Source organism: Salmo trutta, chromosome 33 (assembly GCF_901001165.1).
Source record: "Salmo trutta chromosome 33, fSalTru1.1, whole genome shotgun sequence".
NCBI classification, from domain to species: Eukaryota; Metazoa; Chordata; class Actinopteri; order Salmoniformes; family Salmonidae; genus Salmo; species Salmo trutta.
The window spans coordinates 40,715,910-40,826,344 of record NC_042989.1 but is presented as its reverse complement, the minus strand read 5'-3'; the positions used below and the strand labels follow the sequence as shown (position 1 = coordinate 40,826,344).

Below are 110,435 nucleotides of genomic sequence, written 5' to 3'. Positions count from 1 at the left end.
CGCATACAGAGGTAGGACTAGTCTACCTGATTACCCATATAGAAGTAAGACTAGTCTACCTGGTTACCCATATAGAAGTAGGACTAGTCTACCTGGTTACACATTTAGAAGTAGGACTAGTCTACCTGGTTACCCATATAGAAGTAGGACTAGTCTACCTGGTTACCCATATAGAAGTAGGACTAGTCTACCTGGTTACCCATATAGAAGTAGGACTAGTCTACCTGGTTACCCATATAGAAGTAGGACTAGTCTACCTGGTTACCCATATAGAAGTAGGACTAGTCTACCTGGTTACCCATATAGAAGTAGGACTAGTCTACCTGATTACGCATATAGAGGTAGGACTAGTCTACCTGGTTACCCATATAGAAGTAGGACTAGTCTACCTGGTTACCCATATAGAAGTAGGACTAGTCTACCTGGTTACGCATATAGAAGTAGGACTAGTCTACCTGGTTACACATGTAGAAGTAGGACTAGTCTACCTGGTTACACATGTAGGACTAGTCTACCTGGTTACCCATATAGAAGGACTAGTCTACCTGGTTACCCATATAGAAGTAGGACTAGTCTACCTGGTTACGCATACAGAGGTAGGACTAGTCTACCTGATTACCCATATAGAAATAGGACTAGTCTACCTGGTTACCCATATAGAAGTAGGACTAGTCTACCTGGTTACACATTTAGAAGTAGGACTAGTCTACCTGATTACCCATGTAGAAGTAGGACTAGTCTACCTGGTTACCCATATAGAAGTAGGACTAGTCTACCTGGTTACGCATATAGAAGTAGGACTAGTCTACCTGGTTACCCATATAGAAGTAGGACAAGTCTACCTGGTTACCCATATAGCAGTAGGACTAGTCTACCTGGTTACACATATAGAAGTAGGACTAGTTTACCTGGTTACCCATGTAGAAGTAGGACTAGTTTACCTGGTTACCCATATAGAAGTAGGACTAGTCTACCTGGTTACCCATATAGAAGTAGGACTAGTCTACCTGATTACCCATATAGAAGTAGGACTAGTCTACCTGATTACCCATATAGAAGTAGGACAAGTCTACCTGGTTACCCATATAGAAGTAGGACTAGTCTACCTGGTTACCCATATAGAAGTAGGACTAGTCTACCTGGTTACCCATATAGAAGTAGGACTAGTCTACCTGATTACGCATATAGAAGTAGGACTAGTCTACCTGATTACGCATATAGAGGTAGGACTAGTCTACCTGGTTACCCATATAGAAGTAGGACTAGTCTACCTGGTTACCCATATAGAAGTAGGACTAGTCTACCTGGTTACCCATATAGAAGTAGGACTAGTCTACCTGGTTACCCATATAGAAGTAGGACTAGTCTACCTGGTTACCCATATAGAAGTAGGACTAGTCTACCTGGTTACGCATATAGAAGTAGGACTAGTCTACCTGGTTACCCATTAGAAGTAGGACTAGTCTACCTGGTTACCCATATAGAAGTAGGACTAGTCTACCTGGTTACCTATATAGAAGTAGGACTAGTCTACCTGGTTACCCATATAGAAGTAGGACTAGTCTACCTGGTTACCCATATAGAAGTAGGACTTGTCTACCTGGTTACCCATATAGAAGTAGGACTAGTCTACCTGGTTACGCATGTAGAAGTAGGACTAGTCTACCTGGTTACACATGTAGAAGTAGGACTAGTCTACCTGGTTACACATGTAGGACTAGTCTACCTGGTTACCCATATAGAAGTAGGACTAGTCTACCTGGTTACCCATATAGAAGTAGGACTAGTCTACCTGGTTACGCATACAGAGGTAGGACTAGTCTACCTGATTACCCATATAGAAGTAGGACTAGTCTACCTGGTTACCCATATAGAAGTAGGACTAGTCTACCTGGTTACACATTTAGAAGTAGGACTAGTCTACCTGATTACCCATGTAGAAGTAGGACTAGTCTACCTGGTTACCCATATAGAAGTAGGACTAGTCTACCTGGTTACGCATATAGATGTAGGACTAGTCTACCTGGTTACCCATATAGAAGTAGGACTAGTCTACCTGGTTACCCATATAGAAGTAGGACAAGTCTACCTGGTTACCCATATAGCAGTAGGACTAGTCTACCTGGTTACACATGTAGAAGTAGGACTAGTCTACCTGGTTACACATATAGAAGTAGGACTAGTCTACCTGGTTACCCATATAGAAGTAGGACTAGTCTACCTGGTTACGCATACAGAGGTAGGACTAGTCTACCTGATTACCCATATAGAAGTAGGACTAGTCTACCTGGTTACCCATATAGAAGTAGGACTAGTCTACCTGGTTACACATTTAGAAGTAGGACTAGTCTACCTGATTACCCATGTAGAAGTAGTACTAGTCTACCTGGTTACCCATATAGAAGTAGGACTAGTCTACCTGGTTACCCATATAGAAGTAGGACTAGTCTACCTGGTTACCCATATAGAAGTAGGACAAGTCTACCTGGTTACCCATATAGCAGTAGGACTAGTCTACCTGGTTACACATGTAGAAGTAGGACTAGTCTACCTGATTACCCATGTAGAAGTAGGACTAGTCTACCTGGTTACGCATATAGAAGTAGGACTAGTCTACCTGGTTACACATGTAGAAGTAGGACTAGTCTACCTGGTTACACATGTAGGACTAGTCTACCTGGTTACCCATATAGAAGTAGGACTAGTCTACCTGGTTACCCATATAGAAGTAGGACTAGTCTACCTGGTTACGCATACAGAGGTAGGACTAGTCTACCTGATTACCCATATAGAAGTAAGACTAGTCTACCTGGTTACCCATATAGAAGTAGGACTAGTCTACCTGGTTACACATTTAGAAGTAGGACTAGTCTACCTGGTTACCCATATAGAAGTAGGACTAGTCTACCTGGTTACCCATATAGAAGTAGGACTAGTCTACCTGGTTACCCATATAGAAGTAGGACTAGTCTACCTGGTTACCCATATAGAAGTAGGACTAGTCTATCTGGTTACCCATATAGAAGTAGGACTAGTCTACCTGGTTACCTATATAGAAGTAGGACTAGTCTACCTGGTTACCCATATAGAAGTAGGACTAGTCTACCTGATTACGCATATAGAGGTAGGACTAGTCTACCTGGTTACCCATATAGAGGTAGGACTAGTCTACCTGGTTACCCATATAGAAGTAGGACTAGTCTACCTGGTTACGCATATAGAAGTAGGACTAGTCTACCTGGTTACACATGTAGAAGTAGGACTAGTCTACCTGGTTACACATGTAGGACTAGTCTACCTGGTTACCCATATAGAAGGACTAGTCTACCTGGTTACCCATATAGAAGTAGGACTAGTCTACCTGGTTACGCATACAGAGGTAGGACTAGTCTACCTGATTACCCATATAGAAATAGGACTAGTCTACCTGATTACCCATATAGAAATAGGACTAGTCTACCTGGTTACCCATATAGAAGTAGGACTAGTCTACCTGGTTACACATTTAGAAGTAGGACTAGTCTACCTGATTACCCATGTAGAGGTAGGACTAGTCTACCTGGTTACCCATATAGAAGTAGGACTAGTCTACCTGGTTACGCATATAGAAGTAGGACTAGTCTACCTGGTTACCCATATAGAAGTAGGACTAGTCTACCTGGTTACCCATATAGAAGTAGGACAAGTCTACCTGGTTACCCATATAGCAGTAGGACTAGTCTACCTGGTTACACATGTAGAAGTAGGACTAGTTTACCTGGTTACCCATATAGAAGTAGGACTAGTCTACCTGGTTACCCATATAGAAGTAGGACTAGTCTACCTGATTACCCATATAGAAGTAGGACTAGTCAACCTGATTACCCATATAGAAGTAGGACAAGTCTACCTGGTTACCCATATAGAAGTAGGACTAGTCTACCTGGATACCCATATAGAAGTAGGACTAAACTACCTGGTTACCCATATAGAAGTAGGACTAGTCTACCTGGTTACCCATATAGAAGTAGGACTAGTCTACCTGATTACGCATATAGAGGTAGGACTAGTCTACCTGGTTACCCATATAGAAGTAGGACTAGTCTACCTGGTTACCCATATAGAAGTAGGACTAGTCTACCTGGTTACCCATATAGAAGTAGGACTAGTCTACCTGGTTACACATGTAGAAGTAGGACTAGTCTACCTGGTTACACATGTAGGACTAGTCTACCTGGTTACCCATATAGAAGGACTAGTCTACCTGGTTACCCATATAGAAGTAGGACTAGTCTACCTGGTTACGCATACAGAGGTAGGACTAGTCTACCTGATTACCCATATAGAAATAGGACTAGTCTACCTGGTTACCCATATAGAAGTAGGACTAGTCTACCTGGTTACACATTTAGAAGTAGGACTAGTCTACCTGATTACCCATGTAGAAGTAGGACTAGTCTACCTGGTTACCCATATAGAAGTAGGACTAGTCTACCTGGTTACGCATATAGAAGTAGGACTAGTCTACCTGGTTACCCATATAGAAGTAGGACAAGTCTACCTGGTTACCCATATAGCAGTAGGACTAGTCTACCTGGTTACACATATAGAAGTAGGACTAGTTTACCTGGTTACCCATGTAGAAGTAGGACTAGTTTACCTGGTTACCCATATAGAAGTAGGACTAGTCTACCTGGTTACCCATATAGAAGTAGGACTAGTCTACCTGATTACCCATATAGAAGTAGGACTAGTCTACCTGATTACCCATATAGAAGTAGGACAAGTCTACCTGGTTACCCATATAGAAGTAGGACTAGTCTACCTGGTTACCCATATAGAAGTAGGACTAGTCTACCTGGTTACCCATATAGAAGTAGGACTAGTCTACCTGATTACGCATATAGAAGTAGGACTAGTCTACCTGATTACGCATATAGAGGTAGGACTAGTCTACCTGGTTACCCATATAGAAGTAGGACTAGTCTACCTGGTTACCCATATAGAAGTAGGACTAGTCTACCTGGTTACCCATATAGAAGTAGGACTAGTCTACCTGGTTACCCATATAGAAGTAGGACTAGTCTACCTGGTTACCCATATAGAAGTAGGACTAGTCTACCTGGTTACGCATATAGAAGTAGGACTAGTCTACCTGGTTACCCATTTAGAAGTAGGACTAGTCTACCTGGTTACCCATATAGAAGTAGGACTAGTCTACCTGGTTACCTATATAGAAGTAGGACTAGTCTACCTGGTTACCCATATAGAAGTAGGACTAGTCTACCTGGTTACCCATATAGAAGTAGGACTTGTCTACCTGGTTACCCATATAGAAGTAGGACTAGTCTACCTGGTTACGCATGTAGAAGTAGGACTAGTCTACCTGGTTACACATGTAGAAGTAGGACTAGTCTACCTGGTTACACATGTAGGACTAGTCTACCTGGTTACCCATATAGAAGTAGGACTAGTCTACCTGGTTACCCATATAGAAGTAGGACTAGTCTACCTGGTTACGCATACAGAGGTAGGACTAGTCTACCTGATTACCCATATAGAAGTAGGACTAGTCTACCTGGTTACCCATATAGAAGTAGGACTAGTCTACCTGGTTACACATTTAGAAGTAGGACTAGTCTACCTGATTACCCATGTAGAAGTAGGACTAGTCTACCTGGTTACCCATATAGAAGTAGGACTAGTCTACCTGGTTACGCATATAGATGTAGGACTAGTCTACCTGGTTACCCATATAGAAGTAGGACTAGTCTACCTGGTTACCCATATAGAAGTAGGACAAGTCTACCTGGTTACCCATATAGCAGTAGGACTAGTCTACCTGGTTACACATGTAGAAGTAGGACTAGTCTACCTGGTTACACATATAGAAGTAGGACTAGTCTACCTGGTTACCCATATAGAAGTAGGACTAGTCTACCTGGTTACGCATACAGAGGTAGGACTAGTCTACCTGATTACCCATATAGAAGTAGGACTAGTCTACCTGGTTACCCATATAGAAGTAGGACTAGTCTACCTGGTTACACATTTAGAAGTAGGACTAGTCTACCTGATTACCCATGTAGAAGTAGTACTAGTCTACCTGGTTACCCATATAGAAGTAGGACTAGTCTACCTGGTTACCCATATAGAAGTAGGACTAGTCTACCTGGTTACCCATATAGAAGTAGGACAAGTCTACCTGGTTACCCATATAGCAGTAGGACTAGTCTACCTGGTTACACATGTAGAAGTAGGACTAGTCTACCTGATTACCCATGTAGAAGTAGGACTAGTCTACCTGGTTACGCATATAGAAGTAGGACTAGTCTACCTGGTTACACATGTAGAAGTAGGACTAGTCTACCTGGTTACACATGTAGGACTAGTCTACCTGGTTACCCATATAGAAGTAGGACTAGTCTACCTGGTTACCCATATAGAAGTAGGACTAGTCTACCTGGTTACGCATACAGAGGTAGGACTAGTCTACCTGATTACCCATATAGAAGTAAGACTAGTCTACCTGGTTACCCATATAGAAGTAGGACTAGTCTACCTGGTTACACATTTAGAAGTAGGACTAGTCTACCTGGTTACCCATATAGAAGTAGGACTAGTCTACCTGGTTACCCATATAGAAGTAGGACTAGTCTACCTGGTTACCCATATAGAAGTAGGACTAGTCTACCTGGTTACCCATATAGAAGTAGGACTAGTCTATCTGGTTACCCATATAGAAGTAGGACTAGTCTACCTGGTTACCTATATAGAAGTAGGACTAGTCTACCTGGTTACCCATATAGAAGTAGGACTAGTCTACCTGATTACGCATATAGAGGTAGGACTAGTCTACCTGGTTACCCATATAGAGGTAGGACTAGTCTACCTGGTTACCCATATAGAAGTAGGACTAGTCTACCTGGTTACGCATATAGAAGTAGGACTAGTCTACCTGGTTACACATGTAGAAGTAGGACTAGTCTACCTGGTTACACATGTAGGACTAGTCTACCTGGTTACCCATATAGAAGGACTAGTCTACCTGGTTACCCATATAGAAGTAGGACAAGTCTACCTGGTTACGCATACAGAGGTAGGACTAGTCTACCTGATTACCCATATAGAAATAGGACTAGTCTACCTGATTACCCATATAGAAATAGGACTAGTCTACCTGGTTACCCATATAGAAGTAGGACTAGTCTACCTGGTTACACATTTAGAAGTAGGACTAGTCTACCTGATTACCCATGTAGAAGTAGGACTAGTCTACCTGGTTACCCATATAGAAGTAGGACTAGTCTACCTGGTTACGCATATAGAAGTAGGACTAGTCTACCTGGTTACCCATATAGAAGTAGGACTAGTCTACCTGGTTACCCATATAGAAGTAGGACAAGTCTACCTGGTTACCCATATAGCAGTAGGACTAGTCTACCTGGTTACACATGTAGAAGTAGGACTAGTTTACCTGGTTACCCATATAGAAGTAGGACTAGTCTACCTGGTTACCCATATAGAAGTAGGACTAGTCTACCTGATTACCCATATAGAAGTAGGACTAGTCAACCTGATTACCCATATAGAAGTAGGACAAGTCTACCTGGTTACCCATATAGAAGTAGGACTAGTCTACCTGGATACCCATATAGAAGTAGGACTAAACTACCTGGTTACCCATATAGAAGTAGGACTAGTCTACCTGGTTACCCATATAGAAGTAGGACTAGTCTACCTGATTACGCATATAGAGGTAGGACTAGTCTACCTGGTTACCCATATAGAAGTAGGACTAGTCTACCTGGTTACCCATATAGAAGTAGGACTAGTCTACCTGGTTACCCATATAGAAGTAGGACTAGTCTACCTGGTTACCCATATAGAAGTAGGACTAGTCTACCTGGTTACCCATATAGAAGTAGGACTAGTCTACCTGGTTACGCATATAGAAGTAGGACTAGTCTACCTGGTTACCCATTTAGAAGTAGGACTAGTCTACCTGGTTACCCATATAGAAGAAGGACTAGTCTACCTGGTTACCTATATAGAAGTAGGACTAGTCTACCTGGTTACCCATATAGAAGTAGGACTAGTCTACCTGGTTACCCATATAGAAGTAGGACTTGTCTACCTGGTTACCCATATAGAAGTAGGACTAGACTACCTGGTTACGCATGTAGAAGTAGGACTAGTCTACCTGGTTACACATGTAGAAGTAGCGCTAGTCTACCTGGTTACACATGTAGGACTAGTCTACCTGGTTACCCATATAGAAGTAGGACTAGTCTACCTGGTTACCCATATAGAAGTAGGACTAGTCTACCTGGTTACGCATACAGAGGTAGGACTAGTCTACCTGATTACCCATATAGAAGTAGGACTAGTCTACCTGGTTACCCATATAGAAGTAGGACTAGTCTACCTGGTTACACATTTAGAAGTAGGACTAGTCTACCTGATTACCCATGTAGAAGTAGGACTAGTCTACCTGGTTACCCATATAGAAGTAGGACTAGTCTACCTGGTTACGCATATAGAAGTAGGACTAGTCTACCTGGTTACCCATATAGAAGTAGGACTAGTCTACCTGGTTACCCATATAGAAGTAGGACAAGTCTACCTGGTTACCCATATAGCAGTAGGACTAGTCTACCTGGTTACACATGTAGAAGTAGGACTAGTCTACCTGGTTACACATATAGAAGTAGGACTAGTCTACCTGGTTACCCATATAGAAGTAGGACTAGTCTACCTGGTTACGCATACAGAGGTAGGACTAGTCTACCTGATTACCCATATAGAAGTAGGACTAGTCTACCTGGTTACCCATATAGAAGTAGGACTAGTCTACCTGGTTACCCATATAGAAGTAGGACTAGTCTACCTGGTTACCCATATAGAAGTAGGACTAGTCTACCTGATTACCCATATAGAAGTAGGACTAGTCTACCTGGTTACCCATATAGAAGTAGGACTAGTCTACCTGGTTTACACATGTAGAAGTAGGACTAGTCTACCTGGTTTACACATGTAGAAGTAGGACTAGTCTACCTGGTTTACACATATAGAGGTAGGACTAGTCTACCTGGTTACACATATAGAGGTAGGACTAGTCTACCTGGTTACCCATGCGGAAGTAGGACTAGTCTACCTGGTTACACATGCAGAAGTAGGACTAGTCTACCTGGTTACACATGTAGAAGTAGGACTAGTCTACCTGGTTACCCATATAGAAGTAGGACTAGTCTACCTGGTTACCCATATAGAAGTAGGACTAGTCTACCTGGTAACCCATACAGAAGTAGGACTAGTCTACCTGGTTAAACATGTAGAAGTAGGACTAGTCTACCTGGTTACCCATATAGAAGTAGGACTAGTCTACCTGGTTACCCATATAGAAGTAGGACTAGTCTACCTGGTTACCCATATAGAAGTAGGACAAGTCTACCTGGTTACCCATATAGCAGTAGGACTAGTCTACCTGGTTACACATGTAGAAGTAGGACTAGTCTACCTGATTACCCATGTAGAAGTAGGACTAGTCTACCTGATTACCCATATAGAAGTAGGACTAGACTACCTGGTTACCCATATAGAAGTAGGACTAGTCTACCTGGTTACCCATATAGAAGTAGGACTAGTCTACCTGGTTACCCATATAGAAGTAGGACTAGTCTACCTGATTACCCATATAGAAGTAGGACTAGTCTACCTGGTTACCCATATAGAAGTAGGACTAGTCAACCTGGTTACCCATATAGAAGTAGGACTAGTCTACCTGGTTACCCATATAGAAGTAGGACTAGTCTACCTGGTTACCCATATAGAAGTAGGACTAGTCTACCTGGTTACGCATATAGAAGTAGGACTAGTCTACCTGGTTACGCATATAGAAGTAGGACTAGTCTACCTGGTTACGCATGTAGGACTAGTCTACCTGGTTACCCATATAGAAGTAGGACTAGTCTACCTGGTTACCCATATAGAAGTAGGACTAGTCTACCTGGTTACCCATATAGAAGTAGGTCTAGTCTACCTGGTTACCCATATAGAAGTAGGACAAGTCTACCTGGTTACCCATATAGAAGTAGGACTAGTCTACCTGGTTACCCATATAGAAGTAGGACTAGTCTACCTGATTACCCATATAGAAGTAGGACTAGTCTACCTGGTTACCCATATAGAAGTAGGACTAGTCTACCTGGTTTACACATGTAGAAGTAGAACTAGTCTACCTGGTTTACACATGTAGAAGTAGGACTAGTCTACCTGGTTTACACATATAGAAGTAGGACTAGTCTACCTGGTTACACATATAGAGGTAGGACTAGTCTACCTGGTTACCCATGCGGAAGTAGGACTAGTCTACCTGGTTACACATGCAGAAGTAGTACTAGTCTACCTGGTTACACATGTAGAAGTAGGACTAGTCTACCTGGTTACCCATATAGAAGTAGGACTAGTCTACCTGGTTACCCATATAGAAGTAGGACTAGTCTACCTGGTTACCCATATAGAAGTAGGACTAGTCTACCTGGTTACCGATATAGAAGTAGTACTAGTCTACCTGGTTACGCATATAGAAGTAGGACTAGTCTACCTGGTTACGCATATAGAAGTAGGACTAGTCTACCTGGTTACCCATATAGAAGTAGGACTAGTCTACCTGGTAACCCATACAGAAGTAGGACTAGTCTACCTGGTTACACATGTAGAAGTAGGACTAGTCTACCTGGTTACCCATATAGAAGTAGGACTAGTCTACCTGGTTACCCATATAGAAGTAGGACTAGTCTACCTGATTACCCATATAGAAGTAGGACTAGTCTACCTGGTTACCCATATAGAAGTAGGACTAGTCTACCTGGTTTACACATGTAGAAGTAGGACTAGTCTACCTGGTTTACACATGTAGAAGTAGGACTAGTCTACCTGGTTTACACATGTAGAAGTAGGACTAGTCTACCTGGTTACCCATATAGAAGTAGGACTAGTCTACCTGGTTACCCATATAGAAGTAGGACTAGTCTACCTGGTTACCCATATAGAAGTAGGACTAGTCTACCTGGTTACCCATATAGAAGTAGGACTAGTCTACCTGGTTACGCATATAGAAGTAGGACTAGTCTACCTGGTTACGCATATAGAAGTAGGACTAGTCTACCTGGTTACCCATATAGAAGTAGGACTAGTCTACCTGGTAACCCATACAGAAGTAGGACTAGTCTACCTTGTTACACATGTAGAAGTAGGACTAGTCTACCTGGTTACCCATATAGAAGTAGGACTAGTCTACCTGATTACCCATATAGAGGTAGGACTAGTCTACCTGGTTACCCATATAGAAGTAGGACTAGTCTACCTGGTTACCCATATAGAAGTAGGACTAGTCTACCTGGTTACCCATATAGAAGTAGGACTAGTCTACCTGGTTACCCATATAGAAGTAGGACTAGTCTACCTGGTTACGCATATAGAGGTAGGACTAGTCTACCTGGTTACCCATATAGAAGTAGGACTAGTCTACCTGGTTACCCATATAGAAGTAGGACTAGTCTACCTGGTTACCCATATGGAAGTAGGACTAGTCTACCTGGTTACACATGTAGAAGTAGTACTAGTCTACCTGGTTACCCATATAGAAGTAGGACTAGTCTACCTGGTTACCCATGTAGAAGTAGGACTAGTCTACCTGGTTACCCATATAGAAGTAGGACTAGTCTACCTGGTTACCCATATAGAAGTAGGACTAGTCTACCTGGTTACCCATATAGAAGTAGGACTAGTCTACCTGGTTACCCATATAGAAGTAGGACTAGTCTACCTGGTTACCCATATAGAAGTAGGACTGGTCTACCTGGTTACCCATATAGAAGTAGGACTAGTCTACCTGGTTACCCATATAGAAGTAGGACTAGTCTACCTGGTTACACATGTAGAAGTAGTACTAGTCTACCTGGTTACCCATATAGAAGTAGGACTCGTCTACCTGGTTACCCATATAGAAGTAGGACTAGTCAACCTGGTTACAAATATAGAAGTAGGACTAGTCTACCTGGTTACGCATATAGAAGTAGGACTAGTCTACCTGGTTACCCATATAGAAGTAGGACTAGTCTACTAGGTTACACATATAGAAGTAGGACTAGTCTACTAGGTTACCCATATAGAAGTAGGACTAGTCTACCTGGTTACCCATATAGAAGTAGGACTAGTCTACCTGGTTACCCATATAGAAGTAGGACTAGCCTACCTGGTTACACATATAGAAGTAGGACTAGTCTACCTGGTTACCCATATAGAAGTAGGACTAGTCTACCTGGCCTGCGTGCAAATGGAGACCTATAAATGTGCCCATTTGGGGATCTGATTGTCTTTCTGATTGTCTTAACTCATCAATGTGGAACTTCTGAAAGTAATTTTTTCATCGCCTCAAACAGCAAGTAAAGAAAGTGTGTTTTTTTTTTACATCCATTGAGAATGACAATAGTTCCTCCAACGTAGCCTATTGTAAAAATCTTTCCATCTCTCTCCCTTTCCATAACCACTCAGCATGAAAAGGGGGGAAACGATGTCATGCTCTGATCCGGTGGAAACCTCATGAAATAGGGCTACCTGGTGACTTCTTATTCTTTGGGCAAATAGTCTACAGCTGTGTCTGTCTGTCCAGAACTCACTGGCCCAGGAAACTCTGAGGGCCCAGAACATTTGATACAATGTTTCCAGTTTGCTAGCATGAGCTTTAGCTGGACTAAGTTGATAGTTGATACATTGTTTCCAGTTTGCTAGCATGAGCTTTAGCTGGACTAAGTTGATACATTGTTTCCAGTTCCTTGCAGACAGGCCATGCATAGCCAAATGTGATTTATAGGATAATTATTATCAGCAGGAGATTTTCTACCTGCAGGCTGCAATGGTTTTATTTGTTGGCTTTATGTCGACTATTTTTACATAGTTGGTAACGGAAGATACTTTTAGAATCGTATCATTTTGATTTAATATTGACTAACCACATGACATAGATTTTGAGATATGAAGACTTTATTATAAATTAAATGGAACTGTTCCAAGAAAATGTGCAGATGAAAATCATAACTGACACGCAGATCAGTAGAAATGGTAGGATGACTTGGCTCTTCAAATGTGGAAAAGGTTGCTGACCGCTGGTGTTGCCTCTTACTGGCAACTTCAGGAACAAAATGGCAGAATCTGCAAAGGCCAGCAGGAAGCTGGAGGGAACAGGTTTTTTTTCTGCTGGTCGGGCTATATTGATCTCTGGCTCCCTCTTTAGTAATTTCTGTCTTCATTTTTTTTATATCTGTGCTTAAAGCATCAGACAAGCTCAGTAGCCATACATATAGTTGATTTTATTCAAACATAGGGTGTGTCTATACATGTTAAGAATAGACAACTCTCGGTCGACCGGGGACAGTCATAAGCTACGTATATTCGTTTGGTTGCCTTTACATCTGATATTTAGACATTTAGCAGACGCTCTTATCCAGAGAGACTTACATGAAATGCATTCATCTTAAGATAGCTAGGTGAGAACCACATCTCAGTCGTAGTAAGTACGTGGTCTGTATTTTATCTATCCGGCTATGAAGCACTTCCTGAGTTGGCCACTAGTGACACATACTGTATACAGTGAGATATCTGCTTAACCTGTTTTCACATGACAAACCAACATGCTAAGGAAAAACAGACATACCTTCACCAGCACTCTCTACATATAATAACAAACCTCACAGGTCTACATAATGTCGTTTCAAAACTCTTGCTATGTTCAATAAATATTTCTAACCAAATTACTGCAACTGCATCCAGAATATCATGCCTGGCCCCTCTACTAGCCTATAATGTTCTGAAACAATGTCAGAATGTTAATAAAGTTATGAATGGCATGTCATGAAATGCGCTGATTTCATTGAAAATAAATGCTGCGCTGATTTCAGCCATCGCTGAATAAGTGATATAAATCGCACGTCATTTTGCTTTGCTTTGCTTTGTTGGATCGCAGTGATACAAAGTCCACCGTTGTTTCTGTCAATGAATGAGTTAAAAGCCAGTTTACGTATCAGTAACAGGAGTCTTGCTGGTCTTAGTGGATTTCTCAATGTGACGTGACTTACAAGCGCTGTAGCAACTCTAGCTATGATAACTATTACATTTACAATTTACATTTTAGTCATTTAGCAGACGCTCTTATCCAGAGCGACTTACAGTAGTGAATGCATACATTTTTCTCCGTACTGGTCCCCCGTGGGAATCGAGTCCACCCAACCACGATGACATTTTGGGATAGTTAGTTAGTTAGCTAGTTAAACTAAACCACTGAGGACTAGCTATCTAGCTACGTTAGATAAACATAAACAATAACAAACAGGCTGAATACTGGCTAGTTAGTTAGCTAGTTAGCTAGTCCTCAGTGGTTTAGTTTAACTAGCTACGTTAGATTAACATAAACAATAACAAACAGGCTGAATACTGGCTAGTTAGTTAGCTGGAGCTAGCCGACCGACCCTACCTTAATACGGTCCAGCTTTCTATCAAAAACCATGAGAAATGTTCTACGTGAATCGTTTCATTTCGTTAAAAAGTTGTATTTTCCACATTTGTTAAGTTTGTCAATTTGTAACTGACTAGCTACAGCTACTCTAGCTAGCTAATATGCTAACGTTAAGTCATTCACTGCAGTCAGACTGGTCCATTGGCTTTGGTTAACAAAACCTTGACAAGCTCGATAACGGATCATCCTTCATAACATTAACGATTATCCGGTATACCGGTCGTTGTGTATCCTATATGGTTTGACCGGTTCAGACAGCTGAGTGATGATGCTGAGCTGTCACATAGTTGGACGTGACCAGCCCAGCCGCATCATGGGATGTTGGAGGAACATACTAGGGCTGTATTCAACAAAGCAATACTTTCCACACTGTTATAAACTACTTTTAAAATGGGAATTATAAATACACTTTTTCTCCATAATGTGGATTTCATATCACATATATAGTTTTCAGTCAAAAGTCAACACCCCGACAAAATAAATTCATATAAATTCAGTTTTGTATAGCAAATGTTAATTGGACAACATTTTACAAATGTTTTTTATTTTTTGAAAAAGGAGTCTTCTAGTACACCTGACATTTACATTCAAAGAAAGGTGCACTATGTACACCTGTTTATGGGGAATAAAGCATCTCATATTTAGAAGAAGCAGGAGTCAAGGGGAGGGCAGGTACAGCAGGCAAAGTGGTGGATTTTCTCTGACATAATCAACAGGTAGGGTCAGGTAGGTTATGCAGTGGGCCAGACCAGTGCTAACAGGTGGTTCACCTCTAGTTGTTCAACAGCGTCTAAGTAGGCGTACGATCGTTTCTAAAGTGGTTGTATCGCAGTATGAGGAGGAATCTGTTATTCGTATTCAGCGTGGCACTTTCCTGTAAAGCAAGTATGCACTGCTAAGCAAAGCTTTGGTGTACTACTGTCTGACATGGAAAATATTTGCCGTAACCATTGACGATTATAACCAGAAATCACAGGAAGGGTTTAAATCTTCAGAGTTGATGTTTATTAAAATAATTTATTTAACATTTACACAGTATGTGTTTAATTACAATCTCTGTAATAACTCACCTGAACTGCTCGATGGTGCTAACAGTCTTGCAGTACCTGTCCATACACTCCTGGACGGGTCATGGTCATTGAAGAGGATTGGTGCGTTCCTCTATCGTGTCCCTGTGTGAGGTCAACATGAAGACCTCCAGTCCTGCCATCCAAGGGGTTATGGTGAAATCATAAACAACTCTCACATCTTTTACTAATAACATTTCAGCTTCCTAAATCTGCTCAATCTATTATTATTTTTTTTTTTAATATATACAAATTGTTGCGCGAAAATGCATTCTCTTGAACTGGATAAGACTATAAATCAGTGGCATTGTGAGTTCTTTAAAGTGTCGTCACTGGAGAGAAACGAGTGCTATATTTAGGGTACAAGAAAGGGGACTTTGATACAAAATGGGACCGACCTCTTTTTGCTATGACTTCTCAATAAAATACATTTTTAAATAAAAATTCCTTCCTAAATTTACTACCTTCAATTCAAAATTCTACATTTGCACGGGGTTCGTATTGATGGGTTTTAATGAGAGATCAGTTGTCGATAATCATGTGACCTTCAGTGGTTACACTAGACCCAATATAAACATTATTTATTGTCTGTATTCCAAATACAGTGCATGTACATATTTACAATTTGTTTATGATGTTGACATGAAACAAGGAAAACATTTTATAATAGAAATATATATATATCTAAGAACCAAATTACATTCCAAAGATAACCAGTAAAATAAACATATGGTTAAAACATATGGTTGTGGGTTCGATTCCCACGGGGGCCAGTCCAAAAAAAATGCCTGAAATGAAATGTATGCATTCACTACTGTAAGTCGCTCTGGATAAGAGCATCTGCTAAATGACTAAAATGTAAAATGTAAATGAAACCCATTAAAGAAGGAAGTCATAAAAGAATAAACAACCAATGAGGTTATAACTTCTCTCCCTTTGATACAGTAACTCAGTGTTGAGATGACATGGGCCTAGCCTAAAACTTTCTGTTGTAAATAGTATGAAGCCTAGGCTATGGCTACACAAACTGGTGTGTGCTAAATGCTAGTTGTTTCCTAAAATCCTAGTAACGGAATTTCATATCGCTGCTTTTACATTTTCACATTTTAGTCATTTAGCAGACACTCTTATCCAGAGCGACTTACAGTTAGTGAATTCATCTTAAGATAGCTCGATGGGACAACCACATATCACAGGGATAGAAAGTAAATATTTCCTCAATAAAGTAACTACCAGTAGAGTGAGTCAGAGTTAGGAGGAGGGGGGGGGTCGAGGTGTAGGAGGAGGGTTATTTAAGATACTGTTTGAAGAGGTAGGGTTTCAGGTGCTTTCGGGAAGATCGGCAGGGACTCTGCTGTCCTAGCTGCAAGGGGAAAGATGGTTCCACCATTGGGGTGCCAGGACAGAGAAGAGTTTGGACTGGGCTGAGCGGGAGCTGCCCTCCCGTAGGCGTAGAAGGGCCAAGAGACCTGAGGTGGTAGAGCGGAGTGCTTGGGTTGGGCTGTAAGGTTTGAACATAGCCTAAAGGTAGTGAGGGGCAGTTCCTCTTGCTGTTCATTATGTAAGCACCATGGTCTTGTAGTGGATGCTAGGTTCGGCAGGAAGCCAGTGGAGTGTGCGGAGGAGCGGGGTGACATGATAGAACTTGGGAAGGTTGAAAACCAGGCGGACTGCAGCGTTCTGGATCAGTTGCAGGGGGTTTGATGGCACAAGCAGGGAGCCCAGCCAACAGAGAGTTGCAGGGGTCCAAATGGGAGAGGACAAGTGCCTGGATTAGGACCTAAGTGGTATACGTTATGCGTTCTCAATAGACATTCGGGTGCTTTAGTAAATTCGCTCTGGCTATCTACTCCGATTTCAGAGCACTCTCGTCTGAGTGTGCCAGAGGGCAGAATAACTGATGAATTTACGAACACTCAACACCCGTTGAATATGGCCGGTGTCAGTAAACGTCTGCAAAAAAAGCGTAATTCAATTGTTGTCAGCAGCACAGTCACATTCACCAACGCTCTGGATAACATAAAAACAGCCTAACCAGCTCTGTTAGGGAGAGTAAAATGGTCAGAGTGAGCTGTTCTCTCATTTGTGTCTGGAAGTAGCTAGCAAGCTAGCCAACGTTAGCCAGTTAACGGCAGTCAAGCACCCAAGCTGTCAGGACTGAACGCTTGGGTCAGCCCTACTCATCGGCCAGAGCGTCCAGTTGGGCAGCAGGTAGCCTAGCGTTTAGAGCATTGGGCCAGTAAACGGAAGGTTGCTGGATCGAATCCCCGAGCTGACAAGGTAAAAATCTGTCGTTCTGCCCCTGAGCAAGGCAGTTAACCCACTGTTCCCCGGGCGCCGAAGACGTGGATGTCGATTAAGGCAGCCCTCTGCACCTCTCTGATTCAGAGGGGTTAAATGCGGAAGACACATTCTGAATACATTTAGTTGGACAACTAACTAGGTATCCCCCTTTCCCCAGTGTGTGCTCTGAACTGTCGGACAGCGAAACGCTCTGAATTTACAAACGCCCAGGGCGCACTCTGAGCACACTCAGAGTAATTTGTTATGCTAACAAGCTAGCAAGAAGTTGCATAGCAACAGCATCAACTTCCGGTAGACAGACTTAGTGCTAGTACGCTCAACTGAAAGGATACCGTTTGTTTACGGTATACTAAAATGAACTAATAGTATATACTCATTAATTAAGTATGTAGTATACAGTATGTTAGTATGGGAATTTGAACACAGCTCAGTAGTGAGAGTACGTGGTGCAGACACAGATCCTCTCCACGTCACATGGTAGGAGCGACCTGCAAGGTAGGATGCAGTCCAAGAGTGTACAGAGCCTGAGAGGCCCAGCCCTGAGAGGCTGGAGAGGAGGATCTGATAGAGCCTGAGACACCCAGCCCTGAGTGGAGGATCTGATAGAGCCTGAAACGCCCAGCCCTGAGAGGGTGGAGAGGAGGATCTGATAGAGCCTGAGAGGCCCAGCCCTGAGAGGAGGATCTGTTAGAGCCTGAGACACCCAGCCCTGAGAGGATGGAGAGGAGGATCTGATAGAGCCTGAGACGCCCAGCCCTGAGAGGAGGATCTGATAGAGCCTGAGACGCCCAGCCCTGAGAGGGTGGAGAGGGATCTGATGGTTCACGGTGTCGAAGGCAGTGGATAGATCTCGGAGGATGAGAACAGAGGAGAGAGAGAGACACAGCTTTGGCAGTGTGGAGCGCCTCGGTTGAGTGACCCGTCTTGAAGCCTGACTGGTTAGGGTTAAGAACATTGTTCTGAGGGAGATAACAAGAAAGTTAAATCAGAGACAGCACGCTCAAGTGTTTTGGAAAGAAAAGAAAGGAGGGATACAAGACTATAGTTTTTGACGTCGGATGAGTTGAGTGTTGATTTCTTCAGGAGGGGAGCGACTCGGGCCATTTTGAAGTCAGAGAGGACGCAGCCAGTGGTCAGGGATGAGTTGGTCAGGGAAGTGAAGAATGGGAGAAGGTCTCCAGAGATGGTCTGGAAAATGGAGGAGAGGATGGAGTCAAGCAGGCAGGTTGTCGGGCGACCAGACCTCACTAGTTCGAGGATTTCATCTGGAGAAAGAGGGGAGATAGAGGTCAAGGCGAAGGGTAGTTGTGTGTGAGTGAGACCAGTGGACTCAATAGGTTGAGTGTATGAGGAGTGGATGTCATCAACCTTCTTTTCAAAGTGGTTAACAAAGTTGTCTGCAGAGAGGGAGGAGGGATGGAGGATTAAGGCAGGAGGAGAAGGTAAAAGAGTTTCCTTGGATTAGAGGCAGAAGCTTGACATTTAGAGTGGCTTTAGCAGTGGATACAGAGGAAGATAAGGTAGAGAGGAGGGAGTGAAAGGATGATAGGTCCTCCGGAAGTTTATTTTTCTACCATTTTCGCTCAGCCTCGAAGGTTACAAGTTGCACCAGTCTCTGCAGATATATGAAAAACATTGTGCAGACTCAAAGTTATATTTAAGTTGGTATTCTGAGCAGAGAGCACACAGTGCATGTTTTCATCAACAGGTTCCTTTGATGAAATATTTATGTTATGATTTTATGCAGATGTCAAAAAGGCTTCCTGTAGAAAACACCCAGAGCTTGTCTATGTTCTAAACTTAGACAAGCCAGTCATGGCCAGTCAATTTCATAAAAACACTATTTTGCATAACAGCTTCTCCTTCCCGTTTTCCTTTGCTGTGAAAAGAGCCTGATTCGGGACCAGAGTCTGACCAACAGGATTCTGTTGACAGGAGCATGAAGAAGCCTGGTCATATGTTCTCAGCACATATTCCGCCTCGGCCAAATCTTAAAAGTCATCCAGCTGAATGCTTTGATGACTTAAAAAAAAAAGAGACTTTGTTAAACTAAAAGGACTATACACGAATCTGAACATCTAAATGAAACAGGGACTGAGGTCTTGTTGTTAAGTGAGAGTGTCACACTCTAAAAGTACAAATGCCGCCACAAATGTCAGATAGAGGAAGATCCTAAATGCACAGAAGATCTGAGCAAAACACAAACATGTTCCCTAAACGCATGGACGTGATCTAAACAAGAGAACGTCGCTGCACTGAATGTGGGAGTAAGACTTTAAAATCTTTAATAAAACACCAGTGGATTCACAGCAGAAAGACCCTTCTCCTGTACAGCGTGGAAAGAGTTTCCGTCAGCCATGCACGCTCCGTAGGCACAAAATAATCCACACAGGAGAGAAACCCTACCTCTGCTCTCAATGTGGGAAAAGCTTTTCCAATGGGCATAATGTGAGAAGCCATCAGAACCCACAAAATAATCAAGGAAAGAGCTTGAGCTGATCAATAAAAAATAACAACTTTAGACTGATAATTCGCCTGGATCCAGAGCAATGCCTGCAGGAGTTGGCTACACATTGTTGATTATTATGTTGTATGCCATACAAGGAAGACTTCAAGTTAATCGACCAAACATTGAGATACATGCGTCTTGACATGATCAGTTCAGTACAGGTGTCAGCACCTTGACTTTCTTTGGCAGAGCCATCCTCTGACCCCCCTGTTTTAACACTGAGTGCTGGTGTTGTATCTGGTGGTGGTGTATCTGATGGTGAATCTGGTGATGGTGTATCTGGTGGTGATGGTGTATCCGGTGGTGATGGTGTATCTGGTGGTGATGGTGTATCTGGTGGTGGTGTATCTGGTGGTGATGGTGTATCTGGTGGTGGTGTATCTGGTGGTGATGGTGTATCTGGTGGTGGTGTTGTATCTGGTGGTGGTGGATCTGGTGTTGTTGTGTCTGGTGGTGTTGTATCTGGTGGTGATGGTGTATCTGGTGGTGGTGTTGTATCTGGTGGTGATGGTGTTGTATCTGGTGGTGATGGTGTTGTATCTGGTGGTGATGGTGTTGTATCTGGTGGTGGTGGTGTATCTGGTGGTGATGGTGTATCTGGTGGTGGTGTTGTATCTGGAGGTGGTGTATCTGGTGTTGTATCTGGTGGTGGTGTATCTGGTGGTGATGGTGTATCTGGTGGTTGGGGTGTATCTGGTGGTGATGGTGTATCTGGTGGTGGTGGTGGATCTGGTGGTGGTGGATCTGGTGATGGTGTATCTGGTGGTGGTGGTGTATCTGGTGGTGGTGGTGTATCTGGTGGTGATGGTGTATCTGGTGGTGATGGTGTATCTGGTGGTGTATCTGGTGGTGATGGTGTATCTGGTGGTGGTGGTGTATCTGGTGGTGGTGGTGGATCTGGTGTTGTTGTGTCTGGTGGTGGTGGTGTATCTGGTGGTGATGGTGTATCTGGTGGTGGTGTTGTAGTATCTGGTGGTGCTGGTGTTGTATCTGGTGGTGCTGGTGTATCTGGTGGTGGTGTTGTAGGTGGTGGTGCTACTGTAGCTGGTATCTGCTCTAGATCTGGCTCAAAAAACAAGTTATTGCCATCCAGAATTCTAGGGACGTCTCTACCATAAAAACCAAACTCTTAAACCCTACATTAACCATAACTCTAACCTTTTTAAAATGTCAACTTCAATGGGAGGTATGGACGTTCCAAGAATCCCGGATTGCAAGGACCCTCATCATACGGGGAACTACTGGACCCCAACAGAACACCCTTCTCGGTGCCTGGCGCTTTCATGGCATTTTGACAAAATCTCTGGAGAGAAATGTTTGACCACTGTGATATTGCAGTAGGCTTTGATTATTATGTATTACTATTTCCTAAATATGAATTTGATCATTTATGTTATTTTATTTCAATATCTGTAGTCAAAATCCCTCATCTAATCCCACACTGAAAATATAATCTAGAATGCTCTGTTCAATTAGGAGGGACTGACTCTCCAACACATGGAGAATTGTGGCAAGTAAGTAGCAAAACTTGTGACAGAACGATTTGTAAATTACCATAGAGACAACGGCGGAAATGGGACCCTATTCTATACATAGTTCGCCTACTTTTGACCAGATTTGATTTGATTTGATTTATTAGGATCCCAATTAGCCGACGCCAAATGGTCACAGCTAGTCTTACCGGGGTCCGACACATAACGAAAAAGACAATACAGACAAAACACTTTACAATTTACATACATTTAAATAAATAGTGTGTGCATCTCTCAGATCATTTACACATAAACACAACAAGTAGGTCAAATGAGAGGCTTTATTTGTTTTTTGAAACCAGGTTTGCTGTTCACTTGCACTATATTTAATTTTTTTATTTCACCTTTATTTAACCAGGTAGGCTAGTTGAGAACAAGTTCTCATTTACAACAGCGACCTGGTCAAGATAAAGCAAAGCAGTGCAACACATACAACAACACAGAGTTACACATGGAGTTAAACAAACATACAGTCAATAATACAATAGAGAAAAAGTCTATATACAGTGTGTGCAAATGAGGTAGGATAAGGGAGGTAAGGCAATAAATAGGCCATAGTGGCGAAATAATTACAATTTAGCAATTAAACACTGGAGTGATTGATGTGCAAAAGATGAATGTGCAAGTAGAGATACTGGGGTGCAAAGGAGCAAAAAAATTAAATAAATAATATTATGGGGATGAGGTAGTTGGATGGGCTATTTACAGATGGGCTGTGTACATGTGCAGTGATCTGTGAGCTGCTCTGACAGCTGGTGCTTAAAGTTAGTGAGGGAGATATGAGTCTCCAGCTTCAGTGATTTTTGCAATTTGTTTCAGTCATTGGCAGCAGAGAACTGGAAGGAAAGGTGGCCAAATGAGGAATTGGCTTTGGGGGTGACCAGTGAAATATACCTGCTGGAGCGCGTGCTACGGGTAGGTGCTGCTATGGTGACCAGTGAGTTGAGATAAGGCGGGGCTTTACCTAGCATAGACTTATAGATGACCTGGAGCCAGTGGGTTTGGCGATGAACATGAAGCGAGGGCCAGCCAACGAGAGCATACAGGTCACAGTGGTGGGTAGTATATGGGGCTTTGTTGACAAAACGGATGGAACTGTGATAGACGGCATCCAATTTGCTGAATAGGGTGTTGGAGGCTATTTTGTAAATGACCTTGCGAAGTCAAGGTTCGGTAGGATAGTCCGTTTTATGAGGGTGTTTAGCAGCATGAGTGAAGGATGCTTTGTTGCGAAATAGGAAGCCGATTCTAGATTTAATTTTGGATTGGAGATGCTTAATGTGAGTCTGGAAGGAACGTTTACAGTCTAACCAGACACCTAGGTATTTGTAGTTGTCCACATATTCTAAGTCAGAACCGTCCAGAGTAGTGATGCTGGACAGGTGGGTAGGTGCAGGCAGCGATCGGTTGAAGAGCATGCATTTAGTTTTACTTGCATTTAAGAGCAGTTGGAGGCCAGTGGAAGGAGAGTTGTATGGCATTGAAGCTCGTCTGGAGGGTAGTTAACAGTGTCCAAAGAAGGGCCAGAAGTATACAGAATGGTGTTGTCTGCGTAGATGTGGATCAGAGAATCACCCGCAGCAAGAGCGACATCATTGATGTATACAGAGAAAAGAGTCGGCCTGAGAATTGAACCCTGTGGCAGCCCCATAGAGACTGCCAGAGGTCCGGACAACAGGCCCTCCGATTTGACACACTGAACTCTGTCTGAGAAGTAGTTGGTGAACCAGGCGAGGCAGTCATTTGAAAATCCAAGGCTGTTGAGTCTGCAAATAAGAATGTGGTGATTGACAGAGTCGAAAGCCTTGGCCAGGTCGATGAATACAGCTGCACAGTATTGTCTCTTATCGATGGCGGTTATGATATCGTTTAGGACCTTGAGAGTGGCTGAGGTGCACCCATGACCAGCTCGGAAACCAGATTGCATAGCGGAGAAGGTACGGTGGGATTTGAAATGGTTGGTGATCTGTTTGTTAACTTGGCTTTTGAAGACCTTAGAAAGGCAGGGCAGGATGGATATAGGTCTATAACAGTTTGGGTGTAGAGTGTCTCCCCTTTTGAAGAGGGAGATGACCGCAGCAGCCTTCCAATCTTTGGGGATCTCAGACGATACGAAAAAGAGGTTACACAGGCTAGTAATAGGGTTGCAACAATTTCAGCAGATAATTTTAGAAAGATTGGGTCCAGATTGTCTAGCCCTGCTGATTTGTAGGGGTCCAGATTTTGCAGCTCTTTCAGAACATCAGCTATTTGGATTTGGGTGAAGGAGAAATGGGGGAGGCTTGGGCAAGTTGCTGTGCGGGGGTGTTGGGGTAGCCAGGTGGAAAGCATGGCCAGCCGTAGAAAAAAGATTATTGAAATTCAATAAGTGTAGATTTATCCATGGTGACAGTGTTTCCTAGCCTCAGTGCAGTGGGCAGCTGGGAGGTGGTGCTCTTATTCTCCATGGACTTTAGTATCCCAGAACCTTTTGGAGTTCATGGCAGGAAGTTCCATGCACTCCTGGCTCTGTATAATACTGTCACAAAGCCCTAACTTCAATCCTATAGAAGATTTGTGGGCAGAACTGAAAAGGCATGTGCGAGCAAGGAGGCCTACAAACCTGACTCAGTTACACCAGCTCTGTCAGGAGGAATGGGCCAAAATTCACCCAACTAATTGTGGGAAGCTTGTGGAAGGCTACCCGAAACGTTTGACCCAAGTTAGACCATTTAAAGGCAATGCTACCAAATACTAATTGAGTGTATGTAAACTTCTGACCCACTGGGAATGTGATGAAAGAAATAAAAGCTGAAATAAATCACTCCCTCTCTACTATTATCCTGACATTTCACATTCTTAAAAAAAAAGTTGTGATCCTAACTGACCTAAGACAGGGAATTTTTACTAGGATTAAATGTCAGGAATTGTGAAAAACTGAGTTTAAATGTATTTGGCTAAGGTGTATGTAAACTTCCGGCAACAACTGTAGATACACGAATGTGGACACCACTTCAAATTAGTGGATTTGGCTGTCAGCCACACCCATTGCTGACAGGTGTATAAAATTGGAGCATGCAATCTCCATAGACAAACATTAGCAGTAGAATGGCCTTACTGAAGGGCTCACCGTGGCACCGTCATAGGATGCCACCTTTCCAATAAGTCAGTCCGTCAGATTTCTGCCCTGCTAGAGCTGCCCCGGTCAACTGTAAGTGCTGTTATTGTGAAGTGGAAACGGCTATTTCTTAAAAAAATAATATTTAACCTTTATTTATGAGGTCCAAGAGCAACAACGGCTCAGTCGCAAAGTGGTAAGCCACACAAGCTCACAGAACGAGACTGCCGAGTGCTGAAGCACGTAAAAATCGTCTGTCCTCGGTTGCAACACTCACGAGTTCCAAACTGCCTCTGAAAGCAACGTCAGCACAAGAACCGTTTTGTCGGGAGATTCTTGAAATGGGTTTTCACGGCCGAGCAGCAGCACACGAGGCTAAGATAACCATGCGCAATGCCAAGTGTCAGCTGGAGTGGTGTAAAGATCGCCAGCCACCGTTTGAACTCTGGAGAGGAGGAAACGCGTTCTCTGGAGTGATGAGTCACGCTTCATCATCATCTGCCAGTCTGACTGGCCTGCACAGAGCCCTGACCTCAACCCCGTCAAACACCTTTCGGATAAAAAGTGGACCAACTCCATATTAAGGATTTTGGAATGAGATGTTTGACGTATGTCGTCCCCCCCCCAAAAAAAGATATAGATGTACTATTGTAAAGTGGTTGTTCCACTGGATATCATAAGGTGAATGCACCAATTTGTAAGTCGCTCTGGATAAGAGCGTCTGCTAAATGACGTAAATGTAAATGTATGTCCACGTGGCGTATGTGTTTTGACCATGACAGTTTACAATTTAAGGTAACACCAAGTAATTTAGTCTCCTCAACTTTTTCCCCAACAGCCACACCATTCATTACCAGATTCAGCTGAGGTCTAGAACTTAGGGAAAGATTTGTACCAAATATAATGCTCTTAATTTTAGAGATGTTCTAGACCAGTTTATTACTGGCTACCCATTCCAAAACAGTATAACTCTTTGCTAAGGGTTTCAGCGACTTCATTAGCTGTGGTTGCTAATGCCTATATGGTTGATTCATCAGCATACATGGACACACATGTTGTTTAATGCCAGTGTCAGGTCATTAGTCAAAATAGAAAAGAGTAGAGGGCCTAGAGAGCTGCCCTGTGGTACACCACACTTTACATGTTTGACATTAGAGAAGCTTCCATTAAATAAAACCCTTTGAGTTCTATTAGACAGATAGCTCTGAATCCACGATATGGCAGAAGTTGAAAAGCCATAACACATACGTTTTCTTCAACAACAGGTTATGGTCAATAATATCAAAGGCTGCACTGAAATCTAACAGTACAGCTCATTATCAATTTCTTTCAACCAATCATCCGTCATTTGTGTCAGTGCAATACATGTTGAGTTCCCTTCTCTATAAGCACGCTGAAAGCCTGTTGTTAAATTGTTTACAGAGAAATAGCATTGTATTTGGTCAAACACCATTTTTCCCAACATTTTGCTAAGAGCTGACAGCAAGCTGATAGGTCTGCTGTTAGAACCAGTAAAGGCAGCTTTACCACTCTTGGGTAGCGGAATGACTTTGGCTTCCCTCCAGGCCTGAGGACAAAGACTTTCCTCTAGGCTCAGGTTAAAGATATGACAGATAGGAGTGGCTATAGAGTCAGCTCCCATCCTCAGTAGCTTTCCATCTAAGTTGTCAATGCCAGGAGGTTTGTCAATATTGATCGTTAACAATCATTTTTCTACCTCTCCCACGCTAACTTTACAAAATTCAAACAGTTTGCCCATAAAGTAATCATTGGTTTTGAATAATCAATAATAAGCAATCTGATTCAATGAAAGATGAAGTTGAATTTGTCTTTCTGTCCATAATTTAATTTAAAGTACTCCCAAGTTATTTTTCCCCCCATCATTCTGTATGTCTTTGATTTTTGCTTCATAATACAGTTTCTTCTTCCTTTTGTTGAGTTTAGTCACAGAATTTGCTCAGTGATTAAAAAAATGTGAGGGCTGTGACTCTTAAAATGGAGGATGTTATAAGAGTCAAATATTTTTCATCACTGAGCAAATTCGAGGTCTGCTGAGCGCAAACTTGAACGTTATGAGAATTCTGTGCAACTTCTGGTGTGCGTTTACAGTGAACACAAAGCGGATATGTTAGTTTTAACAGTGGTCAAGTAGACTACTGTGGCTATAGGGTCCTAACAGTGCCCTACCAACAATGGAAAAAATGTATCCAATAGCATTTCAACATGGAAAAAGCTTTTCTATCATTCAGCCTACAGTAGCACCCAATGTGTGGTATTCAATGTAGGGCTACATTCCATGTGACGTTTGAAAAAAAAAAACATGCAGGACTTGACATTAACCTGTTGATCCACTTGTCCTTCAGACAAGGAAGTGACTGAAAATGTTGTATTGTTTGATGCAAGAAACCACTTTACAAAATAAAATGAGTCATTATTACCACACCATTATTACAGAGAAATTACGCTACCCTCTGCCTATTGGCTACTGAGCTTATTCAAGCTCGTCTCAAAATACAACACTGCCCCTTTAAGACAAAAACAAAAACCTCTCTTTACTTGACTGGCTTTTCAAAGATGTCTAGAAATGTAGACGTTTTGTGCTCTTGTGGGAAGCAATCACTCCCCTATTGATGACTACAAATTGGGCTACTAACTCACTAACTAGCAAAGGATAGGAACAAAATGTGCACACATGGCTACATGTAGCTCTCGCTTTGATCTCAAAACAAGGGCATCTACTCACGACCGCTCATGCTGTAAACACAGTCCAGTTCGAAGTGAATGGCACAGATTCATATATGGCAATGGTCTATTTGAATATAGGCCTACTGCAGCTCTGAATGGTTATGGCGCACCGCTCTGTGTGTGAGCCAAAACCGCTCTGGAGCAGGTTTTCATCAAGGATTTCTCTGTACTTTGTTCTGTTCATATTTCCCTCGATCCTGACTAGTCTCCCAGTCCCTGCAGCACGTGCTGCTCTGCAGTTTGTTGCTACCTGCCAACTTTACGCTTTTCACTTTTTATTTACCATTAAATATATATATATATATATATATTTTTTTTTTTCCCCCCCTCGCTCTACTTTTTTCATTCAACTTTTTCACCCCGGACGCTTTATCTGGACATGGTCCTACAGGACCTCCACCAGCCGAAGCTAAGTAGTAACATTAACATTATGCCTTCTGATTGCAGTCGCTGTACTCATAATATACAGGAGAACGATCGTCTTATGGTGAGGATAGCCGTGCTGCAAGCCCAGCTTCAGACGCAATCATTAGGCAAGGGTAATTTAAGTGTAGGAAAGGATGAAACAGCGTCTGTGCCACCAATAAGTACAGACAGTAGTATAAATCCCCTCGCACAGTCCCTGCAGCCGGACAACTTTCTCATGGCTTCTGGAGGGAAATGCTGTTGGAATGCTCAACCGGTGTCGCTCATTCAGCCGACAGAAACTTTCAACCGGTTCTCCCCATTAAGCAACGAGTCAGAGTCAGAGGCCGAGCCTTCTCAGGTCTCTACTCCTCCCGTTATGGAGTCAGAGGCCGAGACTTCTCTGGCCTCTACTCCTCCCGTTACAGAGTCAGAGGCCGAGCCTTCTCTTGTCTCTACTCCTCCCGTTACGGAGTCTGAGGCCGAGCCTTCTCTGGTCTCTACTCCTCCCGTTACGGGGTCTGAGATGCCGAAGTCTCCCAACATTAGCTCTGACAAATTGAAACCCCTAGTCATTAGCGACTCCATTACCCGCAGTATTAGACTTAAAAAGAATCATCCAGCGATCATACACTGTTTACCAGGGGGCAGGGCTACCGATGTTAAGGCTAATCTGAAGATGGTGCTGGCTAAAGCTAAAACTGGTGAGTGTAGAGAGTATAGAGATATTGTTATCCACGTCGGCACCAACGATGTTAGGATGAAATAGTCAGAGGTCACCAAGCGCAACATAGCTTCAGCGTGTAAATCAGCTAGGAAGATGTGTCGGCATCGAGTAATTGTCTCTGGCCCCCTCCCAGTTAGGGGGAGTGATGAGCTCTACAGCAGAGTCTCACAACTCAATCGCTGGTTGAAAACTGTTTTCTGCCCCTCCCAAAAGATAGAATTTGTAGATAATTGGCCCTCTTTCTGGGACTCACCCACAAACATGACCAAGCCTGGCCTGCTGAGGAGTGACAGACTCCATCCTAGCTGGAGGAGTGCTCTCATCTTATCTACAAACATAGACAGGGCTCTAACTCCCCTAGCTCCACAATGAAATAGGGTGCAGGCCAGGCAGCAGGATGTTAGCCAGCCTGCCAGCTTAGTGGAGTCTGCCTCTAGCATAGTCAATGTAGTCAGCTCAGCTATCCCCATTGAGACCGTGTCTGTGCCTCGACCTAGGTTGAGCAAAACTAAACATGGCGGTGTTCGCCTTAGCAATCTCACTAGAATCTCACTAGAATAAAGACCTCCTCCATTCCTGTCATTATTGAAAGAGATTGTGATATCTCACATCTCAAAATAGGACTACTTAATGTTATATCCCTCACTTCAAAGGCAGTTATAGTCAATGAACTAATCACTGATCATAATCTTGATGTGATTGGCCTGACTGAAACATGGCTTAAGCCTGATGAATTTACTGTGTTAAATGAGGCCTCTCCTCCTGGTTACACTAGTGACCATATCCCCCGCGCATCCCGCAAAGGCGGAGATGTTGCTAACATTTACAATAGCAAATGTAAATTTACAACAACAAAAAAATGACTGCGTTTTCATCTTTTGAGCTTCTAGTCATGAAATCTATGCAGCCTACTCAATCACTTTCTATAGCTACTGTTAACAGACCGCCTGGGCCATATGCAGTGTTCCTCACTGAGTTCCCTGAGTTCCCATCAGATCTTGTAGTCATGGCAGATAATATTCACATTTTTGGTGACTTTAATATTCACATGGAAAAGTCCACAGACCCACTCCAAAAGGCTTTCGGAGCCATCATTGACTCAGTGGGTTTTGTCCAACATGTCTCCGGACCTACTCACTGCCACAGTCATACTCTGGACCTAGTTTTGTCCCGTGGAACAACTATTGTGGATCTTAATCTTTTTCCTCATAATCCTGGACTATCGGACCACCATTTTATTACGTTTGCAATCGCAACAAATAATCTGCTCAGACCCCAACCAAGGATCATCAAAAGCCGTGCTATAAATTCTCGGACAACCCAAAGATTCCTAGATGCCCTTCCAGACTCCCTCCACCTACCCAAGGATGTAGGAGTACAAAAATTGGTTAAAAACCTAACCGAGTATCTTAATTTAACCTTGCGTAATACCCTAGAATTTCTAAGCAAACAGCTGGAGGCAGGGCTTTTTCATATAGAGCTCCATTTTTATGGAATGGTCTGCCTGTCCATGTGAGAGATGGACTCGGCCTCGACCTTAAGTCTTTATTGAAGACTCATCTCTTCAGTAGGTCCTATGATTGAGTTGGCGCCCCCTCGGGTTCGTGCCGTGGGGGAGGTCTTCGTGGGCCATACTCGGCCTTGTCTCAGGATGGTAAGTTGGTGGTTGAAGATATCCCTCTAGTGGTGTGGGGACTGTGCCTTGGCAGAGTGGGTGGGGTTATATCCTGCCTGTTTGGCCCTGTCCAGGGGTATCGTCGAACAGGGCCAGTGTCTCCCGACCCATCCTGTCACAGCCTCCGGTATTTACGCTGCAATAGTTTGTGTCGGGGGGCTAGGGTCAGTCTGTTATATCTGGAGTATTTGTCCTGTCTTATCCGGTGTCCTGTGTGAATTTAAGTATGCTCCCTCTAATTCTCTCTCTTTTTCCTCTCGGAGGACCTGAGCCCTAGGACCTTGCCTCAGGACTACCTGACATGATGACTCCTTGCTGTCCCCAGTCCACCTGGTCGTGCTGCTGCTCCAGTTTCAACTGTTCTGCCAGCGGCTATTGAACCCTGACCTGTTCACGAGACGTGCTACCTGTCCCAGACCTGCTGTTTTGGACTCTCGCTATCGCACCTGCTGTCTCTAACTGAATGATCGGCTATGAAAAGCCAACTGACATTTACTCCTGAGGAGCTGACTTGTTGCACCCTCTACAACCACTGTGATTATTATTATTATTATCTGACCCTGCTGGTCATCTATGAACATTTGAACATCTTGGCCATGTTCTGCATAGGCTAACTAGCTACACCACATAGCTCCTCAAACCCGGCCTTGGTCAGCAGTCCCTGCAACTGAAGCCAACCGCTTCGCGGGATCGAAACTCAAAAAAGCTAACTAGCAAGTAGTCAAACTTTCCAATAGACTTTCAACATTTTCCAAAACAACAAACTTTGTGCCACAAACAAACCGAGCGCCGCTATTTTCTTCAACAGGGTAGATATTTAACTTTTGTCAGGTGATTAACTTGAAAGATCTTTAAAATGTTCACTATTGAAACCCTGTTACAAATAAAGGAATAGGGAAACTTTTGAGACACACTCATTCACTCGTTGGGATAGCTCAGGGGGAGCGAGACAAAACACAAAACGGAAACCAACAGTACGAAACACTGCCCCTCTTTATTCTGCCTCACTCCAAACTGTATTATATACACATGGCATGCCACATCAATACAGGAACTGACTAAGTACACAAATCGATAACACTTAGAATCTGCTCTGAAAATGGGAGGTAACGGTAGCAAAAAAAAAAAAAAAAAAAAAAAAAAAAAGATTAAAAGAAAAAGATCCATGTAAATAGATAGATTCATCTGTTTCTTTTTGTTGACTTGAAAAAAATATAAAAAGTGACATGTACTATCCAGTAAGTAGATAACGGGCCAGCTCTGCAGTCTAAGAGGCTAAGGGGTGAAGTTTCCCCCTTAGCTACAGATCTTGAATCAGTTTCTCCTCCCCCTAATCCTAACCTCAACCGTTAGTGGTTGATCTAAGATCAGCGTCTAGAGGCCACTTCACCCTACACCTCTAGTGAACCGTGCAGAGGTGGAACTGCCCTGAAATCAGGTACGAAAGAAAACCCAGGTCTGTTGTTGATGGGGAAATCAGATTCAGTATTTCAACAAATCTAAGTCTTTACAAGACAGTGTCCTTCCACAAGCAATGTGCCCTGGACACCAAAAGGAGTGAACTTCAGATCCGTATGAGGGAGAACCAACATAAGATTTATTTATAAAAACGTAGAAATAACTAAGAAAAAAACAAACAAAAAAAAACAATTCCAAGTACGACTTTGCACATAATAACGCAAAAATAAAAGTTGGACAACTTTCTTCTAAGACAGAGAAAAAAAAAAAATAGTCTTCTCTTATTAATATTTCCTATCAGTTTTAAAATGGACAGTCTCTAGTGTACACACACTCTGTCCCCTCACACACTTACCTCTCACTCACACACACTTACCTCACATCTCTCTCACACACTACTCAAAACACACACACTTACCTCACATCTCTCTCTCATCTCTCTCTCTCACACACACACACACACACGCACACACGCACACACGCACACACGCACACACACACACACACACACACACACACGCACACAGGGGTAGAATGGCCAACCAACACATGCAGGTGGATCTGACTGACTGAGGGGTTAGGCTATTAGATCATCAGACCAAGCCTCCCTTCCTCTTCCTGTAGTTCATTAGAACACGGACCCCTCCTCTTCCTGTAGTTAATTAGACCAAGCCCCTCTTCCTGTAGTTCTTTAGATCAAGCCCCTCCTCTTCTTGTAGTCCTCCAGGTTGAGAGATCTGCGTGGAGCACCGTCTTTTACTGCCAGGGTGTTGGCGCTCACCGACAGAGACTTGGCTTCTGAAACACACCGGAGGAAAGACATTAGTATGACATATCCTGTGTGTTACAGTTCAGGTGAAGTTGTCCCTAGAGGCTGACCTTGAATCAGTGTAGCTTCCCCCCCCACTAACGGTTAACGTTGGGATTCAGGGAGAGGAAGCTGATCCCAGGTCTGTGCCTCTGGGGAAAACGTCACGATGGAGTTGCATACTAGAAAGCAGGATCAAGACGGCTAACTTGCCTAAATATTCTGAAATAACTTTAGATTTTTTTTTTTTTTTTTTTTTTTTTTAGAAAGACAAGCTTGCAATTGGCATGGCCTAATAGACTCAAACAAACACATAACTAACTAAAAATCAGTTAATTCTGGTTGTTTATCGAAGTTAGCTGGCTAACTAAAGATGAGAATCTTTCCATTTCAAGACGATTCGATAAATATCTTTATACTTGGGCTCCGATGCAATACAGGAACCATACGTTTAGTTTCAAATGATTCGATAAATATCTTTATACAGTTGAAGTCAGATGTTTACATACACCTTAGCCAAATACATTTCAACTCAGTTTTTCACAATTCCTGAAATTTAATCCTAGTAAAAATTCCCTGTTTTAGGTCAGTTAGGATCACTACTTTATTTTAAGAATGTGAAATGTCAGAATAATAGTTTATTTATTTCAGCTTTTATTTCTTTCATTACATTCCCAGTGGGTCAGAAGTTTACATACACTCAATTAGTATTTGGTAGCATTGCCTTTAAATAGTGTAACTTGGGTCAAATGTTTCGGGTAGCCTTCCACAAGCTTCCCACAATAAGTTGGGTGAATTATGGCCCATTCCTCCTGACAGAGCTGGTGTAACTGAGTCAGGTTTGTAGGCCTCCTTGCTCGCACACGCTTTTTTAGTTCCGCCCACAAATTTTCTATGGGATTGAGGTCAGGGCTTTGTGATGGCCACTCCAATACCTTGACTTTGTTGTCCTTACGCCATTTTGCCACAACTTTGGAAGTATGCTTGGGGTCCTTGTCCATTTGGAAGACCCATTTGCGACCAAGCTTTAACTTCAATTAGCTTCTAAAGCCATCACATCATTTTCTGGGATCTTCCAAGCTGTTTAAAAAAAGGCACAGTCAATTTAGTGTATGTAAACTTCTGACCCACTGGAATTGTGATACAGTGAATTATAAGTGAAATAATCTGTCTGTAAACAATTGTTGGAAAAATTACTTGTGTCATACACAAAGTAGATGTCCTAACCGACTTGCCAAAACTATAGGAACGAATTCATATGATCCACTAACATTTGTTGCACACAAACACAATTTTACATTCTACATTAAAATCTGCTGCTGATGAGCTGTGGGTCTGAGCTGCGGGTCTGAGCTGCGGGTCTGAGCTGCGGGTCTGAGCTGCGGTCACTGATCTACACACAATACCCCCATAATGTCAAAGTGGAATTAGGTTTTTATTAAATTAATTTTAAATTCAAAAAGCACTCACACATCTGAGCAATCTTAATGCAGGTGCATGGCAACAGTTGAAACAGGATGAATGAAAAAGGAAACCACACACTGCTCTTCATAGTATCACTGATATTTAATAAGCTTTACGTATCGGCCTCACGGCCTTCGTCAGAGCTTTACGTATCGGCCTCACGGCCTTCGCCAGGGCTTTACGTATCGGCCTCACGGCCTTCGTCAGAGCTTTACGTATCGGCCTCACGGCCTTCGCCAGGGCTTTACGTATCGGCCTCACGGCCTTCGTCAGAGCTTTACGTATCGGCCTCACGGCCTTCATCAGAGCTTTTGTGAATTTTCTGAAATTAGCACCTCTATGTAGACCTAGCCCCACCCACATCCGTTCCACGCATGGAAAGGGGTTGGAGGCAAAGGAAAAATCATTAAGTGCTACCAAACATAACAATATGCATTTCACAAACACTACAAACGTGTATAAATAAGACGCATTAAACACGTCCATAAAACCACAATGAATATCTACATAGACGTACAGAGGCCCATTATCAGCAACCATCACTCCTGTGTTCCAATGGCACATTGTGTTAGCTAATCCAAGTTTATCATTTTAAAAGGCTAATTGATCATTTAGAAAACCATTTGCAATTATGTTAGCACAGCTGAAAACTGCTGTCCTGATTAAAGAAGCAATAAAACTGGCCTTCTTTAGACTAGTTGAGTATCTGGAGCATCAGCATTTGTGGGTTCGATTACAGGCTCAAAATGGCCAGAAACAAAGAACTTTCTTCTGAAACTCATCAGTCTATTCTTGTTCTGAGAAATGAAGGCTATTCCATGCGAGAAATTGCCAAGAAACTGAAGATCTGGTACAACGCTGTGTACTACTACCTTCACAGAACAGCGCAAACTGGCCCTAACCAGAATAGAAAAGAGGAGTGGGAGGCCCCGGTGCACAACTGAGCAAGAGGACAAGTACATTAGAGAAACAGACACCTCACAAGTCCTCAACTGGCAGCTTCATTAAATAGTACCCGCAAAACACCAGTCTCAACGTCAACAGTGAAGAGGCGACTCCGGGATGCTGGCCTTCTAGGCAGAGTTCCTCTGTCCAGTGTCTGTGTTCTTTTGCCCATCTTAATCTTTTCTTTTTATTGGCCAGTCTGAGATATGGCTTTTTTTTTTCCAACTCTGCCTAGAAGGCCAGCATCCCAGAGTCGCTCAGGGATTTTACCATGAGGCCAATAGTACATTTAAAACAGTTACAGTTTAACTTCTTGCGGATCATTGGGACGCTAGCGTCCCATCTGGCCAACATCCGGTGAAATTGCAGAGCGCGAAATTCAAATTAAATTACTATAAATATTTAACTTTCATGGAATCACAAGTGCAATACATCAAAATAAAGATTAACTTGTTGTTAATCCAGCCGCCGTGTCAGATTTCAAAAAGGATTTACGGCAAAAGCAAACCACGCGATTATCTGAGGAGAGCGCCCAGCACACAAATGCATAACAAATCATTTTCAACCAGGGAGTTGTGACACGAAAGTCAGAAATAGCGATATAATATATGCCTTACCTTTGAAGATCTTCATCTGTTGGCACTCCAAATGGTCCCAGTTAGATTGCAAATGGTCCTTTTGTTCGATAAAGTCCTTCTTTATATCCATAAAAACTCAGTTTAGCTGGCTCGCTTCAGTCAATAATCCACTCGGTTTCCCTCCTTCAAAATGCATACAAAATTAATCCCAAACGTTACCAATAAACTTATCCAAACAAGTCAATCAACGTTTATAATCAAACCTTAGTTTATTTGCATATTAGGGTACCTATCAAATTTAAGACGGAGAATCTCTTTACCGAAGATAAACAAAAAGAAGGCGCTCTCTCGGCCATGCGCTTGGAAACACTACAGCCAAAATGGGAGCCACTTAGAAAAACTACAACTTCTCCCTCATTTTTCCAAAAACCGGCCTGAAACTCTTTCTAAAGACTGTTGACATCTAGTGAAAGCCCTAGGACCTGCAATCGGGGATGATTTCGCCCTATTGTAAAAGTGCCAGCCATTGAAATCAGTGGTATGCCGATTTTTTGTTGTTGTTGATGGTTTGTCCTCGGGATTTCACCTGCCATTTCAGTTCTGTTATACTCACAGACATAATTTTAACAGTTTTAGAGTGTTTTCTGTCCAAATCTACCAATTATATGCATATCCTAGCTTCTGGGCCTGAGTAACAGGCAGTTTACTTTGGGCACGCTTTTCATCCGGACGTCAAAATACCACCCCCTATCCCAAAGAAGTTAATGGCTGTGATAAGAGAAAACTGAGGATGGATCAACAATATATAATTTGTGCACATTTATTACAAATAAAAACAGAAATACCTATTCAGACCCCCATTTTCTACATTTTGTTACTTATTCTAAAATGGATTAAATAATTTCCCCCCCCCCAATCTACACACAATACCCCATAATGACGTCACAATACCCCATAATGACATCACAATACCCCATAATGACATCACAATGCATCATAATAAAAGTGAAAACAGGTTTTTAGAAATGTTTGCACATTTATTAAAAATAAAAAAGAGAAATACCTTATTTACATAAGTATTCAGACCCTTTACTCAGTACTTTGTTGAAGCACCTTTGGCAGCGTTTACAGCCTTGAGTCTTCTTGGGTATGACGCTACAAGCTTGGCACACCTGTATTTGGGGAGTTTCTCCACGTTCTTCTCTACAGAGATGGGGAGCGTCGCTGCACAGCTATTTTCAGGTCTCTCCAGAGATGTTTGATCGGGCTCAAGTCTGGGTTCTGGCTGGGCCACTCAAGGACATTGAGACTTGTCCTGAAGCCACTCCTGCGTTGTCTTGGCTGTGTGCTTAGGGTCGTTGTCCTGTTGGAAAGTGAACCTTCGTACCAGTCTGAGGTACTGAGCAAGCTTTCATCAAGGATCTCTCTGTACTTTCATCTTTCCCTCGATCCTGACTAATCTCCCAGTCCCTGCAAAACATCCCCACAGCACGATGCTGCCACCACCATGCTTCACCATAGGGATGGTGCCAGGTTTCCTCCAGACGTGACGCTTAGCATTCAGGCCAAAGAGTTCAATCTTGGATTCATCAGATCAGAGAATCTTGTTTCTCATGGTCTGAGAGTTCTTTAGGTGCCTTTTGGAAAACTCCAAGCGGGCTGTCGTGGAAGCCACTTCTCAGTAAAAGGCACGTCTGGCCAATCTACCGTAAAGGTCTGATTGGTGGAAAGCTGCAGAGATGGTTGTCCTTCTGGAAGGTTCTCCCATCTCCACAGAGGGAACTCTGGAGCTCTGTCCGAGTGACCATGGGGTTCTTGGTCACCTCCCTGACCAAGGCCCTTCTCCCCAGATTGCTCAGTTTGGGCAGCCAGCTCTAGGAAGAGTCTTGGTGGTTCCAAACTTCTTCCATTTATGAATGATGGAGGCCACTGTGTTCTTGGGGACCTTCAATGCTGCAATAATGTTTTGGTACCCTTCCCCAGATCTGTGCCTCGACACAATTCTGTCTCGGAGCTCTATGGACAATTCCTTCAATCTCATGGCTTGGTTTTTGCTCTGACATCCACTGTCAACTGTGGGACCTTTACATAGACAGGTGTGTGCCTTACCAAATCATGTCAAATCAATTGAATTCACCACAGGTGGACTTCAATCAAGTTGTAGAAACATCTGAAGGATGATCAATGGAAACAGGATGTACGTGAGCTCAATTTCAAGTCTCATAGAAAAGGGTCTGAATACTTATGTAAATAAGGTATCTTGTATACATTTTGCACAAGAAAATTCTTAACCTGTTTTCGCTTTTGTATTTAACGAGGCAAGTCAGTTAAGAACAAATTCTTATTTACAATGACGGCCTACCCTGGCCAAACCCGGACGACGCTGGGCCAATTGTGTGCCGCCCAATCACAGCCGGATGTGATACAGCCTGGAATCGAACCAGGGACTGTAGTGACGCCTCTTGCACCGAGATGCAGTGCCTTAGACCGCGGCGCCACTCGGGACCCCATGATGAGAACATTATTTTATTTAATACATTTATAGAATAAAGGCTGTAACGTAATGATGTGTAGTCCTAGGCTTGTTGTTGTATAGGTGAAGTTAAGGGCCAATTTTGTGTGTGTATATGTATATATATATATATATATATATATATATATTCACATATATTCCTCTAAGTACACATGTGAACTGCATAAAAATCATTTTAATCTTTGTTTTAAACCATTTTTAAACCATTTTTTTTATTTATAAAAAGACCCTCGTATCTTAAAACATTTAAACCAGGGACCGACACATAAAATCGTTGAATCTTTACATTCCTATGGCTACTGCATTGATCCTGCTTTGTAGTATACCCCTATGGTGTGGTCTAGCAGCATCACTACCCCCCCCCGGAGACGGGGGTGTTCGACCCACCACTTTACACTCGTTACGAACAAACTCACCTGCATTGGGAACCTGTAGGTCAATCTTGACGTCAAAGTCGTGGACTTTAAAGAGGTCCTCTGATAGGTCGCTGGTGTTCTTAGTAGGGTCGATGACTTTCAGAGCGGCCTGTCCCGCTCCCCTGCCCATCTCAAACTCCAAGTCCATCTCTTTGCCCGACCCTTCTCCGTACTTCTCATTGAGGTGTTGGAGGATAGCTGCATGGACTGAAGGGTCTCTGGCCTGCCCAAAACACAAACAGACAGACACACTTTTTAATCAGAATATTATACGGCATGGCTGCATCCCAAATGGCACCCTACCCCAACATAGAGACTTATGTTAGGACACCATGGTGGAGAGAGAGAGGTAGAGAGAGGGAGAGGTAGAGAGAGGGAGAGGTAGAGAGAGGGAGAGGTAGAGCGGTAGAGAGAGATAGAGCGGTAGAGAGGGAGGTAGAGAGGGAGGTAGAGAGAGATAGAGCGGTAGAGAGGGAGGTAGAGAGGGAGGTAGAGAGAGAGGTAGAGAGGGAGAGGGAGGTAAAGAGAGAGAGGGAGAGGGAGGTAGAGAGAAAGAGAGGGAGAGGGAGGTAGAGAGAAAGAGAGGGAGAGGGAGGTAGAGAGAGAGAGAGAGGGAGGTAGAGAGAGAGAGAGAGAGAGGGAGGTAGAGAGAGAGAGAGGTAGAGAGGGAGAGAGGTAGAGAGGGAGAGAGGTAGAGAGGGAGAAAGGTAGAGAGGGAGAAAGGTAGAGGGAGAGAGGTAGAGACTTACGTTAGACACCATGGTGGAGAGAGAGAGAGAGAGAGACCTACGTTAGACACCATGGTGGAGAGAGAGAGAAAGACAGAGAGACAGAGAAATAGAGAGAAGAGACAGACAGAGAGAGAAATAGAGAGAAGAGAGAGACAGAGACAGAGAGACAGAGACAGACAGACAGAGAGAGAGAGAGAGACACAGAGAGACACAGAGAGACACAGAGAGACACAGAGAGACACAGAGAGAGAGAGAGAGAGACTTACGTTAGACACCATGGTGGGTTTGCACTGTCGTCTAGTAAACGGGTCCATCTGCATCTTGGCATTCTGTCCTTCAGCCTGAAAGAGAAATAATATTACAATAATAATGTAACTTAACAATGAGTCGTAATAAGCAAATGGAACATAAATGTATACTGAATAAAAATATAAACATGTAAAGTGTTGGTCACATGTTTCATGAGCTGAAAATAAAAGATCCCAGAAATGTTCCATATGCACAAAAAGCTTATTTCTCTCAAGTTGTGTGCACACATTTGTTTCCATCCCTGTTAGTGAGCATTTCTCCTTTGTCAAGATAATCCATCCACCTGACAGGTGTGGCATATCAAGAAGCTGATTAAACAGCATGATCATTACACAGGTGCACCTCAAAATCAAATGTTATTCGTCACATGCGCCAAATGCAACAGTTGTAGAACTTACAGTGAAATGCTTCCGGACAAGCCCTTAACCAACAATGCAGTTAAGAAAGTACTTACTCAAATAAACTGAAGTCAAATTATTATTATTATTTTTTTTATAATTATTTATTTTTCTAAGGAGCAACAATAAAATAGTAACGGGAGACAATAAAAATCCACTAAAATGTGCCGTTTTATCACAACTCAACGCCACAGAAGTTTCAAGTTGTGGGAGTGTGCAATTGGCATGCTGACTGCAGGAATGTCCACCAGAGCTGTTGCCAGAGAATTGAATGTTAATTTCTCTACCATAAGCCACTCAAATGTCATATCAGAGAATTTGTCAGTACGTCCAACCGGCCTCACAACCACAGACCACGTGAATGGCGTTGTGTGGGCGAGCGGTTTGCTGATATCAACGTTGTGAACAGAGTGCCCCATGGTGGAGGTGGGGTTATGGTATGGGCCCCATGGTGGAGGTGGGGTTATGGTATGGGCCCCATGGTGGAGGTGGGGTTATGGTTTGGGCAGGCATAAGCTACAAACAACGAACACAATTGCATTTTATTGATGGTAATTTGAATGCACAGAGACCTGTGACGAGATCCTGAGGCCCATTGTCGTGCCATTTATCCACCGCCATCACCTCATGTTTCAGTATGATAACGCACGGCCCCATGACGCAAGGATCTGCACACAATTCCTGGAAGCTGAACATGTCCCAGTTCTTCCATGGCCTTGGTACTCACCAGACATGTCACCCATTGAGCATGTTTGGGATGCTCTGGATCTACGTGTAGGACAGCGTGTTCCAATTCCCGCCAATATCCAGCAACTTCACACAGCCATTGAAGAGGAGTGGGACAACATTCCACAGGCCACAATCAACAGCCTGATCAACTCTATGTGAAGGAGATGTCGCTCTGCATGAGTCAAATGGTGGTCACACCAGATACTGACTGGTTTTCTGATCCACACCCCTACTTTTTTTTACCTAAGGTATCTGTGACCAACAACTGCATATCTGTATTCCCAGTCATGTAAAATCCATAGATTAGGACCTAATTAATTTATTTCAATTGATTGATTTGCTCATATGAACTATAACTTAGTAAAATCTTTGAAAATTCTTGCATGTTGCTTTTATATTTATGTTCAGTATATAAGTATATTTATAACAAACCAAAACTTTACCTGATTTAAAAACATAATTGCGCTGCGATGAGAGTTTTTTAGTACAGATGGAGGCTGGGATACTTACGACAAGAGCCTTCTCAGACTCCACAATGTTCCAGCTACGATTCCTCTGGTTGATGTAGCTGGAGGAGACAGATTGATAGAGAGGTTTAGATACAGTGCATTCGGAAAGTATTCAGACCCATTGACTTTTTCACACATTTTGTTACGTTACAGCCTTTTAGAATAAGGGATTAAATTGTTTTTTTCCCCCACGTCATCAATCTACACACAATACCCCACAATGACATCCCAATACCCCACAATGACATCCCAATACCCCATAATGACATCCCAATACCCCATAATGACATCCCAATACCCCATAATGACATCCCAATACCCCATAATGACAAAGCAAAAACAGGTTTTTAGAAATGTTGGCAAATTTATCAAAAATCTCAAACTGAAATATCACATTTAGATAAACATTCAGACCATTTACTCAGTACTTTGTTGAAGCACCTTTGGCAGTGATTACAGCCTTGAGTCTTCTTGGGAATGACGCTAGAAGCTTGGCACAGCTGTATTTGGGGAGTTTCTCCCATTCTTCTCTGCAGATCCTCTCAAGCTCTGTCAGGTTGGATGGGGAGCATCGCTGCACAGCTATTTTCAGGTCTCTCCAGAGATGTTCGATTGGGTTCAAGGCTGGGCCACTCAAGGACATTCAGAGACTTGTCCCGAAGCCACTCCTGCTTTGTCTTGGCTGTGTGCTTAGGGGTCGTTGTCCTGTTGGAAGGTGAACCTTCGCCCCAGTCTGAGGTTCTGAGCGCACTGGAGCAGGTTTTCATCAAGGATCTCTCTGTACTCATCTTTCCCTCGATCCGGACTTCCAGTCCCTGCCCCTGAAAAACATCCCCACAGCATGATGCTGCCACCACCATGCTTCACCGTAGGGATGGTGCCAGGTTTCCTCCAGACGTGATGCTTGGCATTCTGGCCAAAGAGTTCAATCTTGGTTTCATCAGAACAGAGAATCTTGTTTCTCATGGTCTGAGTCCCCCCTCCCAACAGTTTCAAGTGTTTGGTGCCGTCAGCTCCGTTACACAAGCGATGTGATTCTACTCAGGTCGTTGTATGAACAGTTTTAAATCGAAGATACCAAACAAATGAAGTTTATTATTATTTAAAAATATATAATATGATTATTGTGTGACCTGATGGCAGAGATGTTTTTGGTCCTCTGTCTGTCCAGATGCTCGGCCCTCTCCTCCAACTCATTCAGCTGGTCCTGTATCTCTTTGGCTCGGTCTCCTTCTCCACTCTCCTCAGCCATGGCCTGGAGGTGTTCATTTGTCAACAACAGGATACACATGGTACACGGTACATGGTACACGGTACACGGTACACGGTACAATGAAAATGCTGACCTGCAGGTTCACGGTGGACACCATTAGAACAATAAATGGAATCAGAAAATACAACTCTATGGAATAAACAGAGTGTACACACACACACACACACACACACACACACACACAGTACCCAGGAGATGTTAATTTATGTACCTTATCTTTGAGTAGTGATGTTTTCTTCATGGCGTAGTTGGAAGGAGCCTTTCTGAATCTGTCTTTCTCTTTGACAATCTGTGGATTAACAAACAAGGTCAAAGTTCAACACTACAATGAACATCATTAATACGGCACAACATAGGTATGACCGGTAAATAAGCCTGTACAAATGAGACCAATACTGCATCCCCAATGGCACCCTATTCCCTATATAGTGCACTACTTTAGACCAGAGCCCTATTCCCTATATAGTGGTACTACTATAGACCAGAGCCCTCTTCCCTATATAGTGCACTATTTTAGACCAGAGGCCTCTGGGCACTACATAAGGAATAGGGTCCCTGGTTTAAGTAGTGCACTACATAGGGAATAGGATCCCTGGTTTAAGTAGTGCACTACATAGGGAATAGGATCCCTGGTTTAAGTAGTGCACTACATAGGGAATAGGGTGATTATTTGATATGGACAGATACTTACATCCTCGATGTCTTTGTCATTGAATTTGTAGTTACAAGCCTCTTTGATGGCCTGCTCTTTCTTATTGATCTCATCTAGAGTAGGGACCTGCATACTGGCTATGATCATCTGTAGACAGAGAGGAAAAACATCAAGAGAGTCTGCCCTACGACAGGCCCGACGTAACCGTGTATAACAGAACCCTGCTGTCTCCACGAGACACCAATCCAAGATCCACAACATTCATCTTTCCATTCACTTTGGATATTCCCTGGTCTTTTGTTACAAATCTTGCCGTCTACCAGGAGGAGGAGTTCAAGCAACCATGCTCCTCTATCCAATCAGCATGTTCCCACGGGTACTTCCTCAAGTCAACCATCCAACCAGAAATCTCCTTTACCACTTCCTCAAGTCAACCAGCATGCTCCTCCAGTCAACTCACTGCCTCCTTCCACTTCATGAACTCGTTTTCTGTGAACTCCTGATTGGACACAAACTCCAGTCTGAAGACTCGGGTGTCACCACCATGCCTAGAGGAGAGAGATATGGGGACAGGGCACAGAGAAACCGTCAGCACAGAGAAACCGTCACAGACGAAGAGACAGAAGTAGCGAAACAGGAAGAGGAGGAGGAGCAGAGAAAGAGAGGAGGAGGAGAGAAAGAGAGGAGGAAAGAGAAACAGGAAGAGGAGGAGAGAGGAAACAGGAAGAGGAGAGAGAGAGGAAACAGGAAGGAGGAGGAGAGAGGAAAAAGGAAGGAGGAGGAGAGAGGAAACAGGAAGGAGGAGGAGAGAGGAAACAGGAAGAGGAGGAGAGAGGAAACAGGAAGAGGAGGAGAGAGGAAACAGGAAGAGGAGGAGAGAGGAAACAGGAAGAGGAGGAGAGAGGAAACAGGAAGAGAGAGGAAACAGGAAGAGGAGGAAACAGGAAACAGGAAGAGGAGGAGAGAAAGAGGAGGTGGAGAGAAACAGGAAGAAGAGAAGCCAAGGGTAGTAGCAGGTAAGAGGTGAGTAGTTTAAAATGAAGGATGCCGTACTGTAACTGTAGTCCTTTGTTCGTCCGGGTCGTTCCCAACTGGTACACTTTAGCCGTCTCTACCACGTCAACTATTTCAGCCACCTTACCACAGGGAATTACAAGAAATACTCATCATGAACATAACTGAAAGGACCAACGTTTAATAGGAGTAAGGAAGGACTCAATGGGCCAGTTTCCCAGACAGAGATTCACCATTGAGCATGATTTTCCAGTCTAGGACTAGGTTGAAAGACGCAATCAAGCTATTTGTTTTGTTTCTTTTACTTCTACTGTTGTAAACAATATCCCACGAATTAATAGAATAATGTACACACACAAGGGTAAAGAAAATATGTTTTGAGAAAAATAGTTTATTTTTTTTTTAAGTGCAAACTTCAAGGAGTAGTAGGCCGGTGCCCTCTGATGTCATCAGCCTGCGTCTTGCCTGAGGAGCAATAGAGAACTAACAAGGAAGCCCCCCCCCCCCCCCATGTCATAAGGATACCTGGACCACCTATTGAGATGTGCCTTTTGTTCAGTAAATCAGGTGATAAATGAGGGTAAAAGGAGATTGGAGTAGGACTTTAATCTGGCTCAGGGAAACAGCCCCAATGCATCTTCTTACCCTGTAAACTGGTTTGCTACTACTGTTTCCGATGCCTATCCGTACGAAGCAGCCGCTGACAGTCTTCTGGAAGAACGGCATGTGGCACCAGCGCTCCAGTTTGTGTCGGGACAGACGGATCCGGTTCAGCTCGTCTGGCAGTGACACGGGCTGAGATTTTGGTGGCGTCTCCTCTTTCCTGGACCATCCCGAGACAGAAAACATAGAAACATTGGTCACTGATCGTTGGTCAAGCAGAAAGGTTTCAAATAGTCAGAAAAAAAAAAAAAAAAAAGTTACAAGGTAACTGAAATGGGAATTTATTTTTAGACTAACTAAATCTTCAAGACCAAATTCAACATAAAAGTAATAAAGATCTATTAAGGAACTACTGATTTGCCATCAACCCACAGTTGATGGATAGATACTCACTCTTCGTCTTCGGAATAAGATGAAGAGCGTGAACTGCGATCGCTCTTTACTGAGGATTTGTCATCATCCTCCTCCTCCTCTTCCTCCTCATCGTCGGAGTACACCTCGCTGGTCTTCAGGGGCTGCCGTTTCGCCAGGAGCTCCGCTGTCCTGGTTTTCTTCTTCTCTCTCTCTGCTTTCAGTTCCTCCATGGCCTGAGACTTTTTATCCAGCTTCTCGTCCCGTTTAGTTCTCCTCTCCTTGTTGTGGGACATAACCTACAGGAGAACGTAGTCACAATGTGGTGTGTTGTTTCAAAATATTCAGCACATTGGGAAAGTATTCACAATGACTTTTTCCACATTTTGTTACGTTACAGCCTAATTCTAAAATGGATTAAATAATTTTTTTACCCTCATCAATCTACACACAATAACCCATAATGGCATAGCGGAAAAAGGTTTTTAGAAATTTTAGCAAATGTATAAAAAAAAAAACGTATTGACATAAGTATTCAGACCCTTTGCTATGAGACTCTAAATTGAGCTCAGGTGCATCCTGTTTCCATTGATCATCCTTGAGATGTTTCTACAACTTTATTGGAGTCCACCTGTGATAAATTCAATTGATTGGACATGATTTGGAAAGGCACACATACCTGTCTATATAAAGGTCCCACAGTTGACAGTGCATGTCAGAGCAAAAACCAAGCCATGAGGTCGAAGGAATTTTCTGTAGAGCTCCGAGACAGGATTGTGTCGAGGGACAGATCTGGGGAAAGGTACCAAAACATTTCTGCAGCATTGAAGGTCCCCAAGACCACAGTGGCTTCCATCATTCTTAAATGGAAAATGTTTGGAACCACCAAGAGTTTTTCTAGAACTGGCCACCCGGCCAAACTGAGCAATCGGAGAAGGGCCTTGGCAGGGAGGTGACCAAGAACCCGATGGTCACTCTGACAGAACTCCAGAGTTCCTCTGTGGCGATGGGAGAACCTTCCAGAAGATAGACAATTTCTACAGTACTCCACCAATGAGGTCTTTATGGTAGAGTGGCCAAACGGAAGCCACTCCTCAGTAAAAGGCACATGGTTTTCAGTGGCAGGGACTAGGAGACTAGTCAGGATCGAGTAAAAGATGAACAGAGCAAAGTACAGAGAGATCCTTATTGAAAACCTGCTCCAGAGCGCTCAGGACCTCAGACTGGGGCGAAGGTTCACCTTCCAACAGGTGAATGACCCTGAGCACACAGCCAAGACAAAGCAGGAGTGGCTTCGGGACAAGTCTCAGAATGTCCTTGAGTGGCCCAGCCTTGAACCCAATCGAACATCTCTGGAGAGACCTGAAAATAGCTGTGCAGCGATGCTCCCCATCCAACCTGAGCTTAAGAGGATCTGCAGAGAAGAATGGGAGAAACTCCCCAAATACAGGTGTGCCTAGCTTGTAGCGTCATACCCAAGAAGACTTGAGGCTGTAATCGTTGCCAACGGTGCTTCAGTGATATTTCCAAAAACCTGTTTTTGGTTGGTCATTATGGGTCATTGTGATGTCATTATGGGGTATTGTGATGTCATTATGGGGTATTGTGATGTCATTATGGGGTATTGTGTGTAGATTGATGAGGGGGAAAAAAACTATTTAATCAATTTTAGAATAAGGCTTTAACGTAACAAAATGTGGAACAAGTCAAGGGGTCTGAATACACTGTACATGCACTGTACATACACACACTTTCACACTCATGTGCTGCTGCTATTCTGTTCATTATTTTACTCTTATCTATCCTGATGCCTAGTCACTTTACCCTGCCTTCATGTACATATCTACCTCAAATACCTTATTATTATCTATCCTGATGTCTAGTCACTTTACCCTGCTTTCATGTACACATCTACCTCAAATACCTTATTATTATCTATCCTGATGCCTAGTCACTTTACCCTGCCTTCATGTACATATCTACCTCAAATACCTTATTATTATCTATCCTGATGCCTAGTCACTTTACCCTGCCTTCATGTACATATCTACCTCAAATACCTTATTATTATCTATCCTGATGCCTAGTCACTTTACCCTGCTTTCATGTACACATCTACCTCAAATACCTCGTACTCCTGCACAGCTCCACATTGATCTGGTACTTCCTGTATATAGCTCCACATTGATCTGGTACTGGTACTCCCTGTATATAGCTCCACATTGATCTGGTACTGGTACTGGTACTCCCTGTATATAGCTCCACATTGATCTGGTACTGGTACTTCCTGTATATAGCTCCACAGTGAGATCTGGTACTTCCTGTATATACCTCGTACTCCTGCACAGTGATCTGGTACTCCCTGTATATAGCTCCACAGTGATCTGGTACTGGTACTTCCTGTATATAGCTCCACATTGATCTGGTACTGGTACTCCCTGTATATAGCTCCACATTGATCTGGTACTGGTACTCCCTGTATATAGCTCCACATTGATCTGGTACTGGTACTTCCTGTATATAGCTCCACAGTGATCTGGTACTTCCTGTATATAGCTCCACAGTGAGATCTGGTACTTCCTGTATATACCTCGTACTCCTGCACAGTGAGATCTGGTACTTCCTGTATATACCTCGTACTCCTGCACAGTGCATCTTTAGAATTGTTTCAGAAGATGAACTCACCACCTGCAGGTCCTGATGAGTCCGGTCTTCATGATGACCGGATGATCTCTTCTTCTGTTCTTCCTCGTCCTTCTTTTTCTTCTCCTCTTTCTCCTTCTTCTTCGCCGTCTTCAGTTTCTTTTTAATTTCAAATCTGTACAGAAGATGTTCGATTATAGGATATACAAATCAAGATATACATATCAAGGGATAGTCATAAAAAAAATGTATTTAAATGTTTTTTTTCCCCTGTTTTGTAAAATTATATATATGACGCTGGGCCAATTGTGCGCTGCCCTATGGGACTCCCAATTATGACCAGTTGTGATACAGCCTGGATTCGAACCAGGGTGTCTGTAGTGACGCCAATAGCACTAAGATGCAGTGCCTTAGACCGCTGCGCCACTCGAGAGCCCTAAAGGTGATGGCGGTGAATGAATGACAACAATGGGCTTCAGGATTTCGTTAAGGTATCTCTGTGCATTCTAATTGCCATTGATAAAATGCAATTATGTTCCAATTCTCTAACACAACATTGGCAGCGGCTTATGGTAAGGAAATGAACATTTAAAATGTTCCTTTGATATTTTTGTTGAGCACACACACACCATCTCAGTCACAACTCTCCTGCCCTACGATAGTCTCAGTCACACCTCTCCTGCTCCTCCTAGTCTCACCTTATATTCTTCATATGAACTAGTAACAATACAATTAACAGTTCACAAGTACTCAAAGGATCACTTTTGCTTCTTAGTCCAGGACTAGGCTAAATTTGTGTCCAGGAAACTGTCCCTTATAGTTCCAACTTCCTGCAGTAGTCTTACCTCCTCTTGAGCACCTCCCTCTTCTCTATCCTGTTGAAGAGCTCCTGCTCCCTCTCCTTCTCAGTCATCTGCTCCAGGCGAGCCCTGTCCTCCTCGTCTCCCATCAGGTCCTCTCCATAGCCGTCCCTGAACACATCGTCCTCCGACGAGGAGTCTGAGCTGGAGGCAGAGGTGTTGCTCTCTGAGTCAGACACCTCACCTGGAGGAAGAGACCATTACATAATAAGATAGATAAACATCTCAATGTGTCTTTCTGTGATTCCACGTCTCCTATCACCTGGAGGAGGAGACCAGTACATGGAATTAGTTAGCATTATTAGTTGGTAGATACCCAAGAGTGAAATCAACTAATCAAATTAACCACTGGCAGTAATCAACAACTCTTGGGGTCTATCTCAAATAGTCTTTCAAAGATTCCTTGCATCCCATCTCCTTCTCAAGTGTATATAGAATGAGAAGATCCATGGTCTCTCCCCTCGAATCATCCTCTCCAATGTGTTTTGAGAAGGAGCCAAGGAGAGAGGATGAGAAGTATAGAGGAAAAGATGAATGGAGAATGAGCCCGGGGTCTCAGGACAACGTACCCTCCTCGGGGGCAGAACTGTCAGCTGAACTGTCTCCACCAGAACTACCGGACGATGCAGCTTTATGAACCCTCTTCTTCGCCGCCTCTTTCTTCTTCTCTGTTGTTGTCGGTTTCCCCGGCTTAACTTTCTTCTTGACTTTAGGACCACCGGCCGTCCACTATGTGAAAAACGACATACACATAGAATCAGCAAACACAATGTTGTCAAGTGGAGCATCAAGGACTGTACAAAAATATGGTGTTAATAACATGACTCTTTCATGCCACTAGTATAAGGGCTGGTCCTGGACCCAGGTCAAGCCTAGTCAGGGGACTAAAACATTTTCTAAAAAAGGAGATCCTCAGTTGAGCATGCTTCTTAGTCCAGGAAACCAGCCCTAAGGAGATCAAAATATATATAGAGAAGAGATTCATACCTCATCGTCACTGTCTGATGTCTCCGAGTCTGATGAGGCTGCAGGCTTGCTGACTGGCTGGTCATCCTGCTGGTCATCCGAGTCCACCCTCTTCCTCTTGGTGGCCAGAGACAGAAGCTCCTGGATGCCACGGGGTGAGAGACAGAGGTGAGTGCCTGAACTCCTGATACAGTATATCAAACAGACACCAAGTGGAGAAGCTGACATCTTATTTATAAAATAGGTGTTGTTAACAGTTAATATGGATTGAGACGGAAGCGCCTGGGTGCCACAGGTTGGGATACACAAGACAGAGGGGTAAGTTTAAAACACGGGCGATCGTGTCTGAAAATAACTACACAGAGACAATGGGCAGGTAGAATAATGGAGGAGCTTACATCCTGTATAACATAGATATTTTCAATAGTTAGTATGGATTGACTTATACAGGATGAATTCTGTATGGCCTGCTCAGAGGACAGCAGAACATGTAAATGTTACGTTTTTTGTTGACTAAACCTTTACAGTATATTTAGAGGCTGTTGCATGTGTGGAAACATTATAGTGCTATAGTTTATCAGTCGTTTTTATTATGTGGTCTTATTTTACAGTGAGAAACTTAACTTATTCTATTTTCATATGGTGCTGTTGTAAATAACAAATATGAGCCATCATTTGGTAATATACCTCCCTGTTGAAGCTTGTGTCAATGTTTAATTGGTATGTTTACCAAAACAAAATGTAAATCAACAGGCCGAATTGTTGCTAGCTACCCAACTAAGTTACTATCAGGAGGTATTAATACCAAGCTAGCAAAGATAGCTAGCAAATTATTATCCTCATCTTCACTGCGGCATGTGAGACTATGCTAAATGTACGATTGACATGTCTTTATAGCACACCACTGGCCGTACAGAACCGGGACAGTCTACCGTACAACCCATTCCTCCGTACGCTAACGTTAGCTGGCTAGCTAACGTTAGCTAACTGTCCTGTCAACACCAAAATACAACTTCAGCTACAGAAAATAACGTTTAAAAAAAATTCCGTAGGTGGTCACTGTACGATTTGATTAGCAAATGATCACAACACATTAGATTATTGTTGCCCACATTATACTATAAACTGGAACTGAATAAAACCCATTAAATAAAACGTCAGGCCTACGGCGCGGTGTTTTTCCTCCAAACTCTAGGCACAGCTAACACCTAGTTAGCACAGCTAACACCTAGTTAGCACAGCTAACACCTAGTTAGCACAGCTAACACCTAGTTAGCACAGCTAACACCTAGTTAGCACAGCTAACACCTAGTTAGCACAGCTAACACCTAGTTAGCACAGCTAACACCTAGTTAGCACAGCTAACACCTAGTTAGCACAGCTAACACCTAGTTAGCACAGCTAACACCTAGTTAGCACAGCTAACACCTAGTTAGCACAGCTAACACCTAGTTAGCACAGCTAACACCTAGTTAGCACAGCTAACACCTAGTTAGCACTAACACCTAGTTAGCACTAACACCTAGTTAGCACAGCTAACACCTAGTTAGCACAGCTAACACCTAGTTAGCTATTACATTTTTTATTTTTTTAAAAACAAGACTGTTTTTATCCCGTTGTCAACACCGAGAGCGGGAAAACACATAGAAACCAGACAAGTTGTATCCTTACCTGATCTAAATTATCATCGCTAGCGCTGTCTTCAGAGTCAGAGTCGATAACGACTCGACCTTTCCGTTTCTTTACGTTCACCATGATTAGCTAGCTAGCTAGCTAGCAAAACGGTCGTCGGTGTTGCCGTTAAACACGAGCTCAAACTCCGCAGTCCTCAGCAACGGGGCGATATACAACTGAGCATGCGCAGCGAGTACAAAACAACAAATACTAGTGGAACCAAAAAAATCCCAACTGTTATTTCAGGGGGGAGCTTTTATCCGGACGGACCACAACCTTGGTGAACACGCTTCCGTGTTCTTTAATCATGATTACACATTTTATAAAGTCGGTTAGAGATTTATACTGATTTTAATCATATGTAATTCCACGCTACAAGTGAAGAACATAATATGCTATTATTTATTTAATAAGGTCAGTTATAAATACATTCGTGAGATCGATACAACCGGTATCAAGTTCAGCTGTCAGTCGCCGTGTAGCCAGCGGGTAAGTAACGTTAACTATAAAACATTACATTTCCTGCTATCAAAATGAGTTGATATTATACATTATGTTATTCACTTAGCTTGTCTTCAATGACTATTAACCTTAACCTGGATGTCATGTTACAGAATCCCGTGTGGCTCAGTTGGTAGAGCATGGTGTTTGCAACACCAGGGTTGTGGGTTCGATTCCCACGGGGGACCAGTACGGAGAAAAATGTATGAAAATGTATGAAATGTATGCATTCACTACTGTAAGTCGCTCTGGATAAGAGCTTCTGCTAAATGACTAAAATGTAAAATGTTGTGGTCACCTAGTTAATGGCTTAGCCCAATATTGCAGTAAAGGAGCAAAACGTTACTCCTTAATCCAATGTTACATGTTCTGTTTAAAGGGCGAATTGCCTCTGGAAGCCAAAACAGCCAAGTACTCATCTACATGTGTTGATTTTAATCGATTCTCAATCTCGTTACGTTTCTAGAAACAAATCCCTATACTTTCATATCACATCAAAATCATTTCTCAAACGCAAAGTACACATTTTTAACCGGTTAACACAGTTGCAGCAAACAGTACCTTTTTAAGTAACAACACGTTTGTAGCGTACTTAGCACAGGTTGTCCACTCTGTCTTCGGTCTGTTTTCCGTAAACAAGCGCTGTAACATGGAAATATGGCCGTGTGGGAATCCTAACCCTATAAACGATATATCAATTTAAACTTTTTTTTATTGAATTTTTTTATGTGATTCTTACCGATATGAAATATACGGTCCTTATGCTTCCAAAACAGTACCGCAAGAAATGCGTGTTTAATGTTCAGACCGAGCGTCGCGGCACAACAAAACATCCCCTTACAGAAGATGCTTTCAATGACTTATGTGTAACGGAACTGAGTGAGATGATCAAGGGATACCTATGGCAATGAACATGACAATGCCCTGGCTGTGACATTGTACTTGGTCCTCTTGGCAGTCAATACTTAACGACCACTTTTGTCTCCCCCCCTCCAACAGTAAGGCAAGAAACCAGGATTAAGTTTTATGGCAGTGTCAAGATCTACACATTTCACCCCAGCAGTGAGATTTCTTGGATCCTGCTACAAACAGAGACACTTGGCTCCACACCAGTCTGTGGGATGGAGGGCTATCTCTGGAGGAGAGTACAAACGGCCAGGCCAGACACAGGACAACACCCCCATATGGAAGAAGTTTGATTTCGATAAAGGTGTGGAAGGGATACGAAAGCATTTTACCCTGCTGAAGAATGAGTTTCTGGGCCGTTGGACAGGGCCAGAGGGGAAGCCACTGATTGAACATATACTGGAACAGACCAGGGTGATCTGGGAGTTCAGAGGACCAGAGAGTCTGGAGCAGTGGACAGTGTCTTCAGACCAAGAGATCGGCGGGAGGAGTGAGGCCTATCTGAAGCTTGGCAGGAACAACACTACATGTCTAATGTATGGGACCCTCTGTTCTGCTCCTCCCAGGGACGGAGAGACACGATATAGTGGATACTGCACGATGCGCTCCAAACCATCTATGGTTAGTACTGATGCTGTCTTAACTTAGCCCAGGTGTCTGTTTCTGCTCTCTTGCCAATGAGTTGGCATGATTATACAAATCACCGGTACTCAGGCTAGTCTTTCCTCCCCAGTAAGATTAAACGTCTGCCAAACATTGAACACGTCTTTCCATCAGTTCCGTGACTCAACCTTGGGAAGCATGGCCATGTGAGATGTTAACCCTCAAAAACATGTTTTCTCTAGGGTTCGTTTGACAGTAAGAAGCATCACGATTGGTCCAGCTTCAACACCCTGCACCTGCGTATCCGTGGTGACGGGCGACCGTGGATGATAAACGTCGGGGCGGAGACCTACTTCTCACACCAGAAGGACGACATGTACAGTTACTTCCTGTACACACGGGGAGGACCTTACTGGCAAGATGTCAAGGTACAGTCTAGCCAGGGACACTTTTTTTTTTACGCTGCTGCTACTCTGTTTATCATATGTGCATAGTCACTTTAACTATACATTCATGTACATACTACCTCAATTGGGCCGACCAACCAGCGCTCCCACACACTGGCTAACTGCATTGTGTCCCGCCACCCACCAACCCCTTACACTACTGCTACTCTGTTCATCATATGCATAGTCACTTTAACCATATCTACATGTACATGCTACCTCAATCAGCCTCATGTTATTTTTCACTGTCTTTACCTTTTTGTTCACCTAATACCTTTTTTTGCACTGTTGGTTAGAGCCTGTAAGTAAACATTTCACTGTGAGGTCTAACTACACCTGTTGTATTCAGCATTTCACTGTGAGGTCTACTACACCTGTTGTATTCAACATTTCACTGTGAGGTCTAATACACCTGTTGTATTCAGCATTTCACTGTGAGGTCTAACTACACCTGTTGTATTCAGCATTTCACTGTAAGGTCTACTACACCTGTTGTATTCAGCATTTCACTGTGAGGTCTACTACACCTGTTGTATTCAGCATTTCACTGTAAGGTCTACTACACCTGTTGTATTCAGCATTTCACTGTAAGGTCTACTACACCTGTTGTATTCAGCATTTCACTGTGAGGTCTACTACACCTGTTGTATTCTGCATTTCACTGTGAGGTCTACTACACCTGTTGTATTCAGCATTTCATTGTGAGGTCTACTACACCTGTTGTATTCAGCATTTCACTGTGAGGTCTACTACACCTGTTGTATTCAGCATTTCACTGTAAGATCTACTACACCTGTTGTATTCAGCATTTCACTGTAAGGTCTACTACACCTGTTGTATTCAGCATTTCACTGTGAGGTCTACTACACCTGTTGTATTCAGCATTTCACTGTAAGGTCTACTACACCTGTTGTATTCAGCATTTCACTGTAAGGTCTACTACACCTGTTGTATTCAGCATTTCACTGTGAGGTCTACTACACCTGTTGTATTCTGCATTTCACTGTGAGGTCTACTACACCTGTTGTATTCAGCATTTCACTGTGAGGTCTACTACACCTGTTGTATTCAGCATTTCACTGTGAGGTCTACTACACCTGTTGTATTCAGCATTTCACTGTAAGGTCTACTACACCTGTTGTGTTCAGCATTTCACTGTAAGGTCTACCTACACCTGTTGTATTCAGCATTTCACTGTAAGGTCTACTATACCTGTTGTATTCAGCATTTCACTGTGAGGTCTACTACACCTGTTGTATTCAGCATTTCACTGTAAGGTCTACTACACCTGTTGTATTCAGCATTTCACTGTGAGGTCTACTACACCTGTTGTATTCAGCATTTCACTGTGAGGTCTAATACACCTGTTGTATTCAGCATTTCACTGTGAGGTCTAACTACACCTGTTGTATTCAGCATTTCACTGTAAGGTCTACTACACCTGTTGTATTCAGCATTTCACTGTAAGGTCTACTACACCTGTTGTATTCAGCATTTCACTGTGAGGTCTACTACACCTGTTGTATTCTGCATTTCACTGTGAGGTCTACTACACCTGTTGTATTCAGCATTTCACTGTGAGGTCTACTACACCTGTTGTATTCAGCATTTCACTGTGAGGTCTACTACACCTGTTGTATTCTGCATTTCACTGTGAGGTCTACTACACCTGTTGTATTCAGCATTTCACTGTGAGGTCTACTACACCTGTTGTATTCAGAATTTCACTGTAAGGTCTACACCTGTTGTATTCAGAATTTCACTGTAAGGTCTACACCTGTTGTATTCAGCATTTCACTGTGAGGTCTACTACACCTGTTGTATTCAGCATTTCACTGTGAGGTCTACTACACCTGTTGTATTCAGCATGTCACTGTAAGGTCTACTACACCTGTTGTATTCAGCATTTCACTGTGAGGTCTACTACACCTGTTGTATTCAGCATTTCACTGTGAGGTCTACTACACCTGTTGTATTCAGCATTTCACTGTGAGGTCTACTACACCTGTTGTATTCAGCATTTCACTGTAAGGTCTACACCTGTTGTATTCGGCATTTCACTGTGAGGTCTACTACAGCTGTTGTATTCGGCATTTCACTGTGAGGTCTACACCTGTTGTATTCAGCATTTCACTGTAAGGTCTACTACACCTGTTGTATTCAGCATTTCACTGTAAGGTCTACTACACCTGTTGTATTCAGCATTTCACTGTGAGGTCTACTACACCTGTTGTATTCAGCATTTCACTGTAAGATCTACTACACCTGTTGTATTCAGCATTTCACTGTGAGGTCTACTACACCTGTTGTATTCAGCATTTCACTGTAAGGTCTACTACACCTGTTGTATTCAGCATTTCACTGTAAGGTCTACACCTGTTGTATTCAGCATTTCACTGTGAGGTCTACTACACCTGTTGTATTCAGCATTTCACTGTGAGGTCTACTACACCTGTTGTATTCAGCATTTCACTGTGAGGTCTACTACACCTGTTGTATTCAGCATTTCACTGTGAGGTCTACTACACCTGTTGTATTCAGCATTTCACTGTAAGGTCTACTACACCTGTTGTATTCAGCATTTCACTGTAAGGTCTACTACACCTGTTGTATTCAGCATTTCACTGTAAGATCTACTACACCTGTTGTATTCAGCATTTCACTGTGAGGTCTACTACACCTGTTGTATTCAGCATGTCACTGTAAGGTCTACTACACCTGTTGTATTCAGCATTTCACTGTGAGGTCTACTACACCTGTTGTATTCAGCATTTCACTGTAAGGTCTACTACACCTGTTGTATTCAGCATTTCACTGTGAGGTCTACTACACCTGTTGTATTCAGCATTTCACTGTGAGGTCTACTACACCTGTTGTATTCAGCATTTCACTGTGAGGTCTACTACACCTGTTGTATTCAGCATTTCACTGTGAGGTCTACTACACCTGTTGTATTCAGCATTTCACTGTGAGGTCTACACCTGTTGTATTCAGCATTTCACTGTGAGGTCTACACCTGTTGTATTCAGCATTTCACTGTGAGGTCTACTACACCTGTTGTATTCAGCATTTCACTGTAAGGTCTACACCTGTTGTATTCGGCATTTCACTGTAAGGTCTACTACACCTGTTGTATTCGGCGCATGTGACAAATAAACTTTGATTTCAGTTGCAGATAGAAATACCACGAATAGAGACAATGATTCCATAGTCTACATATCAGAGGCATGTTTTGTTTTACAGCCCATTTCTATCGGGTTCTACTGAATGTGCTCCAAGTCTCCCTTGCTTGGTTTTTCCTTTAAGGAAACGGTCTTCAATTGTTTGCGTCTCACGCGAGGCTATCACCGTGTGATCTTAGTTGTGACATGAGCGAGGCTATCGCCGTGTGATCTTAGTTGTGACTACTACGGTCCAGAAGTATTTGGGTGCTAACGTTTGATTGCACCTTTTACAGATTCCATTCTCAAAATTCTTCCTCTCTAGTCGTGGGAGGATACAAGATGATCAGCATCCTCTCTGGTTGGACAAGGTAAGAAACATTTGAATAATATAAGTGTACTACATAGTACTCAGACAAGGGTAAAATTATGATTCACTTGCTACGTTTTTTGCAACTCTGTCTGTTTTGTGCTCCCAGGTTAACACCATTGGAATAACGTTGGGTGATAAGGCAGACGGTCCATTTCAACTAGAGATTGATTTTGTTGCTGTGTGTAATGACCGTGCACACACAGAGGAGTTTGCATACGAGGTGTACAAGAGGAACCCTGAAGTCTGAGGACAACAAGCATCACCCACCAAGCCCAACAAAAACACTACTTCAGGAAATGCCAAATTTACTACATGTATTTACAATTCTGGAAAAAGTACAAAAACTTAGACGCACTGTAAAAACATGAATTACAGATGACCAAAAATATTTGTAAGTCGCTCTGGATAAGAGCGTCTGCTAAATGACTTAAATGTAAATTTAACATGTTAATGTGAACAATAAAGTTCATAACATTGTAATAGTGAAGTGTTTGAGGAACTACAGAGTAAAATTGAACAATCATAACAGGTTAGAACAGTACAGAGGACAGATGTAAAAACAGGGTCTAAACTTTACAGGAGAGTGGAAAAATTACAGAATAATTAGGTCATGACGAGGCCTCGTCTGGCTCCAAGCATATTCACTTTCTTCTGCTTCCTGTCTTCAGTCCGTTTTGTCCTCCTTTCCTCCCTTGAATAAAAGAAATATGGAAATCAATACAGCAGGCAATTCAGCCATTCGGACAGAGACTCAATTAGTTCCCTTGGACTTTTTTTGCTCCAATGTTTTGAGTGAACAACTGAACAATTGAATTCCCAGCTTTTGTCAATTACTCAAATTCCCCCTCCACTTTTAACTTCTTGTTCCCGATACTCACCTTGTCTGAACCGGGTGCTGTTTGTAGTTCTTCTGGTGTGAAAGAACAATCTGAGACTGGTCAGCCGTGTTCTCCTTGGTCTCTCCATAAGGCTTCAGCTTCCCTACAGACACGATAAACCAGACGCGTTATTGACGAGACCCGATAAACCAGACGCGTTATTGACGAGACCCGATAAACCAGACGCGTTATTGACGAGACCCGATAAACCAGACGCGTTATTGACGAGACGCGATAAACCAGACGCGTTATTGACGAGACGCGATAAACCAGACGCGTTATTGACGAGACGCGATAAACCAGACGCGTTATTGACGAGACGCGATAAACCAGACGCGTTATTGACGAGACGCGATAAACCAGACGCGTTATTGACGAGACCCGATAAACCAGACGCGTTATTGACGAGACCCGATAAACCAGGGGCGTTATTGACGAGACCCGATAAACCAGGGGCGTTATTGACGAGACCCGATAAACCAGGGGCGTTATTGACGAGACGATAAACCAGGGGCGTTATTGACGAGACGATAAACCAGGGGCGTTATTGACGAGACGATAAACCAGGGGCGTTATTGACGAGACGATAAACCAGGGGCGTTATTGACGAGACGATAAACCAGGGGCGTTATTGACGAGACGATAAACCAGGGGCGTTATTGACGAGACGATAAACCAGGGGCGTTATTGACGAGACGATAAACCAGGGGCGTTATTGACGAGACGATAAACCAGGGGCGTTATTGACGAGACGATAAACCAGGGGCGTTATTGACGAGACGATAAACCAGGGGCGTTATTGACGAGACGATAAACCAGGGGCGTTATTGACGAGACGATAAACCAGGGGCGTTATTGACGAGACGATAAACCAGGGGCGTTATTGACGAGACGATAAACCAGGGGCGTTATTGACGAGACGATAAACCAGGGGCGTTATTGACGAGACGATAAACCAGGGGCGTTATTGACGAGACGATAAACCAGGGGCGTTATTGACGAGACGATAAACCAGGGGCGTTATTGACGAGACGATAAACCAGGGGCGTTATTGACGAGACGATAAACCAGGGGCGTTATTGACGAGACGATAAACCAGGGGCGTTATTGACGAGACGATAAACCAGGGGCGTTATTGACGAGACGATAAACCAGGGGCGTTATTGACGAGACGATAAACCAGGGGCGTTATTGACGAGACGATAAACCAGGGGCGTTATTGACGAGACGATAAACCAGGGGCGTATTGACGAGACGATAAACCAGGGGCGTTATTGACGAGACGATAAACCAGGGGCGTTATTGACGAGACGATAAACCAGGGGCGTTATTGACGAGACGATAAACCAGGGGCGTTATTGACGAGACGATAAACCAGGGGCGTTATTGACGAGACGATAAACCAGGGGCGTTATTGACGAGACGATAAACCAGGGGCGTTATTGACGAGACGATAAACCAGGGGCGTTATTGACGAGACGATAAACCAGGGGCGTTATTGACGAGACGATAAACCAGGGGCGTTATTGACGAGACGATAAACCAGGGGCGTTATTGACGAGACGATAAACCAGGGGCGTTATTGACGAGACGATAAACCAGGGGCGTTATTGACGAGACGATAAACCAGGGGCGTTATTGACGAGACGATAAACCAGGGGCGTTATTGACGAGACGATAAACCAGGGGCGTTATTGACGAGACGCGATAAACCAGGGGCGTTATTGACGAGACGCGATAAACCAGGGGCGTTATTGACGAGACGCGATAAACCAGGGCGTTATTGACGAGACGCGATAAACCAGGGGCGTTATTGACGAGACACGATAAACCAGGGGCGTTATTGACGAGACACGATAAACCAGGGGCGTTATTGACTTACCCCTGTGAGGCTTGTAGGTGAGAGGCTTAGAGAGACTGGCCTTCAGATCAAAGTTGGCCTTGTTGGTTCCAGGAGTGTTAGAAAGAACACTGGTGTTTGCATTAAACACAAATGCTGTTCCTTATAAAAGGAAAAATACAAAAAGAAAACAGGAAGGAATCCATTCAGTTGTAATGCATAGAAAACGCAAAGTAAAGATTACATAGAAATGAGATTTAACGTGATCTAGAAAGGACGTTACCTGGCGTCTTGGTGCTAGAGAGAACAGAAGGCTTGTTGACGTCACGTTTCCCGCCAACTTTAGTCTCTTTCCCAGGAGTGACGAGTTCAACACGGGTTGACGGGCGTGCTGGTGTCTTGACCATGGACCTCTTGTGCTCATTATCCAGAGTAGCCTGAGAGAACCTTTACACAAACCAACAGTTGGACTTATTCTATAACATTTCATTCTAGAAAAACAGACACCCGAACAAAAGCTAGTTAGTTAACTTCTATTTTGCAGCAACTCATCACACAGGGCATGATGTGAAGTTCATTACAAGAGGTTTACCTAGACATTTCAGTAGCACTGTAAAGTACTTGGTACTAACTAAATCAGACCAATGTTTTAAAAAAAGACTCACCGAACATTGATCCTGCAAGTGGACAGGACTGTAGGTCTGAATGGAACAACAGTGTCCTGAGAGGGGTTGGTGCCAGAGACCCGGGTCGGTCTGTGCTTGTCTGTAGCTGGCTTACTGGCCGAGAATCTACTTTTATCAGTGGCAGATTTGATGGCTGAGAACCGGGTCTGTCTGCGTTTGTCTGTGGCAGGTCTCTGGGATGCTGGGCTGCACAGGGAGGCACAGCTCGGGGTTGAGATCTGGAAAACACATTAATGATTAAATCACACCAAGCAACAATCGACTTGGAACCAATTTAAAAACCTAAAAAGATTTAACATGTAGTACTTACTGCTGGAGGTTTTCCTTCAGTCGGTTTAGAAAGAGTCTTATCGGAGAGAACCTAAAGAATACAAAAGGCAATATATAAATTAACTATTTACTAAATTTATGAATTAGCTATGCAATTTTTGTAATAAATAATTCCTTGGGCTTATTTGAGATTGAACATCAAACCCCACCTTGACCACAACACATACCATCCCTACTATATAGTTCAGGGGAATTCAACTCTGAACCTGCGAGGTCCAGAGCCTGTTGGTTTTCTGTTCTACCTGATAATTAATTTCACCCACCCGGTGTCCCAGGTCTAAATTAGTCCCCGATTTAAAAACGCAGTAGAACTGGCTTTGAGGTCCAGTTCATTACCTTCAGTTCCTTCACTGAACTTCTGAACAAATCAACTTGCTTGGTCTTCCTTTCCACGTACGAATCAATTGACTCCATCCTCTTGAAATGTGCCTCGTGGAGCTTTCTGAAGTCTACAATAGAAAGGGTGTAAATAGTGTATTTTTCCCCCCCAGGTCAGAATTTTTTTCACTACTTATCTCGAGGCTTAATGCATTCCGAACATACATCTTTTCAAGCAAGGACCTAAAAATGTTTTAGATCCTGTAGATACAGAACATATGATTCAGACGACTAACTTGGTGTCGTAGGCTTCAGCATCGACTTAGTCCTCTTCAGGAGCCCCTCATGGCGAGGGATCTTTCCTATTGGCTTCAACACCTCCTGTCCCTCTCCTGTGCAAAGCAATACGAGAATATGATCTATATATTACATTTCAATCATTTAGCAGATGTTCTTATCCAGAGCGACTTACAGGAGCAATTAGGGTTAAGTGATTTGTTCAAGGCCAGAGAGATTTTTTTTTTTTACCTAGTCGACTCTGGGATTCAAACTACCGACCTGTCGGTTACTGGCCCAACACTTAACCGCTAGGCTACCTGCCACTCTAATGAGGTTACTAAAACCAGAGTTGATGCTCTACATAACACTTCTGTATAATTTTTTTTTTTTTTAAGTCTACCAGACTAACCTTCCTCAAACGTCACTGCTGGGGCTGCATCTTTGTGGCCAGGTTCAGGCTGTGTCTGAACATTGATTTTCTGTGACTCCTCCACTGGTGCTGCCACCCCAGAATCCTTAGCGACAGACGTTTTCCTTCTCTTAACACTCCCTTGGCTGATTCTGGGTTCAACCAGCTTCTCAAACATCTAGATCAAAAACACCATAGTTCAGTTTCTCAAACAAATGCAGAGCAAACACATATCCTTTATTAACATAAGACACATGGAGACCACTGTTGGGGGGCACACACACACACACACACACCTGTTCCTCATCTTCAGGCTCCTTCCTCTTCTTTGGTCGCCCTCTACCTCGACGTTTGGTAACAAACTCCTGAGCTGGATGTTTTAGGAAAGGCTCATCATCATCCTGTGATGAATTGTTGACTTCCTGGGTTGAGTTGATGTCATCCTGTGCAGCAATGCCAGTCTCATCTCCCTGCTAAATACACACCTAGAGTTTTGCTACTGACTGTAAAATTACAATGCAAACATAGCTAGTTATAAACACAAAGAAAGAAAGTTAAGGAGAAATCAGTGTACCTTGCAGATCATGTAGAAGTGTGATAAGTTGTGTTTATTAAATGTCATGTGCACAAATGAGTGAAATGCCTTTCTTGCAAGAAGTTCTTATCCAAACAATGCAGCAATCAATATCAATTTACACCTGTATTTAACTAGGCAAGTCAGTTAAGAACAAATTCTTATTTACAATGACAGCCTACCCCAGCCAAACCCAGAAGAGGCTGGGCCAATTGTGCTCCGCCCTACGGGATTCCCAATCACGGCCGGATGTGATACAGCCCGGATTCGAACAAGGGACTGTAGTGACGCCTTTTGCACTGAGATGCAGTACCTTAGACCTCTCCGCCACTCGGGAGCCCAATGCAGTAATCAATATAGTAGTATAAAGTATGCATAGTTACTTTATCTCTACCTACATGTAAATATTACCTCTACTAATCTGTGCCCCCACACATTGTACCGGTACCCCTTGTATATAGCCTTGTTACTGTTATTTTTCTATTTTCTTGCTTACTTCAATTTATTTAGTAAAATACCTTTACACATCTGCATTGTTGGTTTTAAAAGGCTTGTAAAGTAAATGTGTTGTATTCGGCGCATGGGACAAATACAATTTTTGATTTGATTTTAAGTAAAGTAGAACAAAAAAAAATAAGAGAAGAGAAAATATATATATATATATAATTTGAAAAGTTGTTGGAGGGAGTTTCAAGACAGAACTTAACGTACGTCCACTGCAACATCTTCCTGCGGTGGTGGTTGTTGCTGTTGGAAGTGCTCCTTGAGCGCCTTCAGAAGTTTATCAGCCTTTAACATATAAAAAAAACCACAAAGTTAGCTAGGTTGTACACTGGCAAAAACAACGTGGTGGATAATATAGTAAGTTAACTAGCTAGTTGGGTAAAGTTAGCTACAGCTAGCTAACCCACAAACAACCCCACTGTAGTAACGTTACTGTTTACGATTTTATTGTACCTTCAGTTTTGAGGTTTTGAATCCAACCTCCTTCGCAAGACTGCGCAATTCGGCATACTTCATTGAATCCAATTCCATTTTTTTCTTGTTTTACCTAAAAACCCCAAAAGTAATGAGTTTGTCACTGGAACACGTTTAAACTGATCCGCTCCCCGCTTCGAGCCGCTCTCATTTGTCGCGCCTGACGGTTAAAATGCGGAGGTTCAAAAAACTGGACTATAAGCCATCTGATTGGCTGGCGGATGTACACGGAAGTACCTCGCAACCAATCAAAACTCATTTCTATTAGCACCTATGTTCTCCGCTAGATGGCAGAAAAAAACACCGAATAAAACAACCGAAAAAAAAACCCCACTTAAAATAGATGTTTCGGGTTATAAGTTGAATAACGTAACATTTGAAATAATAATATAATAGAAAAATGTATGATTTCGAGTCATTTCAATTCCTGCGATACAGATGACCAAAGCCTAGAGAATGAGTCAGTTAACCAAGCCATTGTCGGGAATCCAGCAACTTTCCATTGTGGACGATGGAAAAGTGTGGGCTGATTCCCGAGCGATGTGTGAAGAGGCAACATGTCAACTCACTCAATTTGTCTTAGTAAGTTGATTCATTACAACTAGCTAGTTAGGTGTTTAATGTTTTGCCAACAAGAAATCCAATTGAATATTACTAGTGTATTTACGTTGTCAGGTTTATAACGAGGGGGAACACGGTCTGAGAGGTGTTTGAACCAGCAACGCTGCCCCTATGAGTAACTCGTACTAACGTGGCGCCGAGACACCTGGAGCACGGTTGGCCAACTGGCTTCTTCTTCGGTGGGGTTTATCGGTTGACAATCACACTTCCTGTTGGATGCTTTCCTATCACATGTAAGGTCTTATTTTACTGGCTGTGTCCCACCCTTAATCTTGTAAAAACAGCCTCCTCTCTTCTGTCCCTCCATACCGTCCTCCCCTCCCCGACTTTCCTCTGTACTTGAAATAAATGCCTGCCTTTAGTATCTCTAGTCACCTGCTCCTGTCATCTCTGCACCATCCCTGTCCACATCAGGCTTTTTGCTTCTGCTTTGCTCATTGAAACTACAACATCAACATCCCCACTACTAAGTGCTTGTTTAGTCAGTACATCAACTGTCTCGTTCCCCTCCATCCCCACATGGGCTGGGACCCAAGTCAATGTTATCTGTATACCATCTGTCTAATCCTGCCATGGGGTTGTAGCACCTCATAAAGCAGGTCTTGTCTGCTACATGACCTAAAGGACTGCAGACTCATCAACACTGCACATGAATCAGAGCAAATAACTACTCTTTTTGGCTTGACTTCCTCCACCCACTGCAAGGCCAACAGTATGGCCATCAGCTCTGCCTTATATACAGCCAGATGATCTGTAATACATTTCCTGACTTCCACCCCACATTCCTGCACTACAAGTACTGACCCAGTACATCCTGTCCTTGGATCTTTTGAATCATCTGTGTAAATGGCCACAAAATCCTGATACACAGTATCCAGATGTCTCTTAAACAAATCAGATGGATCAACACCCTCCCTGTCTTTCTGTAGTCTCTCCAACACTTCTAGATCAACTACTGGAGGCGGGAGTAGCCATGGTGGATTTACAGGAATAGCTACCATTGGACTAAAGTCCCTTCCATACAGTCCCATCTCCTTGGCCTGGGTATTTCCCCCACCTACCCAAAGCTTGTGTTCTGTCTTCGCTCATGTTCCCAGCATGCCTGTAAAAATCCCTTTCGCAGGATGAGACACTCCATGTCCCTGTAGGTTGACACCATCATGAATTGCCAGCTGCTGGCATTTCCCCCGTCTTCACCTGTAGTGCAGCCACTGGAGAGGTCCGAAACGCCCCACTACATATTCTGAGTCCTTGCCCCTGTATGACTTTTCAATGATGTCCGGGCTGCCGAACCATACGCTATACTGCTATAGTCTATAACAGATCGGATCAATGCAACATCATACATGGTCCTCAGTGAGGAACGCCCAGCCCCCCCCCCCCTCACTCCTTCCCCGTCAGACAGTGCATCACATTTAGTACCTTCTTACACTTTCCCACCACTCTCTCAATGTGATCTGCCCAGGTCAGTCTAGGGTCAAAGTTTACCCATAAGGAACCTGAAGGACCCCACCCTCTCCAAGTTTCTCCCATATAACCTCAAGCATACCTCATCTCCCACCTTCCTCCTGGTAAAGAACACTGTCTGAGTTTTCTCTACAGAGAACCTGAATCCCCACATTAATGCCCACTGCTCTATCTCATGAGTTGCTTCCTGTAAATCAAATCAAAAAATCAAATCAAATTTATTTATATAGCCCTTCGTACATCAGCTGAAATCTCAAAGTGCTGTACAGAAACCCAGCCTAAAACCCCAAACAGCAAGCAATGCATGTGAAAGAAGCACGGTGGCTGGGAAAAACTCCCTAGGAAAAACTCCTGAGAAAGGCCAAAAACCTAGGAAGAAACCTAGAGAGGAACCAGGCTATGAGGGGTGGCCAGTCCTCTTCTGGCTGTGCCGGGTGGATATTATAACAGAACATGGTCAAGATGTTAAAATGTTCGTAAATGACCAGCATGGTCAAATAATAATAATCATAGTAATTGTCGAGGGTGCAACAAGCACGTCCGGTGAACAGGTCAGGGTTCCGTAGCCGCAGGCAGAACAGTTGAAACTGGAGCAGCAGCATGGCCAGGTGGACTGGGGACAGCAAGGAGTCATCATGCCAGGTAGTCCTAGGGCTCAGGTCCTCCGAGAGAAAGAAAGAAAGAAAGAAAGAGAGAATTAGAGAGAGCATATTTACATTCACACAGGACACCGGATAAGACAAGAGAATACTCCAGATGTAACAGACTGACCCTAGCCCCCCGACACATAAACTACTGCAGCATAAATACTGGAGGCTGAGACAGGAGGGATCAGAAGACACTGTGGCCCCATCCGATGATACCCCCGGACAGGGCCAAACAGGCAGGATATAACCCCACCCACTTTGCCAAAGCACAGCCCCCACACCACTAGAGGGATATCTACAACCACCAACTTACCGTCCGAAGACAAGGCCGAGTATAGCCCACAAAGATGTCCGCCACGGCACAACCCAAGGGGGGGGCGCCAACCCAGACAGGAAGACCACGTCAGTGGCTCAACCTACTCAAGTGACGCACCCCTCCCATGGACGGCATGGAAGAACACCAGTAAGTCAGTGACTCAGCCCCTGTAAAAGGGTTAGAGGCAGAGAATCCCAGTGGGAAGAGGGGAACCGACAAGGCAGAGACAGCAAGGGCGGTTCGTTGCTCCAGCCTTTCCGTTCACCTTCACACTCCTGGGCCAGACTATACTTAATCATAGGACCTACTGAAGAGATAAGTCTTCAGTAAAGACTTAAAGGTTGAGACTGAGTCTGCGTCTCTCACATGGGTAGGCAGACCATTCCATAAAAATGGAGCTCTATAGGAGAAAGCCCTACCTCCAGCCGTTTGCTTAGAAATTCTAGGGACAATTAGGAGGCCTGCGTCTTGTGACCGTAGCGTACGTGTAGGTATGTACGGCAGGACCAAATCGGAAAGATAGGTAGGAGCAAGCCCATGTAATGCTTTGTAGGTTAGCAGTAAAACCTTGAAATCAGCCCTTGCCTTAACAGGAAGCCAGTGTAGGGAAGCTAGCACTGGAGTAATATGATCAAATTTTTTGGTTCTAGTCAGGATTCTAGCAGCCGTATTTAGCACTAACTGAAGTTTGTTTAGTGCTTTATCCGGGTAGCCGGAAAGTAGAGCATTGCAGTAGTCGAGCCTAGAAGTAACAAAAGCATGGATTAATTTTTCTGCGTCATTTTTGGACAGAAAGTTTCTGATTTTTGCAATGTTACGTAGATGGAAAAAAGCTGTCCTTGAAGCAGTCTTGATATGTTCTTCAAAAGAGAGATCAGGGTCCAGAGTAACGCCGAGGTCCTTCACAGTTTTATTTGAGACGACTGTACAACCATCCAGATTAATTGTCAGATTCAACAGAAGATCTCTTTGTTTCTTGGGACCTAGGACAAGCATCTCTGTTTTGTCCGAGTTTAAAAGTAGAAAATTTGCAGCCATCCACTTCCTTATGTCTGAAACACAGGCTTCTAGCGAGAGCAATTTTGGGGCTTCACCATGTTTCATTGAAATGTACAGCTGTGTGTCGTCCGCATAGCAGTGAAATTTAACATTATGTTTTCGAATGACATCCCCAAGAGGTAAAATATATAGTGAAAACAATAGTGGTCCTAGAACGGAACCTTGAGGAACACCGAAATTTACAATTGATTTGTCAGAGGACGAACCATTCACAGAGACAAACTGATATCTTTCCGACAGATAAGATCTAAACCAGGCCAGAACTTGTCCATGTAGACCAATTTGGGTTTCCAATCTCTCCAAAAGAATGTGGTGATCGATGGTATCAAAAGCGGCACTAAGATCTAGGAGCATGAGGACAGATGCAGAGCCTCGGTCTGACGTCATTAAAAGGTCATTTACCACCTTCACAAGTGCAGTCTCAGTGCTATGATGGGGTCTAAAACCAGACTGAAGCGTTTCGTATACATTGTTTGTCTTCAGGAAGGCAGTGAGTTGCTGCGCAACAACTTTTTCTAAAATTTTTGAGAGGAATGGAAGATTCGATATAGGCCGATAGTTTTTTATAATTTCTGGGTCAAGATTCGGCTTTTTCAAGAGAGGCTTTATTACTGCCACTTTTAGTGAGCTTGGTACACATCCGGTGGATAGAGAGCCGTTTATTATGTTCAACATAGGAGGGCCAAGCACAGGAAGCAGCTCTTTCAGTAGTTTAGTTGGAATAGGGTCCAGTATGCAGCTTGAGGGTTTGGAGGCCATGATTATTTTCATCATTGTGTCAAGAGATATAGTACTAAAACACTTTAGTATCTCCCTTGAGCCAAGGTCCTGGCAGAGTTGTGCAGACTCTGGACAATGAAGCCCTGGAGGAATACCCAGATTTAAAGAGGAGTCCGTAATTTGCTTTCTAATGATCATGATCTTTTCCTCAAAAAAGTTCATAAATGTATTACTGCTGAAGTGAAAGCCATCCTCCATTTGCGAATGCTGCTTTTTAGTTAGCTTTGCGACAGTGTCAAAAAGAAATTTCGGATTGTTCTTATTTTCCTCAATTAAGTTGGAAAAATAGGATGATCGTGCAGCAGTGAGGGCTCTTCGATACTGCACGGTACTGTCTTTCCAAGCTAGTCGGAAGACTTCCAGTTTAGTGTGGCGCCATTTCCGTTCCAATTTTCTGGAAGCTTGCTTCAGAGCTCGTGTATTTTCTGTATACCAGGGAGCTAGTTTCTTATGACAGATGTTTTTAATTTTTAGGGGTGCAACTGCATCTAGGGTATTGCGCAAGGTTGAATTGAGTTCCTCGGTTAGGTGGTTAACTGATTCTTGTCCTCTGACGTCCTTGGGTAGGCAGAGGGAGTCTGGAAGGGCATCAAGGAATCTTTGGGTTGTCTGAGAATTTATAGCACGACTTTTAATCTTCCTTGGTTGGGGTCTGAGCAGATTATTTGTCGCAATTGTAAACGCAATAAAATGGTGGTCCGATAATCCAGGATTATGAGGAAAAACATTAAGATCCACAACATTTATTCCATGGGACAAAACTAGGTCCAGAGTATGACTGTGGCAGTGAGTAGGTCCAGAGACATGTTGGACAAAACCCACTGAGTCGATGATGGCTCCGAAAGCCTTTTGGAGTGGGTCTGTGGACTTTTCCATGTGAATGTTAAAGTCACCAAAAATTAGAATATTATCTGCTATGACTACAAGATCCGATAGGAATTCAGGGAACTCAGTAAGGAACACTGCATATGGCCCAGGAGGCCTGTAAACAGTAGCTATAAAAAGTGATTGAGTAGGCTGCATAGATTTCATGACTAGAAGCTCAAAAGACGAAAACGTCATTGTTTTTTTTTTTGTAAATTGAAATTTGCTATCGTAAATGTTAGCAACACCTCCGCCTTTGCCGGATGCACGGGGGGTTTGGTCACTAGTGTAACCAGGGGGTGAGGCCTCATTTAACACAGTAAATTCATCAGGCTTAAGCCATGTTTCAGTCAGGCCAATCACATCAAGATTATGATCAGTGATTAGTTCATTGACTATAACTGCCTTGGAAGTGAGGGATCTAACATTAAGTAACCCAATTTTGAGATGTGAAGTATCACAATCTCTTTCAATAATGGCAGGAATGGAGGAGGTCTTTATACTAGTAAGATTACTGAAGCGAACACCGCCATTTTTAATTTTGCCCAACCAAGATCGAGGCACAGACACGGTCTCAATGGGGAAAGCTGAGCTGACTACGCTAACTGTGCTCGTGGCAGACTCCACTAAGCTGGCAGGCTGGCTAACAGCCTGTTGCCTGGCCTGCACCCTATTTCATTGTGGAGCTAGAGGAGTTAGAGCCCTGTCTATGTTCGTAGATAAGATGAGAGCACCCCTCCAGCTAGGATGGAGTCCGTCACTCCTCAGCAGGCCAGGCTTGGTCCTGTTTGTGGGTGAATCCCAGAAAGAGGGCCAGTTATCTACAAATTCTATCTTTTGGGAGGGGCAGAAAACAGTTTTCATCCAGCGATTGAGTTGTGAGACTCTGCTGTAGAGCTCATCACTCCCCCTAACTGGGAGGGGGCCAGAGACAATTACTCGATGCCGACACATCTTTCTAGCTGATTTACACGCTGAAGCTATATTGCGCTTGGTGACCTCTGACTGTTTCATCCTAACATCGTTGGTGCCGACGTGGATAACAATATCTCTATACTCTCTACACTCGCCAGTTTTAGCTGGCCATACATAGCCTTCCTGACTATGTATGGCACATTTCTTCCTCTCTTCCACGAGGCCCCATCATCTGCAAATAACGAATTCCCAATATCCGGCCGTACCTGAGAGTAAACATCATTGATCATGATTGAGAACAACAACAGAGGACTAATCACGCTCCCCTGTGGTGTACCGTTATCCACCAGGTAGCTGGGTGATAGAGACTTCCCCACCCTCACCTGGATAGACCTTCCAAATAGGAAATCCTTTATCCAGTTGTGCGTTCTTCCTCCTACCCCACATAATATCAAGCTTGATTAACAATCCCTCCTTCCAAATCATATCATACGCCTTCTCCACATCAAACAATACAGCTACAACAGTCTCCTTGTTCACCTGAGCCTTCCTGACCTCTGCTTCTAACAGAGTACTGGGTCCATAGTTCCTCTTCCTGACCTCTGCTTCTAACAGAGTACTGGGTCCATAGTTCCTCTATCCTTCCTGACCTCTGCTTCTAACAGAGTACTGGGTCCATAGTTCCCCTTCCTGACCTCTGCTTCTAACAGAGTACTGGGTCCATAGTTCCTCTATCCTTCCTGACCTCTGCTTCTAACAGAGTACTGGGTCCATAGTTCCCCTTCCTGACCTCTGCTTCTAACAGAGTACAGGGTCCATAGTTCCTCTTCCTGACCTCTGCTTCTAACAGAGTACTGGGTCCATAGTTCTTCTATCCTTCCTGACCTCTGCTTCTAACAGAGTACTGGGTCCATAGTTCCCCTTCCTGACCTCTGCTTCTAACAGAGTACTGGGTCCATAGTTCCTCTATCCTTCCTGACCTCTGCTTCTAACAGAGTACTGGGTCCATAGTTCCCCTTCCTGACCTCTGCTTCTAACAGAGTACTGGGTCCATAGTTCCTCTATCCTTCCTGAAACCACTCTGATGTGGCAATACTTGCTCCCTGCTCTCCAGGAAGTAAGTTAGCCTCTCCGTTATCATACGTTCCATAATCTTACATACATGTGATGTTAAAGCTATTGGCCGATAGCTTGTTGGCCTCGTTGGGTCCTTTCCTGGCTTCTGGATTGGTACCACTACTGTCTCCTTCCAGCTGTCTGGTAGTTGATTGGTCCCACTACTGTCTCCTGGTAGTTGATTGGTCCCACTACTGTCTCCTTCCAGCTGTCTGGTAGTTGATTGGTCCCACTACTGTCTCCTGGTAGTTGATTGGTCCCACTACTGTCTCCTTCCAGCTGTCTGGTAGTTGATTGGTCCCACTACTGTCTCCTTCCAGCTGTCTGGTAGTTGATTGGTCCCACTACTGTCTCCTTCCAGCTGTCTGGTAGTTGATTGGTCTCCTTCCAGCTGTCTGGTAGTTGATTGGTTCCACTACTGTCTCCTTCCAGCTGTCTGGTAGTTGATTGGTCTCCTTCCAGCTGTCTGGTAGTTGATTGGTCTCCTTCCAGCTGTCTGGTAGTTGATTGGTTCCACTACTGTCTCCTTCCAGATGTCTGGTAGTTGATTGGTCTCCTTCCAGCTGTCTGGTAGTTGATTGGTCCCACTACTGACTCCTTCCAGCTGTCTGGTAGTTGATTGGTCCCACTACTGTCTCCTTCCAGCTGTCTGGTAGTTGATTGGTTCCACTACTGTCTCCTTCCAGCTGTCTGGTAGTTGATTGGTCCCACTACTGTCTCCTTCCAGCTGTCTGGTAGTTGATTGGTTCCACTACTGTCTCCTTCCAGCTGTCTGGTAGTTGATTGGTCCCACTACTGTCTCCTTCCAGCTGTCTGGTAGTTGATTGGTCTCCTTCCAGCTGTCTGGTAGTTGATTGGTTCCTCTACTGTCTCCTTCCAGCTGTCTGGTAGTTGATTGGTCCCACTTCTGTCTCCTTCCAGCTGTCTGGTAGTTGATTGGTCCCACTACTGTCTCCTTCCAGCTGTCTGGTAGTTGATTGGTCCCACTACTGTCTCCTTCCAGCTGTCTGGTAGTTGATTGGTCCCACTACTGTCTCCTTCCAGCTGTCTGGTAGTTGATTGGTCCCACTACTGTCTCCTTCCAGCTGTCTGGTAGTTGATTGGTCCCACTACTGTCTCCTTCCAGCTGTCTGGTAGTTGATTGGTCCCACTACTGGCTCCTTCCAGCTGTCTGGTAGTTGATTGGTCCCACTACTGTCTCCTTCCAGCTGTCTGGTAGTTGATTGGTTCCACTACTGTCTCCTTCCAGCTGTCTGGTAGGTGATTGGTTCCACTACTGTCTCCTTCCAGCTGTCTGGTAGTTGATTGGTTCCACTACTGTCTCCTTCCAGCTGTCTGGTTGTTGATTGGTCCCACTACTGTCTCCTTCCAGCTGTCTGGTAGTTGATTGGTCCCACTACTGTCTCCTTCCAGCTGTCTGGTAGTTGATTGGTCCCACTACTGTCTCCTTCCAGCTGTCTGGTAGTTGATTGGTCTCCCTCCAGCTGTCTGGTAGTTGATTGGTCCCACTACTGTCTCCTTCCAGCTGTCTGGTAGTTGATTGGTTCCTCTACTGTCTCCTTCCAGCTGTCTGGTAGTTGATTGGTCCCACTACTGTCTCCTTCCAGCTGTCTGGTAGTTGATTGGTACCACTACTGTCTACTTCCAGCTGTCTGGTAGTTGATTGGTACCACTACTGTCTCCTTTCAGCTGTCTGGTAGTTGATTGGTACCACTACTGTCTCCTTCCAGCTGTCTGGTAGTTGATTGGTCTCCTTCCAGCTGTCTGGTAGTTGATTGGTCCCACTACTGTCTCCTTCCAGCTGTCTGGTAGTTGATTGGTTCCTCTACTGTCTCCTTCCAGCTGTCTGGTAGTTGATTGGTCCCACTACTGTCTCCTTCCAGCTGTCTGGTAGTTGATTGGTCCCACTACTGTCTCCTTCCAGCTGTCTGGTAGTTGATTGGTTCCTCTACTGTCTCCTTCCAGCTGTCTGGTAGTTGATTGGTCCCACTACTGTCTCCTTCCAGCTGTCTGGTAGTTGATTGGTTCCTCTACTGTCTCCTTCCAGCTGTCTGGTAGATGATTGGTACCACTACTGTCTCCTTCCAGCTGTCTGGTAGCTGATTGGTCTCCTTCCAGCTGTCTGGTAGCTGATTGGTCCCACTACTGTCTCCTTCCAGCTGTCTGGTAGTTGATTGGTTCCTCTACTGTCTCCTTCCAGCTGTCTGGTAGTTGATTGGTCCCACTACTGTCTCCTTCCAGCTGTCTGGTAGTTGATTGGTTCCTCTACTGTCTCCTTCCAGCTGTCTGGTAGATGATTGGTACCACTACTGTCTCCTTCCAGCTGTCTGGTAGCTGATTGGTCTCCTTCCAGCTGTCTGGTAGCTGATTGGTCCCACTACTGCCTCCTTCCAGCTGCCTGGTAGTTTCTCCTCCTCCCACACTCTGTTGTACAACACCAATACCTTATCCAGTGCCTCATCACTAAGATGGGCCAACATAATATAGCACACCTCATCGTTCCCAGGTGAAGTTAACCCAGCCTTACCTATTGCCCTTTTCTCCTCTGCCATGGTGAATTCAACGCATCATTTACATCCTCTGTCCTATCCAGCACTCCAGGATGCTCCTCTCCCGTTCTCTCTCTCTCTCTCTCCCCTTCTGCACCTCCCCTGACAAATTTGCAGAGCTATGCACTTGGACAAACATGTTGGCCATCATCTCTGCCTTCTCCTCATCTGTTACTGCCACATCCTTCCCACTCGTCAACACTGGATAATCCTACTCCCTTCTGACCCCACTCATCCTCTTAATCATCCCCCACAGGTGTCGCCCTTCCAATGGTGTCACAGAACCGACGCCAACATGACCTCTTTGCCTGACGGATATTACTTCTCACCAGTGCCCTGGGCCTGTTTATACTGAATCAGACTGAGGGATAGTTCTCACCAGGGCCTGGGCCTGTTTATACTGAATCAGACTGAGGGATAGTTCTCCTCACCAGGGCCTGTTTATACTGAATCAGACTGAGGGATAGTTCTCCTCACCGGGGCCTGTTTATACTGAATCAGACTGAGGGATAGTTCTCCTCACCAGGGCCTGGGCCTGTTTCTACTGAATCAGACTGAGGGATAGTTCTCCTCACCAGGGCCTGGGCCTGTTTATACTGAATCAGACTGAGGGATAGTTCTCCTCTCCAGGGCCTGGGCCTGTTTATACTGAATCAGACTGAGGGATAGTTCTCCTCACCAGGGCCTGTTTATACTGAATCAGACTGAGGGATAGTTCTCCTCACCGGGGCCTGTTTATACTGAATCAGACTGAGGGATAGTTCTCCTCACCAGGGCCTGGGCCTGTTTCTACTGAATCAGACTGAGGGATAGTTCTCCTCACCAGGGCCTGGGCCTGTTTATACTGAATCAGACTGAGGGATAGTTCTCCTCTCCAGGGCCTGGGCCTGTTTATACTGAATCAGACTGAGGGATAGTTCTCCTCACCAGGGCCTGTTTATACTGAATCAGACTGAGGGATAGTTCTCCTCACCAGGGCCAGGGCCTGTTCATACTGAATCAGACTGAGGGATAGTTCTCCTCTCCAGGGCCTGTTTATACTGAATCAGACTGAGGGATAGTTCTCCTCACCAGGGCCTGTTTATACTGAATCAGACTGAGGGATAGTTCTCCTCTCCAGGGCCTGTTTATACTGAATCAGACTGAGGGATAGTTCTCCTCACCAGGGCCTGTTTATACTGAATCAGACTGAGGGATAGTTCTCCTCACCAGGGCCTGTTTATACTGAATCAGACTGAGGGATAGTTCTCCTCACCAGGGCCTGGGCCTGTTTATACTGAATCAGACTGAGGGATAGTTCTCCTCACCAGGGCCTGTTTATACTGAATCAGACTGAGGGATAGTTCTCCTCACCAGGGCCTGTTTATACTGAATCAGACTGAGGGATAGTTCTCCTCACCAGGGCCTGGGCCTGTTTATACTGAATCAGACTGAGGGATAGTTCTCCTCACCAGGGCCTGTTTATACTGAATCAGACTGAGGGATAGTTCTCCTCACCAGGGCCAGGGCCTGTTTATACTGAATCAGACTGAGGGATAGTTCTCCTCACCAGGGCCAGGGCCTGTTTATACTGAATCAGACTGAGGGATAGTTCTCCTCACCAGGGCCAGGGCCTGTTTATACTGAATCAGACTGAGGGATAGTTCTCCTCACCAGGGCCTGGGCCTGTTTATACTGAATCAGACTGAGGGATAGTTCTCCTCACCAGGGCCTGGGCCTGTTTATACTGAATCAGACTGAGGGATAGTTCTCCTCACCAGGGCCTGGGCCTGTTTATACTGAATCAGACTGAGGGATAGTTCTCCTCACCAGGGCCTGTTTATACTGAATCAGACTGAGGGATAGTTCTCCTCACCAGGGCCTGTTTATACTGAATCAGACTGAGGGATAGTTCTCCTCACCAGGGCCTGTTTATACTGAATCAGACTGAGGGATAGTTCTCCTCTCCAGGGCCTGGGCCTGTTTATACTGAATCAGACTGAGGGATAGTTCTCCTCTCCAGGGCCTGTTTATACTGAATCAGACTGAGGGATAGTTCTCCTCACCAGGGCCTGGGCCTGTTTATACTGAATCAGACTGAGGGATAGTTCTCCTCACCAGGGCCTGTTTATACTGAATCAGACTGAGGGATAGTTCTCCTCACCAGGGCCTGGGCCTGTTTATACTGAATCAGACTGAGGGATAGTTCTCCTCACCAGGGCCTGTTTATACTGAATCAGACTGAGGGATAGTTCTCCTCTCCAGGGCCTGTTTATACTGAATCAGACTGAGGGATAGTTCTCCTCACCAGGGCCAGGGCCTGTTTATACTGAATCAGACTGAGGGATAGTTACGTGTCCTTTTCGGTACTCTAAATGCCCTGTTTCTACTCCTCCCCGCTGCCCCACACTCTTCCGTCCACCATGGGACTGCTTTCCTTCTCCTCCTCCCTGAACTCTTAGGTATAACCTCAGTAGCTGCCCCCACTAACGCTGTTCTCACCCAGTTATTCATACTATCCACATCCCCTCTCATATCCACCCGAGCCATCACCTGCTCACTCAGCTCCTGAAACGGATCCCACTTTGCCCTTCCAAACACCCACCTGCCTACTCCATCCACTGACCCCTCCTCCTCCCCTCTGGCCTACTGTCCATACTATGGGGTAATGATCCCTCCCTACTGTCGACTCCTCCCATACCTCCTACTCACAGATTCCTTCCATCGCACTAGATACCAGAGTGAGGTCCAAGGCAGACTCTTTCCCTGTGGCTTCATCAATCCTGGTCCCTCGGGCCATCACTAGATACCAGAGTGAGGTCCAAGGCAGACTCTTTCCCTGTGGCTTCATCAATCCTGTGGCTTCATCAACCCTGGTCCCTCGGGCCATCACTAGATACCAGAGTGAGGTCCAAGGCAGACTCTCTCCCTGTGGCTTCATCAATCCTGCTCCCTCAGGCCATCACTAGATATCAGAGTGAGGTCCAAGGCAGACTCTTTCCCTGTGGCTTCATCAATCCTGGTCCCTCAGGCCATCACTAGATACCAGAGTGAGGTCCAAGGCAGACTCTCTCCCTGTGGCTTCATCAATCCTGGTCCCTCGGTCCATCACTAGATATCAGAGTGAGGTCCAAGGCAGACTCTTTCCCTGTGGCTTCATCAATTCTGGTCCCTCGGTCCATCACTAGATACCAGAGTGAGGTCCAAGGCAGACTCTTTCCCTGTGGCTTCATCAATCCTGGTCCCTCAGGCCATCACTAGATACCAGAGTGAGGTCCAAGGCAGACTCTTTCCCTGTGGCATCATCAAACCTGCTCCCTCGGTCCATCACTAGATACCAGAGTGAGGTCCAAGGCAGACTCTTTCCCTGTGGCTTCATCAATCCTGGTCCCTCGGGCCATCACTAGATATCAGAGTGAGGTCCAAGGCAGACTCTTTCCCTGTGGCATCATCAAACCTGCTCCCTCGGTCCATCACTAGATACCAGAGTGAGGTCCAAGGCAGACTCTTTCCCTGTGGCTTCATCAATCCTGGTCCCTCGGTCCATCACTAGATACCAGAGTGAGGTCCAAGGCAGACTCTTTCCCTGTGGCTTCATCAATCCTGGTCCCTCGGTCCATCACTAGATACCAGAGTGAGGTCCAAGGCAGACTCTTTCCCTGTGGCTTCATCAATCCTGGTCCCTCGGTCCATCACTAGATACCAGAGTGAGGTCCAAGGCAGACTCTTTCCCTGTGGCTTCATCAATCCTGGTCCCTCGGTCCATCACTAGATACCAGAGTGAGGTCCAAGGCAGACTCTTTCCCTGTGGCATCATCAAACCTGCTCCCTCGGTCCATCACTAGATACCAGAGTGAGGTCCAAGGCAGACTCTTTCCCTGTGGCTTCATCAATCCTGGTCCCTCAGGCCATCACTAGATACCAGAGTGAGGTCCAAGGCAGACTCTTTCCCTGTGGCATCATCAAACCTGCTCCCTCGGTCCATCACTAGATATCAGAGTGAGGTCCAAGGCAGACTCTTTCCCTGTGGCTTCATCAACCCTGGTCCCTCGGTCCATCACTAGATACCAGAGTGAGGTCCAAGGCAGACTCTCTTCCTGTGGCTTCATCAACCCTGGTCCCTCGGTCCATCACTAGATATCAGAGTGAGGTGCAAGGCAGACTCTCTCCCTGTGGCTTCATCAGTCCTGGTCCCTCGGTCCATCATTCAGGCACATCAGATCTTTAACTTCTATTAGATTTTCCATCACTTGGCCATTTCCATCCATCAGCCCCCCCCCCCCCCCCCCATCAGTTCCCCTCCCCCCAGAGTGTGTTGTCGGCATTAAAATCCCCACACCACATTACCTTACTTCTATCCTGGCCCTCCACCCTCTCCAGCACTTCCAGGTCCAATATACGACAAGGGATTATAGTAGTTCACTACCACCCCTCCTCTCAACCACCCCTCCACCACCACATATTCCTGGTCAATAGCTCTGCCTAGCATCCTATAAGGAAGTCCTTAGCTCTGCCTAGCATCCTATAAGGAAGTCCTTAGCTCTGCCTAGCATCCTGTAAGGAAGTCCTTGCTTTATGAAGGTGGCACATCTCCCCCCCCCTCCCCTCCCCCTACATCTCTGTCCCTTAGAACCACTACATATCCCTGTATGATAAACTCCACAGTCGGTTTGAGACGTGTTTCCTTCACACAAATCCCACCAGGTGCCTTAGCTGGTATATCTACAATGAACTGCTTGAACTGCTGCCCACCAGGTGCCTTAGCTGGTATATCTACAATGAACTGCTTGAACTGCTGCCCACCAGGTGCCTTAGCTGGTATATCTACAATGAACTGCTTGAACTGCTGCCCACCAGGTGCCTTAGCTGGTATATCTACAATGAACTGCTTGAACTGCTGCCCACCAGGTGCCTTAGCTGGTATATCTACAATGAACTGCTTGAACTGCTGCCCACCAGGTGCCTTAGCTGGTATATCTACAATGAACTGCTTGAACTGCTGCCCACCAGGTGCCTTAGCTGGTATATCTACAATGAACTGCTTGAACTGCTGCCCACCAGGTGCCTTAGCTGGTATATCTACAATGAACTGCTTGAACTGCTGCCCATTAGCCAACAGGCTTCGACCATTCCATTGCAGTACTGCCACCATAAGAGCGTCTGCTAAATGACGTAAATGTAAAATAACTAAGATCCTGTGATACAGGACTTGTCTCTGACCTCTTTAGTGCCGACACTCACAGGCACTCCTGTTATCACCCCTTTAATCCACTGTTTCCCTGCTTCATCAGTCCAGCTGCTCGACACCACTCCTTTAATCCACTGGTTCCCATCTTCATCAGTCCAGCTAATCTACACCACTCCTGTTATCACCCCTTCAATCCTGTGATACAGGACGCCACCCTCGGCCGATTGAGGTCATGTCGAACCTCTTCCCATGTCAACCCTGTCATACTCAGATGTCTCCCAGCAGCATCCGCTATTAGCTGAATCCTCTCTATTTTATACTCCACCTTAGTCGTACTATTGATAACATTTTAATAAATAAATATTCTATATTATCATAAATAATTACATTTTTACATTTTAGTCATTTAGCAGACGCTCTTATCCAGAGCGACTTACAGTAGTGAATGCATACATTTCATACATTTCGAACCCACAACCCTGGCGTTGCAAACACTATGCTGGCGTTGCAAACACCATGCTCTACCAACTGAGCCAAAGAGAAGCCAAAGATAACTCCTGCTATGAACGTTACCACCTTTCTATGTATACCATATCTCCGCCCACTTGCCCTGTTAATCCCCGATCTAGATGCTTCTACTCACCTCTCCCTTGAACCTGTATCTCCCTGGACCTGGACCACCCTCACTGCCTCAACATGAGACAGCCTTCTCTCCACTCTCACGTGTTGCACCTCCACTGCCTGTTTCATAGCCTCACACTCACTATATGCCACACTATGAGCACCCCCCCCAACTGTAGCCTAGTGGTTAGAGCAGTGGGCTAGTGTCCGAGAAGTTGCTAGATCGAATCCCAGACCTGACAAGGTAAAAATCTGTCGTTCTGCCACTGAACAAGGCAGTTAACCCACTGTAGGCTGTCATTGTAAGTAAGAATGTGTTCTTAACTGACTTGCCTAGTTAAATTTAAAAAAATGTTCAAATATTTGACTAGAACGCCTCCTCTCAGGTTGTCTCTGACCTCTTTAGTGCCGACACTCACAGGCACTCCTGTTATCACCCCTTTAATCCACTGTTTCCCTGCTTCATCAGTCCAGCTAATCTACACCACTCCTTTAATCCACTGGTTCCCATCTTCATCAGTCCAGCTGCTCGACACCACTCCTTTAATCCACTGGTTCCCATCTACATCAGTCCAGCTAATCTACACCACTCCTGTTATCACCCCTTCAATCCACTGGTTCCCATCTTCATCAGTCCAGCTAATCTACACCACTCCTTTAATCCACTGGTTCCCATCTTCATCAGTCCAGCTAATCTACACCACTCCTGTTATCACCCCTTCAATCCACTGTTTCCCTGCTTCATCAGTCCAGCTAATCTACACCACTCCTTTAATCCACTGGTTCCCATCTTCATCAGTCCAGCTGCTCGACACCACTCCTTTAATCCACTGGTTCCCATCTTCATCAGTCCAGCTGCTCGACACCACTCCTTTAATCCACTGCTTCCCATCTTCATCAGTCCAGCTAATCTACACCACTCCTGTTATCACCCCTTCAATCCACTGGTTCCCATCTTCATCAGTCCAGCTAATCTACACCACTCCTGTTATCACTCCTTTAATTTAATCCACTAATTATTTTCTAATGTCAGTCACTAATAGTCACTCAATTAGCCCATGTCAGGTAACATGTTTTAGATCGGTAATTTAGTCTAAGGGACAGCTATCTAAATTTGTAGTAATCAAGGTCGAATTAGATCTGAGGGCCAGATTGATTTTGTTAGTAAATCTCACTCAGATATCATATTAAAAACTGCAAGCATTTCTCTCTACTATATGGACATTTTTTGTAGAATTGCACAAAATGAACCCCCACCCCCAAAAATGCTTGAAATTAGTTATAAAATTACTAAATCTTCTCACTGCCCTATGGCAAAATGTGTAGAATTGCCAGTGGTGTAAAGTACTTAAGTAAAATACTTTAAAGTACTACTTAAGTCGTTTTTGTGGTATCTGTACTTTACTGCTTTTACTTTTACTTTACTACATTCCTAATGACAAAAATGTACTTTTTACTCCGTACATTTTCCCTCACACCTAAAAGTACTCGTTACATTTTGAATGTTTAGCAGGACAGGAAAATGGTCCAATTCACACACTTATCGAGAGAACATCCCTGGTCATCCCTACTGCCTCTGATCTGACGGACTCACTTCATTTGTAAATGATGTTTGGGTGTTGGAGTGTCCCCTTGGCTATTGGATAAATAAAAATAAATACAAATTGTAACGTCTGGTTGGTTTAATATAAGTACATTTGTATGATTTAAAACCAAATACTTTTAGACTTTTACTCAAGTAGTATTTTACTGGGTGACTTTCACTTTTACTTGAGTCATTTTCTATTAAAGGTATCTTTACTTTTACTCAAGTATGACTATTGAGTAATTTTTCCACCACTGAGAATTAAATGAAATTAATTCTAAAACCAAAAAATATATATCTTGTGTGGAGGGGAGCAACTATGGTCCATCATGATGAGTTCAGATTGTTTTAGTGGCTCCCAACCCCATCAGTTGCCCATTCTTCTTCCTGATGTCGTAGCGCCCACTAGTGTCTACCCAGGTTACACTAATGTTAGTCTACCAACATGTGCCCAAAAAAATCCAGACCGTTGGCGGAGGTATACAGTGAAATCGGAAATTATTCAAACCTCTTGACTTTTTCCACATTTTGTTACGCTACAGCCTTATTCTAAAATGGATTCAAAAATAATATCTCAATCTACACACAATGCGCCATAATGACAAACCGAAAACAGATTTTTAGACATGTTTGCAAATGTATAAAAAAAAAATTTTTAAAACAGAAATACCTTATTTACATAAGTATTCAGACCCTTTGCTATGAGACTCTAAATTGAGCTCAGGTGCATCCTGTTTCCATTGATCATCCTTGAGATGTTTTCTACAACTTGATTGGAGTTCACCTGTGGTAAATTCAATTGATTGGACATGATTTGAAAGGCACACACCTGTCTATATAATATATGGTCCCACCAAGAAATTTCCTTGAGATGACTTAATAAGTAGCTACCTCATATTCTGCTGGTTAATATGGAACTATACTTCATCAATGTTAACTACTTATATGAAGCTGGATGACTGAGACATGACTTGTTGTGTTTTTATATTATTCTGTTCGGGTATTAAAACTGCTTTGTAAACCACTAAACGGGTCTCAATTGGATGAACATGTTGCATCTAAAGTGTTGTTTGGGGAAACCCTGCTATCCTTGAGAGGCGGATTATCTTAATGTGATGAAGAGTTCAGACCTTTTATCTTAACGTGATGAAGAGTTCAGATCTAGGTAGGGAATGAGTAGTAGATATGGAAGAAGATGTGAAGTTGTAATGCCACACAAACCAGTCCAGTCATTCGTGCTATTGGCACCATGCTGCTTTTTATTGCTACATTTCTGATGCAGATTTGTTCAGTTAATCCACAACCCGAGACGGGAGACTCTGTTGCTCCAGCATGCCCCAGGGGCTTCTCGCTGGAGTGCATAGTCACACCACAACGCACAGTCATCTCATTCTGTTGCTTACTAGTAATACTTGGATCAACAGCCTGAAATCCAGTCTTTTGTGCCATCATTCCGTTCCTTGTCATTGCCAAGGAACGGCAAGTAGAATGATAGCGCAGAAAAGCCTGGATTTCAGGCTGTGATCAACATCGTACATCTTTTATGAGAACAAGTGGTTCCAATGTGCTCTGGGTGATGTCAACAACCATCCCTTGTTATTCAAGACCTGTAAACGTATTTTACTAACTTCATATCACAGCGCCACAATATCAGCCTTTCAGTATCATAGATCTATATAGATCAATGCAAATTACCAAATTGATTATTGCCCGCAATACAAATCATTGATTACTTTTAGTCATGCATAATATTTTCTCCTTGTATTTAATATAGTTTTAAATGATCAATACATTCTAGATTTACCTATTGCCACATTATGTAGAGTTACAATTTTGGTTTTTTTGAACACAGTATTCAAGACAGGATGATTGGTAGTGAATTAATTCATACATGTAAAGAAAGTTTTACAGCATTTTTTAAACGTTTTTTTTTTTGTTCAGTCGTTTCTCTCTATTACGTTCAATTAATAGGAAGAATGCATAATACATTTACATGCATACATGCATACATAGCTCGATTGATATGGACAACGATGCAACATTTTAACAGAATGTAAACCGTGAAAAGAGGCATCAACACAGGCCTCCTAAAATCAGTGGATCTTAGTTCTTACAGAGTGATACTGTACGAGTCCGAGGCCACTTCCAAAATGGCACCCTATTACCCGGGTCAAAAAGTAGCGCATTAGGGAACGTAGCTTGAATATTGAATTTCCCCAGAAGACCGTTTTGCCAATTCAAAATGTCTTTCTGTTTCAACATGTGATACTTCACACACTGTTGGGTGGTTCTTACTAGGAACATAGTGCATTCTAAACCACAGTACTTCCCCCTAAACAAACGCTAATTATATAGCTACTAATATGCTAAACATTCCTTTAAAAACACAGATTACAATAGATCAAATAAACTGAAAATCGTGCAGAATTGTTTATTTCTTCTAAAATGTCTAATCAGATGCATATTATGCCTATTAGCTTTTTACTAAATGTATTCTAGGTCATTATTTTATTGATCAATTACAAAGGCTGTTTCTGACAGGAAGCCCAACTCTAATACGTTGTCCAATTATTGGCAAAAGAGCCGATCTGATTGGTCAAAAGGCCAATTAGTGGAAAAAGATTAGAATTGGGCTGCCTGTGTGATTACACATTATTATAATCCTTATTTCTTTACCTTTATTTAAACTAAAAAACATTTAAGAAAGTTAAGAAAAAAAACTATTATTATTATTTTCAATGGCGGCCTAGTGGGTTAACTGCCTTGTTCAGGGGCAGAACGACAGATTTTGTGTACCTTGTCAGCTCGGGGATTTGAACTCTCAACCTTGCGGTTACTAGTCCAACGCTCTAACCACTAGGCTACGCTGCCGCCCCCTATTCAAATAGCAGCAACCGTTCATGCATGGTTAGTTATAATATTGGCACCACAGTCCCTCTAAATAAGCTAATGCATATGAAGACAATATACAATATTTCTTAATGGAAGACGTTGGTAATTTTGTTGTTTTCAAACAACTTGTCACTTGTTCATACAATATTACATATTCATATCCACATCATGACAGGTAATAAGATACCATATTGCACATATCCCGGAAGGAGTGAAGGTGGTGGACCACAAATGATGCAAAAATAAATATAAAAAAAAAGGGCCCTTAATGAAATAGAAAATGTTGCCTAGGACACAACACATAAACCTACCTAACTCTATGGGTACAACACATAAAGCTACCTAACTCTATGGGTACAACACATAAACCTACCCTACGGGCCTGTTTCCCAGATACAGATTAAGCCTAATTCTGGACTATTTCAATTTATTTAACTAGGCAAGTCAGTTCAGAACAAATTCTTATTTTTAATGACGACCTAGGAACAGTGGGTTAACTGCCTTGTTCAGGGGGCAGAACGACATATTTTTACCTTGTCAACTCGGGGATTCGATCCAGCAACCTTTCGGTTACTAGTCCAATGCTCTAACCACTAGGCTACCTGCCGCTAAAAAGCTTTTTCAATGGAACTTCTCCTCGTCAAGGAGTGTGTGTCTGGGAATCCGTTCCTATAACTAGGACTGTTATACTGGGAATCCGTTCCTATAACTAAAATAACATAATCTGAGACTCTGTGCCATTCATACAAACTCTGATAAGGTTATCGAATGAATCAATATGGTGTAAGAATGAATCAATATGGTGTAAGAATGAATCAATATGGTGTAAGAATGAATGAATATGGTGTAAGAATGAATCAATATGGTGTAAGAATGAATGAATCAATATGGTGTAAGAATGAATCAATATGGTGTAAGAATGAATCAATATGGTGTAAGAATGAATGAATCAATATGGTGTAAGAATGAATTGCGTCTTTTAACTTTTGGTAGAGTACGTTATGTTGGGCTATATGGTCCCTACTTCGTCTAAGGGAAACGATGATATTTATTTGCCTTGAACTCTAGGACCTGGGTTAGTGTACTGTTGTTGTCTTTACACTGGTTAATATCATAAAGAAAAGCACCAACTGTCCTGGTACAAAACACGGCAATGAGGTAGAGCAATAATAACATCTTTCCACCACAGATCATAACGGGGGCTACTAATCTAATCTCACAGAGCCAGACGAGAGGCTCAGAATCTGGTATGATAAGGTACAGGGTTGCCCAACCCTCTTTCAGTCCAACCCTCTACTGTCCTGTAGGTTTTGCTCAACAAGACCTTAACTAACTGAATCAGATATGCTAAATTAGGGTTGGACTGAAAACCTACAGGAAGGTAGATCTCCAGGAAGAGGGTTGGGCAGCACTGATATAGCAGAACAAACCTACGCTGTAGTAGTAAAGTCTGGTATAATATAGCAGAACAAACCTACTCTGTAGTAGTAAAGTCTGGTATAATATAGCAGAACAAACCTACTCTGTAGTAGTAAAGTCTGGTATAATATAGCAGAACAAACCTACTCTAGTAGTAAAGTCTGGTATAATATAGCAGAACAAACCTACTCTGTAGTAGTAAAGTCTGGTATAATATAGCAGAACAAACCTATTCTGTAGTAGTAAAGTCTGGTATAATATAGCAGAACAAACCTATTCTGTAGTAGTAAAGTCTGGTATAATATAGCAGAACAAAACTATTCTGTAGTAGTAAAGTCTGGTATAATATAGCAGAACAAACCTACTCTGTAGTAGTAAAGTCTGGTATAATATAGCAGAACAAACCTACTCTGTAGTAGTAAAGTCTGGTATAATATAGCAGAACAAACCTACTCTGTAGCAGTAAAGTCTGGTATAATATAGCAGAACAAACCTACTCTGTAGTAGTAAAGTCTGGTATAATATAGCAGAACAAACCTACTCTGTAGTAGTAAAGTCTGGTATAATATAGCAGAACAAACCTACTCTGTAGTATTAAAGTCTGGTATAATATAGCAGAACAAACCTACTCTGTAGTAGTAAAGTCTGGTATAATATAGCAGAACAAACCTACTCTGTAGTAGTAAAGTCTGGTATAATATAGCAGAACAAACCTACTCTGTAGTAGTAAAGTCTGGTATAATATAGCAGAACAAACCTACTCTGTAGTAGTAAAGTCTGGTATAATATAGCAGAACAAACCTATTCTGTAGTAGTAAAGTCTGGTATAATATAGCAGAACAAACCTATTCTGTAGTAGTAAAGTCTGGTATAATATAGCAGAACAAACCTACTCTGTAGTAGTAAAGTATGGTATAATATAGCAGAACAAACCTACTCTGTAGTAGTAAAGTCTGGTATAATATAGCAGAACAAACCTACCCTGTAGTAGTAAAGTCTGGTATAATATAGCAGAACAAACCTACTCTGTAGTAGTAAAGTCTGGTATAATATAGCAGAACAAACCTATTCTGTAGTAGTAAAGTCTGGTATAATATAGCAGAACAAACCTACTCTGTAGTAGTAAAGTCTGGTATAATATAGCAGAACAAACCTACTCTGTAGTAGTAAAGTCTGGTATAATATAGCAGAACAAACCTACTCTGTAGTAGTAAAGTCTGGCACCCGACATTAGGGGGCTATGAGATCGTTGATACAGTTTGCAGCATCTACTATGTTTTACTCCCATTGTTCAAGGTTGGGAATTGAGGCTTTCAGAACAACAACAAACCACTGTCCGCAGTACATCTGAAACTAGACCTACATTTTGTTCATTATAATGGTAATGACTTGGTTCAGACAAAAGGGTTATATTGGATTACTAAGGCAGTAGAACAGAGATCATCCATTTCAGGAGGAAAAACCTACCGAGATTTCTGTGAATACCCTTAAATGCAAATGGGACCAATTCTGGGGATGATTCCACCAACTAGCCGACATATGTTCTGTTCGATCCCTAGTTATGAAAATAATAGGACAAGACTTGACAGATATCATCATCGTTGTCTACAAGCAGTGGTGGATACAGATAGATGAGGATAGATGAGGATAGGGGAGAGAGAGAGAGAGTAGTTGCCAGTCTCTCCTGTATCCCCACACATCCCTGGAGCAGGTCCACTGTCTGTTCTCTGCCGAAATATTGGTTGAGCTCTTGATCCATCTCTGGTCTCAACAGCTGGGCGTGACAATTGGGAGATGTTAACCTCAAATCTGTATGTGTCTCACGTGAAGAACTGTGGTCTGGACATTTTCCCCACGAAGTCTGGCACTCGTTCACTTCGCATCTGTTTAGGGATTTAAGTCACAAATTAGAAAATAGTTAGTATTCTGACAAAGTATGTGGCTAGTAGCTAGCAGCTGGTAGCTAGCTACATATCATTATGATATGGCTGAGAAGGACTGACCTTTGTCAAATGCTGGACAGGTTGTTGCACTGTCAGAGATGATCTTGTCTAGAAGCTGGAGAGGCAGCCTGTGGATGGACGGACAGACATACCCCATTCAAAATATACCTAGGACATTTATTTATTTGCTCCTTTGCACCCCATTATTTCTATTTCTACTTTGCACTTTCTTCTACTACAAATCTACCATTCCAGTGTTTTACTTGCAATATTGTATTTACTTTGCCACCATGGCCTTTTTTTGCCTTTACCTCCCTTATCTCACCTCATTTGCTCACATTGTATATAGACTTATTTTTCTACTGTATTATTGACTGTATGTTTGTTTTACTCCATGTGTAACTCTGTGTTGTTGTATGTTGTCGAACTGCTTTGCTTTATCTTGACCAGGCCGCAATTGTAAATGAGAACTTGTTCTCAACTTGCCTACCTGGTTAAATAAAGGTGAAATAAATAAAATAAATAAATAAATTAAAATATATAAATATAGCTAAGGAAATAGCTAGCTATTTTTAAATTGCACAAAAGACCTTCCACAAATGTGATCCAAATGAGCTATTATGGCAAACAACCCATGGCATGCACATTAGAGAGGAATACAAAGGCAACCAATAATTCGTGCTACATATGTTTAGTATTAGCTAGCTAGCTATTGTGGCTACCCCATTCATAGGCGCTAACCGCTTTAGCACGCTAACCGCTTTAGCACGCTAACCGCTTTAGCACGCTAACCGCTTTAGCACGCTAACCGCTTTAGCACGCTAACCGCTTTAGCACGCTAACCGCTTTAGCACGCTAACCGCTTTAGCACGCTAACCGCTTTAGCACGCTAACCGCTTTAGCACAATAGTATTTTTCTGGCCAGGGGGAGTTTTGTTTACATGCCCGATGCTCATTTTGGAACTTTAAAACGCATCGCTTGTGGAAACATAAGGAACGTATATTTTATATCAGCGAGAAATGATATACAGCACCAATCAAAAGTTTGGACACCCCTACTCATTCAAAGGTTTTTCGTTCATTTTTTACTATTTTCTACATTGTAGAATACTAGTGAAGACGTGTTATTTCATAATTTTGACATATGGAATCATGTAGTAACCAAAAAAGGGTTAAACAAATCAAAAATATATTTTATATTTTAAATTCTTCAAAGTACATTTTGGCAGATTTTCCTTCACTCTGCGGTCCAACTCATCCCAAACCATCTCAAATTGTGTTGACGTCTGGTGATTGTGGAGAACAGGTCATCTGATGCTGCACTCCATCACTCTATTCTTGGTCAAATAGCCCTTACACAGCCTGGAGGTGTGTTGGGTCATTGTCCTGTTGAAAAACAAATGATAGTCCCACTAAGGGCAAACTAGATGGAATTGCTGCAGAATGCTGTGGTAGCCATGCTGGTTAGGTGTGCCTTGAATTCTAAGTAAATCACTGACAGCGTCACCAGCAAAGCACCCCCACACCTCCTCGGTTATGGCAGCCCCCCGCACCTCTCTGATTCAGAGGGGTTGGGTTAAATGCGGAAGACATTTCAGTTGAAGGCATTCAGTTGTACAACTGACTAGGTATCCCCCCTTTCCTCCATGCTTCACGGTGGGAACCACACATGCGGAGATCATCCGTTCACCTACTCTACATCTCACAAAGACACAGCGGTTGGAACCCAAAATCTCAAATTTGGACTCATCAGACCAAAGGCCAGATTTCCACCGGTCCAATGTCCATTGCTCATGTTTCTTGGCCCAACAAGTCTCTTCTTCTTATTGGAGTCCTTTAGTAGTGGTTTCTTTGCAGCAATTCGACCATGAAGGCCTGATTCACGCAGCCTCCTCTGAACAGTTGATGTTGAGATGTGTCTGTTACTTGAACTCTGTGAAGCATTTATTTGGGCTGCAATTTCTGAGGCTGGTAACTCTAATTGAACTTATCCTCTGCAGCAGAGGTAACTCTGGGTCTTCCATTCCTGTGGCGGTCCTCATGAGAGCCAGTTTCATCATAGAGCTTGATGGTTTTTGCGACTGCACACAAACTTTCAAAGTTCTTGACTGACCTTCATGTCTTAAAGTAATGATGTACTGTCGTTTCCCTTTGCTTATTTGAGCTGTTCATGCCATAATACAGATTGTGTTTTATCAAATAGGCTATCTTCTGTATACCACCCCTACCTTGCCACAACACAACTGACGCATTAAGAAATTCCACAAATGAACTTTTAACAAGGCACACCTGTTAATTGAAATGCATTCCAGGTGACTACTTCATGAAGCTGGTTGAGAGAATGCCAAGCGTGTGCAACGCTGTCATCAAGGCAAAGGGTGGCTACTTTGAAGAATCTCAAATATATTTAGATTTTATTTTAACACTTTTTTGGTTATTACATGATTCCATATGTGTTATTTCACAGTTTTGATGTATTCACTAGTATCTACATTTTTAAAAAGTCTAATAAATCAATTGAATACATACCATCACAATAAATTCTTTACTTATTTTAGGCAGGTCTAAAGAAACATTATGATATGAAGGAAATGTGTGTTTCAGAAGAACAGAATGAGTTGGCCTACTATACATTATCTGGCTATGCACCATGCCATAGGCTGTTGGCTTGTTCATTTAGCAGACAAGAAGAAGAATTAGCTGAATTAGCATTCAGGAGCAGTGGCGGTTCTAGACCATTTAAACTGGGGGGGGGGGGGGCAAGCTGGGGCCAGTTGTACTGTTAGAGGGGCCAGTTACATTAGAAGTTATTGTTGTCATATCGTTTTCTTCACTGCATTGCAGGCATTAGCAGGCAAAATACCATGTTCATAATCATTAATGTTCCGCGTTGCCACTGTCTAATAACAAAGAACGATAGCAAAAATGTGTTATGTAAAAATTATTTCATACTCCACATTTAGGAGGGGGGGGGCCCACAAGGGGGTCCAAAATTGTTGTCACAGGGGCACTGCCCCCCCCCCCCCAGAACCGCCCCTGTTCAGGAGCGAGTGAGCATATGAAGCAGGTCTTATACATTAGATTTAAGAGTTATTTGGCAACTTTAGCTGTGAATGATACAAACCTTAACATTTTTAAGCCTTTCTAATGCAGGAACCAGTGGGATGATCGTAAAGGGGGGTTGCTTACGATGCTGATGGTCTGTTTACGTTTCTACCGTTGTGACTAGATGGAGTAGGTCTACAGCTCCGTAGCAGCCGCGTCAGTGGCATTATCGCTAAACCTGAACCCCTTTTCTTAACCTCATTAATCTCATTCTCCAAGCCACTACGTTAATTCACCTAACTTGTTAAACGAATTATCCTAACCTGCTTTATTAAAAACAAACCATCTGCCCTGACACACCACACAGGAACGCACACATGCACGAACACCCCAAATTGAGGGCCTCGGTCATAATTACCCAGCAAAAAACTGGTCATCCAAACAACCCTTACGTTTTATTACTATTTTAATCATAAAGGTACTCACTGAAACTCTTCAAAGACACCAACATCATCAGTAAATGCATATTGTCTCTAGGAGAACCAGTTCTACGCCATGTTTTGCCCCCCCAGCCGTCTGACTGCCCTTTACGGAGATTGCGCTGTTGAACTGCCCGCCTCTCAATTTTCCTCCCATGAAAAATACTGTAATTATGTTTTTTATTTTTTTATTAAAACGCCTGAAACTTAGATCGCCAACATACTGATGTTGACGAGAGAAAAAAAATCTGTAAGGAGAGGTTTTCTTTTTTGCGCTGTTTAACCAATCCAATGGAGTAGTTAATATGGAGTCCTTGTTAACACAGAGTTTAAAAAGCCAGAGGTGCAACACCGCGGTACTTCCGGGAACGCTTGCTAAACAGACCAGGCCCGGGGTTTAAATAAGAAGTCAATTTAGTGAAGTGAACAATTCTTCCTTCGACAACTAAATGCACACAACCTACATCCGAGCCAATGTCTTACGTAGTTGAACGTGTTATTAAACGTGTTATTACTCCCAACCTCGTGAAAGTAAAAAAAAAAAAAAACACACACGTTTTCATTTTCGTCACAAAAATATTTTTTTTATACAAGAGTGCCTTTTGAGTTGACGTCCTGCACATGCGCAGTTCGGTGACATATAGGACACTTGACATATAGGACCAAATGACTCATAAGCTTTTTTATTTCGCCAACGTCGCCATGTGTGATCGGATAAACAGCTTCAGCCCATCTTCATACCAAAGATGTGTTTAACTAACTTGAGACCACAGCCTGTTCACTTCCTAATATGAACAAATGTCATAGTGGGGCAGAACAATTTATTATGTATTTATTTATTTTATTTATCTTGCTCCTTTGCACCCCAGTATCTCTACTTACACATTCATCTTCTGCACATTCTACCATTCCAGTATTTAATTGCTATATTGTAATTACTTCGCCACTATGGACTATTTATTGCCTTTACCTCCCTTATCTCACCTCATTTGCTCACTTTGTATATAGACTTTTTCTACTGTATTATTGACTGTATGTTTGTTTTACTCCATGTGTAACTCTGTGTTGTTGTATGTGTCACACTGCTTTGCTTTATCTTGGCCAGGTCACAGTTGTAAATGAGAACTTGTTCTCAACTAGCCTACCTGGTTAAATAAAGGTGAAATAAATTAATTAATTAAAAAAACAAGCAAGGTGGGCAGAGCCAAGCAACAGCTAGTGAGATCCTATTGGTGCGTTGTAGCATTTATTTACATATTTCCGTTAGGGAACGCCTACTATGTTAAGTGCGCCTGTGACGTAGCTAAATTTGGACTTCTAAACTACGCAATTTTTTGGGGGGGAAACTTTGGCAAAAGGGTAAAGTCTCTAGACAGATCAATCTGTCTCCATCTTCTCCCACTGCTGCTCACTGGGCTTCCTATCACCACCATATTTGGTAGTGAGTGGAAACGCCAACCAGATGCTACATTACATCCAGTGAAAGGCTCATTTGAGGCTTTTATTTTATTCTGAACCTTTATTTAACTAGGCAAGTCAGTTAAGAACATATTTTTTATTTACTATGACGGACCTACCCCCGGGCCAAACCCGGACGGACGCTGGGTTAATTGCGCGCCGCGCTATGGGACTCCCAATCACGGCCGGTTGTGATACAGCCTGGAATCGAACCAGGGTGTCTGTAGTGACGCCTCAAGCACTGAGACCCCTGCGCCACTCAGGAGTCCATTGCTAAGCTTAAAATATGATATTAGGCCATCCAAATGAAACAAACATAACATTTCATTTTGAGCAAGCATGGCACTTATGTTTTATTTCAATCAAATCAATAAACCATTTTTACAATTTTGTCCTAACATTTCACAAGATAAAATATATATATATAGTACATTTGACTGACGATCACATTTTGATTAATAAAACTAACGGATGAAAAAGAAAATATCTACTTCCAGCATCAAGGAGCAGCTGGTGAACCTATAAAATTATAATTTAAAAAGACAGACCCACAAACACAGAGCTTAATGTACTCTAATATATTAACATTTTACTGGTTGAAATACATAAAGCATACAACAGAAAACAAAATCTAATGCTTTTTTTTCTCCCACCTCTCCATCAGAAGTACCTGGAACTAACCTGATGATAATCAAAACAATGAAAAACATTGTACAGTGTGTATGTTATTAATTCAAGGCTACAATATATCTAGGTTGATTCACAAGGACTCTTAATCTTCTATTGATCATGGACAGACCTGTGTGTGTGTAAATATACTGGTCCTGAGTCTCTGCACCATACAGTCACGAGACCAGAGAGGGTCAGGGCTATGTCAGAGAGGGTCAGGGCTATGTCAGAGAGGGTCAGGGCTATGTCAGAGAGGGTCAGGGCTATGTCAGAGAGGGTCAGGGCTATGTCAGAGAGGGTCAGGGCTATGTCAGAGAGGGTCAGGGCTATGTCTGATACAGTTGAAAATGAAGGTCGTTCCAAATGGCACCGTATTCCCAGGATTAGAGGGATATGAGACCCATAGGGCGCTGGTCTAAAGTTGTACACTATATATAGAGAATAGGGTGCTATTTGGGAAATGGCCAGGTCACTCACTGGCAGTAGTTAGGTAGGTTCACCCGTAAGACAAATAAAAACATCATCATTTGGTTCCCATTTGACCTGTATGATATTGACAGATGAGAGCCAAAAACATGATGAACCGAAAATAATAAAAAAATTATAAAATAAATTGAGTCTGTGTATATTAAATAGTGAGAGACGCCAAGCTCCAATTGCCAGAGGCAGTTCAGGGTACTGTCCCAAATGGCACCCTATTCCCTACATAGTGCACTCCTGTCGACCAGAGCCCTATGGGAATCCTATGGCCCCCAGTCAAAATGAATTCTCCATATAAGGAATAGAGTGCCATTTAGGAAGTAGCCTTGTTTTAGAAAAACAAGTCGTAGCTCAGTGAAGAAGAAGGGACATCGATTCTTGTTAGCGTTAACAACGCCATGCACGTTACTGGAGTGAAATGTCATATATCTGCGTATTCATACTGACAAAGAAAACAGCAACATGTTTCCTCATCATGGAATTGATAAGTTTGCTTAAATAAAAAAAAGAGGCTAAATTTGGCCTGTTCTACCCTGGCTAACAATACATCACAATAACAAAGACATACTTTACCATTACATGGAACGACATCTAACAAACAGGTTTAGGTTTAAAAGTCTAGGTTTGAAAAAGGTGGTATAACTCAGAGCCTTGCTAATAAACACAAGTCTATTTCAACATTGAATGGTCTAAACCATTGAGACCAAACGTCTGAGAGAAGCCGTAGTAGAGACAACAACATAAAACAACCCAAGGCACGCAAGTATTCCCTTTACTTTACAGAGCGGTGCAAGGCAGAACAGACAAGAGACTAAATAATACAAACTATAACCTTATCTAACAAATCCTTGGTCAGAGAGAGAGCATAGTACTGTATGGAGGAGGAGGGGGTCAGAGAGAGAGAGGGGTCAGAGATATAGCATAGTACTGTATGGAGAAGGAGGGGGTCAGAGAGAGAGAGGGGTCAGAGATATAGCATAGTACTGTATGGAGGAGGAGGGGGTCAGAGATAGAGAGAGGGGTCAGAGATATAGCATAGTACTGTATGGAGAGGAGGTCAGAGAAAGAGGGGTCAGAGAGAGAGGGAGGGGTCAGAGAGAGAGCATAGTACTGTATGGAGAGGAGGGGGGGGTCAGAGAGAGAGGGGTCAGAGAGAGATGTAGCATAGTACTGTATGGAGAGGAGGAGGGGTCAGAGGTAGAGGTCAGAGATATAGCATAGTACTGTATGGAGGAGGAGGGGGTCAGAGAGAGAGGGGTCAGAGAGAGAGATATAGCATAGTACTGTATGGAGGAGGAGGGGGGGTCAGAGAGAGAGAGGGGTCAGAGAGAGAGAGGGGTCAGAGAGAGCATAGTACTGTATGGAGGAGGAGGGGGGGTCAGAGAGAGAGGGGTCAGAGATAGAGGGAGGGGTCAGAGATACAGCATAGTACTGTATGGAGGAGGAGGGGGGGTCAGAGAGAGAGGGGTCAGAGATAGAGGGAGGGGTCAGAGAGAGAGGGAGGGGTCAGAGAGAGAGGGAGGGGTCAGAGAGAGAGGGAGGGGTCAGAGATATAGCATAGTACTGTATGGAGGAGGAGGGGTCAGAGAGAGAGGGAGGGGTCAGAGAGAGAGGGAGACACAGCTTCGGTCTTGTTCCAGCGGGCATGGTGGTAAAAGGTCCAGCCAATCAGAGAGACAGTCCTGTCAGGAAGTGCAGCCATTCAGTGTCTCAGTGCAGGAAGCGGATGCTCATCTTCTGTTCAACATCTACCTTCTCCAGAACCTGACGAGGCAAAGAACAGCTTCAGTCATTATCCTCAACAACATGCTATTACTTATGGCTCTATATTCTGTCTACTGCTGGCAGCACCGTTTCACCAGGTCAAACTCTGGGTATATGTAAATGTCCTTGGCAAGTAATGGTGATTCTAATTCTGATTTATTACCATTACATCAGCAATCAACAATTCATTATCAATCACAATACATAACCGTCAACATTGCATTACAGTTGACAGTGCATGTCAAAGCAAAAACCAAGCCATGAGGTTTGAAGGAATTGTCCGTAGAGCTCCGAGACAGGATTGTGTCGAGGCACAGATCGGGGGAAGGGTACCAAAAAATGTCTGCAGCATTGAAGGTCAGTAAGACCACAGTGGCCTCCATCATTCTTAAATGGAAGAAGTTTGGAACCACCAAGACTCTTCCTAGAGCTGGCCGTCCGGCCAAAAACCCGATGGTCACTCTGACAGAGCTCCAGAGTTCCTCTGTGGAGATGGGAGAACCTTCCAGAAGGACATCCATCTCTGCAGCACTCCACCAATCAGGCCTTTATGGTAGAGTGGCCAGACGGAAGCCACTCCTCAGTAAAAGGCACATGACAGTTCGCTTGGAGTTTGCCAAAAGGCTCCTAAAGGACTCTGACCATGAGAAACAATATTCTCTGGTCTGATGAAACCAAGATTGAACTCTTTGGCCTGAATGCCAAGCGTCACGTCTGGAGGAAACCTGGCACCATCCCTACGGTGAAGCATGGTGTTGGCAGCATCATGCTGTGGGGATGTTTTTCAGCAGCAGGGAGACTAGTCAGGATCGAGGGAAAGATGAACAGAGAAAAGTACAGAGAGATCCTTGATGAAAACCTGCTCCAGAGCGCTCAGGACCTCAGACTGGGGCGAAGGTTCACCTTCCAACAGGACCACGACCCTAAGCACACAGCCAAAACATAGTACTGGCTTCAGGACAAGTCTCTGAATGTCTGAGTGGCCCAGCCAAAGCCCTGACTTGAACATCTCTGGAGAGACCTGAAAATAACTGTGCAGTGACACTCCCCATCCAACCTGACAGAGCTTGAGAGGATCTACAGAAGAATGGGAGAAACTTCCCAAATACAGGTGTGCCAAGATTGTAGCGTCATACCCAAGAAGACCTGAGGCTGTAATCGCTGCCAAAGGTGCTTCAACAAAGTACTGAGTAAAGGGTCTGAATACTTATGTAAATGTCATATTTACGTTTTTACCCCCCCCCCCCCCCAAAAAAAAACTTGTTTTTGCTTTGTAATTATGGGGTATTGTGATGTCATTATGGGGTATTGTGATGTCATTATGGGGTATTGTGTGTAGATTGATGAGGGGAAAAAACAATTTAATCAATTTTAGGACTAAGGTTGTAACGTAACAAAATGTGGAAAAAGTCAAGGGGTCTGAATACACTAACTGAACAAATATGAACTGACTTGGCTCACACACTTCTACAAAGTCAGTACTGTAGAACTGACAACAGAATGTATATTCTAGGTTAGTATTAAGTAATGCCCCCCAGGCCCAAACATAAATATGTTGTAATTTTCCAACCTTGATGAACTCATTGAAGGAAATGGAGTTGTCTCCGTTCTGGTCGGCCTCCTGGATGGTCCTATCAGCGATACTGCCCAGCTGCTCGTCAGAGATGTTCACACCAACCATCATCCTGAGAACCTGGAATAAATCACATTCACACCAACCATCATCCTGAGAACCTGGAATAAAATCACATTCACACCAACCATCATCCTGAGAACCTGGAATAAATAATGTTCACACCAACCATCATCCAGAGAACCTGGAATAAAATCACATTCACACCAACCATCATCCTGAGAACCTGGAATAAATAATGTTCACACCAACCATCATTCTGAGAACCTGGAATAAATAATGTTAACACCAACGTTCCCTTGGGTCTAAAGTTGACAGTTTTCTCCAAGTCTTAACAGCAGAGTTGTAAAGTACAAGAGGACACCCTAAATGTACTACACATAAAATGACAAATAATGAGTATAAAGTGAGAGAAGAAGAAAAAAAAAAAAATACTTCAATGTGCTGGTAACATGAAGGGTGCAAAAAATGATTCAGGCTTGAAGTTCCTGTGTTAATAAGCTCTAAGTGGCACAGTCACGGCGTCACGAAGAACGTTTGGCAGCAATGTCGTTTGCAAAACAAGAGATGAGTTTCCACTGAGTCACTGAACCCTGAGATTACAGTGATTGTAGGTCACGTCCCAGACCAGTCAAACAGAGAAGAAGAGCAGGGGTGGATTTATTCATTTAAAAAGTTTATTGGACAAATTCAGGTAGGTCCCTCCCTGTTTTCTTTTGTTTGGTTCCTAGTAATAAAAAATAAAAAAACACCCCAGAGGTCATAGGGCACTGCATAATCAATGACATGGTTTAAACAGGAACTAGGATGGGGACAATGTAATATGACAAAAACAACATTTTGTTGGGGTTGGAAATTTACACAATTGTTTACTGTCCAGGATAAATTCCCTCTCCTTCTCAATGCCAAAAACACTTTGAAATTCCCATAATAAATTATATCCTGAGAAGCAGGGCTCCTGACAAATAAATATTTTCCTCCTTGTCCGTCTGTGCATTAACTTTAATAGGCTCAAATTACACCATGACATGAGGAACAAACCTAAGGACAATTCTCTTTCTGCCTAAGATCTTATTATTCAGCTCTAGGGTCATTTCCTTCACCAGGGGGACAGATACCTCATTCATGTGTGTGCCCCCCCCCCCCCCCCCGATGCAAACTCTTAACTCAAACTACTCCACAACATTCAAGTCCTGATTGTTGAATGAGAAAATGGCGTTGAGGTCTGGTATCAAGAGATTAAGGTGTGTCCCCCCCCACAAAAAAAAAAAAAAAAAGATTTCTAGTGGGGGAACCACGAGAGGGTGTAATTTTAACCCTGACTCTATTCTCACCTGTAGCAGCTCGTCCCGGGAGATCTTATCATCTCTGTCCAGGTCATACAGCTGGAAAGCAACTGGAAGGGGGGGGAGAACGAGAGACAGGAGAAAAGGGGTTTGAGGTCAAATAATCATTTTCAAAATATATTTATATCCATCAGACTGGGAAAGAAGAAGAGTCAGTTGGTATATAGTATTCTTACACCAGGAACGCACAATCCCTCCATCAGTGCTCAGACTGACCGCAATAGGCTGAGAGAGGCTGGACTGAGGGCTTGTAGGCCTGTTGTAAGGCAGGTCCTCACCAGACATCACAGGCAACAATGTTGCCTATGGGCACAAACCCACCGTCGCTGGACCAGACAGGACTGGCAAAAAAGTGCTTTTCACTGACGAGTCGCGGTTTTGTCTCACCAGGGGTGATGGTCGGATTCGCGTTTATCTTCGAAGCAATGAGCGTTACACCGAGGCCTGTACTCTGGAGCGGGATCGATTTGGAGGTGGAGGGTCTGTCATGGTCTGGGGCGATGTGTCACAGCATCATCGGACTGAGCTCGTTGTCATTGCAGGCAATCTCAACGCTGTGCGTTACAGGGAAGACATCCTCCTCCCTCATGTGGGAACTGGGGGAGGAGGATGTCCCCAGTTGGAACCACCTAAGAACTGGCAAATCTGGTGCAGTCCATGCAGTACTTAATGCAGCTGGTGGCCACACCAGATACTGACTGTTACTTTTGATTTTGACCCCCACCCCCTTTGTTTCAGGGACACATTATTCCATTTCTGTTAGTCACATGTCTGTGGAACTTGTTCAGTTTATGTCTCAGTTGTTGAATCTTATGTTCATACAAATATTTACACATGTTAAGTTTGCTGAAAATAAACACAGTTGACAGTGAGAGGACGTTTCTTTTTTTTGTTGCTGAGTTTAGTTCTCTATAGGAAATTGTCAACTGATCTGGGCTGTGTCCCAGATCTGTTTGTGCCGTCTTGACTCCTTGTCACTCATCATTTATTGTCAAGACAGCACAAACAGATCTGGGACTCAGGCTAGGACCCCCACCCTCTAATTAGACTTACAGAGCAGCTTATTGGTCCTGCTGTTGAGAGGTTCAGAGGCAGTGGGATCTTTGTTCTTCTCGTTGTCTTCTATAGGACGGAAGTGAGCCAGGGTCCTCATGAAACCCCTGAAGTTCACCTGGTCCTCACTGAGAGAAAAAAAAACACACAGGCGGGACAACAACAATTACATCAACCAACCAGAGGAGCCTTCATAGACACCGAAGATATTTCTATTTTTAGCTGTATAATTTGCTGAATAGACCTACAGCAAAACAGGTCATTCACATGAGTGGTCATGACTTGAGGTCAGAACACCTTAGACCAATGCTACCTTCTAATATCAGGCCATTCATTGTGGCCCACATGACTAGGGCTGTAGCGGTCATGAATTTTTTAATTATTGTCCCTCCATCAGGCCAATAGGACCTGATGGAGGGACAATAGAGCCCTGAGTACCAGGCCAATAGGACCTGATGGAGGGACAATAGAGCCCTGAGTACCAGGCCAATAGGACCTGATGGAGGGACAATAGAGCCCTGAGTACCAGGCCAATAGGACCTGATGGAGGGACAATAGAGCCCTGAGTACCAGTCCATTAGGACCTGATGGAGGGACAATAGAGCCCTGAGTACCAGGCCAATAGGACCTGATGGAGGGACAATAGAGCCCTGAGTACCAGTCCATTAGGACCTGATGTTGGGACAATAGAGCCCTGAGTACCAGGCCAATAGGACCTGATGGAGGGACAATAGAGCCCTGAGTACCAGGCCAATAGGACCTGATGGAGGGACAATAGAGCCCTGAGTACCAGGCCAATAGGACCTGATGGAGGGATAGTAGAGCCCTGAGCACCAGGCCAATAGGACCTGATGGAGGGACAATAGAGCCCTGAGTACCAGGCCAATAGGACCTGATGGAGGGACAGTAGAGCACTGAGTACCAGGCCAATAGGACCTGATGGAGGGACAATAGAGCCCTGAGTACCAGGCCAATAGGACCTGATGTTGGGACAATAGAGCCCTGAGTACCAGGCCAATAGGACCTGATGGAGGGACAATAGAGCCCTGAGTACCAGGCCAATAGGACCTGATGGAGGGACAATAGAGCCCTGAGTACCAGGCCAATAGGACCTGATGGAGGGACAATAGAGCCCTGAGTACCAGGCCAATAGGATCTGATGGAGGGACAAGTTACTGTGACTCAATGGTCACATGGAATTTGACTGCGGTCATGACTGTTATAAGCCACAGCTAAAATGAATTCGTCTACACACTGGTCGTTTTGGGATTGTAATGATATAGGTCTATCATTATGGGTCTATCATTGCATATGGGTCTATCATTATGGGTCTATCATTATGGGTCTATCATTATGGGTCTATCATTGCATATGGGTCTATCATTGCATATGGGTCTATCATTATGGGTCTATCATTATGGGTCTATCATTATGGGTCTATCATTATGGGTCTATCATTGCATATGGGTCTATTCAAGGCATGTTGTTGAAAAACATGAAACTTTCATGTGAATTTCAAAGACCAGCACAACCGGTCATACACACTTAAACTTTAAACGCATTACAATATAAATAGATTGTTAATGTAGACTCAAACAAAGGAATGTTTACTGTATGCTTAACGTACATTACTAAATGGTTTGTTCTTGTGGTGAGTGACTCGAGTCATAGCTATGTGCATCATTAAAGAAATCAGTGAAGGACACAGAGACAACTCACCCCTCAGGAAAGAAGGCATTGATGATTCTGTCTCCCAGAGGATTGATGGCCAACTCTGGGATCCGTTGGAAATCTTCCCGACTTCACAAACAACAGGAGAGGAGAGGAGAGTTAGAATTGACTCAATGACAACAAAGGGAAGTTTGGACTCTTTTCCAAGGCTGCGTTTACACAGGCAGCCCAATTCTGATCTTTTCCTTCCCCAACTAATAGGTCTTTCGACCAATCACATCAGATCTTTTTCAGTGCTGATCGGATTGGTCAAAATACCAATTAGTGAAACATATATCAGAATTGGGCTGTTTAAACGCAGCCTATAAGTTTGACCCCACTTCCAATCACACACACGATGGATCACAGACCAGCAGATGAGTGGACAGATACTGATATCACTCTGGGTAATGTCTTGTTGAAACGATATGACATATCACTCTGGGTAATGTCTTGTTAAAACGATATGACATATCACTCTGGGTAATGTCTTGTTGAAACGATATGACATATCACTCTGGGTAATGTCTTGTTGAAACGATATGACATATCACTCTGGGTAATGTCTTGTTGAAACGATATGACATATCACTCTGGGTAATGTCTTGTTAAAACGATATGACATATCACTCTGGGTAATGTCTTGTTGAAATGATATACAGTTGAAGTCAGAAGTTTACATACACTCAGGTTGGAGTCATTAAAACTCGTTATTCAACCACTCCACAAATTTCTTGTTAACAAACTATAGTTTTGGCAAGTCGGTTTGTGCAGGACACACGTAATTTTCCCAACAATTCTTTACAGACGGATTATTTCACTGTATCACAATTCCAGTGAGTAAGAAGTTTACATACACCAAGTTGACTGTGCCTTTAAACAGCTTGGAAAATTCCAGAATTATGTCATGGCTTTGGAAGCTTCTGATAGGCTAATTAACATCATTTAGGTCAATTGGAGGTGTACCTGTGGATGTATTTCAAGGCCAGCCTTCAAACTCAGTGCCTCTTTGCTTGACATCATAGGAAAATCAAAAGAAATCAGCCAAGACCTCAGAAATAAAATTGTAGACCTCCACAAGTCTGGTTCCTCCTTGGGAGCAATTTCCAAACGCCTGAAGGTACCACATTCATCTGAACAAACAATAGTACGCAAGTATAAACACCATGGGACCACGCAGCCGTCACACCGCTCAGGAAGGAGACGCGTTCTGTCTCTTAGAGTTGACTGTACTTTGGTGCGAAAAGTGCAAATCAATCCCAGAACAGCAGCAAAGGGCCTTGTGCAGATGCTGGAGGAAACAGGTACAAAAAAATCTATACCCACAGTAAAACGAGTCCTATATCGACATAACCTGAAAGGCCGCTCAGCAAGGAAGAAGCCACTGCTCCAAAACCGTCATAAAAAGCCAGACTACGGTTTGCAACTGCTCATGGGGACAAAGATAGTACTTTTTGGAGAAATGTCCTCTGGTCTGACGAAACAAAAATAGAACTGTTTGGCCATAATGACCATCGTTCTGTTTGGAGGAAAAAGGGGGAGGCTTGCAAGCCGAAGAACACCGTCCCAACCGTGAAGCACGGGGGTGGCAGCATCATGTTGTGGGGGTGCTTTGCTGCAGGAGGGTCTGGTGCACTTCACAAAATAGATGGCATCATGAGGATGGAAAATTCTGTGGATATATTGAAGCAACATCTCAAGACATCAGTCAGGAAGTTAAAGCTTGGTCGCAAATGGGTCTTCCAAATGGACAATGACCCCAAGTATACTTCCAAAGTTCTGGCAAAATGGTTTAAGGACAACAAAGTCAAGGTATTGGAGTGGCCATCACAAAACCCTGACCTCAATCCCATAGAACATTTGTGGGCAGAACTGAAAAAGTGTGTGCGAGCATGGAGGCCTACAAACCTGACTCAGTTACACCAGCTCTGTCAGGAGGAATGGGCCAAAATTCACCCAACTTATTGTGGGAAGCTTGTGGAAGGCTACCCAAAACGTTTGACCCAAGTTAAACAATTTAAAGGCAATGCTACCAAATACTAATTGAGTGTATGTAAACTTCTGACCCACTGGGAATGTGATAAAAGAAATAACAGCTGAAATAAATCATTTTCTCTACTATTATTCTGACATTTCAAATTCTTAAAATAAAATGGTGATCCTAACTGACCTAACACTGGGAATTTTAACTAGGATTAAATGTTAGGAACTGTGAAAAACTGAGTTTAAACGTATTTGGCTAAGGTGTATGTAAACTTCCGACTTCAACTGTATGCCACTCTGGGTAATGTCTATTATATGCCACTGGGTAATGTCTTGTTGAAATGATATCTCCACTGCTAGCCCCACTGTATACCCCAATACAGACTGGACGCTAGACCCACTGTTTACCGCAATACAGACTGGACGCTAGCTCCACTGTATACCCCAATATAGACCATGCCAGCTCCACTGTATACCCCAATATAGACCATGCCAGCTCCACTGTATACCCCAATATAGACCATGCTAGCTCCACTGTATTCCCCAATATAGACCATGCTAGCTCCACTGTACACCCCAATACAGACTGGATGCTAGCTCCACTGTACACCCCAATACAGACTGGATGCTAGCTCCACTGTACACCCCAATACAGACTGGATGCTAGCTCCACTGTACACCCCAATACAGACTGGATGCTAGCTCCACTGTACACCCCAATACAGACTGGATGCTAGCTCCACTGTATACCCCAATACCGACTGGATGCTAGCTCCACTGTGTACCCCAATACCGACTGCATGCTAGCTCCCCTATGTACCCCAATATAGACTGCATGCTAGCTCCACTGTATACCCCAATATAGACTGCATGCTAGCTCCACTGTATACCCCAATATAGACTGCATGCTAGCTCCACTGTATACCCCAATATAGACCGCATGCTAGCTCCACTGTATACCCCAATATAGACCATGCTAGCTCCAATGTATACCCCAATATAGCCCATGCTAGCTCCACTGTATACCCCAATACAGGCCATGCTAGCTCCACTGTATACCCCAATATAGACCATGCTAGCTCCACTGTATACCCCAATATAGACTGCATGCTAGCTCCACTGTATACCCCAATAGAGACTGCATGCTAGCTCCACTGTATACCCCAATATAGACTGCATGCTAGCTCCACTGTATACCCCAATATAGACCATGCTAGCTCCACTGTATACCCCAATATAGACCATGCTAGCTCCACTGTATACCCCAATATAGACCATGCTAGCTCCACTGTATACCCCAATATAGACCATGCTAGCTCCACTGTATACCCCAATATAGGCCATGCTAGCTCCACTGTATACCCCAATATAGACCATGCTAGCTCCACTGTATACCCCAATATAGACCATGCTAGCTCCACTGTATACCCCAATATAGACCATGCTAGCTCCACTGTATACCCCAATATAGACCATGCTAGCTCCACTGTATACCCCAATATAGACCATGCTAGCTCCACTGTATACCCCAATATAGACCATGCTAGCTCCACTAACGTGTACATGACGTGGCTGTAGTGTTGTGGCAACTGATGAATGATTAAGACAAGTCATCTTGGATTCACCAAACCAGCTTTAAAATGTAAAAAAATAAAAATAAAAAAAATAATAATAAATAAATAAATAAATAAATTCAAAAAAATTCAGGCCCAGCCCCACTGTATATCCCAATACAGACTGGATGCTTCATTGAGAGGACACAGAAAACACACACGTGTTGTGTGTAAACAGACAAAGTGGTGCAGTTACATTTCAGTATTATATCTGGTTAAATGACCCCCACCCAGTTTAACTTCTTACGACACCAATCCCGTTAGGGGGCAGTATTTTCACTTTCGGATGAAATACGTGCCCATATTAAACTGCCTCCTACTCAAACTCAGAAGCTAGGTTATGCATATTATTAGTAGATATGGATAGAAAACACTCTGAAGTTTCTAAAACTGTTTGAATGATGTCTGTGAGTATAACAGAACTCATATGGCAGGCAAAAACCTGAGAAAAATCCAACCAGGAAGTGTGGAAATCGTAGTAGTGACATCATTTCATAGATAGACTGGATAAATGGGGTTAATGTGTGGCTTGAATCCAGGAGGTTTCTTTCTGCATAGTGGGTGAAAACTATGGAGCCTAGTCCACTCAGAGAGAGAGAGAACAGAGCTGTAGTTGAACTGTGATGGGATTAAAAGTGACTGTTTGTTTTTCCTCTGAAGGTCAGCGAGCAATCGAGAACTCAAGAGGTCAATCACACGGTCTTCCATGTCTGTTTGCAACGTAGTGTTTATTTGCTGTCACTCACACATACACTAGATGTGGAAATAAAAGGACTACATAGTGAGGTCCATGACACGCAAGTGCTGCTGTTCATATCGGAAACAGTCTTGTCAGACTCAGGTCAAAACAACCTGGTTCTTCTAGACACAGCTTACCCAATGACACTGACACACACACTGACACACACACTGACACACACACACACACACACACACACACACACACACACACACACACACACACACACACACACACACACACCCCTAGTATGGGTAGTAGGGTACTGCAGGCAACGCCCGAGCCAAGAGTGATGCATCTTGGGAAGCCTCTTGACCAAAGGAGTATTGTGTTCACAGACCAGAGGTCGAGGTGACAAACTTCAAAATCACATCAGCTCAGAACATTCTGTACTTACATGGTCACGTGCCTCTAAAGCGATACTCACTGGCATGGAGGCATACTGTGTTCTTACACACATTGCCAAATTTCCTCTGATGGTCATAGAGAAGTAATGTGGGCACGAAAGGCAATCATGAACACAGTACAAGTAAATGTCTTACAGCTGTCTCACATCCTCAATACTCTCTTCGTTTGTGGTTAGATACCATAACCAATAGAACAGCAAGCTATTGGCATAAATCAACTATTTTCTATTGGACAAAATTAGCTCTCATTTAAATGAACTGTAAATCATTTACAATGCCTCCTAGGGCTGGGAATTCCCAGGAACCTCAACGTAGGATATTATCACCGTGCTTAGGTGCTGTTACGATATGAACTCTGATTCTAAATGAATAGTGATTCTAAATGAATAGTGATTCTAAATGTATTCTGACTCTACACCAATGTATAGCGACTCTACACCAATGTATAGCGACTCTACACCAATGTATAGCGACTCTACACCAATGTATAGCGACTCTACACCAATGTATAGCGACTCTACACCAATGTATAGCGACTCTACACCAATGTATAGTGACTCTACTTGTATTCTGATTCTATATGAATTGCGATTCGATACTGTGACTTGATGTTCCAAACATATTGTTCACTATATCTGCTATAGAGAGACAAGAGAGAGCATAAGAAAACGAAAATAAGGTAAATAAGTGCTGAAAACATGTCTCACTATTTAAAACGATGGAGAACAAGCTATAGGATTAAAAATAGCTTTGGCTAACACTACCTACAATTGCAAACTATATATACACATTTTAAAACAATATTTGGAGTCAAATATCGATTTAATATCGTCCAAAAATAATATTGCAACTATGGATTTTTCCCCTCCCTTCACTAATGCCTCCCCTCCCACAGAGAGTCACAGGACATCACAAATTCCCCTTTTCCACCTTTCTGTGTAGGCCTATTGTGTCGTGGCTATGACTTGAGTGTTTGGCTGTAAGTCTGAGGGTGTGTTCGTAAATTCAATCTGGACTGCAAGAGAGCGTTCAGAAAGCGCTCTGGGCGTTGGTAAATTCAGAGCTTTTCGCTCTCTGAGCGTTCGGAGTGCACACTGGACACTCTGGCCAAGGATTTGGGTTGATCCAATCGTTCTGACCTCACAACGGCAGTCAAGCACCCAAGCTAACAGGCTAACGTTGGCTAGCTACTTCCAGACACAATACTTCACTCTGACCATTTTACTCCCCCTAGCAGAGCTGGTTATGCTGTTTTCATGTTATCCAGAGCGTTGGTCACTGTGCTGCTGGCAACAATTTAATGATTATTTTTTTGCCGATGTTTACTGACACCGGCCGTATTCAACGGGTGTTGAGTGTTCGTAAATTCATCAGTTATTCTGCCCTCTGGCGCACTCAGACGAGAGTGCTCTGAAAATCAGAGTAGACAGCCAAAGTGAATTTACGAAAGCACCCTGAGTGTTTCATCAAGCTTGTTGTGTGTGTGTGTGTGTGTGTGTGTGTGTGTGTGTGTGTGTGTGTGTGTGTGTGTGTGTCCCAGTGGCATTGCATGATGGGGCTGTTGTCTGTACCTGAGCGTGCCGTTCTCTCCTTTGTCCAAGCTGGTAAAGCGACTGTAGAGCCGGGTGATCTGGCTGTGGGAAACTGCAAAGAAACACACCATGTTAGTGACAGGATTGTTGGGATCATGCTTTTAAAAAAGGTCTCAGTGTACAAACAACATTTCTACACAGGACTACGATAATGTAAAGGAGTAAAAGATTGATAGCTTGTCCATACTTTGAGGGTAGTTTGTTTCATTGTTGTGATCCACTGGACTAAACGCACATGTCATGACTGAGTAGAGCTTTCTCTGGTTACAATAATGACATGGCTCTGCTCAAGTCACAGATCAGGAAAACAGCAGAGAAACCCAAAACTCACCGTCACTAGGCATAACATACCACAACACCAATATAGATACACAACATGACCAAAAGTATGTGGACACCTTCTCGTCGAACATCTCATTCCAAAATCATGGGTGTTAATATGGAGTTGGTCCCCCCTTTGCTGCTATAACAGCCTCCACTCTTCTGGGAAGGCTTTCCACTACATGTTGGAACATTGCTGTGGGGGACTTGTTTCCATTCAGCCACAAGAGCATTAGTGAGGTCTGGCACTGAAACAGGAAAGGGCCTTCCTCAAACTGTTGCCACAATGTCATTGTATGCTGTAGCGTTAAAATTTCCCTTCACTGGAACTAAGGGGTCTAGCCTGAACCATGAAAAACAGCCCCAGACCATTATTTTCTCATCCACCAAACTTTACAGTTGGCACTACGCATTGGGGCAGGTAGCGTTCTCCAAACCCAGATTCGTCCGTCGGAGTGGCAGATGGTGAAGCGTGATTCATCACTCCAAAGAACCCATTTCCACTGCTCCAGAGTCAAATGGTGGCAAGCTTTACATCACTGCAGCCGACACTTGGCATTGAGCATGGTGATCTTAGGCTTGTGTGCGGCTGCTCGGCCATGGAAACCCATCTCATGAAGCTCCAGACAAACAGTTATTGTGCTGACGTTGCTTCCAGAGGCAGTTTGGAACCCGGTAGTGAGTGTTGCAACCGATCGGTTGTGTGGCTTACCACTTCACGGCTGAGCCGTTGTTGCTCCTTGACGTTTCCACTTCCCAATAACAGCACTTACAGCTGACCGGGGAAGCTCTAGCAGGGAAGAAATTTGACAAACTGACTTGATGGAAATGTTTCATCCTAGCTCTTCAGTATGGGCCATTCTCCTGCCAATGTTTACCTATAGAGATTGTATGGCTGTGTGCTCGATTTAATACACCTGTCAGCAACGGGTGTGGCTGAAATAGCCGAATCCACTCATTTGAAGGGGTGTCCACATACTTTTGTATATATAGTTTAACTAGTTATGTGAAATAACAACGTGCTTTGATATTACAAGATAATGAGAGTTTGTCATTAACGACTAGTTGGCCCCACACACACACACACAAACAAACAAACACGCTTTGGTAAAAGTGGAAAACTCAAACTCACAGCCTGTCTCCTTTTTGATTTCTTCAATCTCCTCTTCTCTCAGTAATGTCGATGCTCTGGATCCCATTGTAAAGTCCTTCCTTCACAACAAAAACTAAAAATGCCTAACGACGGTAACAAGTTTGACGCGGTTTCGAAAGAGATTTGTTAGCTAACGTTAGCTGATTCGTGCTAGCTAGCGGAACAAAACAAAACAAACTGGATACACGAAACAAGCTAGCAATTTCGTAACGTTACGATAGTCAACGTTGAATTCAACTGTCTACCGTTAATCATTTCCTTGTAATCGGTTTTTTTGTTGTGATTATTCCTAGTTAGCCCTGGGAAACAGCCGACGGGACAGCTGTCAGTTTGCTCTGTTCAACACTATGGAGAGAGGACAGGGTCAGTTTGCTCTGTTCAACACTATGGAGAGAGAACAGGGTCAGTTTGCTCTGTTCAACACTATGGAGAGAGGACAGGGTCAGTTTGCTCTGTTCAACACTATGGAGAGAGAACAGGGTCAGTTTGCTCTGTTCAACACTATGGAGAGAGAACAGGGTCAGTTTGCTCTGTTCAACACTACGGAGAGAGAACAGGGTCAGTTTGCTCTGTTCAACACTACGGAGAGAGAACAGGGTCAGTTTGCTCTGCTCAACACTACGGAGAGAGAACAGGGTCAGTTTGCTCTGTTCAACACTATGGAGAGAGAACAGGGTCAGTTTGCTCTGTTCAACACTATGGAGAGAGAACAGGGTCAGTTTGCTCTGTTCAACACTATGGAGAGAGGACAGGGTCAGTTTGCTCTGTTCAACACTACGGAGAGAGGACAGGGTCAGTTTGCTCTGTTCAACACTATGGAGAGAGAACAGGGTCAGTTTGCTCTGTTCAACACTATAGAGAGAGAACAGGGTCAGTTTGCTCTGCTCAACACTACGGAGAGAGAACAGGGTCAGTTTGCTCTGTTCAACACTATGGAGAGAGAACAGGGTCAGTTTGCTCTGTTCAACACTATGGAGAGAGGACAGGGTCAGTTTGCTCTGTTCAACACTATGGAGAGAGGACAGGGTCAGTTTGCTCTGTTCAACACTATGGAGAGAGGACAGGGTCAGTTTGCTCTGTTCAACACTATGGAGAGAGGACAGGGTCAGTTTGCTCTGTTCAACACTATGGAGAGAGAACAGGGTCAGTTTGCTCTGT

At 43.5% G+C, this 110,435-nt stretch overlaps 4 protein-coding genes and 1 long non-coding RNA gene across 8 annotated transcripts; 1 reads left to right on the top strand and 4 right to left on the bottom strand.

The window, feature by feature from the left end:
- Positions 1-32,692: 32,692 nt before the first annotated feature.
- On the bottom strand, positions 32,693-51,772 carry LOC115173006 (RNA polymerase-associated protein RTF1 homolog). The gene is made up of 16 exons (XM_029730963.1): positions 51,587-51,772; positions 49,937-50,056; positions 49,519-49,678; positions 48,935-49,133; positions 48,132-48,264; positions 45,489-45,745; positions 45,078-45,255; positions 44,472-44,554; positions 43,879-43,966; positions 43,458-43,565; positions 42,978-43,055; positions 42,627-42,748; positions 41,495-41,552; positions 39,815-39,889; positions 38,818-39,040; positions 32,693-32,871 (listed from the first exon to the last, which is right to left on the bottom strand). The coding sequence occupies exons 1-16, from the start codon at positions 51,668-51,670 to the stop codon at positions 32,765-32,767; spliced, it is 2,073 nt and encodes a 690-aa protein (XP_029586823.1). The 5' UTR covers positions 51,671-51,772; the 3' UTR covers positions 32,693-32,764.
- A 54-nt stretch (positions 51,773-51,826) lies between these two features.
- Positions 51,827-58,059, top strand: ndufaf1 (NADH:ubiquinone oxidoreductase complex assembly factor 1). The gene is made up of 5 exons (XM_029730967.1): positions 51,827-52,078; positions 53,090-53,617; positions 53,842-54,027; positions 57,503-57,577; positions 57,686-58,059. Exons 2-5 carry the CDS (start codon positions 53,117-53,119, stop codon positions 57,824-57,826), a joined length of 903 nt encoding a protein of 300 aa, XP_029586827.1. The 5' UTR covers positions 51,827-52,078; positions 53,090-53,116; the 3' UTR covers positions 57,827-58,059.
- nusap1 (nucleolar and spindle associated protein 1) lies at positions 57,879-64,063 on the bottom strand. Of its 3 annotated transcripts, none has more exons than XM_029730964.1 (12): positions 63,851-64,063; positions 63,605-63,682; positions 62,616-62,792; positions 62,320-62,497; positions 61,928-62,023; positions 61,650-61,762; positions 61,294-61,344; positions 60,963-61,201; positions 60,581-60,744; positions 60,340-60,459; positions 58,458-58,560; positions 57,879-58,270 (listed from the first exon to the last, which is right to left on the bottom strand). In XM_029730964.1, the coding sequence occupies exons 1-12, from the start codon at positions 63,926-63,928 to the stop codon at positions 58,183-58,185; spliced, it is 1,485 nt and encodes a 494-aa protein (XP_029586824.1). In that variant the 5' UTR covers positions 63,929-64,063; the 3' UTR covers positions 57,879-58,182. The 3 variants fall into 3 exon arrangements, with proteins under 3 accessions (XP_029586824.1, XP_029586826.1, XP_029586825.1); XM_029730966.1 differs by having other exon boundaries at positions 60,340-60,453; XM_029730965.1 differs by having other exon boundaries at positions 62,616-62,789.
- An 18,747-nt stretch (positions 64,064-82,810) lies between these two features.
- LOC115173005 (uncharacterized) lies at positions 82,811-91,683 on the bottom strand. The gene is made up of 3 exons (XR_003871530.1): positions 91,364-91,683; positions 87,893-87,960; positions 82,811-87,772 (listed from the first exon to the last, which is right to left on the bottom strand). It is a non-coding gene; the product is annotated as an uncharacterized LOC115173005 (long non-coding RNA).
- A 3,861-nt stretch (positions 91,684-95,544) lies between these two features.
- On the bottom strand, positions 95,545-109,685 carry LOC115173004 (calcineurin B homologous protein 1). Of its 2 annotated transcripts, XM_029730960.1 has the most exons (7): positions 109,257-109,682; positions 107,783-107,855; positions 101,479-101,559; positions 99,760-99,887; positions 98,695-98,756; positions 97,298-97,420; positions 95,545-95,727 (listed from the first exon to the last, which is right to left on the bottom strand). In XM_029730960.1, the coding sequence occupies exons 1-7, from the start codon at positions 109,321-109,323 to the stop codon at positions 95,674-95,676; spliced, it is 588 nt and encodes a 195-aa protein (XP_029586820.1). In that variant the 5' UTR covers positions 109,324-109,682; the 3' UTR covers positions 95,545-95,673. The 2 variants fall into 2 exon arrangements, with proteins under 2 accessions (XP_029586820.1, XP_029586821.1); XM_029730961.1 differs by lacking the exons at positions 95,545-95,727; positions 97,298-97,420 and adding an exon at positions 97,447-97,586 and having other exon boundaries at positions 109,257-109,685.
- Positions 109,686-110,435: the final 750 nt, after the last annotated feature.

Coding starts and splice junctions, on each gene's coding strand:
- ndufaf1 (XM_029730967.1), top strand. CDS start 53,117: ATGGCAGTGTCAAGATCTACACATTTCACCCCAGCAGTGAGATTTCTT. Junction 53,618..53,841: donor TGCGCTCCAAACCATCTATG/GTTAGTACTGAT, acceptor TGTTTTCTCTAG/GGTTCGTTTGACAGTAAGAA. Junction 54,028..57,502: donor CTTACTGGCAAGATGTCAAG/GTACAGTCTAGC, acceptor CACCTTTTACAG/ATTCCATTCTCAAAATTCTT.
- LOC115173004 (XM_029730960.1), bottom strand. CDS start 109,323: ATGGGATCCAGAGCATCGACATTACTGAGAGAAGAGGAGATTGAAGAA. Junction 107,856..109,256: donor AATCAAAAAGGAGACAGGCT/GTGAGTTTGAGT, acceptor GTTTCTTTGCAG/TTTCCCACAGCCAGATCACC. Junction 97,421..98,694: donor CCCGGGACGAGCTGCTACAG/GTGAGAATAGAG, acceptor GATTTATTCCAG/GTTCTCAGGATGATGGTTGG.
- LOC115173006 (XM_029730963.1), bottom strand. CDS start 51,670: ATGGTGAACGTAAAGAAACGGAAAGGTCGAGTCGTTATCGACTCTGAC. Junction 44,555..45,077: donor GTAGCAAACCAGTTTACAGG/GTAAGAAGATGC, acceptor CCCTGTGGTAAG/GTGGCTGAAATAGTTGACGT. Junction 39,890..41,494: donor AGTCTGAGAAGGCTCTTGTC/GTAAGTATCCCA, acceptor TTTCTCTTTCAG/GCTGAAGGACAGAATGCCAA.
- nusap1 (XM_029730964.1), bottom strand. CDS start 63,928: ATGGAATTGGATTCAATGAAGTATGCCGAATTGCGCAGTCTTGCGAAG. Junction 61,763..61,927: donor GCTGAAGCCTACGACACCAA/GTTAGTCGTCTG, acceptor TTTCTATTGTAG/ACTTCAGAAAGCTCCACGAG. Junction 58,561..60,339: donor CACCTACAAGCCTCACAGGG/GTAAGTCAATAA, acceptor TCGTGTCTGTAG/GGAAGCTGAAGCCTTATGGA.